The 144,179-nt window shown below is 43.8% G+C and overlaps 2 protein-coding genes and 2 long non-coding RNA genes across 11 annotated transcripts; 2 read left to right on the top strand and 2 right to left on the bottom strand.

Moving 5' to 3' along the window:
- Window positions 1–72,455: 72,455 nt before the first annotated feature.
- LOC308474236 lies at window positions 72,456–91,476 on the top strand. The gene is made up of 3 exons (XR_013984600.1): window positions 72,456–73,347; window positions 77,768–77,866; window positions 82,988–91,476. It is a non-coding gene; the product is annotated as an uncharacterized lncRNA (long non-coding RNA).
- Window positions 77,743–92,733, bottom strand: LOC308474228. Its single transcript, XR_013984584.1, has 4 exons — window positions 92,632–92,733; window positions 80,464–80,566; window positions 78,662–78,757; window positions 77,743–78,062 (listed from the first exon to the last, which is right to left on the bottom strand). It is a non-coding gene; the product is annotated as an uncharacterized lncRNA (long non-coding RNA).
- On the top strand, window positions 92,636–124,088 carry MRPS18A (mitochondrial ribosomal protein S18A). 3 transcript variants are annotated; one of them, XM_081000333.1, is made up of 6 exons: window positions 92,636–92,763; window positions 95,661–95,692; window positions 100,121–100,225; window positions 111,126–111,249; window positions 112,302–112,374; window positions 123,673–124,088. In XM_081000333.1, exons 1-6 carry the CDS (start codon window positions 92,664–92,666, stop codon window positions 123,815–123,817), a joined length of 579 nt encoding a protein of 192 aa, XP_080856459.1. In that variant the 5' UTR covers window positions 92,636–92,663; the 3' UTR covers window positions 123,818–124,088. The 3 variants fall into 3 exon arrangements, with proteins under 3 accessions (XP_080856459.1, XP_080856457.1, XP_080856458.1); XM_081000331.1 differs by lacking the exon at window positions 92,636–92,763 and adding an exon at window positions 92,764–92,896; XM_081000332.1 differs by lacking the exon at window positions 92,636–92,763 and adding an exon at window positions 93,606–93,633.
- RSPH9 (radial spoke head component 9) lies at window positions 93,595–143,664 on the bottom strand. Of its 6 annotated transcripts, XR_013984540.1 has the most exons (7): window positions 143,345–143,662; window positions 141,877–142,036; window positions 140,620–140,749; window positions 139,683–139,829; window positions 126,018–126,239; window positions 124,364–124,463; window positions 124,023–124,245 (listed from the first exon to the last, which is right to left on the bottom strand). XR_013984540.1 is itself a non-coding variant. In XM_081000314.1 (5 exons), the coding sequence occupies exons 1-5, from the start codon at window positions 143,569–143,571 to the stop codon at window positions 126,079–126,081; spliced, it is 825 nt and encodes a 274-aa protein (XP_080856440.1). In that variant the 5' UTR covers window positions 143,572–143,661; the 3' UTR covers window positions 125,559–126,078. The 6 variants fall into 6 exon arrangements, 3 of the variants coding, with proteins under 3 accessions (XP_080856440.1, XP_080856442.1, XP_080856441.1); XR_013984538.1 differs by lacking the exons at window positions 124,023–124,245; window positions 124,364–124,463 and adding an exon at window positions 93,595–94,011; XR_013984539.1 differs by having other exon boundaries at window positions 124,023–124,463.
- Window positions 143,665–144,179: the final 515 nt, after the last annotated feature.

Here is a 144,179-nt window from a genome sequence, read left to right as displayed (position 1 = left end):
TCTGCAGGCAAGTCCTGCTTTCTCCTTTCTTGCTGACAAAGGGACCGAGGTGAGGCTTTATTTGGGCCAGAGCATCCAGAATAATGAAGAGAGTGTCCATGGGGCATGTGCAAAGTGTGCGACTGTGATTATCAGAACCAACACACCTGGGATTGGTGGGGGAAGGGAAGGTTGTTTTCAAATCAAAGGGCACGTACTCTGGCCTGGCCTGAGCCCTGGCAGCTTGCACTGTAGCACTAAGCACCACCCAGAAAGTCCCTATCATATACCTTGAAGGCTTAGCATTACCACTCAGAACACGCAGCTTGATTCATCTAATCACTGGCTTTAGCCTTCCAGCTCAACCACATCAATGCCACCTCCTAGTCTCTTGCTGCACCCACTGCCCAAGAACCCTTGATGGTGCATGAGCCCTATACATTCCACAGCTGGCATCCTGACTGTGGGACTTTCTTCTGGTAGAGCTGCGTTTGTCCCCCACACTAGCATCAACAGCTAAAGACCCACTTACTTATCTGACCCTCTGGGGAGGGCCGAATACTGCTAACCACCTGCTATTTATTGTCCACTATACTGTGAATTTTGTATTTTAAATCATAGAATTGTAGAGTTGCAAGGGACCCCAAGCGTCATCTAGTCCAACCCCCTGCGATGCAGGAATATGCAGGTGGCCTATATGGGAATCAAACTTGCAACCTTCTTGTTATCAGCACCAAACTCTAACCAACTGAGTACTGATAAGCTTTTATATACTTACAGAGTTTTTATTATTGATTGGGTGTTTGTTTGTTTGTTTGTTTGTTTGTTTGTTTGTTTTTGTTTGTTTGTTTAGCTGTTCACCACCCTAAGGGATGTGGGTGGCGCTGTGGGTTAAACCACTGTGCCGCTTGGGCTTGCCAATTGAAAGGTCGGCAGTTCGAATCTCCACAACAGGGTGAGCTCCCGTTGTTCCAGCTCCTGCCAACCTAGCAGTTTGAAAGCATGTCAAAGTGCAAGTAGATAAATAGGTACCACTCTGGCGGGAAGGTAAACGGTGCTTCCGTGCGCTGCTCTGGTTTCGCCAGAAGCAGCTTTGTCATGCTGGCCACATGACTTGGAAAAACTATCTGCAGACAAACGTCGGCTCCCTTGGCCAGTAAAGTGAGATGAGCGCCGCAACCCCAGAGTCGTTTGCGACTGGACTTAACTGTCAGGGGTCCTTTACCTTTTTACACCACCCTGGGTTACTAAGGAAGAAAAGGTGTGGTAGATATTATTACTACTACTACTATTATTATTATTATTACCAAGAATCGGAACTGACTTCAAAAGAATTGAAACAGAACAACCTTTCTTTCACTTGATCCTCTCAGCCATATGCAAGATTAAACAGGGGCTGAAGCTTGGAGGTCTGAGAGCACAAAGTAGAACAGCCAGCGAACAGCCAATTACCAGATGATGAGCAGAGATGAGAGCAGACAAATGAAGGCCTCCCCAGAGCCTGCCTCCTTCATTCTCAGCCGACCAGGCTGTGCACCATCCTATTAGTTCAAGGGCATCCTATGCACCACTTAATATGAGTATTAAATGTAATAATCACTGAGATCTAAGTATAAAGAGGACCCGGTGGCATTTTGCTGTTACCAGCCATCTCTTTATGTGCAGTGTTTACCCTATTTTTCTTTGTTAAAAGGGTTGCTATCATTCTAAACAAAATAAATTGAATGCTCTGTCTGGGTAACCAGCAAACCAGGGAACTATGCTACCCATGAACTCTGCGTATTGCCAACATGGTGCCATGCACACTGGGCATAAAGCATATTGTTCATTTTTATAATACTTTCAATGAACTCTTTTTTATTGAACTTTTTTGAAAATGCTAATTAAAAATAAAGCCAAACCAAACAGATGCAAAGGGTGAGTATTAGCGCAGCAGACTGACAAGAACTCAATAACTTTACATGCTGATAATCTTAACCTGATGCATTCTAGATTATGGACCTTTGAATTTGTTTATTTTTTCCTCTTCATCTCAAAACCCGGTTAAGGAAAGCTTTTTAAAAAGAAAAAAAGAAACCCAAACTCTTTTCTTTTGAAGAATGTGAGCACTACCACCAAATGACATTATGTACATAATTCCCACAATTTTGTGTTCATGTTTATGGCCATTTGATTTCTAACTACATGTTTTGCAATGAACCTATGCTATTTCTTGAGCCTTCTCGTCCAGTGGCCCTGAATCGTCACACTAGTAACAACAGAGGACGTCAACTATCCTTGCCCCAGCTCTGGTATTGCAACTGTGCTGTATAAGCTTCTGTCACTTATATGGAGGAAATATGATGGGGGGGGGGAGGTTCCTGCCCATCTCTTTGCACGGCAAAAGCCCTGTAGCATATGCATGGGTCAGCATCAGTTTCCCACTTCATTCAGTGGGGAAAGTGAATGGTGGTGCCATTAAGTTTTCAAGGCACTTGGGTACTTCCAGACGGGGGTTTAATATATAAACAGTTGCTGAGATATTGTTATTGGCAATAGGTGTTTGCAAGATTTCCCCCTGGAAACAGTCAATCTGCATCAGTTTGTGGGGTGGGGCAGGGGATACGTGCTGTCATTTTGTTGACCGCAATGTTGTGTGGATGCTGCAAAAAACTTGCATATATGAGGAGCACCGATCACAAGAAACACCCATCCTGGAAGCACTTTTGGAGAGTCTGTGATTGAAAAGTAGGGTGGGTGTGGAACATGAGCAGTGAAAGGGAGATTTGCGACAAAACGCAACATCAGAAAATGAAAACCAGCGTGTTTTGAGCTGGAAACATGGCTTTTTTGAATCGGGGTATGGTGGAAATTGTCAACAATAACACCAAAATCAATTACGCTAATCTTTTGTAAATTACATCAGCCTTTGAGCTCCATGGCCGATTATGTTTTCTGCGTCATGCTGATTGGGGCGTGAGACGGTAATTACAGAGGAAGGAAGAATAGACTCAGAGAGGCTAGTGTGAGCAGTCAGGAGAAGCAGTTTCTCGCAGAACACAGATGAATCAGGGTTTTCAGAGGTTCAGAGCCAGCCATACGTTTCCAGAAGTGCCGCTCCAATTGGCGCAAAGAGATTCCCTGGCATGGCCGCGGCGGCTGCGTCACTGTGTGTGTTTGTGTTTTGCTTAATCCCCACCAGGCAGCACCTCTGTCATGGCAGCAACAGCATGATTAAGATGATAGAGCATTGCTGTCACAAGCGTGTAATTACAGGTTTCCTGTGTCACTCCCCGATGGGAGGTCAGTGACTCTCCCTCCTTCTGTCAGCAGAAGAGGAAGGCGGGGGGGGGGGTTTGAGGATCTGACAGGTTCTCTCTCTAACCTCGATGTAGGGCCTTAAGCCTTCAGTGCTGGATTCGGGAGATGGAAGGGCCAATTGTTTGGATATGAAAGGAGAAAAGTGACCAGAGTTGGAAAAGTTTTTATATAACAGTGAAAGGAGGGAAGCCACAGTAAATGAAGGGGGGGAGTGAAAGTCAAATTAGGGAGTCAGGGGGGGGAGGGGGGAGGCGGAGAACAAGGCCCCATTGTGGTTCATTTGCTTGAGGACTGCCCCTATGAATGACACCATCGCTTGGGTTTTTGACTAGAGGGGCCCTGCCAGAGAATCCTGGCCAATGGAATCAGTGTAACACTTGCTCCTATAATCCACACATGGCAGAGAATGCAGTGAACCACTTCAGACTGAAGATGGTGTTATTACAAATATTCGTCAACATTAAAATCACCCTGTAAACTTCCTTTCCTCTGTTTTTTTCCCTTCTCTCCCCGCCCCCTTTTCCTTTTGCTTTTTTGCTTTTTGCTGTTCTTATTCTTTTCTCTTCCAATTTGTTTGTTAACTGTGCACATCTTGGGCATGGGATACTATTGAGAGGTACATTTAGGGAGTGAGGCTATAATTGGTTTAGGGAGGGTTGGATGGGTTAGGAAAAGGAAGGATTAAATTCATTATGGAGCAAATGTTTCTGAATAAAAGTTCTTTTATTGCACAGTAACTCTTCAATATAAGAAAAAAGATGTGAAGAATAATAATAACAATCACTTTCCTGCAAATGTCATAATTTTTATGTTACTACTAACCTACTTTATGAAGGGTGACTGTGCTTGCTTTATGTACATCTAGCTTTAACATCATTGCTGTGCTATATTTTTTCCATTACATTTCCCTGACCTCACTGTTTACATTTGAACACTGCATGCATTGTTTAATTTGTTTTAAATTGGTCTTCTATGAGTGCTAGGCTTGTCTTTACGATGTTTTTGGACTGCTGTTTGGTACTGTAATGAAATGTTCTTTTTTAATGTATTCTATTTTGCATGTGAGCTATGTTGGAAGGGCTTGGCTCTGCAAGGTGGGAAAGAAACATTTGTGATAAAGAAAAGTTAAAGAGGACTCTATTCCTGGAAACTTTATGCCAAAATAATCTTGTGTTTTATGGTGTGACAAGACCCTTTTGTTGGTTTTGCTGTCGCAGATTCCACACAGTGCTGGCTGCCTATCTGGAAATCCCTGGAAAGAGAATGCCAAAACAACAGGGAAAAGGTTGAGCCAGTTTTTTTCATAGGGGAAATTCCTACCACCTCAATTCACTGCTTTTGTAAACTAGAGATAGGCTAATCAATCAGTTTCAGTTTCTTGGTTTCTCATTTTCCTATCTTAGGTTCAGTTCTCCATGTTACCACATCAATTTCTGGCTTTAAAAAAAAAAAAATCTCATGAAAATTCATCAACATATTAGTGAAAATTTTGCTTTTTGTGCAGTTTTGCCTACTAGATGTGTTTTTGCAAACTATTTTCCCTAATGCAATGCATTTCCATATGTTATTTTCACTAATGTATGCATTTTAATGCACATTTTACGCTATTTCTGTACATGTTACCTGACTGGAGAACTCCCTCGCAAAATTCAGAGAAGTGCAAATTTAGAAGGCTGGCTGTGTTTTAGTTTGTGTATTGCTTCGGAAATAGATTAGCATTAAGTAAACAAAACTGTTTAATGAACAGGAATCAACATAGTTGGGTATATTTATATTTATTTCTGTTTATAAATGTTTGTTGTTTTGCTTTAACAGATCACAGGGAACTGTGACAGAGTGTTCCCTGTGGAATCAAAACAGATTTCACACCTGCTTTTCCTCACATCCCTAGCCATGTGCTATCACATGTCCTCCTCGCCCACACATGTAGCTATATGCTTTTCATGCACATTATTTGGTTGGTGAACTGCAACACAAAATTTGGAGAAATATGAATTTTGAAGGACAGTTGTGTTTTGGTTTGCATGTTGTTTTGGAAAGGACAAATTAGAGAGATCTGTGTTTAAAATCCTTACCAAAATGAATTCCTCTCAATGCTTATTTCCCTCCCGTTCATTTTATCCTCAAAACAACCTAGTGTAATAGGTTAGACCAGAAGTAAGGAACCATTTTCAGCCTGAGGGCCACATTTCCTCATAGAGAACCTTATGGGGCCCACATGCCACTGGTGGGAAGGGTCAGAGACAAAAATGGCAGAGCAATGGATGTGGCTTTTACCCATGTACAGCAAACTACATTCCAGCCACACAAAAAGTCAGATTTTTCTACAGCCACCCACTCGCATCCCTCTATCCTCCATCCAAACATGTTCTATCCAAGGACACATGCCAGCCAAGCAAAAGCAGCTTAGGAGGAGATGGAGCAGGTTTGGTGAGGGGTGTGGGGAGAGCCCCAAGGGCCAGACATAGAGGGCTGGAGGGCCACATTTCACCCATAGGCCTGAGGGTCCCCACCAATAAGTTAGATGGAGAGGCAGCGACTGGTTCCAAGTCACCCAGTGGGATTTGTGATGAATGGGGCTGAGTTGTTCTCTCCACCTCTAGTCCAGCCCTCTAACCACAAAGCAACAGTTCCTCCTGTAAATCTGCTCTACAGATGTTCTCCTCCAATAGGCCTCTGAAGGCAGCAGCAAATGTCACTTGGAATCTAGTAGAACATGTGTGCATTTGCAACAAATACTCTACTATAATGGCTGAGACAATATGCCTGGAAAGAGTTTGTGCAGAATCTCTTTTCCCTTGATGCTTTCCCCATCAAACAGATGAAAAGATGAGCATAAATAAAAGGGCAAAGCCCTTTTGACATCTGTTGAATGCAACAAATGTTCATTCTCATCCACATCAATGTGATGGTGTGGCGGCGGCGGGGGGGGGCAGGGAGTAAAACAATATCTGAGTACCATTAGCATTAGAAACAGTGTTAGGTAAAAAGCCAACACTTGGAAGAAAAGCAACTTTATCCATAAAGCTTTTCATAAAAGGAGAGTCATGTCCCAAATGCAAAGCTCAATTGCCTTCAAAGCTGAAGCAGGAACAACCAAAAATGTGCATAAGTGTAAGAAGCCCAGAGGCGTATGGAGCCAAGGATTCACTTCAGATGGCTTTGTCATCTCTCTCTCTCTCTCTCTCTCTCTCTCTTTCCCTCTCTCTCTCTCTCTCTCTCTCTCTCTCTCACACACACACACACACACACACAATTGCAAACTGATGTTGAAATGTAGAGAACTGAAGGCTGGAAAAAATGAGAGAAAGTGAAAGAAGCTGAAACTGGCATATCTGCTCATCCCTAGTGCCAATGGAAGATGATGATGATGATGATGATGATGATGATGATTTGTCAGGGAACTGACATCGGAGCTAGAGGCGGAGGGAAGGCTCTCAAATGATGCTGGAGAAGGGCCCAGCAGGGAGAGAGGCAGCTCCGCAGATGGGGAAGCAAATCAGCGCTACACCAGGGATAAGGAGGGGCTGATGGGGGAATCGGCGAGAGGGCTCCAGGACTCTTCACCGGACACCAGCGGGGAGAGCACGGGTCCCCCGCTACCCACGCCCACCCTGCGCAGAAGACTTCCGTGCAGAGAGAGTAGGAGGAGACTGGGTGTCAAACAACTTTTATGTTGGAAAAGATTTAAGAAACGCCCACTGACGGATTCTGCTAGTGACTGAGGCAGCCACGAAGTGAAGGGCTGCCCAGACAGAAAGGTTTAGCAAGGCAACAAAGCCTGGAGAGACGGCAACTTACGCACGAGCAACCCATACACATCACATTATTTATTATTATTATTATTATTATTATTATTATTATTATTATCATTTATTATTATTATTTATACCCCGCCCATCTGGCTGGGCTTCCCCAGCCACTCTGGGCAGCTTCCAACAAAATATTAAAATACAGTAATGCATCAAACATTAAAAGCTTCCCTAAACAGGGCTGCCTTCAGATGTCTTCTAAAAGTCTGGTGGTGGTGGTTCTCTTTGACATCTGGTGGGAGGGCATTCCACAGGGCAGGTGCCACTACCGAGAAGGCCCTCTGCCTGGTTCTCTGTAACTTGGCTTCTTGCAGTGAGGGAACCGCCAGAAGGCCCTCAGCACTGGACCTCAGTGTCCAGGTAGAACGATGGGGGATAATAATAATAATAATAATAATAATAATAATAATCTAATTTTTGCATGAGGGCGAGTCATGTGCACATGGCAGAGAAAGAAAAAGAGTTGAGGCACAGCTCTGCTCCTACCCACTTCTGACTCAGGAATGAGGTGTTCATAAAGTTCCCCGCAAGGGAATGCAGAAGTTGGGTTGAAAAAGATTCCCTGCGTCTGCAGTCAGGGTTCTGAGAAGACAAGGGTTATCCATCTGTAGTTGGCCAAGGGGCAGGGAGAGGAAGCAAGGGTCAGCTGTTAGGTCCCCCATTGGTTGAAATGTACTGTATGTGCATTCAGCTACAACACAACTATTTTGCACATGCATCTTTACACTGATGGGGGATATAGGAGCATAGGATCTCAGACTGAGTTAATGTTACAGTGGTGTTATGCAGCCTTCCTCAACCTCATGCCCCAGATGTTTTGGACTACAGTGTTTTGGATTGTAGATGTTTTGAACTACAATTTTCCATGATTATTTTCTGACTATTTTCCATGTTGGCTACCCATTGTAGTCCAAAGCATTTGGACAGGTTGAGGAAGGCTGGTTTAATATCATCATAACACCATTGCAATTTCACAAGCATAATGCAATGTTTCATAAACGCAGGAGGTTTATTAGCCATACTGCTACAAAGTGGTTTCCAAACGAGGTCAGGTATTACTTCTTATATGTTCAATCTGAAACCCAGAGCAGTACCTAGACAGCTAATATGATTTTTAAATGGAAGATTGGATTTGGATGAGCAAGCAGATGGAGATGGTTTAGCCAGATGCCCTCCAGTTCACCTTGCTGTGAATTGGATCTTGTAAGTCTGCTGTATTTTGCGTTCTCCACAGGCATCAATGAGATGTTTCCCCTCTTTGGGTCAAGGTCTCTAAATCATCTTGATCTCACTTGAAACTTTCCCTTCCAGGTCATAGGATGACTGTACAAGCACTGACCTTCCCTTTAGCTAGATCAACAGCATTTTGGCCACCCTGGCATCATGACTCATGTTAAGTGACAGTCTAGACTGTAGGAACAGAGAGAGAAATGAATTCAACAGAACTTAAGCTGGATGTCTGATCTCATTTCTCATATAAATACAATCTGTTCTCGCGGCAGCTAAGCAGATACCTATGGGAATCCAGCAAGCAGGACCTGGGCACAACAGCACTTTCCCCACTTGTGCTCCCCAGGAACTGGTATTCAGAGGCACATTGCTTCTGACAGTGGAGGTGGTTCCTATGGATATGACATCAATATGTGTTGTGTGAAGTATCTAGTGGCATAGCAGGGAGGCTACAGAGGTGGTTGCCCCAGGTGCAAAATGAACCAGAAAATGATCTCTCCAGAATCCTTTTTTCTTATCTCTGTGGATGCAATCTCCTGGGTGATGCGGACACCGTTAGGCAGTTGAATGCACATGTCTACTCCATCTGTTTCCCTCCCCCACCCCCGCACATAGTCCCGGGCACTGGCAACCCATGCTACACCACTGGAAGCATCTCTTTTGTTTGTCTTGAATCTTCCAACTTTCAAAAATTGATTGTTGCATGCCCACTGTGAGAACAGGATGCTCAACCAGATGAGCCAATGGCCTGATCCGGCAGGCCTTTCTTATGCTCAGTGCTGACGTGACACTCTGCAGTAAGACAGCACTGTCCTCAAGTAGTCGTATTTTCTTATGTAAGAGTTTCATGGAAGTAATCCCCGACATGCATCATTCAAACAGTTTGCAGTATCAAGCACTACATTACTCATTGAAAGGGGTGGAGCATGATCCTGACCTTGATGTACCTCCAACTCAATGATTTAAACTCCCACTAAGGAACTGGAGGCCCGAGGGGCATTACACACTCATTTTTATGTCTCCAGTCCTCACTCTTTGCACAATATTTGTTCATTACAAACTTGACATAATATTGTCCCACAATTCTGCAAGTCTGTTTGTCTTTTGATCCACGTTGCTGGCCCAGGCAGGAAAGGCGCTGCTGGAAAATGAAGAAGAGTGTAAAGTCGTTCAGAATCCCTGTGCCAAAATGTCTCTTACCTTCAGGAACTACAAAGGCACTGCTCTTCACTGTTTTTCTGGAGGGGGAATTGATGCCTTTGTGACATCAGCAGTCATTACACAGGAAGATGCCATATACCAAGTCAGACCATCAATCTATGGTCTACCCTTTCCAGGGTTTCAGGCAGAAGTCTCTCCCAGGGGCTGATGATGGGGACTAAACGGCAAAGTAAGTGCTCTACCCCTCTACCTCTCCAATCTTCATCCTCATCTCAGACCTATTTGCATGCCTGGACATCAAAATACCACATGCTAAGGAAGGAGCACAGACCAATGCTTAACAGGCCTGGAAGCATATGGTCAAGAAAGAACTAGTCACAGGTTAGGGGAGGAATCGGTTCACATTTAAAGGTGCATTTGTTAAAACATAATGCAAAACAAAACAAAAAAACAGCTATCCTTTGAAATTCACGTTCATCTCAATTCTGCAGTGCAGTGCTCCAGACACATAATGAGTACAAAAATGCATTTACTATGCATATTAATGCGTATATTTGTAAAAAAATAACATATAAAAATGCATTTTGTTATTGTTGGCATCTAAAGGTGCATAACGAAGGCACCAGTCAAAACTCCTAGGGGAGAGCATTCCGCAGACGGAGCCACTGCAGAAATGGTCTGTTCTTGTGTTGCCACCCTCTGGACCTCTCATGGAGAAGACACACCAAGAAAGGCCTCCAATGAAGATGATTTCAGGGTTCGGGTAGGTTCATATGGAGAGATGCAGTCTTTGAGATATTGTGGTCCTGGGCTGTTTATGGCTCTATAAGTCAAAACCAGCACTTTGAATTTGGCCCAGAAACTAATTAGAAGGCAGTGCAGATGGGCCACCAGCCCAAGCTGACGGAAGGCATTCCGTGCCACTGGAGTCAACTGAACCTCAAACGACAACAAAGGTTCCAGAAATACCCCCAAGTGGGGAAAATTACATTGCAAAAAAAAGTATATCGGACAAAATTGCATTTAAAAATGTGTATAGTAAAAGAAATTTGTACCCAAGTCCTGACAGAGTTTTATGAGGACTTAAAAAAATAAATTACAAGCTGCTGTAGAAATGTGAGCAACTGATTTGGAAAATGAGAAACTAAAATTGACATTTGCCCATTACAACAATGCAGGCCTTGAAGAAATAAGGGCAGCAAGGAGGATCTCAAGAGTTGCAGAGTCCACGGGAAAGAAAAGTGTGACAAATCCATCTGGAAAGGAAAGTTGGGTCTGGCCCTCATCAGCTATAGAACCTCTTTATGGCTATATTTCCAAACACATTCCCACCATTTCATGGGAATCTTGCTGTTAAAATAATATGACATGCATTCAACTCCTCTGCTAAATTTCCTGAATCATTTTTGGGTTGAGGGTGACAGCTTTGTTACCAAGAATAATATGTGGCCTATTAAAGTCTATAGCTAATCCCCAATCCACCTTCACTTATCCCAGTAAATAGACTATTTTTAAAAATCTTTTTATTATGATTTAAAGGACAGATTCTAGTTACAATGGCAGAATAATGAGAAAGCGCCTCATAGAATTCCATCTCCGAAGCTAAGCAGACCTGAGCCAAACCAGAATAATGCACTGTCTGAGAACCCCTTAAACGGTAGGAACAATAGCACACTCCTACACACAAATGTAACTGGTTTATATAGAAGCCCATCATTTAATCAACTTTGCCAGTGTAGCATGTTGGGTACTTTTTGCACTTTTAACATGCCACTGTGCCTTACATTCCCCATATCACCCATGTCCCATTATAAATCTTTTGTGGAAGTATAATATAATTCAGAGATACTGGGAACAGGTTTTGGAGCTAATTGGTCAAATGTTGTTGTTGTTGTTTAGTAGTTTAGTTGTGTCCAACTCTTCGTGACCCCATGGACCAGAGCACGCCAGGCACTCCTGTCTTCCACTGCCTCCTGCAGTTTGGTCAGACTCATGTTTGTAGCTTCAAGAACACTGTCCAACCATCTCGTCCTCTGTCGTCCCCTTCTCCTTCTCAGGGTCTTTTCCAGGGAGTCTTCTCTTCTCATGAGGTGGCCAAAGTATTGGAGCTTCAGCTTCATGATCTGTCCTTCCAGTGAGCACTCAGGGCTCATTTCCTTAAGAATGGATACGTTTGATCTTCTTGCAGTCCATGGGACTCTCAAGAGTCTCCTCCAGCACCATAATTCAAAAGCATCAATTCTTCGGCGATCAGACTTCTTGATGGTCCAGCTCTCACTTCCATACATCACTACTGGGAAAACCATGGCTTTAACTATACGGACCTTTGTTGGCAAGGTGATGTCTCTGCTTTTTAAGATACTGTCTAGGTTTGCCATCGCCTTTCTCCCAAGGAGCAGGCGTCTTTTAATTTCGTGACTGCTGTCACCATGTGCAGTGATCATGGAGCCCAAGAAAGTAAAATCTCTCACTGCCTCCATTTCTTCCCCTTCTATTTGCCAGGAGGTGATGGGACCAGTGGCCATGATCTTCGTTTTTTTGATGTTGAGCTTCAGGCCATATTTTGCGCTCTCCTCTTTCACCCTCATTAAAAGGTTCTTTAATTTAATTTAATTGGTCAAATATCAGAAGCTAATCTTATTATGGATCTTATTATCATTTATCTTAATAATTTTGATAATCCTCTCCATCTTTCTATAAAACCTTTTATTCTGAATCTGTTACCAGAAAAAAAACATATAGTCAGCCACTGAAAAGCTTCAACAGTTCCAATGATCAAATATAGACAAACAGACAGATAATATTAGAAAGAGAAGTAGCCTTCAATATTATTGGCAGGCAAGTGCAAACCTTTGTTAATTACTGTATAGTAATAGCAATTTCATTGTGATTTTTTTTTTGTAGAGGAACAAATGTTTCCTTTAAATTATTATTTTTTTAAAAAAATGTCAGTGCTCCAAAGCGCCCTATCAAGCACATGCAAAAATAAATGTGCACAGATTTGCATTTATGTTGTTAAATTTCCTCCTTCCCGGAACATCTCGGCCCGCATTGTAGGTCCCCTCCGATGTTCCCCTAAGCTTTGGGAATGTCTTGTATGGGAGGCAGTTTGGGAAGAAACAGACCCAAAAGCCACATCTGATGCAGCACCCTAATAATCTAGTGTTTATTTATATAGTGCCACTCTATATAAATATCAGTTACAAAAGGTCCTTGCCCAAAGGGGCTTACAATCTGGAACAAATACAGAGAAATGGGAGGGAAATGGGGGCAGGGTTGTTTATGAATTTATGATACTTTCAAGCAATGAAATGCAGAGGTGAGGTCAAGCAGCTTCTGAACATGTATTGAACAAAGTCATCTTTCATCCTCTTTGCTTTTGTTTTTCTTGTCTTCCTTTGTTGCCGTGTCAGTGGAATGCTGTTTTATTTATTTATTTTCATGTATTTCCCTCCAAACGCTCTTGCCAAATGGATGAATGTCACAAATGTCATTAAAATTCCCAGTTGGACCAGCTTCTAATGTGTATCCAACAACAGAGCTTTCTCATTTTGTACGCATGCCAGAGTCATTCATTGTTTTGTTTTAACATCAAGGTTCCTGCTTTTATGTAACAGTTAGTTTTGCAGGCAAATCCACAACTAGTGGATCAATTCTGTGCTGATCTGTCATTCGAAGGCACCTGGTACAACCAGGGAAAGTGGAACTTCACTTTGGCCAGCACCACAAGAGATGTACTTGTCACAGACGTTTCTTCCTGTGATTCTGTTCCTTTGCAGTCTCACTGAGGTCTGTTCTCCTTTTTCTGGCAATTTTATTTGCATGGATCTTTTTCTCTCCTAAGAGTTCTGATAGAGAAGTGCAAACAGGGATACTTCCAATCATATGCACACAAGAAGTTGATATATTTCCTTAATCAATGGTCTCCTTCTCTGCCTTCCATTTTGTAGTTCTCTGACAATAGCTCAATCTTGAGAAACATACTCGTCAAACACAGTACTAAGACCCTGTTCAGGGTTCCTTTCAGGATTCTAAAAAGTGAATCCTGAAAGATGAATCTGAGTGGAGAGGCCTCATTCAAGACCAAAGATGAGGAGAAGCTGAAGGACATTCACTCCAGACACTGATGAATATGTGTATAAATACAAGCATGAACTATGGAACTCAAAATCTAGTGTTCCCTCAGAAGCTACCCAGTGCTGTTTTTCTTAGAAAAAAAAAGTGGCAGGACTTACCATGAATGCCTCCCTTGTTCTCTTATAATGGCAATGGCGCCCACCTGAGAGGTGCTGGAACTAAGTTCTGATGAGTTCTGGCTGGGGGAAAAAGCCCTGCCTATCCCTGTGCTTTGTGCCACAAACACCAAGTTTTGTTCCGTCATCTCTTAGTTGACCCTAACATGTCCTCTCACAGTTTGTAGTCAATGCAGACAAAGTAACACAGGCAGCTAATGACAGACAAAGCTAAATAATGACAAAGAAGAAACAACCATTACCAATACAAACATTCATGCCGCCATTGACTGTGTGGTGAGTTTATTGGGGCTGCTTCCATAGAGAGGATAGTCTCCTTCCTCAATCTGGATATTCCCTATGCAGGGAGGTGGGACCAATTTGGATGGTCCGCCCCCGCCACTTAATGGATCCAAATGGTTTCCAGAGAGTGGTAGGGGATGCTTTATCCCATGTTGATGGCCTTTCAGCTGATTCCCTGGTGGCCCGCTGGAATGTGGAGTTAACCAGGGCTATTGACTGTTTGGCTCCGAAGCGCCCTCTCCGATTGCATGGAGCCCGGACAGCCCCGTGGTTTTCCACGGATCTGAGGGCAATGAAACAATCGTTGAGACGGCTAGAGCGCCAGTGGCGGATAACTCATTCCGAATCTGACCGGACACAGGTTAGAGCTCAAAGTTGAGCCTACCAAGTGGCGATAGCGACGGCGAAGAAGAATTTCTTCACCGCCTCTGTCAGGGAACTGCCATCGGAAGGAAGGGAAGTGAAAGGGCTCACACAGGTTGGGAGAGACTCAGCAGCTGAAGAGGGAACCAGTAGGGGGAGAGGAGCTGGGCTGAGGGAAAGGGAGCTGGAGGGATGGCTCAGAGACACTTCCAGCGAAAACAGTGGGGAGGTTTCAGGACCTCCTGTAGGGACACCCACTCCTCGCCGGAAACTGTCACGCAGAGAGTCCAGAAGACGTGTTTCCGTTAAGGAGCTTTTATGTTGGAAGCGATTCCGAAAGCAACCACTGTCGGAATCTGCCAGCGACTGACGGAGCCATGTTTAAGGGGCTCCGTTACAGACAGAGGTTTGCAAACTTGACCAAACTCTGAGGGACTAGGATTTTACACACAAGCAGCTCATCGTCCCATCACAGCATTCCGACAGTCTTCGTGAGCAGCTTGTGCAGGAGAAGGCATCATGAGCAACCCAGCCGGAACCGGAGAAGCAGGAGCTGGAGCGGGTCCAAGCCTGGAAGAAAGGTACCGGGTGTTGGAGGTCCAGCTAGCGCTGCAGACGGCGAGGCTTGAGGAGAGGAGGGCTCAGGATGCAGACAAAAAGGGGAAAGACACCCAGCTCGTCAGAAAGGTACCAGGATTGGTGCAGAAGTTTGGGGGGGAGCCCAAAGACTATCATGGCTTTCGGACAGAGATGCAATATGCCCTCAATCTGCAGTTTGATGAATTCCCTGACGAGGAATCAAGAGTGGCTTTCGTGATTGGGCATCTTGAAAAGGGGGCGAGAGACTGGGTTAGACCCCTGATGGCAGCGAATAGTGACGTCCTAAAGGACACGATGAAGTTCTTTCGCGCCATGGATCTGATGTTTTCCAGCGATATTGAACAGGGAGTGGTCCGCAGACAGTTAATGGCTTGCAAACAGGGGAGCCGATCTGTCCGTGAGTACTGGACTGAATTCACCATGTTGATCCATAAATTGGGGTGGGATCTATCGGCGGAACCCATTCAAATGCTTTTTGAAGAAGGGCTTTCTTCGGCTGTGAAAGACGAACTTTCCCGGGCGCCCAGGGCGGAGTCTATGGACCAGCTGACCAAATCAGCGCTGACCATAGGAGCGCGCCAGGAGGCGAGAGCATTGGAGAGGCGGGAAGGGAAGGGGGAACGTTGGAAGGAGTTCCGCATTCCAGACATTCCAGAGCCAACTTTCCCGCCGGCAGAGCCGATGGAAATCGGAACAGCGCGCGCGCGCGCAGTTTCAAAGCCCAGTGAGGGGGGAAAGAAGGAGGGAAAAGGCGCCCGGAAATGCTATCTCTGCCAACAGCCAGGTCACTTTGCCAGAGTCTGCCCCCAGAGGAAGGAATGGCAAGGGATGGTAGGAGCTGTGGAGGGAAGAGAGGAAGAAATACCGAAGCAAGTAAAAGCCAACGCCTGGCTGCCACCGTCGGGGCACAGCAGTCAGGCCAAAGAGCAGTGAAAGTGCCCACGCCAGAACCTCCTAAACCAGCCCTAGTGATAGAAGTGGCGCTAGAGCTGCCAAACGGACACCCTCTAAAGATAAAGGCGCTGTTGGACTCAGGCAGCTCCTGCAATTTCATGAGCAAAGAGTTTGCAGCTGAACACCAGATACAGACGATCCCTTTAAGCAACCCCCTGCAGGTGACCACGATCGATGGCAGGGAGCTGTTGGGAGGAGAAGTCAGCTTGCAGACCGTCCCAATGATAATGAAGGTGGCAAGGCACACCGAACTGATAGCGTTTAATGTGGCCACCTTGGGAGGAGCTCCCATTATATTGGGGATGAGCTGGCTAGCGTTACATGATCCGCTGGTGGGCTGGCATCAGAGAGTGGTTTCTTTTGGGTCAGCACATTGCTTAGAACACTGCAAAGAGGGAAAGGGTTTGGCAGGGGCCCAAGCCACCCTAGCAGGGACTGAAGTAACGGAGAACGTGAAGGTACCACGACAATACGCAGATCTCCGCGACGTCTTCAGCGAAAGGGAAGCTGACCAATTACCCCCGCATAGACCCTTTGACTGTCAAATCAATTTACTCCCTGGGGCACAGCTCCCTGTAGGCAAGCTGTACGCCATGTCAGACAGAGAGATGCAGGAGCTAAGAGAGTTCATTGACAAGAACCTGAAGAGAGGGTTCATCAGAGAGTCCAGGGCGGTGGGGGGCAGCCCAGTGTTTTTTGTGGATAAAAAAAACACGAACAAGCCGAGGCTTGTGTGTGACTTCAGGGCCTTAAATGCAGTGTCAGAACCAGTGGCTTTCCCTATGCCCAGGATTGACGACATTTTGACAAGGGTCAGGAAGGGAAAGATTTTTACTAAACTGGACCTAAGGGGGGCGTACAACCTGATACGAATAAGGAAGGGGGATGAATGGAAAACCACCATGTTCACCCCTTTGGGGGCATTTGAATATTTAGTTATGCCCTTCGGCCTACAAGGAGGCTCCGCGTGCTTTCAATCGTTTATGAACCACGTCCTGGGGCCTTTGCTTTACAAGAATTGTGTGGCCTTCTTAGACGACGTGTTGGTGTATTCTGAGAATGAGGAGCAGCATGTGAGAGACGTCAGAGAAGTGTTGAGCAGGCTGCAAGCCAACCAGCTGTGGGTGAAACTGGAGAAGTGTCAGTTTCATACCAAGGAGGTGGAATTCCTGGGGTATCGCCTGTCAGACAAGGGATTGGCCATGGATCCCGGCAAGGTCCAGGCGGTGCTGGAATGGAAAACACCCAAAACAAGGAAGGATGTGCAGAGGTTCCTAGGATTTGGGAACTTCTATCGTAAGTTCATCCGAAACTTTGCCCACCTGACGGCGCCCATTACGGACTGTCTCAGCAGTAAGAAGAAGTTCGTTTGGACTGAGGAGGCGGAGCGAGCATTTGAGGAACTAAAAAGGGCCTTCGCCTCGGAACAACAACTCCTGCATGTGGATTTACAAAAACCGATGAGAGTGGAAACTGACGCATCAGACAGAGCGATTGGGGCGGTGCTTCTGCAGCCAGGGAAGGAGGAGTCAGAGTGGAGACCGTGTGCCTTTTTTTCGCGAAAGCTGAACACATCCGAGAGGAACTACACGGTGTATGACCGAGAACTACTAGCCATTCATGAGGCGTTCCGGAGATGGAGGCACCTGCTAATTGGCGCACAACATAAGGTGCAAGTGTGCACTGACCACAAGAACCTAGAGTATTGGAGGACGGCACGAGTGCTCAACCAACGGCAAGTGAGATGGGCCCAGGAGTTCTCCAAATTTAACTTTGAGATTTGTTACGTGCCAGGCCCAGAGAACATTAGGGCGGACGCTCTCTCACGCAAACCTGAATATTTGGAGGAGGAGGGAGCACCCGAAGAGAGACATGTCATTCCAGAGGACCGCTGGGTGTGTGGGGCGGCATTGGTGGGACAAAGAGAACTGGTAGAGGAAACAGAGAATGATGAATACGCCCAGAATAAGCTCAGAGGTCTTAGGGGTGAGGGAGAGGAACCAGGGGGTTTCGAGGAAAGAAATGGAGCTTTGTATTACAAAGGGGCACTGTATATCCCTGAAGGGGACTCTGAGGAGGAGGAGTACTTCGAGACCAGGAACCGCAACAGGTGGAGAGAAGTGTTCGGGACATCGGAAGATGAAGGAAGTTCATTCCGGGGTTTTGCCTCCTCACCGCCCGTAGAGGAGGGGGCGAGAGGGGATGAAGGGGGCCCTGGAGGGGAGGTGGATGTCAGGGAACTGCCATCGGAAGGAAGGGAAGTGAAAGGGCTCACACAGGTTGGGAGAGACTCAGCAGCTGAAGAGGGAACCAGTAGGGGGAGAGGAGCTGGGCTGAGGGAAAGGGAGCTGGAGGGATGGCTCAGAGACACTTCCAGCGAAAACAGTGGGGAGGTTTCAGGACCTCCTGTAGGGACACCCACTCCTCGCCGGAAACTGTCACGCAGAGAGTCCAGAAGACGTGTTTCCGTTAAGGAGCTTTTATGTTGGAAGCGATTCCGAAAGCAACCACTGTCGGAATCTGCCAGCGACTGACGGAGCCATGTTTAAGGGGCTCCGTTACAGACAGAGGTTTGCAAACTTGACCAAACTCTGAGGGACTAGGATTTTACACACAAGCAGCTCATCGTCCCATCACAGCCTCTATTGCATCTGCAGAAAACAGCAGCAGGAGACTTTTTCAGGTGGTTCACAATTTAGCGGAACCACCTGCAACATTGGGGCCCAGTACAGGCCACATGTTCTCCTGCAATGATTTTGCAAAGTTTTTTGCAGATAAAATCGCTCAGATTCGGGAAGAAGTAGACTCCACCGTGGGAGCAGGGCCAGAGCAGGAGAGTGCTAGACTTTTGTCTAGTCAAGTTGAGTGGCATCAATTCCAATCTGTTACCTCCGAGGATGTGGACAGGCTGCTTGGATGAGTGAAACCAACCACCTGTCTCCTGGATCCTTGCCCATCCTGGCTTATAAAAGCTAGCCGGGAAGGACTAGGCGATGGGCTTCGTGGGGTGGTGAATGCTTCCCTCCATGAGGGAGCCTTCCCAGACCCGCTGAAAGAGGCGGTTATTAAACCGCTCCTTAAAAAACCATCTTTAGATGCGGCCACGATGGCCAACTATCGCCCAGTCTCAAATCTTCCATTCTTGGGCAAGGTGATTGAGCGAGCGGTTGCTGAACAACTCCAGGCACGCCTGGAAGAAGCGGACCATTTGGATCCCTTCCAGTCGGGATTCAGGCCTCATCATGGGACTGAAACTGCCTTGGTCGCACTGGTTGATGATCTCTGGCGGGCTAGGGACAAAGGTGAGAGCTGTTTCCTAGTTCTGCTGGATCTCTCAGCGGCGTTTGATACCATCGACCATAACATCCTTCTGGACCGTCTTGAGGGGCTGGGAGCTGGGGGCACTGTCATACAGTGGTTCTGCTCCTTCCTCCTGGGCCGTGTTCAGAAAGTGGTGGTGGGGGATGAGTGTTCAGACCCCGGGCTCTCACTTGTGGGGTGCCTCAGGGTTCTGTCCTCTCCCCCATGCTTTTCAACATTTGCATGCAGCCACTGGGAGAGATCATCAGGAGGTTTGGGCTGGGTGTTCATCAGTATGCGGATGATACCCAGCTCTACCTCTCTTTTAAATCAGAACCCGTGAAGGCGGTGAAGGTCCTGTGTGAGTGTCTGGAGGCGGTTGGAGGATGGATGGCGGCTAACAGATTGGGGTTGAATCCTGACAAGACAGAAGTACAGTTTTTGGGGGACAGGAGGCGGGCAGGTGTGGAGGATTCCCTGGTCCTGAATGGGGTAACTGCCCCTGAAGGACCAGGTGCGCAGCCTGGGAGTCATTTTGGACTCACAGCTGTCCATGGAGGCACAGGTCAAATCTGTGTCCAGGGCAGCTGTTTACCAGCTCCATCTGGTACGTAGGCTGAGACCCTATCTGCCAGCAGACTGTTTCGCCAGAGTGGTGCATGCTCTGGTTATCTCCCGCTTGGACTACTGCAATGCGCTCTACGTGGGGCTACCTTTGAAGGTGACTCGGAAACTACAACTAATCCAGAATGCGGCCGCCGAGACCATATAACACCGGTCTTGAAAGACCTACATTGGCTCCCAGTATGTTTCCGAGCACAATTCAAAGTGTTGGTGCTGACCTTTAAAGCCCTAAACGGCCTCGGTCCAGTATACCTGAAGGAGCGTCTCCACCCCCATCGTTCTGCCCGGACGCTGAGGTCCAGCGCCGAGGGCCTTCTGGCGGTTCCCTCATTGCGAGAAGCAAAGCTACAGGGAACCAGGCAGAGGGCCTTCTCGGTAGTGGCGCCCGCCCTGTGGAACGCCCTTCCAGCAGATGTCAAAGTGATAAACAACTACCTGACATTCAGAAGACATCTTAAGGCAGCCCTGTTCAGGGAAGTTTTTAACGTGTGATATTTTACTGTATTTTTGGTTTCTATGGAAGCCGCCCAGAGTGGCTGGGGAGGCCCAGCCAGATGGGCGGGGTATAAATAATATATTATTATTATTATTATTATTATTATTATTATTATTATTATCAATGTCACACAGGGAATCTCTGAATTTATGGAGGAGAAAGTGTGGGACAGCAGTAGTTGGAGAAGAATGCCGCATGGATAAGGGAGAATTAAAGGAGGCACGCGAGGCTCACAATCCACTTTAAGCTGAGATATGTACGGGCCCTTATTCATTCAGGCCTTTGTTTAAAGTTGAAGTGCTACGCTGTTAAATGGATATGCTGATTCTGTTTACGTTGGCATGTTCTGTTGACAGATTGCTATGTATTTTATTATGTTTAATTGACATTGCACCCCACTTTGGGACTACAGACAGTGAACAGCAAGTAGCAAATTTTCTAAATGAATACATTTGTTCAATGGGGCTTACTGCCAGCTTTAAAGCGCATGTCTTAGCAATGATGTTGTTGTTATGGATGATGACACACCAGGTTTCAGTAACCAACTGAAAGATAGGTTGCAGCAGGAAAGTAGATCTCAAAGATCAAATCTGGTTTGCCTGCCAAGACAGTAAGACATTAACAGCCATCAGTGGAGTAAAAAAAAAATAGCGGGACAAAAGTTTTGAAAGAAAAACTTCAAAGCTAAGAAGGAGGAGACCCTCAGCAGAAAGGAAGGGGGTGGATTGCCTCTGAATGGATCCCTACATCTCAAAATGGTCATACTGTCATATTGTCCCTTTGCTATCTTTAACTATAAACCCCAGACTGAAACAAATGAATCCGTTATATTTAGCACTACAAATAGTCTGCTTAGCTGAAAAGGACAATTGCTCAGTTGTAGAGCATTTGCTCTGCACACAGAAGGTCTCAGGTTCAATCTCTGGCATCTCCAGGTGGCGTTGGAAAGAATGCTGCCTGAAATCCTTGAGAGCTGCTGGCCATCAACATAGGCAATACTGACCTAGATAAGTCAATGAATAAGGAAGCTTCCTGTGTTCCTGTGTCATTGTCCTCATGGTTCTTGTACTCCCGCTCTTTTATTTTATCCCCCTTTTTTTTGGGGGGGGGGATCACTTTAAGTGTGTTTAGGCAAGATCCTCCAAGAAGAGTCCAAAAGTCATTGAGAGCTAAGAACAGAAGAAAGGAGAACATGCACTGTGCATCTTTGTCAGGGCAAAACATTCTCCTGTACTGTAGGATATTTCACACTAGGCTTCTCCATAAACTGCGGAGTGGGGGGCTGGTGGCCCAACAACCCTTCCATGACTCCTGTTGAATTTATTGGCTTCTTTGCATAAACAGATTGTCTATGTTGTATCCTCTTGGGGCTCGACTTGCTACCTTTGTGACGTTTGCATTCTAAAACAAAAGCATTGCCTGTTATTTACACCCATTTTGTTCTCCTAAACTGTGTACACACTTCTTCTAAAGCGGAACTGCAGACCTGTTCCTCAGGAGTGACTCACATGTGACAAAGCACACAGAGAAATGGGAAGAAGCTCTCCCCATTTGGCATATTCCTGACTGCCTGGTAGAGAAATTCATTTGAATTGTTGCATCATGATGGCCAACATGAAAGGAAAGCGATTCATACATCAAACCATGCGCCCTGCCATCCTCTGTAGTCAGGTTTGCTTTGGTGTTTGTTTTTTTCCACCGTTTTACAAGTTTCCCTGATGTTGAGTCATAAGTTCAAGAACTGTGTGAAGAAGGAGACCTGAGCTTTCATCATCCTTCTCCTCCCACTTGCTCTTTAGAAGTCACAGATACTTGGCTCCTGCTTCAAGTCCTCCTGTTTGCAAACTGAGCAGCACTGGCAGTGCCTGGGATCAGATTAGCCACAGGAAGGATGGGAAAGGTTAATGATATGTGCAATAGCACAAACAGGATTCCTGAATGAGCTTGCAAAGAGGTGGTGAGGATCATTTGGCAGAACAGCCTATTTTCCCATGCGCTGTTCAATAAAATGTCTTAAGGCTAGTTCATACAACCATCAGGACCCACATGTAATCCACTTGGAAAGCCAGTTCTTGTTTCTTTTGTCTTTGAATAGCAAAGGCATACCTTTGCACCCTTGGCAAGGAGCTCTATTGGCATCTGCCCCCCAGAAAAAATCTGAGAAGCAGGCAAGGTTGCCTGGAGAGGAGGAACATGCCTCCTTGCCCCTGCACTGCTCTTTGCCCAAAAACCACTCCAAGGAACCCCTTTCAATCTCCCCCTCTAACAGGTTTTCCTGCTGGAGATCCCAGCGAATTTCTTCTGCGGATGGAAGCAGGTACTGTATCACTGAGCTAGGGGGCAGCACTCCAAGTGTTGCAGGAGAACTTCACCTGAAAGGTGATCTTTGCTTCGTCGTCATCTCCTTAGCCTGTGCCTTTGGCAGGTGCCAGTGTCGCCAGCCCTAGGTACACCTCCGCCAATTAGCCACCAAGATGCAGGTGCTGTTCAGGATTCAGTGTGGGATACGCCATGGCAAATGTCAATGCAAGCTCCAACATGTGTCTGAAAGTGGAATCCTGTGGCAGTGGCCCCACGTACACACTGTGAAAGGGACCTTGCCAATTTCCCAGCCTGAAATCCTCTCCCAATGCTCTAGCAATGAGGGAGGGTGAGCTCATCCTGATCCTTCTTCTAATAGTCTATTGCTGCTGATACAGGCTTGGTTCAAGAATTTCTCCTTGGCCTTCCCCACCAGTTTCATGAAGGGCATATCGTAAGAGGCATACACTGGATGGTTGTGAAACCTCATCTCCTTTGAAGCCTCATGAGAGTTTAATGGTTTGGGTGCTGTGCAACATGAGCTGTGTCTTCTGCAAAGGTTGAGTCTCGGTGTGCAACTGTCTCCAACATGTACACAGATTGCCGGACTGAGTAGGATTTTTAAGTGGCCACCACATATATAGATGCTCATGTTAGGAAAGCTATACAGAAATGGCAGCAAGCTTTCAGGAAGATGTGAAGTATTTGCTATCTAAATGGTGTGTGGGTGTGCTTTATATAAATACAATCCTAGAGCTAATGAAGAGATTTAGGTCAGCTGAAGCCTGTCCATGCTTGCATTTTTCAAACTCTAAATAAATAATAAACTCACGGGTCTAAAAAGAATTGCTAGGTAGTAAAGGATGGACTCTTTGACTCAGTTCAGAATTGGGTAGGAAAAACTGAACTATCCGTTCCGCACTCACCTCACCACCTCCCTGGGAAATATTTCAGTTTATTCTAAAATTTGGACCCCATCTGCTTCCAATGACATCATTGGGGGCCTCCCTTCCACACTTCCCATGCCCTTCCCAATCAGTCCTTGTATCCCACCATAACCTCCCCTCCTTGGTGGCGGTGGCAATGTGGTTGTCTTTCTGATAGGTCTCCGTTCCTCTCTGGTGCTTTGAATGCACCTGTGAATTTAGCTCCCCCCCCCCCATGAGTGAGAGATCCACTCAACCATTTAAAACTCAAGAATAACTATAAGGAAGCTGTGGTGCCTTGGGCAAAGTTGCAGGCCAACCACACTGCCTTCCCTCATGTATCTACGTATGCTATGTAAAAGAAGAGCCCAGGATATTCAACTTTCAACTTTCTGGACGTGTTGTGTCAGGTTATGCAAAGTTCAGTTGCATCACCTACTTTATAACAATTGCACAGTTTTATCCTGACGCCTGACACAATGCCAAAACATACATTCATCCGTGAAGTCTCGATAAGTGAAAACTAGAACACTGGAAGACTCGGAACATTAAGTTGAGAGGAAACCAAGGTCCCCAATAAAGCATCTGGGAACCATCTTGAGGATAGCGATCTCTGTAGATCACGCTGGGGAACCTTTCGCAGCCTGAGGGCTCCATGCCAGTCTTGGGTGGGGTCAAAGGCAAAAGTGGGTGAGCAACAAATATAAATGTTACCTTTGCACACTAGGGTAGTTTCCAGGCACACCCACACCTCCGCATCCTCCATCTAGGCATTATCAGAGTTACTCAAGGAGCAAAGCAGAGCCAGGGAGGGGCAGGGCCTGGGGAGAATTCTGAGGGCCACATGCAGCTCCTGAGTCTGAGATTCCCCACTCCTCCTATAGGTGATCAGGGAAAAGCAGCTTATTTTTGAACTCCTGTGAAGCTGGATAGCTAAGAAGCACCTGTCACAGTTGCCACTGGCACAGATTACCCCGTCTTAGGGCAGTAAATTGGGGCAAATGATTCATTGGCTCCATTCTATATTATAAAGGTAAAGGTAAAGGGACCCCTGACCATTAGGTCCAGTCGTGGCTGACTCTGGGGTTGTGGCGCTCATCTGGCTTTATTGGCCGAGGGAGCCGGCGTACAGCTTCCAGGTCATGTGGGCAGCATGACTAAGCCACTTCTGGCGAACCAGAGCAGCGCACGGAAACGCCGTTTACCTTCCTGCCAGAGTGGTACCTATTTATCTACTTGCACTTTGATGTGCTTTCGAACTGCTAGGTTGGCAGGAGCAGGGACCGAGCAACGGGAGCTCACCCTGTCACGGGGATTCAAACCGCCGACCTGATCGGCAAGTCCTAAGCTCTGTGGTTTAAGCCACAGCGCCACCCGCGTCCCACATTCTATATTGTAGTGTGATTTTATTTTATTGTATTAAAACTTTACTTATGGGTTTCACTTCACACCCATTTCTTCTCAGGAACCTTACGTCTGTAGATTAGAAGATGGTACTTCAGAAAGTGGGTCCACTTTGAACATCTGATTTCTAGAGAAGCCATCTCTAGGCTAGTAGGGCTGTTTCCTCCTGCGCAGAGGATTGGGGTCACACAGCCTTTGAGCAAGCTCTTCCAGGCCCCACCAGTGCTGCTTCTCAGTCTTCCTCCCCGCATTCCAGTCGCAATTTCCAGTGGAGTGAAGGGTAGCTACAGTTTGAACCAAAAAGTTTAAAGTGCCAATAATTTGTTTTCAACTGTTTTTCAACTGTTGTATTTTACATTGCTGCAGGACCTTTTGCTGAAGGGCAGGTAACACTAATACTAATAAGAAAAATAAAAGTAAGGTGTGTGGATGGAATCAGGGCCTCTCCAGAGTCCATAATGAAGCTGTGGTATGGATTTACGGTACTGTCAATTTTGGTTTTAAAACCGTCCATTTCACTGAGAGCCAGTGTAGTGTAGTGCAGGGCCAGAGGGCAGGGTATGGATGCTGGAAGGAAACAGAGTTTCAAGTTCCTACTTGGCTCTAAAGCTTGCTGAATTACTTTACATAAATTCCTGTCCGTCAGAGCCAAACCACACATAACACAGACAATGTCAGAAGACTGAAGGCCAAACCGCATGTGACCTGAAAGATTTATGAGCTCTCAGCTTTTTAAAAATAAAAATAAAAATAAGCTTCAACAAAGGCACAAGCAACTCCAGATTAGATCAGATTAGTATTACTGAGAAAGAGGGTGTTTCACTCTTCTACCTGCACTGTTTCCCCAGCCAATTTGCCCCTGGAAGCTGCTATTTGCCTGTTAAGGGATAGGTGGAAAATACAACTATGCTGCCTTCCGTGTAGTTTGGCCCTCATTGCACACATCACTGACTCTTCCTAGAACAGGAGGTTTGTTTATTACTTAATCCAAGTTTTCCACATCTGCCACTGCATTGTAGCCTTACCTCAGTAGGTAAGGAGGTGGGGAAACCAGCTGTTATTCTTAGTGACAATGTTCAATAGTGTAAGGCAGTTATTACCATGTCCCCTAAGAAGGACACACATTTTCTTCAGCTTTTCCTGATATGGTTTACGGTGCTTTTAAACTCACATAATATTATATGGTATAGCACCATTCTAAGGACCAGCTTGTGCATGAGGATAGTCCCAAACTGCTTCAGGACCTCTGAAGGAGTCCAGTTGTGCTTCAGTGGCGGTACAATATTGGTGAAAAAGCTATCCATGTGTATGCTGTAGAATGTGCAGCCACAGTGATCTCCCTAAAAACAGCAGCTCCACAGTGCCACTGCCATTGCCGAAATGTTGGCAGCTTTGTGTGCAGAGCCCATGTGGAAGGGCTGCTCACACGGATGGTGTCTAGCCTTGAGTCCAACAGCAGCCCTGCATGCTTGTGAGAGTGTCATATGGAGTGCACATGTGTAACCTGGCCCTAGATGTAGTCATGAATATGGGTGAAATGGTCTGATCTAGAAGACTCTTGCACCACTTCTTCACAGACACGCTGTTCAGCTTGGTGAAAGGGATCTTTCACTTCTGTGCTCTTTTCTCTTCTTTGCCTTCTCTTGTTAAAAAAGGTAAAGGGTAAAGGGACCCCTGACCATTAGGTCCAGTCGCGGACAACTCTTGGGTTGCGGCGCTCATCTCGCTTTATTGGCCGAGGGAGCCAGCGTACAGCTTCCGCGTCATGTGGCCAGCATGACTAAGCCACTTCTGGCGAACCAGAGCAGCGCACGGAAACGCCGTTTACCTTCCCGCCGGAGAGGTACCTATTTATCTACTTGCACTTTGATGTACTTTCAAACTGCTAGGTTGGCAGGAGCTGGGACAGAGCAACAGAAGCTCACCCCTTCGCGGGGATTCGAACCGCCGACCTTCTGATTGGCAAGCCCTAGGCTCTGTGGTTTAACCCACAGCGCCACCCACATCCCCTTCTCTTGTTTACATCTTTCATATATTGCACTTGTCCGCAGTGGGTGCTATATTTCATCCATGCTGTTTCCCCTCCAGTAACAGATACCGAAGTCTGCCATTCCAGGTAAGTACTTTCATCTTTAGATAATATTCCCCATCCCTGACTGCCTGTGATTTCCTTGGGTTCTCCGTGTTCATCTGACATCTCTGAAATTTCATCAGCCAATTCCTTAAGTACCTCAGGGTGTATGGCATCAGCTCCAAAGTGGCATGTCATCAGCTGCCACCGACTCCTGAATTACTCACATTAATATTCATTTCATTCTTCTTTTCTTCTGACTTGCATCATATCCTTCTTTTTGTTTGTACTAATTATGGTAACAGTGTGGTTACCATTAAATGCATTAAGAATGCAGGGCTGATAGATTCCACCTTTGTGTTTTTGCTCTTGGGATGTCTCATAGAAATGGAGAAAAATCGTTTTCTATTGCCTCAGAGCAAGGGTGCTTGCCAGACATTGTTGGAATACAACTCCCATCTCTCTGACCACTGGCCATGCTGGCTGGGGCCGATGGGAGTTGTAGTTTAACACCGAGAGGGCATCAGGTTGGCTGTCCCTGCCCCAAAGGGTAGGTCTTGAATCCATTTATTCCAAAACTACCCCCCAAAAAACAGATTTTGATTAAATATTAGGAAGAACACAGGGTTATCAATCTTTTCGGGGGCCTTTGCAAACTAGAGAGACTGTGTGGGAACTGCACAAACACCAAGCACAGAGCGCAACCTTCCTTTGGTGGCTACAACAAAATGCTTATTTGAAGGCAAATTTCAGTGGGGGAAGGAGACCCCATGGGTTCCAGGGAAGGTCTCTAAAAACAAATGCATGCCCACGGGTGCCTCACTAGCCCCCCCTGGTGTACAAGATCAGGAACCCTTATGTTCTAGAATCCTAGTATGAGGGAGCTTCCTGTGCCATATACCCACTATTTTCCCTGGTCCTTCACACATAGCAACTAAAAAAAGTGTAGGGTTCTGTGAGTTTTACATGAAAATGAAAATAAAATTTATACCAAGGTAACCCAGTCTTTACGAAGGCATAAGTATTATGTGCACCATGTGCATAACGTATTCTTACTGTAGAAAAATGGACTTGCTGGTCTCAAATTTTATGATTTGATGGAGTCCTCCTGTCTCGCTGCAGAGCCGGTACTGAACAGGAACCTTCACCAGGTCCTAAATCAGCTGCACTAAAGCATTCACTACTCTTTTTTCCTCCCCTCCTTTTAGAAAAGGAAAGTAACACAAGGACAGCTAGGAGGCAAGGGTTGATTGACTCATGGCATCTGTGTGAACTATCTAGGAAGTGATTTGGAAGCCAGTCAAACAGTGGCAAGATGTTTAGCATATACTGGGCAGCACTAGCTTGCAAAGATGGCATGGGATTGTCATGACCTCTACTGGCAGACTGAAAAGTGCTATTGAAATATACTTGGAGTCGAGAGTGGATTTCATGCTCTTTATTCAGCTCATAGTGGTGAGGAAGAATGGAAGTTTCCCCACAATATCTGCTTTATATACATTATTTACACAATGGGCTGCACGTGATTGGCTAATTCTGGGATTCTCCTGTAGGCCAATCAGGTTGTGGATTCACTTCCACCTGGAGCTGGATTGGGTGGCTCCTGCGGACCAATCATACTGCTGCATTCTGAATCCTATTGTTCTAGGATCAATCAGACGGCTGCATTTTGGATCCTATTGTTCTAGGACCAATCAGACTGCTGCATTTTGGATCCTATTCAACTCAGTACATAACAGCTATTATTGGTCATTTGCTCTCCCATTCCCTTTTAGCTACAGTATCTACAAGGAAAATAGTTAGCTGCTGCTGACCTCTCAAGAGTGCCCAAAGTGTGTTCTGGAACATGTCTTTGGGAAGGAACTACTACCTTAAGGGCAGATGTCAGTTTCATTTGTGAAAACAATGCAATGCAATGAATTCACATCTTCTTTTCCCATCTATTGTGACCAAGAAAGGCTCCTCTAATGTCCCACTATATCTCTTTATAGGGCTTGTTAATCATTGCGGTTTAAACTAACATTTTGAAAAAGATATGACTTCCTGGAAAAAGATGCTGTTTGAACAGGAGACCTTCAAAACCTGATGACTTACTGTGGGAAATGATTTGGGATCAATAGTTCTACCACAACTGATGGCAGATTAATCCAGTGTCCTCACAAATAAATCCAAAGGGCACTTTTCTGCAATTGGCTTCTGTAATTTTAGGATGTCCCACTTAAATCAGCTAGGGTCAGTCTGATTCCATGACAATCCTCCATACTTAGATTGGGAACTGATAACAATAGATGACATTCTTTAAATCAACACTGTGTTCTCCAGATATCCTTGAATACAATCCCCATTAGCTGGTGGTCAAGAGGATGATAGTTGCTGTAGTCAAGCAATGTTTGGAGGACCATCAAGTTGGTTATCACTGCTCTGAAGAAATAGGAGCTGTCTGGATTCATCCTGAGATTGTATGGTTTGCTTACAAAAATCTGGACTGAAATGAAAGCCTAGAAGAAAACCCGGGAGGGAGGGAGTGGGAGAGAGATGATGACAATGATTGATTGTGACACTAAGAAAACAAATCAATAGTGCTCTCCATGTAAAGCCCTGGGAGTGGGAAAGGAACATGAAAGAACCAGTGATAGGATTGTGTGAAGAGGCTCAAGGACAAATTGAAGAGAGACGGAACAAGGAAAGGAGCCACTGCCTTTAGAGAGGCCTACATGGTTGATTCCCCGGGGCCTCCGATCCTGGCTGGAAACGACCCTCTGGTGTCCCGAAAAATATTTTGGAAACTTATTTTTAAACCTGTGCTTTTCTACTCATAATATATTTAGCTTTGACTGATGAAAGTGTGGCTTATACAGAAATTTCCCACACCAAGAAGTCTGCTATGCTATTCTATAAAGGGCATTTGAAGGGCTGCTTTTTCTGATCGCAGACTTCCTGCCAGCAGAGATTTTCTCTTTTCTGTGTTCCCCTGCAGCTGCTGGGGGCAGGGCCTTTTCTCTAGTTGCACCTCATTTTATGGAACTCCCTAATAGAGGCAAGATCAGAATAGCCTGAACATATCACAAGCCATGTTTCCAAATCAGTGCCAACCTAGGAGGGATTGTGCCACAACTGTGAAGTGATCTCCAAAAATCAGTTCTTTTAAAAAAAGAAAGCAATGGGGTAAGAAAACTGGCATTCAACAATCTGAGAGACTGGAATGGTATTTCACCTGGCAAAATCATACGAGAAACAAATGAGTGGAGGGAATAGTGCCCATATCAGAGGGGAAAGCCAAGGGCCCCTCCAGGCTGGTATTTTATTGTGGGTAGATTCTGCAACGTATTTGTGACCTAATAATGGTACATTAGTGGTGGGTTTAGTTTCTCCTGCAATGCTTCTCCAAATGCTACCACATTATTGCATGGTTGTAGAGCAACAAAAAGATAAAGGTAAAGGTACCCCTGACCGTTAGGTCCAGTCGCGGACGACTCTGGGGTTGTGGCACTCATCTCGTTCTATAGGTCGAGGGAGCCAGCGTTTGTCCGCAGACAGATTCTGGGTCATGTGGCCAGCATGACTAAGCCGCTTCTGGCGAACCAGAACAGTGCACGGGAACGCCATTTACCTTCCCGCCGGAGTCGTACCTATTTATCTACTTGCACTTTGACGTACTTTCAAACTGCTAGGTTGGCAGGAGCTGGGACAGAGCAACAGAAGCTCACCCCTTCGCGGGGATTCGAACCGCCGACCTTCTGATCGGCAAGCCCTAGGCTCCGTGGTTTAGACCACAGTGCCACCCACGCCCCTAGAGCAACAAAGGTGGGACCAAAAATAAACCAGGACACTTGTGGTAGGAAGTGATGGGATTTCAGCAGAAAGTTGCCGGTTATGCATTGTCTGGGAATGAAGCAGTGTGGCCACCCTCAGACTTTTGTAGGCACAAACAGTACCCAAAACTGAATTCCGTGTGACTGCTCCAACAGCATCATGAGCATGATTCATCATGAATGCATAATAAAAAGGCTGTCTGGAAGAGCCCCTGGAAGGGAAGCAGATAATGTTGAGATGGGATTAATTTTTACCCTGTGGACTGCAGTCCCACCAAAAATACCTCCTCAGAAATTGTTATTAGCCTCAGGAAAGGGAAAGAATTTAAACTCCTCCACATGCATCACAATCCTGAACACACCCTACAGACACACACACACAGTGTGGCTACTATTTTAAGATGACACAAAAAGAATGGATGTTTCAGTGCTTATTTAACATCACCAGGCCCTCACTCAGCCCACTATCTTTGTCTTTCTAATCCCACTACCAGCTCTTTGGGGCTACAAAATAGTAAACTAGTGCCAGTGTTCTACACACATTCTGAATAAAGTTCCTGTTGCTGCAGCCATGATGACAATTCATAAATCCTAGATTCTAATGCCAGAAGTGACGGCTTTCATCATCTTATCTCTTACATAGCCCAGGCCAATAGGCTTCAGCCAATATTATTTACTGATATGTCCTTGAAGCAAGGTTCCCCTTTCCCGTTGGGCTTCGGCTGGCTGGAAAAGCTTGTGGAAGGATTTTTGAAGCCTTTCCACTGCTGTCAGAGGAGTTGAATTGATTTTCTGTTCAGTTCTAAGAAAAAGATATCTGGCTAAATCCCTTTCCAGGTCGCTGAATGTCTCTGTTCCCACTCCCACCTCACTTCTGCAGAGACTCCAGCTGGATCCACAGAACTATATATGTTAGTTTAGAAATATAACCCAGTTCCCTTAATCCTTGCTGCCCACAGGAGTTCTCAGAGGGTCTGAAGTTAGTTTAAGATGCCAGCAGGACATCTGAAGATGTGGCTTTAAGAAGGCAGTCTTGTAGGAAGGGAAACCTTTTTTTTAACCGCTATTGCATGAAAAAGGGAAACGTGAGAGATAATATAGCTTAGCTTGCATCTTCAGTTTCTCAGACAAGTGAATGGGAGCTTCATCCCCTATGACCCTGCCTGCATCATCAGCCTAAGCCTCCTGCAGGGGACAACCAAAAGTGTTTGGGAAAGTTGTTTTTGTGTTTATAAAATGATGTGATACAGTACTTGCAGCAACCAAAAAGTCCAGGAAGCATCCAGACTGTGGTCAAGAAAAGTCTCCATGCTGAGTGTAAGTTCAGCAGGACGGTACTTTCACCAGCCTTTTTACCAGGAAGAGGACTGATTCAAATGAACAAAAAGAGTAATGTTGCAATGGCTTCAGGTTGCCCTACATGAAGATATTAGCCAAAAAATACCACACTAGAGAAAAGCACCCACCCAAAGATGGTGGTTTTCAGTGGCATGTCTCCAATGGCGTAGTGTGGAGGGCACAGAAACTTGGGGCCATCCAATAAGCTGTATGACAGAGGACAAACAAAAGAAAATCCTTTTTCGCACAGTACATTCTTTAAATTTGATTTCATAAGTGATTGTGATGGTCAGCAACTTGGACAGTAGTCAAAGTTGGGGAGGACTAGCCACAATGGTGCTAGCCACATAACTGGTGCTAGAGGAGACTCTGGAGAGTCCCATGGACTGCAAGAAGATCAAACCTATCCATTCTTAAGGAAATCAGCCCTGAGTGCTCACTGGAAGGACAGATCCTGAAGCTGAGACTCCAATACTTTGGCCACCTCATGAGAAGAGAAGACTCCCTGGAAAAGACCCTGATGTTGAATAAATATTTAAAAAAAAAAAAAAAAAGGAAAAGACCCTGATGTTGGGAAAGATGGAGGGCACAAGGAGAAGGGGACGACAGAGGACAAGATGGTTGGATAGTGTTCTCGAAGCTACCAGCATGAGTTTGACCAAACTGTGGGAGGCGGTGGAAGACAGGAGTGCCTGGCATGCTCTGGTCCATGGGGTCACGAAGAGTCAGACACGGCTAAACGACTAAACAACAGCAACAGCTACAATAGCTAAGTTCCACTTCAGAGGCAGTAAGCTTCTCAATATCAGCTGCTAGGCCCCATGCGTTGAGGGAGCACAGTTGCACTGAGATCATGCTTGCAGCCTTCCTGTAAGTATCTGCTTGCCACTGGGAGAACAAAATGCTGGACTAGGTGAGTCTTCGGTCAGATGCAAGGACTCTCCTTATGCATGGCATTGTCTGCGATTTCTGAGGTACGACATATTTCTGGTGAAGCCTTCCTTTTTCTGAGCAGCAAGGGGAGAAACAACATTACTTTGTTTGCCTCACCTTGTTTGAAAGTGCAAAGAGCGAAACCAGGGCAATCGACTGCCGTGAAGGGAAAGTGCTGTTCACAGCTCGCACTGGGCAGCTTGTCTCTGCGTCCGTGTGCCGCCTCATCCTCCCATCCTTGTCTGCCTCGCTCACCCTTTCAAACAGCTTTCTTTGTTCTCTCCACCTCGAAAAGTCACTCCCATTCAGAGCAAATATTTCTCTAATCCCTAATGAGATCCTCGGCAGCCCCCACTCTTTTATTGGGGAGCCATCGCAGCAAGCCAAGCAAACATTACCTCAGGGACCCTTTGAATTAGGACTGGGGTGTGAATAGGTCCCATGCATTCCCCCCAGCTCCTGCCCTTTCCTATAGCAACCCTGTTGGGAGCGAGTGTGCCACACAGACCCTCCGTTGTACGACGGACCTTGTCACCTGTCTGTGTTGAAGGGGGAGGAGGAGCAAGCCATTGCTTCACTGTCTCCCGGGGACAGAGCTAATTGCTCTGGGCAGGCAGAACAGAGGAATACCATGGAGTTTGGTGCTCCCAACTTTCCCTGGGTGGTGTGGAGTTCAAGGACACAGGGCATACTTGCCTGGATTTGGTTTCCTTAACGATTTGCATTTATTTGGAAATATGCAAGTTGAGCATAGGAGGATGTGGCCAAGCATGCTATCAACAAATAAACTGTCCCCCATCAGATCTCTGGAATGAGGCATCCCTGCAACCGCAGATGCAGAGAGTAATGTTGTGCTCAGGTCCTGCATACAGGCTTTGCAGGGGCATCTGGTTGGTCCTTGTGAGAGCAAAATGCTGGACCAGATGGGCCTTTGGTCAGATCTAGCAGCATTCTTCTTATGTTCTTATGCTTTCAGTTTGCCGAAGCCAAAAACTCAACTCAGCCTCCTCTCCAACTAACTTAAAAACGGCCGTCCCTTTGTTCCTTTTCACACAAAAAAAGGGCTAGATTGCATCATCCTTAGCTAGAGTGTGGGGGAGAAAGTTATCACCCCATCCAGAACAGAACAGTTCAGGGCCTTCCAGCTGTTTTCTACAATCTCCACAATTTTCCAGCGTCTCCCTTACAAAAATAAAAAAGGTATTGTTAGATCTGGCCAATAGCTCTGACCAATTTTAAGCATCCCCTCTGGCGCCACTAACTCCCTCCTGTCCAAACCCCAAACTCTTGATCCAGCATCACTTCAAGGCAAACCCAAGTCAGATGGCAAACCCATAACAATATAGTTAATGCTTACAATCATTAGTATTAATATTTCTAAGAGGTTCAACTAAGGGTTCCTGTGTGGGACAAAGTATATAGCTCTGGGGTCTGTGGAAGGTCTGCTTCAGAGGGCAGGAAGAAGTTGAGGTGTGATAGGAAGAAGGGGAGACTTGGAGGGAAAGGCACCCGTTCCTTCCTTCTCCTGCAATAGAAGCTGGCCAATAGGTCCTTCCTTTTCACAGCTTCTCTCACACCTGCCTCTGCTTCCTGTCTGCCCCCAGGGGGCTCTGGGGCTCTCAACCTGACTGCAGCAATCTAGGGATGTCTCAACCCAACTTAACCGAGGCCCTAATTCCCCTGATTAACCCCAATTTGGCTTTGGATGTTGCCAAATCTGGTGCACAGCCCTACTGATTTCTGTGTTCTTCTTTTCCCTTCTTTGGGTGCAACTGTGGGCCAAATTAAATGTTGATTGCATGGCTAGAAATGCCATTTGAGGTGGTGGTGGTGTTTTTAAAAAATGATATAAAGGATGCTTTTCATTAGGAGCAGAACACACAGGGAAGGGAGGTTTAACTCTTCCCTACAGTCCCTATGACACAACGGGAGCCTTTTTCTAATGCTAGGTGCCACATGGGGAGTGGTTTTCATTAGGATCGTTGCTGGGAAAGGAAGAGTTAAACCTCCACACATTGTGGCCCTGATGAAAACTACTGAAAGCTTTGTTTTGTTTGTTAACCATGCAATTAAAGTAACATCTAGTTTGGCTCTCAAAAGATGGAAGAGATCCTATTGGTTATAGGGCCTTGATGTGGATAGCTTTTTCATTGACAGGTCCTGACCCCATATGCATCTGAAGGAACTTATAATTGCTGCGACATCACTGGAGGATAGCCATATGCCGCTGTCGCGTTTCCTGAGATTCTGTTTCTCAGAAAGCAACAAAATTCAGTAAGCTAATATTACAGTGTACCCTGGCACAAATGTTATAAAAGGGGGATATGCTACAGCTCTAGTGTCCTGAAATATGGAGCTCACTGTGGTTTTGAAAAACACATTCCTTGCAATACAAGTTATTTGGCAACTACACAGAAACAGAAAAGCTTTTACTGGAAGGACTTGCCAAAAGGTCTATGAAACCTAAGGGCTTCTCCAGACAATGTATTTGTTGAGGATTCATCTTGATTCTCTAACGTGATAGGATTGTAGCAGGTCTTTATTGAGCAGTCATTTTGATTTGTTTGTGTGGAGGTTGTACAACGACAAGTCTGCATTTATCCGGATTTGCTTGTGGTGTGTTTATATGTCTTTCTGTTCAGCACTGGATCATTCCACATTTTTCAAGGCATTTCTCCATCACTTTCCTAACTGCAAAAAGGCAGTTAAGGATTTGTTGCACCAAGGCGACTGAGTGCTTTAATCTACTTTAATTGCGCCAAACCTTTCCCAGTATGCACTTGAGTCCCTCCTACAAAATACTGATAGTCTGGGGACACCCTGAGTACAGGCATTGTAGAGACCCAGGCTGGATTCCAAATGCCTTTTGGATGGCATTGCAAATTGTGAATTGAAGAAGCTTTCAGGCAAGCAGATTTCTGAGGAAAGGGTAAATGGGATGATTATACCTGATGCCTGAGCTAATCAGCATGCAGGTAATGAAGTGGATAAGCACAAGCTTCTCAAACTGAAATTATTGCTATTAAAATTTATATCCTGCCCTTCCTCTCAAAGAAGTAGATGCAAAGGCCAATATTGTATCGAGGAGCACAAAGGCCATGTTAGAAGTTGATCACTGAATTATTCTGGTACAAAGAAAATGAGCATAAGAACATTTATAGGACAAATGGTACTGTAACCCAGGATTAAATGTGACTGCAGTGAATTCTGGTTATATCTTTGGAAGCATATGAGGGCATAGGGTATTAATCTCTAGCCTTGTGTGCCAAAATAAGTACAGAAAGTATTTGAATAGTGGACTCTTTCTGCAATTTATAATTCTCTGCTGAGATTTCTGCCTCATTTCTTTGGCATTTGTTAGGCCTGATGAAAGCTGCTTCTCAGTTTGGGAAGGCTTCTTGATGTTAACATCTCTGAGGATTCCCCTTCCAAGACAAACCGTGTCTCTCAAATATTAACTTAGCCATGACATAGCCATCCAAACTGTGGTTCTTCAGCATGTCAAAGGCCTGCTAGCGGGGTTTCCTTCCTAAGCTAACAGGAGATCACTGTCTGAGGATGTGGGCTATAGAGATACATAAATGTTAGCATGGCAGCAACAGAATGGGAACGAGACGGTAGATCTTGTCATGACAGAGGGTCCATCATGGGCCCTTAAATTGAGAAAGAACTTCACACAAATCTCTATAGAGGTGGAACCTACAAACATATAAAAACACAGTGAAAATGTTTTTTTAAAAAAATGTTTTGAAAAATACATTGAATTTTGCATAGCTCACTGTCACCATCTAATACCGTATTTGTATATTGCACTTTACAACACATTTAAAACATCCTATTTGCAGCTGTGCAGATGAGTCCAGAGTGACTGGTAGTGTTGGGTTTCTTAAAGCTGTTCTTGGTAGATTCCAGTAATGGCTGGCAAGGTGGTCCAAGTGGGGCAGCATTACTCTCCTAGCTTCCCAACACAGTGGGTCACTGACACTTACCCGGAAGGGTGCAGCAGGAGCCTCAGCTTGGCTCTGCCGCCGTGCATGGCACTGCACCAAGTTCCCTGTGCCTCACCCTTCCCTCCTGGTAAGCACAACGCCATCTCATCTAGTAGATTCTCAGAAAACAAAATGCAGATAGGAGAACTTCCAGTGGCCAGCAATACACTTGTCGGAAATTGGTGTTCAGTCAGTGCCCCTTGTCAGTCTCCCATGTTGAATAATTATGCAAAATAACCACATTGACTAACTTATTCAAGTCAAGGAACTTACATTACTGTGGTGCAGAAACTTAGTGCATAATGTGTTCCACTTCTCAGGAGCCCAATTTTTTCCAATTATGGATAGAACAGAGAGTGTGCTTGTTTGTATTGCTCCCATGTCCACTCCCAACAGATTTAGCTCTAAAACAATCTCATCCAACAATATGCTTGCCAGGTATCAAAGTTTGACTGCTCCAGTTTAGACAATTCATCCATTTTGCCAGGAATGGATTTTTGTCTGTAACAGGACTTCGAACTCAGTTCTGGTACTAAAACTAATTCCTGAGCTAAGCATTAATTCTAAAAGTATGTGTTCTTTCTAGCTGTTTCACACCTGTCTCCAGTTGGTAGAACTTGGAATTCTACGCACGCGCACACACACAATGTAGGTGCCACAAGCTTAAAGTTTGCCTGCGACTGTTTTAAGAACTCAACTAGAGTTCTTGAAAAGTTATTAAAGGACAGCTTTTGCTGAACTTATCTATAAAGGTGTGTGCCTGAAGTGGCTGTGAATATGAAACTTGAAGGTTAAAGTCAGGAACCTGTTGCTGGACATCAGCTCCCATCAGCTGCTGCCAGCATGGCCAGTGGTTAGGGGAGACAGCAGTTGGAAATACAACAGCAACTAGAGAACCACAGCCGGGTTTCCCATCTTGTCATGGACTGGGTGGATGCAGTGGAGTGAAGGGAGGCACCAGCTGGGGAACCCCCAAGGGAAGAAGGCTCAGAGCCAGGGGACTGGTGGTAGGATGATGATGAGTGGAGGGAGGGGGGAGAGGGAGCAGACTGGGAGGAGGTGTCAGAATCTAAAGAGGTAAATGGGCTTAGTGAGCAGGAAGAAGCTGTGGCAGAGAGCAGTCCAGAATCAAAGGCAGAAGCGGAGGCAGGAGAGAAGAGGGACCAAGAGGTAGAGATGAGGCAAGCTGCTGAAGAAGCCAGGGGGTCTCACCATCCTGCTGTGACTAGCTTCTCCCTGCCCACCCGCCCCACCCCCGCAGACTCCCAGAACTCCCAGAGGTATGAAGAGGGCAGAGCAGAGACAGACAAGGTGTCTCAGATTGCTTGGGAAGGACTCAGGGGAGGAGGGGCCTTAGAGAGCTGTGGGAATGCTGTGCTACCTTTAGTCCTCACAACTGCCTCACTGGGGAGAGATCTGCTGGGGAAAGTTGTTGTGCTCACCAGGCCTGAGCTGTTTTGTTTCTTTGAATTAAGAGTTAACTTCCCTGACACCTTGTGAGTTATTGCTGGCCTGCTCCCGACACCCACCCTGACACATCTCTGGTTTAAGGATGGATCTTAAACCAGATCTTTTGCAAGCAATGTAGGATCTGCTGTCATAATTAGGCTAGCTGAAAACTACCTGCCCGTTTGAGACCAGAAATATGAAGGCAGAAATGTCATCCTTCACTTTCAATTGTCATCGATACATGAACTTGTCTGACCTATAAGAGGCAGACCCCATACTAAAAACTGCATTCTTTCCCATCAATCCAAGAGGAGCCAGGGGCCAGAGATTTCACTGCCCAGCAACCAGCCGTATAATTTGCAGTTAGGCTCTAAGCCAAGATGGCTGACTCTGCATGTCTACCATGCAGCAGTTTATAATGCCCATTTTCACTGAATGGAAAACATGCTCCTAATATCTTTATAGTCAGGGTAAAAGGGGGGAAGGAAGTGAGAATATAATTCGGAGAGTGACTGTTCTGCCTATCCATGTCACTAAACATGGGCCATAGTAGGACTTCTTTCATCACCAAACTCACTGCTGTTTGGTTAGAGGCAGCTAAGTTCTTCACTTGCTTTCATCCTTCCACTGCCCCAATATGCAGCCTGAGAGCACTCAGGCTTGGAATGAGGCTCTGGTAAACTTCCCTGTTTTTTACACCCATTAGCTCAGGTATCAACTTTGAAGTCCCCTCCAAAGCTGGTGCAGCTTCCAGCACCAGAGGAACCCTCAACTCTCAGGAATGAATTTTCAGAGGTGCGACGGGTTGCCGGGGGTGGGGTGGGGATGGCTGACTATTGCCCTCCTCCCTGCCTTCTGTTCCTGCAAACAGAAGGGGGGTAGCGAAGACCATATTTTTCAATTCCCCGCTCCCTTGTTTACAGCAGCATTCTGTGAACAGAGTTCAGCTCACAGATCTCTGGATTCGACCCTTAGAAAATAGCAAACTTTCCACTGTTTGTTTTCTAAATCTTTGAACAGTACACCAAATTCAGGGCTGAAACTATAGTCCTCCCTTCCTTTCCATTGTGCCCAGAGGAAGGACATGAGTATTATTTGGGAACTGGTATCTTAAGCGTTCCCTGCAATGTATCTATTTTGATGTTAATAAATACTATTTAAAATTCTTTTTCGTGTGTTGCTATTGAGGAAAAGATAGACGAATACACTGTGTTGTTAAATTAAATTAAACTCCCTGTAGGAGAACAATAAGGGCACCTTTGTTAAAAGGTCCCCTTTCCCTGTGGCTACCTGTGCCAAGGTGAGTTCCAAGCAACACACCTCTTGAAGAAGAAGACAGCCTGTTATTGTGTGGTGGTTTGAAACCCAGTCATTTCAAATAGCTTCTTGACCCGGACACCATTATTACCTGTATCTGTGAAGCAAAGCAACCCCATCTCTCCTTTAAGACCAGTTCCTTTTTTTGTTAACATCCAGAGATTTCTGTTTTTCCAAGAGGTCCATCGATACAAGTGTCTTGGGAACAGAGAGATCACTTAGTCCTCCTCCAGGGATTTTACTCTCCAATCTCTGGCCTCAGTTCACTCCCACCATTGGCCAAAGTGGGGAATTTCCAAGCAACTTCCATCCCAGAAGGATGAGTCCTGTGATCTGTCAGCCAAGTCTCATTTTAACCTTTTTGGCCTTGATGAGATCCAGGCCTTAATTTGAAGTGCTTTATATCCAGTAATTCAAGAGCACTGGGTATTCAAGTAGAAATAATGAATCTGTCGGTCCTTTTTCCCTATAGGCCTTTCCCTTTCCAGCTTAGTTTCTCTTTTAAATTACTGAAAATATCTTTTCTGGTTGCTTTTTCTTTCAACTTACTAGCAAAGCCAAGAAGGCAACTGACCCAAGTTGCCAAAGTGATCCAGTAATAGTCCGTACCCTCCAACATTTCTCTGATAAAAACAGGGACGTCCCATTAATTAATTAATTAATTTTATAATGAATGATTTTAGAATGTTGTTTATGCTGTACTTTTGTACTGTTTTATTGTTGTTCGGCTGGGGAGGGCGGGATATAAATAAAATTTATTATTATATTATTATTATTATTCCATAATGATAATTTTTCTATTTATACCCCACACATCTTATTGGGTTGCCCCAGCACTCTGGGAAGCTTCCAACATATATAAAAAACATAATAAAATATTAAACATTTTTTTTAAAAAAAAAACTTCCCTATACAGGATTGTCTTCAGATGGCTCTGGGGTTGGATAACTCCATACCCTCCAACATTTCTCCAATGAAAATAGTGACATCCTAAGGAAAAGTGGGACATTCCGGGATCAAATCAGAAACCGGGACAGCTTCTCCAAATCAGGGATGTCCCGGGAAAATAGGGACACTTGGAGGGTCTGCTAATCAAAAGCAGGCCATGATAAAATTATTGTGAGGTCCTTTTTCGGACATGAAATCCATACAATCCTATTTTACTCAGAAGCAGAAAGTTCTCTGTTTACCATGGCAGGTTTGAAGTATATGATTGGATGGAGCAGGCAAAGAGATTCAGCCTGTATGTCGGTCTGTGAGACTACGAATTGAACAATATGGTTTGTGGATCAGAGAAATGCAGGGCCCCAGAATGTGCCTTTGCAGTGCCCCCCCCCCCTTCTTTAATCCAGCCTGGCTGGTGTCCTGACCCTAACCCCCTCTCCTGAGAAGTGGTTCTCCATTCCCCTCTGTCCTTTTGCAGATCTGAGTAGTCTTGGAATTCACTCAGAATGACAGAGAAGAGGAAATGAATTCCCAGACCCCTCAGACTACACAAAGCCTTAGAAGCTAATGAGGAAACTTTATTAAAAAATAATAATGTTGATAAAAAGAAACACTTGGAGCCTGTTCAAACTGTGTGCGTGACGCAGCCGCAGGAGACCCTTTCAAAAGCAAATGAGAATAAGCCTCATCTGAAGCCCGCCTCACAACGCCTCAGGCAGCAGGTCACATTAACCACGACTGCTAGTGTTGAGAGCCAGGTCCAAATCATTTCTCAACAAAGCCAGCCGCAAGCTTCTCATCCCCATAGCCTGCAAAGTGTGCACCCCCCCACACTGCCAACAGCCTTCTTTCTCATCAGGACTGGTTCTTCCCTAGATGAAAACGAAAGTTTCACAGCATTTGGCCATGTTTCTTCCCAGCAATTCCTCCTCAAGGAAATTCCCTGATGCTATAATTAGGGTTTCCCCTCATCCTCTTGCACCATCCTGCATCGATAGGGAGGGAATCTCATAAATCTTATTTCAGTCACAGTTTACAAAGACAGATACTCTTCCCTAGAGTCACGCTGATGAGTACATGGCTGGTTCAAAGGGATTCGAGTCTGTGCCACTCTTTAAACCTCCCATGGCCCTCCAGATGTTATTGGAATACAGCTGCCAGTATCTTTGGCCGTAGGCTATGATGGCTGAGGCTGACTGGAGTTGGAGGTCCAACAATACCTGGAGGGCTATAGGTACCCCATCCCTGCCCCCTCATGTCCTCATCATGCCATACTCCCTGTACCTTTTGTCCTGACCCACAGTTCCTTCATCTGCACTCTTGTATACGCTGCATGTGAGAGCAAAATTGAGTATGTTTTCTCTGGACTTTCTACCCATCTCACCTGCCTAGTTTTAAATGTAGCAGACAAGTGGCCTTCTCATTGTCATATCACCTCACTCAAGACTTTTCTGAGATTCTCTGCTCCACACGTGAATGCTTGCTGGCATTCCCTTTGTGTACGGAGATAATGAAATCTTATTCGGCAATAAATCTGTTAAGTCTTTAAAGGTACCGCAGGACTCCTTGCTGTTTTTGCTGCAAGAAACTAACACGGCTACCCCTCTGGAAATGGATACGGCCCTGTTATTAAAGAAAGACCGTGTGCCTCATGCAATGGGAACTGCGTACACACCCCTACGGTAATAAGAACTGTGACTACATTTGATCTTCTGGCATCCTGCCAAAAGTAAGAAAAATAAAACAAAATTCCAGCTGAGTTCCCTGGTATTGAGGGTTTATTGATCTTCTGATGAAATGCCTGTCACCATAATGCAGGGAGGAAAGATCTGTATATCGTAGAGACCCCAAACAAGTGCAGTACATCTCTATGTACTTTACACATAGGGTTACACATGCATCCATGCCCCTGTCAGGTCTTTGTCAACAAAGGCTGCAGCCTGCATCCCAATCCTCTCCCTGAGTGTTGCCCTTTATTTTATATTCCATATACATGAATTGCTCCCTATATTGTCTGGGTGCCTCTGTGAATATGCAGAGCAAAACGTCTGGCTTCTCTGTCTGGCTGCTTTGTTTACCATGTCTAGTTCCACTAACACTATGCTGTCTTACCTTCACAAAGCAAATGTGTCATTCCACACACACACACCCAGGGTAAAATGCACCTGCAATCAATCTGTGCTGCCACTTTGGTCCATTGCAAAGTCTAGGGAAAGACATTTGCACTAATGCATGTTCAACCACGCTTTAGGTTTCTAGACGTCATACTAGAACAATTATGTAACTGCCCCCTCCCTCCCCGCTTGACTTTTTCAAAATGAAAAAGGCTGACCTACTTCATGGGCTTGGAGAGTCTTTTGGGAACTTTCAGTTTGTTGGTTTCTTGTGGGAGTTCCACGGTATCCCCATATATTACGTCACATATGTGAAAAGAGCATAAATCCCAGGAGTGGAAAACAAACAGCCCCAGGGTGCATCAGGAAGTGGAACTGCTGTCGCTAGGGATGGGCCAATTTGGCCATTTTTGTTTAACTCAGTTTCTTATTTTCCTATCTTAAATTCAGTTCTCCATATTTCCACATCAATTTGCAATTAAGAAAAGTCCACCTGAAAATTCATCAGCATATTACTCTGAATTTCTCTGAATAGACACATTATTGCATCCAATTTTGCCCAATACACACATTTTTGCAAAGCAGTTTCTCCTGGTATAATTCATTTTTGTTTGCCATTTCACTGTTTCTATGCATACTTCGCTGTATACATTTTTCTACACATTTCTTGAATAGAGAAGTGAATTGCAAAATTCAGAGAAAAGTGACTTCTGAAGGATGGTTGTGTTTTGTTTTGCATCTTGTTTCTGAAAAGGCATATTAGGTAGATTCGTCTTTTAATGAGAACTGAATTTCTCCCCCACCCCCTAGTCAATGACTAGGGGGAAAAACAATGCAAGCAAGCAAATGAATTGGAGCCCAATGCCTCAGGCTCTCACAGTATGATAGTATTCCATGCCACAACTGAATCACATAAAGGAGAATAGCACCATTTCTTGCATATATGTAAAGCAGGATAGAGAACCCCACCCGCCAAAAGTCAACTCCCTCCATATGTACTGCCACACATTTGTTTAATTCTTCCCAAAAGCTGCTAAAACTAGCATGGGAGAAGAATTTCGGATTATTCTGAGGCTTTCTCAACTGAGGCTCGTTTTAAGTACCACTTGAATCTAGTGCTGGGTTAAAAGAGATGAGCGATCTTGTGCCGAATCTCTACCTTATACTTTCTGAATTGTTCGATTTCCCCTGTCAGGGTCAGCCTGAGGTACAACAGCAACTAGTCTTCCACCACCCATTCCCTCAAGTCAAGATGCATAAAGCTGGCCAAGTTCTATGGGCAAAGTTCCACAAATACCTCTCTCCCTCCTAAAAATGTAACAATAATTAAAGTAACTTAACCATTTGCTGTCCTTTCATGGCGCCTGAAATCAGTCGCCTGAGACCAAGCTGCCTCACTCTGTTGAACAGTAGGGCAGTCCATGGTGCCTGTGCAGAGGCCACACGCCGGCAGGATGGCAGCTTCCAGGTGTCCTGCTAATCCCACCAAGATTCTGTTGCAACATGAAAAGGTACCATTGTTCCACTTCTCCTGCTCGGCAGGCAACTAGTGCTCTAAATTTTGACACAGCTAGGGACGTGGCTATTGATCCCCTTGTCATGTAAATGGTGGCATTGTTCTGTACTGTCATCTCGGCCAGACAGAACAGGGAACTCTCCCCTGAGGTAATCACCCAAAGGCGTGGTGAGCACCCACATTAACTGAGAAAGGCATTGTGCCATATACCTGTCACAATGGTTCGTTCCCTCTGGAAATGATGAAAACCCTCTATTCTTCAGCCTTCCTACAGTAATGTTTTTCGCCCAAGCATTCCAATTCTTGCTACTTCCACTGACAGAAGTTCTAGTGAACATATAAGTGACCAGCACTGAAGCTCTACAAGGTGCGAATTTGCATTTTATTCACAATAAGGTATAGAATACAGAAAAGGGTTCTCTGTCCTCCCCAAATATTACACTATGAAACTACATCGGATGGAGAGTTTTATTATAGGTTTTGTGTTGTTGTTTTTCAATCATAGCAGAAACTGGGGTTAGAATCATTGATAGCTATTTTTTTTCCCATAAAATGTATATGCCACTTGACTGTAAAAAATAAAATTTTAAAAAAATCATTTGTAAAGAAAATGTTAAAACAAGTATTTAAAACCTCAAAAATAATTAAAATTGACAATAAACTAAAACCCAGATTAAAACATATGTCAACATTCCAAACGTCTACTAAAATGTTTTTAGTAGGTGCCAACAAAAAAGTACAGTGAAAGCATCTTTCTGGTGTCAATAGGCAGGGAGTTCCAAAGAACAAAAATATCATTTTCTTATATATGGTTTTAGTATATTGTAAATCACTTCAAAATGCCACATGGGATACAATTCATTAATGAAATAAGAAGAGTAAAAAGAATGTCACTCCTTCCCTGGGCTTGCACTTTGGAAACTTTAGTAAGGTTTTTAATGTCTTTTCCCCCTATTTAAAAAGCTGGATTACCATGTCACCAACATCGTAAATGTTATATCAATCCCTGGCAAAACAACTTCATAACTTCAGAAAACCCCAGTTATTTTATTTCCTGCTTCTTCCCTCCACTTATTAGGTCTGTCTCAGCTGGGTTCTCCCCTTCCCCAGCCCTAGAATTCACATCTACTTTGTTTAGTTTTATAAAAAATGTCATGTGGGTGATTCGCCCTCAGTGTGTCTGCACACTTCTACAGAAAGAATTTTGTGGGTGGCCTAGATATCGTGCAACTAGCCCTGGGTCTGAGCTAGCACGACTTCATCACCAAAAATATCAATAAATAACAGGTTCTGCATCATTATCTGGAATGGTTCTGACTCTGCCATTAATACAGGGCATGATGAAAAGTGGGCTGAGCCTATCCCTGCATCACCGCTGCTGGACGCAGACCAGCATCTGATTCGCCGGAGGGTCCAGATGATGGTGGAGCCACTATGCTTAGTCAATGGTGTGCTGAGAACCAGACCCAGCTACAATTTGTTCAGGGATATATATCAGCCTGAGTCACATCCTGGGTTGAACCTATCAGCTTCTTGGCATCTTCTCTGGTCCAATCAGCCCATCGGCAGAGAAAGGCAAGAGATTGCGTCTACACTACACTCATATTTGACAGGGGCAGGAAGGATATCCGGGGAATGTGGTGCTGCTTACAGTGTTTCCACAGCCCTCACTCTCTTCTTTCTCTGCATTTCTCCGTTTGTCATGTGTTCTGATTATTGGTATTCGATAACCACAATGACATCACCCACCCCACCTTCTTTTACGCCTGTTTGCTCTCCACCTTCCGTCGGCTGCAGTCTTTACACGCAACCAAGCAAGCTGCCAACTCAGGCTCTGCTGTTTGTTCTGATCTTCCTCTGACTGGAGCAGCTCATGTCAGGCGGGGCTAACCTCTCCCTCTCCTGACCGGAGTGCAGGAAAAACAGCTGTGCATTCAACTTTCTTACAGTTAAGGAGCATTATGAATCTATTTTACAATTAGTAAATAATTTATTTATTTTTAAAAAACGAACACTAAACAAGCAAGCAAGAAGGCTGTGAGGCCTGAGTAGTGCTCCCCTTCAGAAAACTACTGTGATATTTACCAGTGTTGTGACAAGGTAAAAGGTAAAGGTACCCCTACCCGTACGGGCCAGTCTTGCCAGACTCTAGGGTTGTGCGCTCATCTCACTCTATAGGCCGGGAGCCAGCGCTGTCCGCAGACACTTCCGGGTCACGTGGCCAGCGTGACAAGCTGCATCTGGCGAGCCAGCGCAGCACACGGAACGCCGTTTACCTTCCCGCTGGTAAGCGGTCCCTATTTATCTACTTGCACCCGGGGGTGCTTTCGAACTGCTAGGTTGGCAGGCGCTGGGACCGAACGATGGAAGCGCACCCCGTCGCGGGGATTCGAACCGCCGACCATGCGATCGGCAAGTCCTAGGCGCTGAGGTTTTACCCACAGCGCCACCCGTTACATAACAAGCGTTACATAAGCCCAATAAGGAAACCCAGAGGGATCTTTCACATGACACAAAATGAAATGGGTATATTTCATGCTGCGCATACTAAGTAACCACATGTCAAAGCATGGCAGAGGGAGGGGGGTTGAAAAGAACGCTGGACCAGCCTGAGCATGCATATGTTTGATACCTAAAGTCATGTGCGCATCACCAGGTGGGAACAGCGCAATTCTTACTTATTTGTTGTTTGCTTATCTGAAGTATTTTTGCCCTACTCTTCACCCAAAGAAGGCTCCCAGAATACCCTACAAGACTGTTTCTGTATATCAGGGGTGGGCAAACTGTGACCCAAAGACTCATGCTTCCCTTCATCTAATTCCATGCAGGGGGGGACCCCAGAGGTGCCTTCAGACCGGGGATAATGCTAGAATTAGCTGACTCTCTCTTGTCGTTGGCTTTGGCTCCCTTTACTGCCTCCCAGCTTACCATTCCCAAGTGGCAGCAGGCACCACCACATATATAGGTTTTTCACAGTATCTAATCCCGTGGTGTTCCCTTTTCCAGAGAGGCCCACCTGGCACCAACATTCTTGTTTTCGTATTCTTATTTTCTCAGCCTTTCTTTTTCTCTGGCTTTACTTCCTGCCCTAATTCGCATTATAATTATTATAAACAAACTCAAAAGTTACACAAAGCACAGTGTTCAATCATCGTCAGATACACTCCTCTCGACAAGTCACAAGTTTCTATATTCAACAAAATATTTCCATTTTTCGGCAACCATTATTGCTATATATTACAGTGGTACCTCGGGTTAAGTACTTAATTTGTTCCGGAGGTCCGTTCTTAAACTGAAACTGTTCTTAACCTGAAGCACCACTTTAGCTAATGAGGCCTCCTGCTGCTGCTGCCGCTGCGCCGCCGGAGCACGATTTCTGTTCTCATCCTGAAGCAAAGTTCTTAACCTGAAGCACTATTTCTGGGTTAGCAGAGTCTGTAACCTGAAGCGTATGTAACCTGAAGCGTATGTAACACAAGGTACCACTGTATAGCAGTTAACGTCTCCAGCCCTGCGAGCGCTAGGCATTTCAGGAACTATTGTATACCCTTACTGTTGGGAGTTGTGGGCTCTTCCACTTCCAGTCATACAGTTTTTGCCACTTTCTAATGTATTTTAATGTATAAATATTTTTTTATGCCATGTTTGTTTTATCTTGTTTCGTAAGCTGCTCCGGAAACTCTGCTGATGGATGGTAAAAGAGTCTCTTGAAATACATAAAGTAAACACTTGCTGCAACTTGCTACTCAGGGAAACCAATGTGCTGAGAGAGAGAGAGAGAGAGAGAGAGAGAGAGAGAGAGAGATTTTCTGAGCAGACTTGCCACATGGTATACGGTTCCTACAGATCTTGTGTGAAGTTGAGATCTGTTTGAATTAGACCTCCCTTCCCCCCAAAAGAAGTTCCTGCTTTGCAAAAAGTCCTTTGGCCCTCATTTTTGCCCTGTGTTAATACACATTCCTGTTGCCTCCCTCTTGAGTGGGAGTCCCTTTTCAGTCTTTTTATTTGTATTAATCTCTGCTGCTCATAAGCTACATTTATAGCATGAACATGTCACTGTTTAAGTTCTTTCCACAATCCTAGTTATTACACAGCTGGACATTTCAATGATAAAAAGCATTTCCTGCAGATAATTCGAACAAACTGTCACATAGCTTCATTAAGCTTTTGCACTTTTCAGTTTGAGAACTGGAAGAGAATTACTGCCCTCTGAACATGAAATGGCAGCTCATTTTAATTATTTAGAGAACTTTTCTAGAAAACTCTAATTTTTGGGTTTTCCTGGTTGTTACATGCCCCGATTGTCACAGCAAGACAAGGAAATAATCTCTTTGGAAGGAAACATGAAAAATTACTACATTGCTAAATCTGGAGAAAGAAGGCGGCCCTCAAGAGGAACACTCCATTCTAATGCAAAACTGAAAGCAGTGAAGAAGTGGGGGGAGGGGAACAAGCATAACATGATCCCAACATGCAGGACTATTGTCACCCCAGCTAGATATGTAGACAGTACCTGCCTATCCATGCCCTTGTGCTAACTCCACAATTTCCTACATCTGGGAACTTCATTTGCAATGGGTGCCATGTGACTTGCTTCGGTGTGTACTATGTACTTTAAAAAAAGAAAAGAAATCAAAATTAGACTGAGCTGTGGTCTATGGCAGGTGTCCAGTGATACTAACCTTTGGTGCCAGCCCTGCCTCTGCCTTGTACACATGGCTGTCCGTCCACACCCATTTTACACCAGTGTTGCTTTTCTTCTTGTGAGCTCACCCTTTCTCACAATCAGGCTACTAATTGTGAGGAGGCTTCTCTATACCTTTGTGCACACCATAAATTTAAAACACCCTCCCTAAAGAATCCTGGGAACAGTAGTTTGTTAAGGGTGCTGGGCACTGTAGCTCTGTGAGGGATAAACTACAGTTCCCAGGATTCTTTGGGTGGCTGCTTTAAATGTATGGTGTGTATGTGTATGAAGCCTGAGGCTGACGGGAACTGGCTGTAATGTTCTCCGTCTAAATGGTGAGCAGGTAGAGGTGTTGAACAAGAAATAGTTCTGTTAAAGAAGGATGTACAACAGGTCTTCTCTCCTTTAGCAACATTCCCACTCTGCTTCTAGCCTTGCCTCCTGCTTGGGCGTAATCTTCTAAACTAGATATGTGAGGTGCCCTTGAATGCATCTATCCTTACACTGCCCAACTAGGGGAGCTGACTGGCTGCATCTCTCATGGCTCCTCCTTTACTTATGCCTCCATTTCCTATGCCTCCATCAATCATGGGCCCACCTCCTGCATTTTATTACTTTTGCAAGGTGATGTGTCCTCCCCAACTCCCTGACCTGATCAACCATATGGGAGCACAAAATACAACAACAACAATAACAACAACAAAACAACAATAATAATAATTTATTATTTATATCCCACCCATCTGGCTGAGTTTCCCCAGCCACTCTGGGCGGCTCCCAATCAAGTGTTAAAAACAATACAGCATTAAATATTAAAAACTTCCCTAACAGGGTTGCCTTCAGATGTCTTTTAAAGATAGGATAGCTGCTTGTTTCCTTCACATATGAAGGGAGGGCGTTCCACAGGGTGGGCGCCACTACCGAGAAGGCCCTCTGTCTGGTTCCCTGTAACCTCACTTCTCGCAATGAGGGAACCGCCAGAAGGCCCTCGGCGCTGGATCTCAGTGTCCGGGCTGAACGATGGGGGTGGAGACGCTCCTTCAGGTATACAAGGGGAAATGTACAAAAAATGTCTTTTGAATCTGGGAGAGACCAATGGCTTTTATCTACACTTCCTCTTGTCCTGCTGCTTCCCCACCCCCCACCCCCTGGGAAACCACTCGTTAGCACTCACTCAGAGCAAACAGCTATCTGTCTTTTCCCTGGATTACCATTTGTTCCCATTTATCTCCAAAGAGTGGGTTTTCCCTTGGAAAGGAGTGGGGCAGGGGAAACCACTCGGATCTCGGTCAAGTGGAAAACAGCTCAGCCCCATGCAAGGGGAAGTGTGGATGAGCCCTAAATTGCTTCCTAAGACTCTCCCTTCTCTATGTGCACTTTTGGTGCTGGTGGTGGGACAGTATAGTGAATTAAGATGGGGAAAGTTTGCCTTTCTTCAAGCCAGTACGCTTGGAGCATAAGAAAGGCTAGTCCCATGCAATCTGTGAGCAAGGAATATCATGCCAGTGGTGCTAGGATAGCACTGAGATAGCAATGTGTGTGTGTGTGTGTGTGTGTGTGTGTGTGTGTGAAATCCAGAGCGTAGGATGAATTTTGTCTAGCATTGCAACTAAACAAATTTCCAATGGGAATGATGCAAGAATATACGCAGCTTGCAGACTTAACATATAGAATAAGAGAACAAGAAGAACATACGTTTAGAGAAGATTGAAAAATGTTTATTGAATATGGGGGGGGGGAATTGTGTACACTTGAAAACGTTGGCAGCAGTAAGATAAATTCCACAGTGTAAATAAGTTTTGATGGATGTAATAATGGAATGCTGAATGGTTTCGTTTATGTAAAATATGCGGGAATTTATGATATGCAAAATGAACCATGGAAAGAGGCAAAGGGAAGCAAGCAGGATGCATGTTGCATAATTCTCCAGGCTTGCAATCGATGGAGGTTGCCTGGTCAGCTTTGTGTTATCTGTTTGTTTATTTTCCTTTTTTAACTAGCCTCCCCCAGGTCGCGTTAAAAGTTACAAAGCAAAATTGTAGATAACTTAGCATCTCAAAGCGGTTCCGTATTCATTCATTCGCTCGCCACTCCTTCACACGCTCTGTTTGTGGTTGGTCCTCTGCTTCCGGTTGCCAGAGCAACCACAGTGTGTTCCGAGGAGAAGCAGGAAACAGCTGGTTGGATCAGCCCTGGTTAGAACATTTGGAGGCAGGTGGGGGGCGGGGCATGGAAGGCAGTCTTTTGGCAGCCAGATCAACGGTAAAATCGGTAGCAGCAGGGGGTGTTCGGGAGGCTGGAGGGGTCCAGTGAGGGATGCATGCAGTTGACAGGCTGCCAATGTGTTATTTAAGCCATAACTAATCTGTACCAACTGATCCTGAGTATGCTTTCATCCTTAAGAACATAAGAAGGTCCTTACTGAATCCAAACCAAGGCGCATCTAATCCAGCATTGTTTTCAAGAAACCCAGCAACTGACAGCTACTACCTGGTCACCAGAAATTGTCCAGTGGAACAGCAGTGAGCCAGGTGGTACCTTCTGTGAACGCCTTCAATTAATAAAGTAACAAGGATAGTTATGTCGTTACTAAACTTTACTGGTGTCTGTCACTTGCAACATGCTATATCAGATATAGTAACCTTTATTCTTCTGTTAACATGGATAAATATGTTGCTTTTGATATTCTGGCTGTCTTGGATGGATCCTCAGGGCTGCAGTTTGGCCTGGCTGGCTTTTGTGTTCGCTTCCAACCCTTCAGTTCCCTGCTTCATCATCTTACTTTTGCGTGCAATTATCCACTGGAAATAACCTCTGTTTCTTTCCACCTCTCCCTTTCCTCTCATTGTTTGGCCTTCATCTGGCTTCGAGATTGTAAACTTGGGTCTGTTTTAATTTATTTCATACAGTCTTGGTCCTTCAGAAAGAAATGATTAAAGTGTCCTGATCGTTTTCTCCCACCCTGCAAGAGGCATGTCAGGCAGAAATTCGACAGCTAGAGCCTTAGCCCATCTGATCATTTTCATGCACAGAAAAGCTACCTCTTGTGCCATTCCCTCTGTGACAACCCTGTGTTCTGAGACCCCACCACATAAGTGTCTTGCAATGACGCCCACAGGAAAACAAAGCTTGGGCTCCCTCTCAAGCCCATTATGCCTGGAATGTGATAAGAGAAAATACGTCTGGCCATACTGAGAAGGCCACTGGAATTTTAAATGTCTCCACATCCAGGGAATGTGGTCACGATATGCCTGTCCCATGTGACTACCAGCCTCTACCATGTCCTGTAGGGTGTGCCTAAATGCAGAGAGGGCAAGACAGAAAGGCTCTTGGGCACCGTGGGTCTCTCAGCCCCTTTTACCACGGCGTCATGCCACAGGCTCATTTAATTCACTTGATAGCAAGCCCCAATAACTTCCATCCAATGCACTTCTGTGAATGTATGTGCTCATTGGAGCCGTACACCATGCACCTATTAAACTTCCTTCTTCACTCGTGGCAGCAGCTAGAGTTAAATTGGCTCCAGCGGAGGCAGACAGTCAGAGAGACCTCCCCCAGTGAATCACCTCACCGTAAGAGTTGAATCTGACAATGACAACAGTTCCAAGACAGTGGATGTCATTTATCCATCTGTAAGCCCATCCTGGGGGAATCCTCCATTAACACCACATGTATGAAACTCTAGCATGTGACCCCACATCTGGAATGCGTTAGGCAATGAGAATGCTTCCAGCTGTGTTAGCCTTATTCTGCTTTAGAAGGACTGAATGAAGCGAAGTTTCTCTGACTGAAATGAAGAAGGGGTTTCCTTCGAGGGGTTTCCACACAGGGTGGTAACCGGTATTTTTTTTAACTCATGAGCGGCTAGGACATTGAATGTGTATGGTTAAATAGCAATGCCTGCTGTGCCCCCGTATATATTTAGGAGACATATGGCATAGTCAGTGGCTAATTTTCTTCATGTGAGAACATGGCAGCCTCAACTGAGATGCTGTTTGGGGGAAGCAAGTTAATATGATTTTGGCAACACGAGCAAATATGACAGCCTCTGGTTCTTTCTTTATTATTAGCCCCCAATGAGAGGGTGAAATAAATGTACAGAGAAATGAAGAAAACAGAAAAATATGAAACCTGCTTTTTACCTGAGGGGACATGCCTACCATACATTTAAAGCACTATTATATCATTTTAACAGTCACAGCTTCCTGCAAAGAATCCTGGGAAATGTAGTTTTTTAAGGGTGCTGAGAATGCTATTAGATCTCTATTCCCCTCATAAAGCTATAATTAACAGAGCGGTTTAACAATCAATCTCTCCTCCCAGGAAACTCTGGGGATTGTGGCTCTATAAGGGGAATAGGGGTGTCCTAACAGCTCTCAGCACCCTTAACAACTACAATCCCCAAAATTCGGGAGTGGGGGGAGAGAACCACGATTTTTAAAGTGGTATAGTTTTGCTTTAAAGGTATAGTGCTGAAGGGGCCTCAGTTGGTGTTCATAACTAAACTCCAGCAAACTGCACTCCTTAATGGTGTGCTAAAATGGGATAAATAAAAATATGATGTCCAGTTTTAGTAAAGGTAATCCTTCAGTGTACCCCATCTCCAGGCTTCCCCAATCTGGTGCCCTCCACATGCTTTGCATTACCATTTTGCATCACCTCCTGTCAAAATGACTAAATTTAAATACAATTTCTCCAGGGGTTTTACTGACTTCACCCATATGTGTCCCTCTGTGATACTCAGATGCAAAAAGGTTTTGTGTACCTGCCCCAAATTGCCCATTAAAATAACAACAATTATACTTTTTAACAAAAAATACTGACCACTCTCAAAGAGTCTCCTGCTGTGTTCCATAACTCCCCCCCAAAAAATGTGACCTTTGCTCAAGATAGAAAAATGTGTCCCTTTTAACCAAAAACCAAAAACCTGGCCATGACCACTTTGACCTGCAGCTCCCAGAGGGTTGGGTTTGAGTTAATGCAGCCATCAGCTCTGAAAGAACTGGGTACTGCTCGAAATCTACTCGGGTTTTAGAGGAAAATGTAGGCATTTTGAGACAGTGTGGAATTCCGTTCCTTGAAAGAAGTGACTCAGAGTTGCCACTAAGGAAGAGTTGTTACTACTTGAAATGCACTGGGCAGTAAATTGTCTTCTGTGTACCTGTGAGGTCTTCTGTTTTCATTCTTTTAGGATGAAGCATTCACATAGTTTCAGTTCACAAAAACGGTGTGTTGCAACTATCAGTGGTTTGGCAATGGGAGGCCTTAAGTTTGTATATATTTTACTAAATTAGCACATGCTAATGAGGAGTGGCTGCCCTCTAGAGGATGCCACGTAAAATCCCCATCAAAATGTGTCTATGGAGCTTCCTGATGAACCTAGGAAACTCAGAAAATAATGGGTCTAACTACACAATACGCATCAATGCAGTGCTTTTTTTCCTAAAAAAATGTTTAGGGGTACTCTCATTTTCCTACTCATGTTGAAATACGTCCTTCAATGAGGCCAAACTTAGATTCACAAAATGTTTAGGCCGGGGTATTCGGACCCCGAAAAAAGCACTGCATCAATGTATCTAACAATACCCTGACAAGCTATATTGGGAGGGGGTAAATTGGAGTTGAGAAGCAGGTGTGGAGAAGATATCTCTAACATTTTACCCACCCATAGCTTTTCCACTCCAAGTTGCCTCCAAAGTGGTTTTCCACATTACAGGATTCCAAATGATGGGGTGGCATTATTGATGTTGTTTGACTCTGGCTCACATCAGCCTCATCTGGCACAGACAGCAATCCAGGATAATAGGAATTCCACTCAAACAATATCTGGGGGGCCAAAGGTTAGCCAGCCCTGAAAACAGGGAACTGCTAGCCTGGATGTAGGAGCTCTTAACATTTCATCCTAATTCATGGATTCCTGAATGATGATCCAAGTGTGTTTACCAGGTTTTTGATTCTAAACTGCCTTTCTGACTTGGAAAACACTTTGGGTTAGTTGGGAAGGGGTGGAATGTGCTTCTATGCACATTTACTCGGGAGTAAAGTTCAGCAGAACTCAGTGGGATTTATGTTTGAGTAAATATACAGTAATGAAGTTGGGGGCTGGATTAGATGGGGTTTTGCCCCACCAACCCAACGCTACTACTCTGGTTGTAGAAAGTTATGAAAGAGTTCAAATCAGGAGGACAAGCTTAACATGGCAGAGATCTTGCTGTAGGTAGAATGGGTCTTTAGATAACTAAAGAGATCACCAAGTATAGATTATGTGTTGCTACAGAAACTAAATTTCTGTAGAAAGAAATAAAAGAAAGAGATCTCTCTTTTTTGTTACCACTGTTGTGTAAGTATTTCGTTTCTCTTTTGCCTGCCTTGTTTATTTGCCTTCCCTTTTTACTCATTATCTGTTTCCCCCATTCCTTTTTTTTTCCTTTCTTTTTATTCTCCCGACTTCCACCATTCACTCAGTATAGCCTTTTCATAAACTGGTAACTAGAGTGCAGTTCAACGCAAGCCTACTCGAAAATCACCCCAGTTGATTTCAATGGAAGTTATGCCCTGAGTAAACATGCACAGGATTGCAGCGTTAGCTTCCTCATGTTACAGCTTCTTCTCCTGAGAACTCACTCTTTGTGATTCAGAGCACAAGTGGTGTGGCCAGAAAGCACGTTTACACCAGCCCAGACAGCATGACTCAGCTCCACCTCACCCCTTGTGGAACCATTGTTACAGCAAAAGGAAGATGCAGCTTGTGACACTACAGCTTTTGGAAATAGCAGGGTGTCTGGCCAAACCACACAGGGGAGCGTACAGTGATCCAAGAAATGCCACAACCAACGCAGTAGACTTCCTTCACCTGTCATGCTCATACATTCGAAAAACAAACATTTCAGGGAAGCAGTAGGCAGAGAGATGCTATAAACATAAAAACAAAAGAGATTTGCTTTCTGCAGCAAACTCCCCAATTAGACAATTGCAAATAAACAAGCAGGAGCTGGAGCAAAATGTTGCAGTAGAGCTGAGCATTATGTAACGTTCTGGAGAGAAGGAAAAGACCTCATGTTTACTTTTCTCCTTTCTGAAACATCCCTTCCCGGTGCAGAGAAAGGAGTTTTTAACCTCATAACATGTATCCGTCCCCCAACCCGAATCTACTTAGGGTTTGAGCAGGCCAACTGCCACTCTACTCCTGTCCTCCATCAGTAGCACAACCTGGGGTCTCAAATTTCAGCAGTGTACTGCGCAACACCAAAATTTGGTGCTCCACGCCTCTCACACTCCATTCTAAAGGATAGTTGTGGCATCCCCTGAGGTGCTCCTGAGGCTCCGCACCCAGTGTGGCCAAACTGGCTGTGCTCCCCTAAATCCACCTCAGCCTCCATGCTCCTTTGGGGAGTGGCTGTTTTTCAAGCAATATAATTCTGCATTTCAATGAATCTCAACCGCCCTCAACCATAAGCTCAATTCACCAAGCCCTATTCAGGCATGCTTTTTTTAAAAAAAAGAATTCATTAAATGTGTGAGAAGAGGCCTATGGGGACTAGCTTTGTCCTCATCTCTGTTGTGGAGAGTGATCTTATGACACTGGGAGTGACATGTATTCATGGAGGCCCCTCACATAGCTCTTAAACATGCAGAGAGCCTCCCTGAGCACAGGCTGCATCCCTGCTCATGGATGGTGGGAAGTTAGTCTGTGTCCATCGCCACAGCCCGACCCACCCACATTCATTGAACTCTTAAAGAGAGCATCTGAAAGGGCCTACAAGCAGTCTACCTGACTTTTGGTTTCTGTAGACACCTTTTCCTTTCTATCTCTCTCTAGGATAAACAGCCATCAGCATGATCTAAGCTCCCATTGTCCAAATGGTGGTCCTTTGTATGTACAATTACATAGGGAGTGGCGTGCTGCTTCTTGCATAGTTTTTAAAAAGCAGTTCTACCCAGCGTGGTGGAAGCGCCACACTTTGAAGTAGCTCCAAACTGTTTCTAAAACAAGAAAATGAAAGAAAGTGGCCTTTGCTCCACCACATAAAGTACGAGTACAATGGTGAAACCAGTGCTCGAACACTGGTATTGGGGATCTGTGGTTTGTTCCAAGTAATGGTTTGATGGGTGATTAAGAGCAGGGCCAGGCCACCTCTGAGGCGGGCTGAGGGGCCAGAAGCACCTCCGCAGGCAACTGCTGCCCCACCACCACCACCTCCGCAACCAGTGGAGAAGCATCGCCAGATTTCAATGGTATCTCGCCAGAACCCACAGATGATGCCGCTTCCCAGGTGCCACCACACAACCCAGGTAAGGAAGGTTTCCATGGAACTATGACAGCTTGGGGCAGCACCTTCTCGTTTCACCTTAGGTGGAAAAACGGGATGTGCCACCCCTGATTAAGAGGATATCGCAACAAATTGTGGTCCAAACCCAAATCCTCTACCATCCCTAGATCAAGCCCAGCCTACGCAAGTCAGCCTATCCAGATCTGGGGCTCTACGACTAAGACATCTGCCTCTACCTGACTTTAAGCAGGTTCCTTGAACAACACAGAAAGGAGCCAGAAGTGTCATCACTGACTTCATTTGAATGCATCATAGTGCTCCAGAACTATGGCTTACACTTGATTCACATCTGTGACAAAATCATCCTGCGTTGTGTTGTTTTTGGCAAAGTAAGGGCTGGAGCAGTCAGCAGGCAGGGAACATAGTGCACTTGAGAAATCTGAGACTGCAGTTACATCCTCTTTCCACTCAAGCCGCACGAGCACTCATGAGTTAAATGTGTCTTCCATGACCTTCCAGAGCTTCAAAGTGTATTGGCTGGCTTGAATTTTTTTCATTTAAAAGTGTAGAAATAAATGTAAGATTTAAAAGACAAAATAAACCATTGAACACATATATACTGTGGGTGGGTGGGTGTGGGTGTGGGTGTGTACACACACACAGAGTGTGACATTTCTCTCTCTTTCTCTCTCCAAATATGATTACCACACAGCTCGGGGGGTTTTCTTTTTCTACAAATGAGTTTTGTTTTTTACTGCCATGGCCTCAGCAGCAGAGCATATGCCCACGCTGCCTAGGGCGGGCTCGCTCCCGAGGGAGGTGGGGTGCAGAGGGTGCCCTCCCACATGCCATAGTTCAGGGTAGAAGAGGGGTGAGGAAGCTGCTGCTCACTCTTCTTCTGCTCTCCGCAGCCGGGTCAGACATGACCCGGCAATGGAGCTGCAGCGGCCAGGTGCGCCTCTCCACGGCTGAGGAGGGCTGCTCTCTGCCGCTGGGTCAGAAGAGTTGCTTCCGCCAGGTGCGAGGTGTGCTGCCCACTCACCTGCCATTTTGTCACCCCCCTCAGTCAAGACATCCAGGGCGCACCACACACCCCTTCCTATGCCTCTGCATAGCCTCTAACATTTCTGTATCCCTGAATTTATCCATGCTTACTTGGAAGGACCATTTTGCTTAATGAGGCTTATTCCAAAATTAGGAAGCCTTATTCCAAAATTAGGAAGCCTTAACTCATACCCACCTGAAGTCTGAGAATAGATACATTTTCCCACCTCTTATGAACATCCCTTCTGCCAAAGGAAAAGAAAAACCAAAAACATGTGTAGTTGTACTTTTCATTAACTGAACCAAAGTTCACAGAATAATAGCCTAGTGAGCAAGCTGACTTCATTAATTTTGGTGGCATGCCCAAAGACAATTTCAAAATATACATCTATCTAGGCTCCCAAAGCAGGTTTTTGCTTTCCTTAGACATATTGTATTTATACAATTTAAATACAATAATGTGTTGCCAGACTACTACCATGTTTCAGAATACAGTACACACTACCAAGATTGAGAAATCCAGTAAAGTAATGGATGAAATGGTGAAATCTGCTATGATTAAATGGGCACAAGATGTTGGACATAACATAATGATGGCTGACTGGGAACAGTTATGGACCACAGGTATGAAGTTTACGGCATGCAATGCCTTAAGAGAGAATATTATGAAAATGATATACAGGTGGTACATGACCCCAGTCAAGCTTGCAAAAATATATCATTTGCCCGATAATAAATGTTGGAAATGTAAAGAAACCGAAGGTACATTCTTTCACCTTTGGTGGACGTGCCCAAGGATTAAGGCTTTCTGGGAGATGATCTATAATGAATTGAAAAAGGTATTTAAATATACCTTCTTGAAGAAACCAGAGGCCTTTCTCCTGGGCATAGTCGGCCAATTGGTGCCAAAGAAGGATAGAACTTTTTTTATGTGTGCAACAACAGCAGCAAGAATACTCATCGCGAAGTATTGGAAGACACAAGACCTACCCACTCTGGAAGAATGGCAGATGAAGGTGATGGACTACATGGAATTAGCAGAAATGACTGGCAGAATCCGAGACCAGGGAGAAGAGTCGATGGAAGAAGATTGGAAGAAATTTAAAGACTATCTACAGAAATATTGTAAAATTAATGAATGTTAGAATGATGTTGGATAGAAATTAAGTGGTTTTCAGCTGTAATACTATAAGGGAATTATAGTATTACAATATTTTAAGATTAAAGACTAGGATAAACAAAGAGCGTAAGGATTTGCTGAACCAACAAACCGAACTGGAATACAAAAAAGGGAGGCGTGAGGAGGTCCGGGAAACAAGCTAATGAAAAATAAGTAATGGAAAGATTGAGTTGTTTTTAACCATTTTTATTTTGTATTTTCTTCTTTTTTTATTTTTATTTTGTAATATATTGAAAATCTTAATAAATATCTTATAAAAAAAAAAGACATATTGTATTTATACAATTTAAATGCAATAATGTGTTGCCAGACTACTACCATGTTTCAGAATACAGTACACACTACCAAGATTGAGAAATCCAGTAAAGTAATGTGAGGGAGATTGTATTGTGACTGCCAAAGACAGTAAACTAACTGGTAAGCTCTAGTGTTGGGTATGCATTGAGCATGCATCAGCAACCAGAACCAACCAGGCGAAACAGATACTATTATACTATGTAACTGAAAGGATGGAGGACACAGAGGAAGGTGAGGGTTGAAGAGTCAAGATGCTACCAAACGACTATCCCTGTGTTGAACATCAACATAAGCGTCAATCCCAAGAGCTCGCATGATAAGCATAGGGTGGTCACTTGCGTATAACACCAACAACTGGGAAACACTGGCCTGCGAGCGCACCTTTACCAAAGGTGTCATGGGTTTTGAAGTCACTCGAACTCAGGACAAAAGGGGGAAACGTGCAAAGAAGAAGGCACACTTGGCAAACCCTCATCACGATCAACTTCTTCCTGGAAACCTATGTCCCCACTGTGGAAGGACAGTCACTTACGGACTCACTGTGAAGACTGTGCTCATGGAAGACAATCTCACTTGGCTACGAGTGATCACCAGAGAAGAAGAAGCCAAAATGTAGAAAGTGCATTATCAACAAAGAGGCAGGTGAGGATGAAATTTGCATGCAATTTGCATATGTTGATTCATATGCGTAGATGCAAACTTAGAAATAACCACTATGATTTAAATAGAAATACAATGCACCTCGCAGGTGATCTATTTGCCTGATCAGGCTGCTGCCTTCAAGGCTCCTGCTTTCCATTCTTAGGACTCTTTATCATTAAACCAGACCTGGACTGGGCAGTGCTTCAGACAGATGACCCCTTAAAATAGATTCCTGTGCACTGTAAAATAGGACTCAAGCTACCCTAGCTAAGGAGGACTTATGAGACACTTCCTCCTAAACCACAACATTCCACCCATAAATAAAAACCTCATAGGCCAGCTTCAGAAACATCCTCTGGCACAGTGCAAAGAGCACCCACTGGAGGGTCGAAGCAAGATGTCCTTTTGCAGAACCACCTTCTGCCCATACCTACTGAAACTATTCTCAGCTGCTACTTTTGCTGGATGGGTAGATAAAGTGTTGAGCAAGGCCTAGCAGCTGTAAGTGCAAGGACAGCTGGAATATTTAACAGACCTAGAGACTGTCTGTGAAAGCTGCACATAACCAATCTGGGTTGTAGCTCAGACATGTGGGAGAGGAAGGAGGCTGTCTGGAGACATGGTGTACTTGTAAGCAGAGACTGGACATGAGTAGTTTCCAGGGCAGCAAGATCAACCTCCAGCCCCACAGAGGATGGAGATTCACAGTTGCTCAGCATTTGACACAGCAGTTGTGTTACTTGCATGCTGCAGCTGAGACAACAGAAAACTCGTTTCTGGGAATCTTAGTTTTGGGGCAGCCTCTAAACGGCTGGAGAACCCCCCCCCCTCCATTTTCACTATCTGAAGATAGGAGGTAGGAAATTTCCAGTGCAATTCCAGCCCAATTTAGTACTGTTGAAGGAAGCCTACTCTATCTAGTCCACATTGCCCAGCAGATTGCTTATTTCATCCCACCAGTATAAACTGGCAACATAATTTCATTTGGCATTAACTGAACTGGAATTGATCAGTTCTCCAGTGAAACAATGCATACAAACATGCATATACTGGTGCAGGTTGTGCATTAAAATGCATATATTTCCAAGAATAGCACATACAAATGCATTATAGTTGGAAAAATTGCTTTGTAAAAATGTGACAATTGCGCAAAATTGCACGCAAACCTATCTGCATTAGGATAAATTTACATTTAAATGCTGATGAAATTTCATGAGGACTTTTGATTTTTTTAAAAATCACAAACTGATGTGGAAATGTGGAGAGAACTGAATTTAGCATTGGAAAAAATGAGAAACAGATTAACAGATTTTCCCATCCCTATCTTTAATGTAGGCATCCTGTACTATGGACATGCTATAGGTGTTAGAAAAAAAGTATGCCAGAGAAACTGGATTGATGTACTCTAGGAATGTTTGGGAGTTTCCTAATTAAAGCATGTGAACTATTACAACGCCCTCCAGTCCGCCTGCTGCCACTTCTGGAGCTGAATCTGGAGGTTGTGCCAGTGCAGCCTTCGCCAGCTTGATGTCCTCCAGATGTTCTGCAGCCTGGTCCCAGTCTTTCCTAGCCTGCATGCTGTCTTGTATGCCACAAACTGTCTGGAGCCAAATTCTTGGTATGCAGTCAACACCTGTCCTTTGGGCACCTCCTTCAGCAGCCAAAGCGCCATAGGACAACTCATACCATTCTCCATGCAACAGTCCCCAAAGACCCATAGCTCACCTCTTTTACAGTATGTTGCATGTAAGGAGTTTTGGGAAGGGTATGAAGTGGTCTACGGGTCAACCCAGGGTGGGTCAACCTGATGCCCTCTAGATTGGAGCTACGGGGCAGATGGAAGGGGCTGTCATTTGGCTATTGTGAGGGCATCTCCCTTGCAGCCATCTGCTCACAGGAGAACTGGAAGCAATAACAGCTGCCTCGGTAGTTAGGTTCTGAAAACTTTTAGGAAAGCTTTGGATGGAATTATTATTTTCCAGTGAATGTTACTTTCTCTCTAGTGAGTCAATAGTGAGTATCTGGGATTTATGACTTTTCTGCATCTACTCACGCAAGTCTGTAGGAGCAATTGGTTTAGGTCATCATCTGACCTCATTGGAAAGTAGACACCACCACCGTCTCAAACTACATTTGCTGGTTCATCAGAGTCCTATTTCAAGTGCTAGACCAGAAACCACAAGACAGTCAGTGCTTACTAGTCTCAAGTACAGGACAGATCCTGTCGGAAGTGACACCTGAACTTTGCCCAGGAATTGTCAATCCGGTATTAACAGGAAATCTGAAGCAAAGCGTATCAAATGAAGTCTTGAGGTTAGATTTATGGGTCAACTAAATAAATGTAATTCAGAAATGTGACTTGTTCAGGCTCTGAACCAAGGGGATGCCACAGTACATTATATTGATTAGACTTGGGCTGTGTCCCCTGTGACCTAGTTTTTGAAGCCGAGGGATGGAAATATGAGAACTGCTGACTTCCTCCTCCCAAGAAATATGTGTATGGCAGCATTATTGGGGGTGGATCCTTCTTGTTGGAATATCCACGGTTTTAGTAGGAAGCCAATTTCTCCACCCATCTTTTACGGTATTGTTACTTAATATTTTTGGTCCCTAGAACAGAGAGCCAGATATCTAACTAGTCCTACAGACCACTATTCCCCAAACATCTGCAACCAAGGAAATCATTTTTGAGGCACAATTCTCCTTCCATATCAACTACCTGGCCAGATGCAGTGTGAGCAGATGCCAGCATGAATCAATCATGTTTCTCTCTATGGGCTTTAGTTACACATTTCCTCCTTTATCCTGGAGCCAGCAATGCAGCTGTCTCCTCCCTGCAGATGAGTGCACTTGGCTCTTTCCTCAAACTTATGTCTCTTCTTTGCCTCACTGAGTCTTGCGTACAGCTGATCTAACTGTTTAGATGCTGAAGATGACCGATAAGAAGCTTGCCTTCCCCTTACCACCCTTCTATGGTCATGATGCACTCTAAAGATTGCAGAATCTTTGAAATGTCAGGCAGTGCCCCCTCTGGTGCGCTTAGTCTATTCTGTTACACTGGGTTTCTCTTCAGACACTTCCTTGCTTCATTTTCCTTGTTTAGTTTGGCTCTGGGCATCTTTAGAACTAAACATTACAGGGAATAAGGAGAGAGCAGTTTATTCCAGAAAGCAATGAAGTAAGTCTAACTTACATCTGTACTGGAGAAGTACAGTGAGTTCAGTTTGGTCAATATATTCCCTTGGATGGATTCTCTGAGCCACTTCACCCAGGAGCCTTCTGGCTTTGTAGTAAGAATAACTGCATCACGTTGATTCTTTTATCTCCAATCTCTTTGCAAAGTACAAGCATCTATCAGCAGAACCGTAGCTATACGATCTTGCATCCCTGGCAGAACCATCAAGGTTGCACCCCCTAGCCACGAAAAATAGGGAAAAACAGGGTCCCCACATATCATACAAAGACCCTCTACAGTGGTGCCTTGGGTTAAGAACTTAATTCGTTCTGGAGGTCCGTTCTTAACCTGAAAATGTTCTTAACCTGAGGTACCACTTTAGCTAATGGGGCCTCCCACTGCTGCCATGCCACCGCCGCACAATTTCTGTTCTCATCCTGAAGTAAAGTTCTTAACCTGAGGTTCTATTTTTGGGTTAGCAGAGTCTGTAACCTGAAGCGTCTGTAACCCAAGGTACCACTGTATTTAAAACCTTTTTTATGAGGCAATAGTCAATATGTTTATTTATAGACATATTTATGGACATATTTTTTAGCCGGTTTTGCGCCCCACCCCCTGCCTGCGCCCCTGATGGGGCCTTCCTCGCCACCCCCTAGCTACGGCCCTGTCTATCAGTCAACTACTACAGCACACCAAGAAAGAATATACAGGCCATATAGCATAACTGAATAACACTTCAGGTCCAACCACATGTTACACGCAAGCACTCATAATATGCATTTGAAAGCTATTGGGGTGGGTGAACAGCAGTCTGGAATGCAGAAAGAGCAAGTAGAAAGGGTTAAGCAGTTTCAGCCTGTCTATCCCTTCTCTGCTGCCAGTCACCTTTTCAGAAGTGGATTTCTTCTTCAAAAAGGAGCCATGGTACACTTACCCTCGTTTGATATATTATTGAGCTGAGCCCTTGTTAGCCCCTGTCTCAAATTAACAGCATCATACTGGTATTGTGAGTTAGGGCTGTTCTGATTAATCTGAACAGTTTTGCAAAAAACAAACACAAAAAACACACAAGTTCTTCTGATAGGGGCCAGAGATTTCACAAGATTATACTAATGTTCCTGGATAGCTTTTCCAGTTTTTGGAATGCAGTTTCCATCTAACCGGAATTGACAGGGCTAGGGCTGGAAACGCACAGCTCTATGTACAAGGGCTACAGGGAGGGGTAGTTTTCTAGAAAATAACAAGATCCTGGATATTGGAGTAGCTCTGTCCAGTCAGGCTGGCCATTGGTTGATCTTACCAGGAAGGAGTCTTGGAGTCAGACTTGAAGTCTGCCTGGGAAGTGACAATGTTCACTAGCTCAGGAGTAGCTTGTTCTCTCACCCATCTCCAGTCTCACTTTTCATGGCTGCCTTTGGCTCAGCTATGACACAATCAAGAGTCCAAGGAAGGTAACACTACCCAGCTAATGCAGGGGGGAACCTCAGGCCTGGGGGCCAAACATGGTTGGTTGAGCTCCTCTGCCGGACTCCCAGGACTTTCCACAGGCCGTGCCTCATCCCCTGTCCATACCCCTCACTGTGCTTCCTTCACACCTTCCTCTAAATTTTGCTTTTTGGCATGGCTAGAATGTGTCCTTGCACACTAATAATGCCCTTGCTTGCCCAGTTGGACATAGATATAATAATAATTAATAATAATAATTTTTTATTTATACCCCGCTCTTCCCGGTTCAGAAAACTGAGCTCAGGGCAGCTAACAACAAATTTAAGACACTTAATTGATACAACAAAAACAGCATAAAATATAGTATAAAATGTGAATAACAATAAATTGTATAGAAGCTATACATAAATATGTATAGAAACCTCTTGTTTCTTTATGGCTGTGCTGTAACCTACTGTACAGTCACATCCGTTGGGCCACCCCGTCAATGGCATGCACAATTATCTTTCAAAAAGCAAACAAGAGACCTGAAGTTATATTCCTTTAACTAAGTGTGCAGGCAGAGAGTCCTGAGCAGCTGCAGCACTGATGTATTCACACCAACATGTTACTAAGCACACAGTGAAGCCATTTCGTTTTCTTTTGGCTTTCCCCCCACAGCTGCAGTGAGTTGCCTAGAGGACATGATTTCACACATTGCACTCAGAGACCCATGTCTGATAAAGTGAGGTCAAAGCCTGGTCCTTAAAACTGTTATTCTCACTGGGGTCTGGAAGGATCGCCACCAACTTCCCCTTGTGTGTGTCAGAGATCTTTAGAATCTGAGTGAGCCGTTGAGCCTGACATCATTCTCCATGTGCAACTTGGCAGAAAGGCCCAGGGTGAGGCCTGGAGACGCTTTTGGGCTGAGGATAAACAGCCCTTGGAGAGTCTATAGGCTTCTGCATCATTTATCTGCTGGACGGGCTCTCTAGTCTGCTCTGGGAAAATCTCATATTTACACTGATCTGTTCAATCGGGTCAATCCAAGCACTCTGCGCTAAGCATCCCTTCAATTATGTGACAAAGAAAGTTATATCTTTCAGCATTTTGGAATAAGCTCCTCACTGCTTCAGAGAAAATATATTAAGTAATTTGACATGGGAATTCTTATGTTTTAATTGCTTAATTACTTGTTGGAGTAGCTGCACTTTAGGAACCGTCCAGCTGTCAGCGTTCTCCAGTGAACAGGGTCCTTTTCTGGTTACCAGAACGGTAACTTGCTGGCATGCTTGGCACCCACAATTGTTAGTTGTGCCAACTTCATGCTGACTGCAGCTAGTTCCAACAAACAAGCAAGATCAGCAGGTGAGAACAGCAACCGTCACAGAAAGCCTGCCATGGTAGAACCAATTCCTCTGATAACTTCTTTCATGAATGATCCCTGTGTCACCTTCAGTTTTGTTGCAACCATCAGTGGTCAAACACAGTGTAAGGAAGCATCCTTACACTGCCTCTTGCCTCTTAGCTTCATCAAAAATCATGTACTGACAGGCTTCATTGCATTTCCAATGCAATGGTGAAGTGGAAATTCAATTGCTTAACCATGCATCCAGGTAGAGTGTCACCCTGTGAAGAGCAGGAGCCAGGCCCTGTGACTGGTAGGGCTTCGTAGGACTGGGGCTTTCCCAAGTTTGTTCTGAAGAGACAAGGTGCGGCCACACAGGTGAGACCAATTGGCAACTCACAGCACCTGGTGGCAAGAGCTGGGCAGGGATATAAGGTCAGAATTTCCCTTCAGCTCTTTGCCACAGCAACACGCTTCCTGTCTTGTTGTGTTTGGCTTCTTGACTCCTTGCTTCCTGACCCTCAGACCCTTGACTCCCGGCTCTCTGACCCTCGGACCCTTGGCTTCCTGACTCCCGTTCCTGCTCCCACCCCGCTGTCTTGCCCCGGTTCCCAACATCCTCCGCCAGGACTTCGACCGCCCGTAAGCCGGACCGTGACACAGAGTAAAAGAAATGTACTCAGTTTGTTGCCAACTGACCATAAGAACGTAAGAAGAGCTTTCTGCATCAAGCCAATGGTCCATCTAGTCCAGCATCCTGTTCTCTCAGTGGCCAACCAGATCCCTGTAGGAGGCCCGCAAGCAGGACTTGAGCACAAGAGTTCCCTCCCCTCCTGTGGTTTCCAGCAGCTGGTTTTCAGAAGCATTACTGCCTCCAACTGTGGAGACAGAGCATAGCTATCATGGCAAGTAGCTGCTGATAGCCCTTCCCTCCATGAATTGGCTGAATCCTCCTTTAAAGCCATCCAAGTTTGTGGCCATCACTACCTCCAGTGGGAGAGAGTTCCATAGTTTAACTATGCACCGCATGAAGAAGTACAGTGGTACCTTGGGTTTCATACACTTCAGGTTACAGACTCCACTAACCCAGTAATAGTATCTTGGGTTAAGAACTTTACCTCAGGATGAGAACAGAAATTGTGCTGCGGCGGCAGCGGGAGGCCCCATTAGCTAAAGTGGTGCTTCAGGTTAAGAACAGTTTCAGGTTAAGAACAGACCTCCAGAACGGATTAAGTGCTTAACCCGAGGTACCACTGTACTTTATTTTATCTCTCCTGACTCTTCCAGCATTCCATTGCACTGGATATCCACAAGTTTCTAGTGTGGAAGAAAAAGGTTTCTCTACTCTCTTTCTCTATGCTATATATAATTTTATAAAACTTCTATCATGTCACCTCTTACTCACCATTTCTCTAAACTAAAACGTTTTCAAACACTGCAATCTTTCTTCATAGAGGAGTCACAGAGGGGGGAACCAAGCATTTTGGCTGGTGTAATAATCAACTGACAGTTTAACCACAATCTGGTGGCTGGTGTATAATCAGATAGCGGTTTAACCACAATCTGGTAAGCCTGCATGCCACTGTCAGATCTTAAAGAAAACAACAAATACAGCAGCATTATATGGGGCCACCATTTACAACATGGGTAGGCAAACTAAGGCCCGCGGGCCGGATCCGGACCAATCACCTTCGAAATCCAGCCCACGGACGGTCCAGGAATCAGTGTGTTTTTACATGAGTAGAATGTGTCCTTTTATTTAAAATGCATCTCTGGGTTATTTGTGGGGCCTGCCTGCTGTTTTCACATGAGTAGAATGTGTGCTCTTATTTAAAATGCATCTCTGGGTTATTTGTGGGACATAGGAATTCATTCATTATTATTATTTTTCAAATTATAGTCCGGCCCCCCACAAGGTCTGAGGAACAGTGGACCAGCCCTTCTGAAAAGGTTTGCTGACCCCTAATTTACAATATTATATAGTGATATTGAAGGGGCTGAGAAACTTATTTAACTGAGAAATTTTGGCATATTGGATGAAATTTTAAGATGGAGGATATTTTTAAAACATTACACTTCCACAACGAACAAATTCTGTTATGCTATAACCAGCATTATCTTACTCAGCATATGCCTTCAAACACCACGTTCAATATTTATATCCTGATTTCTGTAGGTGCTGTAGTAAAACAGCAGTGAAGATCGAAGAGAATAAAGCGAAAGAAAACAGGCCCAATTTTAGAGAATAAAGGTAAATCTCACATGCAATTGAAAACTACAGAAGGGAAGCAATTAAAATAAAAGTTGCCCAGGTTCCACACAGCACTGTCTAAACGCTACTTGGAATTTTACAACCAAATAAAAACAAAAAAGTAATGGCAATTCATCCCATTCAGAAGATGGTACCTCTTGTGCTTGAGTGCCCCCTATCTTGTTATGCCATTCTAGATGGATTCAGCAAGGGAAAGTACAAACTGTTGAATCACTAACTTCTCGTAACATGGAATCAAAGTTCAAAAATGATTCAGGAAGAAAAGTCTTAGTGGTTCATACCCATGAAAACCACCCACACCCCTCCTTTTGAAATGTTAATTGACCAAGCAAATTTCTCAGTTTTTCCATAATGTTGCAGTTTTTATGGAAGTAGAAAGGAATCTGCATCATTCTCTTACTATAATCTGAATAACTGCTCCACCGATCTATCTTGGTATTTCCAGACTTGCATTCATCTGGTTCGGAAATTCCATTAAAAAAAATATATCCCCCTTCAATGGAACAGAAATCACATACTGAATTCACACCAGCAAATTTCTTCTGTCAGCAATCTGACATGTAATTAAGATACAACAGAAATTCCCATGTCAAACTGCATACGGAAGGTGTCTTCCTGAGGTTTATGCACACTTATCCACATTTAGCTTTCCTCTGCTCTTTCCAGGCATGATCCACACTTTAAACTTCTGTGTCTAAGCACTTTTTTCCTTCTTCTTCTTGAGCTTTCCCTGTGAAAACCTGCTCTTTAAAGCTGAATTGGAACAAACGGCAATCTTCTGAAAACCCTGACTGACGTTTGCTCTTCTTGAGCACTAAAGAGTGGGTTTTCATGTATCAATAAGGTAAACTTACCACCTTGCTCCCAGAGCTACGTGTGCTGTTGGGGAATAGGGAACACACGGCTCTCTAGATGCTGCATGTATTTTATTCCCTGTTAAGTGGTGAATACATTGGTGGATACTTGCAGCATCATGTGTTCCCTATTCCCCAACAGCACAAGTTCAGTAAAACCCAGTGTTACTTACTTCTGAGTAGACATGCAGTGGATAGCAGCATAAACAATGTGTTTCTAGAGTAATTATTCCCCTCCCAGAGCTATTCGACTGCAGCAAAATGTTTTTGTTTGAGAAACATCCATCTTTCCCAATCCTGACCCAGAAATGAAATCCATTCAGCTGCCTTTAGCTGCATGTTTCTACAACAATCTTTCCTTATTTCCAGGCAACATGTCCGCAGCGGCTTTTGACGTACTGATATTCCCAAACAAAAGACTGGGGATTGACTGAACTGGTCAATGACTTCCAGCTAGATGTGTCTCCCCACAAAGTTGCCCTGTGGACAGTCTGAACCCCCCAAGAGAGTCTGAGCAGCTAGAATGAATGAAGAGAATAAGAACCACACCACAGTGGTTTGGTCTTTGTTAGAATCATAGTCAGCCCACAAGCCACATCCTTGCATTTCAGCCTTAGTGATTCTGGTTGGATTGTCCTGTCTTCTGCCAGAGATGGAGAAGGAGGACAGTACAACTCTGACATCAGACATAGCACAGTCAACGCAAAGAGATAGTTAATAAAAGATCACAAATCAGGCCTAAATCTTTCTGTTGCTTGTGCTCCTGTTAAGTCATGTGCAAATCACGCCCATTTTGCCACATTTGTTAAGCCCATGGTGGCAAGTTTCCATAATGTGCATTCCTCTCAAATGACTTTGGAAAAGTGATGGTGTAGGACATTTGCTATGCAATAAAGCAGTCCTCAGTCTATTAATAATTTTATCCATTTTACACTGACTGCTCAGACAGCACTGCTTCCCAAATACAGGAAGTAGAGACTTTTCTGCTTGGCAGTAGCCAGGGCTCTGCTGATGTTTTGTGGCCTTTTGTGGGCACTATGATCTAGGAATATTATGGATACTTCAAAGAACAACCAATATGATAATGTTTTATTCCAAGTGACTGTGTATATCTAACACAGGTGGAAAGGCTGGACACAGCATGAGTAATCCCCTTTTAAACAAATAAAATGGTGCAAAAACCATAGATAGGGAAAGGAAGAATCAAGACTAGGTGTTGGTATTAGCTAGATGGTGTATGTTAGAAGTAATGGAGGAAGCAGCCAAGGGAATTTTGGAGTCTCATTTACTAGAGCATACATAGAGGGTCTGAGGCCAGGGAATTATTCCCTCTCCCAGAGCTACAATTCTCAGAGTGATTCAATAATCAATCCCTGTTCGCAGGGAACTCTTAAAATTGTAGTTCTGTGAGCAGAATAGAGATCTTCTAACGACCCTCAGAACCCTTAACAAACTACAGTTCCCAGTATACTTTGAGGGGAAGCCATGACAGTTAAAGTGGTATAAGAGTGCTGTAAATGTAAGTTGCTGGTGTGCCCTGAGAGGTTTTGGATCTCCCTCAGTAAATAACCAGGAATTTAATGGCACTACTCTAGCATTAATATTCTGTATTCCTCTCAGCATTTATCCCGCTCATAAAATAACCTATTGGCCATGATTATATATGTATTACTGCACAGCAAGCCCACCTTACTGTTAGCTACTGGATCAAATTGTCCTGCTTATAATTTAAATTGAAAGAAGAATGTATCATTTTTCCCTCCAGGTCTTGGTATACTTGCCTCACTGCTATTAAACTCCAGGGCAGCCCAAGCTCTTTCGACTTTCAGAGACACAAGGGAGGAGGTTAGAAGGGCAAGCTGTCTTTGGGGAGCAGTTTTCACCACATCTGCCCTTCTCAGCCAACCCAGATCCAACTCAAAATGTACCTCTGGCAAATTGCCCTCAGGCCACAAAAAAAAATTCCTTTGGGGCTACTCCTAATTGGTGGTTTCCTCCCTGCTTAACTGGATTGCTTCATCTTGTTCCTTCACTCCTGGTTTATGGGCTTCTTTTTTATGGGCCCTTGAGGATGTTGGGCTTGCCCCACATCTCTCATTTATTTAGAGGGAGGGGAGACACTCCACAATGCAGGTCCTGGTGTTTTCTCTCTCCCTCTTTCTCCACCTTAATTGGTACCCATAGCATTGGAGCAACATAAACTCAATTATAAAAAGGAATCCAGGAGGAAACTGCAGACCGAGTAGGAGGGATTATGCTTCTGAATACTAGCCGGTAGGGCAGGGATGTGGAATCTGTGGCCCTACAGATGCTGATGACCATGATCAGTGGGCAGGGATGATGAGAGTTGCAGCTCAACAACCTCTGGAGAACCACCAGTTTCCCATCCCTTTGCTAGTTGAAGGGAAAACAGTGGAGGCCACCCCCCGCTTGTTAGCTTCCCTGAAATAGCTGGCTGGTCACTCTTAGAAACAGGATGCTGGACTAGGTGGCCTATCTCTTAGCTAATGTTCTCATTTTAAAGCGGAAAATTAAATCATGGTGGCTGGAAGTGGTAGCAAAGTCACAAGTATTCCATTATGCCATGGATGGCATTTACAATGGTTACAATGTATGGTTTACAATGATGGGAACTATATTAAAAATGATAAGAACGGAATGTAACATTTTTGCCACTATCGATTTGTGCAGCAGTTGCAAATTTGTGCTTCATGTGTGCGGAAGAAGTAATATACTTTAGATAATGATTTTGGGTAAAGCAGGCCACAATTTTATTTGGTTATACATGAGGGAAATGGCATGGCAGAAGTGTAAAGGTTGGGTCAGCATTCGAGGCAGCCTTTGTTATTGGAATGGAATTAAGTCTGATGATTGGGAAGCACCCAAAACACACATGGGTATCGGATTTTGCCAAAAAGGTCTAGACCACAGCTCTGCATGAGTTCCACCACCTTGCTGAAAGAGGTACATCTGATGGAGCAGTGCTCAAGTGGTACAAGATCCTTAATTGAAGAACCCTTTGGGTTGTGAATCAGTCAGAACTCACCTGGTGCCTTTTTGGATACTGTCTGGGATGATGGAGGTAGGAATCCTCAAGTCCAGAATTGGGGGGGAAGAGAGAGAAGGGGCCAGTGATTCTGCCCACTGTGACTTCCTTTGCTATCATTTTGTCTGTGATATGAAGCATACCCCTTACTGATATTGGATTGGGAGCATCAATGGTGCAATGCTGACTCATGGCTAGAATCTGGAAATCATGGGTGAAGCCTTCCCAGAGACAAACTGCTGTTTGACAGTGGATGTGAGCATCAAGGAGAGATCAATGGGTCCTTGGGATGTGGGCCAAGCCCAGGGAGCTCACACCATCCTGAACTGTGTCGTTTCTTGGTGGCAAAGGCAGAAGAGGGGCTGTCTTTTTTGTTACCTGGGAGTTGAGACTGCCCATAGTTATGATTTGACTAGGGTGTGGTCCCCCGTGTGAGTCACAGTCATGACCATACTAGCAGCTAACCCTATGACACTTGCCCTGGTTGTACTCCCAGCGAACCATCTTGGGAGGGTTATGAAGTAGGGGCCTTCCATTTGGGGCAACCATGCTTTTATCCAACCTCCCTGGGTTGAACAATTCAAGCCAAAGCCTGTCATTAATGAGATCCCAACATTCCAGTTCCAGAACCCTCTGAGGTAAAATGCATGTTTCTTATGACTTCTCCAGCAGGAGGCCTCACAGCTCGTGGGAGCACATGGGGCAAAATAGCCCATGTTTCTGTGCAGCTGAGACTTTTAAGCCCACAGCTGCTCAATTCCTTGCAAAATCCCGTGAGAGTTTCCATCCTCCCATAGGATTTGGCAAGGGTGCCGCAAGAAGCAGGAAGGCTGAAATCCCACCTACCACTATCCTGGTGCTGTCAGACGATGGTTCCCCTACTCACAGGACACATTGTGTGGTGACTTCTCACTTGTTGAATTCTATTGAATCAGTAAAAGGAGGTGATTTCAAACACCATATTTCCTGCTAGGCGATAAATCAGCCTGCTAGAATATCATTCTAGCAGAATATTCATATTCATGCTAGAATATCATTGCTTATTCAAGATCAAAATGCCAAACAGCAAAAAAATAAAAATAAAAATCATTCCCTCAGGATAGTTTTTTTCCCCTTCTACTTGACATCAGTGTTTGTTGGGTGTGGATAGGCAATGGCAGCAAAACAGCACACAAAAACTTGGGGGAAACAATTGCAGAGAAGAGAAATGTAGATATTTGTGGCCATGGAAACAGAATAATCTCTGAGCTTTCTCTGGGAAGGTCCTCAAACCTCACACCCTTCCAGGAGGTCAGATGCAACCAAATAATTCCCTCAGCCATGAGGCAAGCATGTAGGCACAAGGCTGGTGGGAGCTGATAGAGATTCCTGGTTAACCAGAATTTGTTTGAAGCACTGGCTGAACTCTGTGGTCTTAGTTGCTGTCTCAGTCCCTGGAAGCAATTTGTGGTGAGAAGGGAGATGGAGCCTCAAACAAAGGTAAGAAATGTTTCCACACGGCTTCTGTTTTTCTAGGAACGTGGCCACGCTGCCATCAGCTGCTTCTTTTTTCAAACCTTGATTGGTCTCCATCAATGTGAAATAGGGATTCCTGAGGATTTTGTTCAGTTCTCATTTTTAAAGTGAATGCAGTATTTCTGCAGCATCCACACAACATCATCAGCATTTGAATTCTAGCCTGTATCCCCGCCCCACATTTAGTCCAGATTTACGTTTCTCAGGGGAAATCCAAGAACGTAAACAATCTTGTTGCCAATTACCCATTGGCAATATCTGAATGGCCCGTTTTCAAATTCTTTTCCTTTTAGTTTTTTAAACATTCTGTATTGATTTTTCAAACTTAAACAGAAATATTGTTATCGTATAATTCTGTTTAAGTTTGAAAAATCAAACCTATTTACAATACTTAGCCACCATTTGGTAGCACCCTATGTCTGGCTAAAGTGATATGGTTGTTTTCCCCCCAGACTCTTCTTAGATTCTTACATGCCAGTAGGATCTCTTTCATGGTGTCAGCATTTGTGCAGTGGAATTCTGCACAAACTGCAGTTTCCAGACCAAGCCTGAGGGAAGCCCCACCTAGAGTGCGTTGCAGTCACTGGTGGAGGAAGGTGTCATCCCTGGGGGGGGGGGGTTCACATCTCCACACAGCCCCCCTGGGATGCTCGCCCTGCTCCCCAGGTGCCGGAGCAGCTAGCTCCGCCTCTGGTTGCAGTAATCCAGTTGAAGTTGAAGTTGAAGCTGAAGTTGAAGTTAAAGTTACCAATGCCTGGACTACAAGGATCAAACTATCCTAGTACAAGAATGGCCACATTTGTCATACCAGCTGAAGCTGAGGAAAAGCACCAAGGCCACCTGAGCCTCAGGCGTATCCAGGATCAGACTGTATACTTTCTCCTTCAACGGAAGCAAAACCCCATCCAAAGATTTAAATTCATCCCCCCAAAAAAATTAATGTTAGATGTTTTACTATGTTTTTATATGTCCTGTAAGCTGCCCAGAGTGGCTGGGAAAACCCAGCCAGATGGACGGGGTAATAATAATAATAATAATAATAATAATAATAATAATATTGATTCTCCGATGTCTCAAACACACAGACTCCTCACCCACAGAGACACTGGTCCTCTCCTGATTAAGCTGTTATGGAGAAACAGAGATCTAGCTTAGCATTAAGTTAGGCTTGACATACGTCAGGAAAATTCCTGACATATCCGGGTTTCGGGGTGTAAAAATGGCGTCGGGGGGAATTTTGCTGAATCAGCAAAATGTCAGGGAAAACCATGTAATAATAATAATAATTTATTATTTATACCCCGCCCATCTGGCTGGGCTTCCCCAGCCACTCTGGGCGGCTTCCATAGAAACCAAAAATACACTAAAATATCACACGTTAAAAACTTCCCTGAACAGGGCTGCCTTAAGATGTCTTCTGAATGTCAGGTAGTTGTTTATCGCTTTGACATCTCGTGGGAGGGCGTTCCACAGGGCGGGCGCCACTACCGAGAAGGCCCTCTGCCTGGTTCCCTGTAGCTTTGCTTCTCGCAATGAGGGAACCGCCAGAAGGCCCTCGGCGCTGGACCTCAGCACCCGGGCAGAACGATAGGGGTGGAGACGCTCCTTCAGGTATACTGGACCGAGGCCGTTTAGGGCTTTAAAGGTCAGCACCAACACTTTGAATTGTGCTCGGAAATGTACTGGGAGCCAATGTAGGTCTTTCAAGACCGGTGTTATATGGTCTCGGCGGCCGCCCCCAGTCACCAGTCTAGCTGCCGCATTCTGGATTAGTTGTAGTTTCCGAGTCACCTTCAAAGGTAGCCCCACGTAGAGCGCATTGCAGTAGTCCAAGCGGGAGATAACCAGAGCATGCACCACTCTGGCGAGACAGTCCGCAGGCAGATAGGGTCTCAGCCTACGTACCAGATGGAGCTGGTAAACAGCTGCCCTGGACACAGATTTGACCTGTGCCTCCATGGACAGCTGTGAGTCCAAAATGACTCCCAGGCTGCACACCTGGTCCTTCAGGGGCACAGTAACCCCATTCAGGACCAGGGAATCCTCCACACCTGCCCGCCTCCTGTCCCCCAAAAACAGTACTTCTGTCTTGTCAGGATTCAACCTCAATCTGTTAACCTCCATCCATCCTCCAACCGCCTCCAGACACTCACACAGGACCTTCACCGCCTTCACTGGTGCTGATTTAAAAGAGAGGTACAGCTGGGTATCATCCGCATACTGATGAACACCCAGCCCAAACCTCCTGATGATCTCTCCCAGCGGCTGCATGTAAATGTTGAAAAGCATGGGGGAGAGGACAGAACCCTGAGGCACCCCACAAGTGAGAGCCCAGGGGTCTGAACACTCATCCCCCACCACCACTTTCTGAACACGGCCCAGGAGGAAGGAGCAGAACCACTGTATGACAGTGCCCCCAGCTCCCAGCCCCTCAAGACGGTCCAGAAGGATGTTATGGTCGATGGTATCAAACGCCGCTGAGAGATCCAGCAGAACTAGGAAACAGCTCTCACCTTTGTCCCTAGCCTGCCGGAGATCATCAACCAGTGCGACCAAGGCAGTTTCAGTCCCATGATGAGGCCTGAATCCCGACTGGAAGGGATCCAAATGGTCCGCTTCTTCCAGGCGTGCCTGGCGTTGTTCAGCAACCGCTCGCTCAATCACCTTGCCCAAGAATGGAAGATGTGAGACTGGGCGATAGTTGGCCATCGTGGCTGCATCTAAAGATGGTTTTTTAAGAAGCGGTTTAATAACCGCCTCTTTCAGCGGGTCTGGGAAGGCTCCCTCACGGAGGGAAGCATTCACCACCCCACGAAGCCCATCGCCCAGTCCTTCCCGGCTAGCTTTTATAAGCCAGGATGGGCAAGGATCCAGGAGACAGGTGGTTGGCTTCACTCGTCCAAGCAGCCTGTCCACATCCTCGGAGGTAACAGGTTGGAATTGATCCCACGCAACTTGACTAGACAGGTCTCTAGCACTCTCCCACCCCGGCCCTGCTCCCACGGTGGAGTCTACTTCTTCCCGAATCTGAGCGATTTTATCTGCAAAATTTTATCTGTATGGCAATGTGATGGGAAGAGCAGTGGAAACAGCTCCAAAAGCTTAAAATCACTGTTTTGGGGGGAGGTTCCGCCCCCCCAAAAAAGCTCAAGAACTTTGCGTGTGTCAGGAATTTTACTTTTTGAAATATGGCAACCCCACCTAAGTAGAAACATCACAAACAAAATAAAGATGCAAACTGAACCTTCTACTACACAGTTTGCATTTGCTAAAGTGTGCATGAAACTATAAAGCTACATATTTGCAAAACTATGGAGAGAGAGAGAGAGAGAGAGAGAGAGAGAGAGAGAGAGAGAGAGAAGTGAATATTTTAGTGCTGTGCATGTTTTTGTGTGTATGCCTACCCCTTTTGTGCTGTGTGTATGTATGTATATATGCATAATTACATTGTGCATGTGTGTGTTTCTGTTTCTAATAGGCTTTTTGTTTAACCAGAGGAGAGGAAGAGGAAATCCGCATGTAATGAATCTGTTTATTTTATAGAGCTCCCCTAGAGAAGGACGGTGGAGCAAGAGTTATGCAAAGCTCTGGTGGTGGCGAGGCAGCTGCTGGGAAGGGCATATCTGGTTTTCATTTCCATTAGTAAGTGGAAGTGGCTACATAAGGCAAGACCTTGTAAATTCCCTGCTGGGAGAGTAGCCCACTTGTGTGGACCTGTCAGACTTCATCTTGGCCATTAGTTCTGAGCAAATGAGTCTTCTTGCTCTGAGTAATCATAGCTTCATTCTCCTGCATGGTTTGGACCTGTTCCTGGTCACTGCAGCTCACGCCTTTACATCTGTTCAAAGTAGTTTTAATGTTACTACATAACAAAAATAGTGCAGGAACCATCAAAAAGTGATGTTGAGCTCTGCTGGGGACTGAAGCCAAAACCATTAAAAATCTTCTAATTATGCGTTGGGCTTCATGAATGATAATGCTGTACTATCCCTGGCAAACCACAGATATGCCTATACTAGGGCAAAGTTTGCACAAAATGCATATACTATCGAAAATAACACACAAAATGCATTACATTATTCATTTTCACAGCTTTTTATGGACCTTGATCGTAGCTAAAAAGGAGCAGTGATTTGGTGCCCCTGGTAGTTATGTTACTAGCACAGTGCTTCATTTCCCTTCCCCCCCCAAAAAAAAAAAAATCCCCTACAAGATTACAGAAATTATTTCCCCTCAAATTAGTGGAAGAAACAAAAGATGTCTCCTGAAACATAAAAGCCAAGAATGCATTGGCATAAAATTTGAAAATAGGACGTGGTGCTCAAAGCAGGTAGCCTTGTCCCAAATTCTGGAGGAGAATTCTGTGTCCTTTTTCTCACAAGACAAATGAGGACCTCACAGGTTCTGCTGAGCCAGCATGTTCTCAAATACACTCACATGTCAAAGCTGCTAGTCTCAAAGGAAGTTTGATGAGGGGAAATCCATACAAAGTTCTCAAATGCAAGGAGCAGATTCTGGCTGTAAACCTCCTTCCTAGTGAAGTGTTTAGGAAGAAAGTATTCAACTGAAACAGGAACTTGTGTTTTAAAACATGATGAACAGCACAATCCACTGCATGTATATTCAGTAAGTACGATTAAGTTAAATGGGGCTTATTACTAGGTAAGTGTGCACAGGATTGCAGTCTAAGAGATTTCACAAGGCTCTACCGTTCCTTGAAAAGAATCCAGGAAAGTATATATTAGGTTTTTTTGTATATATGTGCTAAATAGTTCAGAGTCTACAGAGGAGGGTATTAACTTCCTTTCATGGAAACAATTTCAAGTAACACTAGAGACAAATAATAGATTTTAAACAGTCCAACAGGATATTTAATTGTATAGAATATAAATGCCAGGCTGCTTGTGCCATCCCACATCATAGGAATCTTTGCACTTTCCAATGAGCTGGAGCAAAGCATAGCATAGGCTTCTCCTATCAGAGATGAGGAGATCAACAGCCAAGTTTTTTTAAGTCTCAAAGTCACTAATTTTAAAAGTTGCCACTCTGTCTGGCTCTCCCTTCCTTGATCTCCCAATAATCAACCCCATTCTGTTTTGCTTTGCTTTTTTTAAAAAATAAAAATTAAATTTTACTGTAAAGGTTCTGCCAAAATTTTGTAAAGGATTCCAGCACTATAAAAACTTTGAGAACCACTGCATTGGTCCATGGGTAAAGTTAGGCCATTATTCAGCCCCTTATCTGCTGTACAGAGGTGATAATATTTTATCTCGCAGAGTTGTTGCAAAGATTACATAAACTGATGGTCCAAGTCTACAGAAACAGATCCTTGTTATTGTTGTTGTTTAGTCGTTCAGTCATGTCCAACTCTTCGTGACCCCATGGACCAGAGCATGCCAGGCACTCCTGTCTTCCACTGCCTCCCACAGTTTGGTCAGACTCATGTTTGTAGCTTCGAGAACACTGTCCAACCATCTTGTTCTCTGTCGTCCCCTTCTCCTTGTGCCCTCCATCTTTCCCAACATCAGGGTCTTTTCCAGGGAGTCTTCTCTTCTCATGAGGTGGCCAAAGTACTGGAGCCTCAGCTTCACGATCTGTCCTTCCAGTGAGCACTCAGAGCTGATTTCCTTAAGAATGGATACGTTTGATCTTCTTGCAGTCCATGGGACTCTCAAGAGTCTCCTCCAGCACCATAATTCAAAAGCATCAATTCTTCGGCGACCAGACTTCTTGATGGTCCAGCTCTCACTTCCATACATCACTACTGGGAAAACCATGGCTTTAACTATACGGACCTTTGTTGGCAAGGTGATGTCTCTGCTTTTTAAGATGCTGTCTAGGTTTGCCATCGCCTTTCTTCCAAGGAGCAGGCGTCTTTTAATTTCATGACTACTGCAGTGTTCATGGAGCCCAAGAAAGTAAAATCTCTCACTGCCTCCATTTCTTCCCCTTCTATTTGCCAGGAGGTGATGGGCCCAGTGGCCATGATCTTCGTTTTTTTTGATGTTGAGCTTCAGACCATATTTTGCACTCTCCTCTTTCACCCTTTGTTGCAAAGATTACATAAATTGATGGTTCAAGTCTACAGAAGCAGATCCTTACAAACTATCAACAGCAAAAAATATTGAGAAGGTTAAGTAGGACTTTACAAACTGTATTTCATCAATCCATATGGTAGCTTATCGTGCCATTTTACAAATGGGGAACTAAGGCTGAGAGAAAGTGAAGTTAAGTCAGACCTTTTGGCATTTGTTCCTACAGCTCCTTTGCCATGGAATACATATTTTCTGCAGCTTCTTCCCTAGGCCTACTCTTGCCAATGCTTTTTGGTGCTAGGAATGCCTGCAGAAAAAAATGCTTTCTGAAAGAGCTTTCCTTTCCTAAAACCATTTCATCTCTGTTGTTAATGATACAGATGCTAGAAGGACACTCAAGAGAAAAGGCCGCTGCTAAAACACCACTTTCAAACTCTCCGAGCATTTCCTTACAACCACTTCACTTCTAGCTTTTGTTTAGAATCTGTGACATGAACACAAAAAACCGAGTGGCCAACAAGAGTCTAAGTCTCAGACATATGTTCTTGCCCCCATTTCACAAGCCATGCACGAACACAGACCAAGCTCATAATAACAATAAACTATGACGGCTGTGCATCTCTCCACCTACGTAAGCTTCAGCATCATGCTGATAGATCCGCCCAGAGGTTGTTTATCTAACCTGTCCTCTTTTAAGAAAACTTTCCCAAGCTTGTTACTCTCTACTATGGCCAATTAACTTGGGGAAAAGCAGAAGAAATAAACAGTTATCAGACTGTTGCATTTGAGGGCCCCTGCGGACGTACTTTTTATCAAGCATTCATCATGGTCTGTGCTCACGTAATCAGGGCGGTTATATGCAATCACAATTCCAACACCGTTGGCACCTGCAAAAGTTTTTGGTTGGTCATAATACTTCGTTTGTAGTAGGTGCATGTCCTGCAGGAAAACTCTGTAACTTTTCATACCACTAATGTCCCAGGGGGTGGGGAGTGTTGTCCCACTTCTGCTGTGCACAAGAGTAGCCCTCCAGATGGCAATAATATGGTTACACTGGGGACTTCAGGGGATAAGCTCAGGGTCTCAGAACCTGGAGCAGACAGTCCTTTAGATGCTCTGATCCAAAATCATTTATAATCTTTAAAAGTTAATGATCAGCACTTTGAACTATGCCCAGAAATGAACCAGAAGTCATTGTGGCTCTTTTAATGAGACTTGCAAGCTTCCAAGGTCTAGTTCATATCAGCTTTCTGACTGCCACAGTATGGGACTGCTGAAGTTTCCAAACACACCTCAGAAGTAGCTGCACATAGAGCACATTGCAGTCATCCAGTCTTGATGTAACTAACTAAGACGTGTGTAGCCCCAACCAGACTGGACCACTCCAAGAATAGACACACTGACGTACCAGCCTAAGCTGGGCAAAGTCACTCCTAGCCACCACCTGAGCATCAAGGAACGAGGAGGCAGGATCCAGGAATACTTCACAAGTGCAAACCTGAGTCTTCAAGGAAGTGTTACCCCATCCAAGATGGGTTGGTTTCCTCTTTCCATATCAGCAGTCCTGACATTTGCGCACTTTCAGACAACCTGTTCATTGAGCATTCATCCTAGTTTGTTTCTGAGGTTAGGCAGCATTGCACCAAGAAAGGGCCGGTATGTGATTGAATCCTACTGTAAAATAGTAATAGTCTAGCAGCCCCCATTGTCTTCTCTGGGTTAAATTTCAATTTATTAACATCCATCCAGTACATTACTACTTTCAGACAATGGCTCAGAACGTTTACATGAACCAGATACCCTATGCCAGAGAAAGCAGGAAGAGTGGAAATGAGAAATGAGTTAGACAGGTGTAAAATGAGATAAATTGTGGTGGAGCAGTCCCCCGAGACTTAGAACCAGCAATAAACTTTGCTAGGGGTCTCCAAGATCTGGGTTAAAAGATGAATATCCTTCCCTAGGATAGTCAATATTTCAAACATATTCTCATGAAACTTTCCTGGGAGATTAAACCCACCTGACTAAAAGGCCTATGATTTCTTGAGCGGAGAAGAACCAAAGAGTGCTGTATTTCACAGCAGTTCCCACCTCTCACAGGCCACAGGTCTCTGAGTAATGAAAATGTCTCCATCGCAGTATCAACAAACATTCATTGGGAAATGTGTAATGCAGAGCAAAGGGTACACACATTGATTAGAAATGAAGTAAACTGGCTTGGATGACATAACTGTCAACATGAACCTTCACCTAAAATTTCTAATCCAACCAATTTGAATCTTTGTTTAAATCTCACATCCACCCATTAAGATTTTATAAAATCAAAAACATCAATATTTTTCTTCCAATTTTCTCTTTACTCAGTGCTTTATCCTTCCAGAGGTCACCCAAAAGTCACCTGCTCTGGCCAATTTAGAAGGATCAGAATAACATTGGGGAATTAATATCGGATCTTTTCCAAGCTGGCAACTATCAGTAACTGCCTGAAAACGTGAATCAAACTCTGTAAAGTGTGCAAAGGGAAGGCTTGGAGAAAACATCAGTAAAAAGATGTGCAATCGGAGAAGACACCCAAAACAGCGAAGCTAAAATTGTACATTGATTTCAGAAACTGGAAAGAGATCCGATTGGCCTGTTTTTGTTATTATTTGTTACTCAGTTTGCCAAATAATGTATACTGATTTTCTTTTTTCAAAGAAACTAATAAATAAAATACTGTTGCTTCTTCCAGGCTTGAAAGGAAGGAAGAAGAAATTGATAGTTCATTAGCAAGACAAGATGGCGAAAGGAGAAAAGGGAGAACGCAAATTCTATTGGGCTTGTCCATAAGCCACACACAAAGCACAAAGAATTGGATAGAAGATTAAAGCCATCCAGCTGAAGCAGTCATAAGAAGGCCTAAAGAAGATCATCATGGTGGTACTCACTGAAAAGTGTGGGGGGGACGACCCAGAGAGGGTCAGATTGGTCTTCCGGGCTACAACAGTGGAAGCTGGGATAAGGGAAAGTCATACCCTGAGCAATCCTAGTCCAGGGAGGAAGCTTGTTGGAGGAACTACAGAGCTTCCCTAAACTTCCTTCATGAAGCATGACTGAGAAAAGGCTGATTTCCTTACCCAGCTCCTTAAGGAAATGGTACTTCTTGAATCCAGTCCCCATCTGTGGGGAAATGGCTTTCTGAGCTCACTTTCCCCAGGGAGCTTTCCCAAACTGTCTCCAACTAAGAATTAGTCTAAGAATTAGTTCCCATGGTAACGTATCACCTATATTTCCTCAGGTGAAGACGTGCTGAGCCAGACCTGTCCTCAGGTTTCAGGCCCATTTTCCCTCTCTTGCCCACTCACACCAAGAATTCAATATTTTTAAATCCCTGTTTTCAACTGTCATTCACTGATACTTTTAATATTGGGTTTTTGTAAACCACTTATTCTGACGCTTTTTACAAGCCATATATAATTGTTAAATAGGCAGATAAAAATAAGAAAATTTCCCAATGCTTAGTGGCAATCTTCATTTGAATGTCAGTTTTTTTCCTTTTCCCTCCTTCCAAATATTCTGTTTTCATAGAGGAAGGACAGTTGAGGAACCAGGTTTTGTTGGCTGAAGGGATAGCGGTGAAGAATAGTGCTGAGGGGCTGCAAATGAATGTAGGCATAGGGCTATGTCCTCCTGAGGAAAATGTGCTCCTACACAGTGAGAAGGAAATGAGATTTGTAGTGGCAGAAACTGTTGGAGGGAAGGGGATGGTGGTGGGAGGTTTCAGAGAGTTAAGGAATGTCTCGAAATAAAGGCAAGTACTAGCACAGTTGCTTTCTATTTAGAAGCAAATATCAGATATATTTAACTGCAGGATACTCTTGTTAGCTATCTGGCATACCAAGTACACAAATAATTGCAATGCCAAAAATCATAATTGCAAAGATAGCTGCCAAAAAGCAAAAGAACTGAAAACTGAACCATTCCTGCCACCGCCCCACCACACCCAAGTGGCCAGCACAATAGCATTAAATCTGCACCAGTAAATGAGGTAAGCACAAAAGGAATAAGCAGAGGAAAGTGCAAAATAAGGAAGGCATACCTAATATACAGTGGTACCTCGGGTTACATATGCTTCAGGTTACAGACTCCGCTAACCCAGAAATAGTACCTCGGGTTAAGAACTTTGCTTCAGGATGAGAACAGAAATCGTGCTCCGGCGGCGTGGCAGCAGCAGGAGGCCCCATTAGCTAAAGTGGTCTTCAGGTTAAGAACAGTTTCAGGTTAAGAACGGACCTCCGGAACAAATTAAGTACTTAACCCGAGGTACCACTGTATTCACAATCCATAAATTAATAGTTTGTGGGAAATGTGAATAAATGAAACAACGTAACAATGGTTATTTTATTTGATATTAGTGAACTTCATTTAAAGTGTCCAATTATTTTGGTTTAAGTTGCTGTTTGTTTTAACACCTCTTTCACAATGCAAAGGAAAGGACATGTGCTAGCCCCCGAGGGAAGGAACTGTTTAATTTTGGATTTCTTTGCTTTCAAATGTTTGCTTTCTTAACCTTATTCTTTAAATCTTCACTTACTTTTCCTTTATTGAACAAACGTTGTAGTAGAATAAATCATTTTAGACTAGAATGTTGTTGCAAAATACATTTCAATTAATTTCCCCACTGGATTTGACTTGTTTACACTTAGCCTGAAGGAAATCTAATAAAATTATGACTTGGTTGTTTTACTATGAAAAATAGCTATGTCCACTGGGAAAACCAAGAAACCTTGGCGATATAAACATGTTGTTTTCAAGTCCACTTTTTCATCTTGAGGCCAGTTCCCCCTTTTCCCTATTCAGTGTGCCATCATCCTCTGTTATTCATATTTTCCCACCATTATGCCTTTTTGTGGGCTTTAAGGCCTTATCCTAAATTGAAATGGAAGCAAAGATTCCCATTATATATTCTAAATGCATCATTTCCAAGAGAATGTTCCAATGGTCCATCCGGGCAAAACTACATATGCTGATTCCACCATGTGCCTTTAAATGCTGGCTGTTGCTTCACCTTTGCAAAGAAGTATCAGGAAGGTACAATTTCGAGCAAGAGGCAGGAAGCAGGAGGAGGGCACTCCCTTCCCTCTCCCAGCACTTTCCTCATCCAACTTTAGCCTCATTGCACAAGCTGCTTTTTCCCAGCAAGGGTTCAAGATCCATGCTTACAAAGGAAATATACCCGAGTGGGTGAGCCTACTCCCATTCTGATAACATAATCTGATGACAATGAAATGTCATCAAGAACTCTACCTCCAAATCAGAATCCAAGGGTAATCTCCCAGATTGCATGCTGCTGAGTTTCCCCATGACCACAAAGGAGCAATCATTTTTTATGGGCATCACCAACCAACCGCCTCGCACATATGCACACACCTCCTCTGGCACACACACAGAGGACTTGGGGAAGTGAGAGGTCTCCCACATTGCACTGGGCTTGGAGGAGGCAGGAGCAGCAGGGATGTCTCTGTTTCTGCCTGCTCCACCCCTTAAAAGGGCACAAGACATCAGCCCCCAAGCTCCCTAGCATGCAGAGGATTCAGGAGGAGGTCTCATATTGTGGTGGGCCGTGCAACAGATGTCAGCTCTTTCAGACGTCTTCTGAAAAATGTATAGTTTAGACAGGGCTTCACAACAGGAATTTATCTTTTACGCAACCAGTATTTCCTGATTTTTTGAATTATGTTTTAATGGATGCCTTTTTTTATTATATTTTGTGTGATGTCTCCCACCTTTATATGCTGTTATCAAAGTGTGGATTATAAATATTCCAGTAAGTAAAGAGACAGGTGGAAACACCTCCGAAGCTCAGCAGGAATTGAGAGATCCCCACCTATCCCCCAAGTTCACGCCAGAGAACTCAAAAGGGAGCTATTCTGCCTGTTCTAAAGGTGTGCATGAGACCTGCAAATTCTCTCCAATTTGCAAAATCGTGAAGGAAGTGGGGACCTGCGTGCTGCTCAGTATTCTTGTCAGGGCAGGTGCAGTTGATAGAAGCAGTTGCCACTGGCAATCAGATTTGTCAAGGCTTTTCAAAGCAGGGAATAGAGCTTGTGCCAGAAAGTTGGTTTAGGATTATAGCCTATGTCTTCCAGTTTCATTTTGTGAGAGGCTGTAGATCTAACTATAATGTGGGTGGTTTTTTTGCCCCAAGGTATCTCCTAGTGCCACAAAGAATTAATAGTTATGACTTCAAAAATGTAGACTGTAATAATCCAGCAGCCAACTTGCTGCTGAAATTTCCTGAAGTTTCTTAAATCTGGGAGGACTGTTTAATAAAAATAGCACTGAGTCTGACCTGTAGTGCCCCCTCTGGAAAGGAGAAGAAAATGTCCTGTGGGGAACAAACCTGAATAGGGCATTACTGTGTGGGAACTGGATGACCTAATAGGTTTTTCCATCTCCTTTCTCTAGTTCTTTAATTAGGAATTGTCTAAAACGCTACCAGCCCACCAGTGAAATAGATCTGCAGTTTGGATGAAGGTACCCTGCAAGGCAGACACATGCCATTCATTAGCATTGGCAGGCCACGGGCAGGGAGGGGAATGGGAGCCTGAACATTTCCTCTGTGACTGGAAGCAGGCAGGCATAACATGAAGTGACGAACAAGGAAAAGAGTAAGTCAAGATGGAGAGAAAGCCCCTTTTCTTGAATATTCAAATCACAGTAATAATCGCTCCACTTTGCTTCTTCCGAAACAGGACAAAATGGAGCCTGCCTACTCTATAATACCGGGGGGGCGGGTATTGTAAGCAAGTGCTGCCTGTTTCCTTCAAGACACAGCCCCTATTTCCAAAGTTTCAGTTTCAGTTTGGCTTATAAAGCTAAAAATTGACCATCGTATATCAAGTGTCACATGAACCATGGTCAACCCTCACGTTGAAATATCTTTGAACCATCTACAGTGGTACCTCAGGTTAAGAACTTAATTTGTTCTGCAGGTCTGTTCTTAACCTGAAATTGTTCTTAACCTGAAGCACCACTTTAGCTAATGGGGCCTCCCACTGCTGCCGTGCGATTTCTGTTCTCATCCTGAAGCAAAGTTCTTAACCCGAGGTACTATTTCTGGGTTAGCGGAGTCTGTAACCTGAAGTGTCTGTAAACTGAAGCATCTGTATCCCGAGGTACCACTGTATTCTGCAATGGTCCAAGGGCCTCACTGCCCTTCTTACATTTGAAACCATTCTTTGTGTGGATGTATCAAAGGTTATTATATTTTTAATGAGAGGGTGTCTTTCCTTTTTTTCTCTCCATCTCTCATATTCTCTTTATTCTTTTTTACTTTAAATTTATTTAAAAATCAATAATAAAATTCCCTTATGTCAAACTTTGCAGGTCCAAAGTGTAAAAGTGAGTGTAGTCATTTTTGAAATACACTTTTTGGGGGGCAGGGCGGTTACAAAAACTCTTTGGCAGCACATAATTGCAGCAGCGAACCCACAAGAGCAGTCAGCAAAAAAAGAGCAAACAATCAAAGCAAATGAGGCACAAGAGGCCTTGGTGGATACAAAAACTATTTTGGCATCACAGTGGGGGACCTTTGGGAGGAATCAAGAAAAAATGTAAATTTTTTTGAAACTTTTTTAAAAATTGGGGTGCTCTTGAGGGTCTACAAAAAAAAACTTTTGACATCATAGCATCACATCAAGGGAAACAAAGGATTTGCTAAAAATAATTTTAAAATTAATTATTTTGAGAAATTACACATTTTGGAGGGGTCCTGGGGAAGCACCACAAAACCTATGGGGGATCATATGCAGCCCATGGAACATGGGTTGGCCACCCCTTCTGTAGAGAGATGAAAACTCTTTTCTTGCAACACACAAGTAGTTTCTAGCATTATTTTTCTCCCCTTTCTCCTTCAACGAAAAACTTTCGGACCAAATCTTATAATCTTTCCAAATACAGAAGAACAGGGAAGAATCAAAGATATGGTTGGCCTGCAAAAAATATTAAGGCTTTCTGTCCAAGCTGGCACACAGTTTGTAGCCTTGGGATTGAATTAGCTACACTTAACAATCACGACAGAAAATGCTGTCTGACCAGATAAGGAAAGAAAACATGAGAAACAAATGTTCAGGCTGTTCTCTGATTCCAATTTGCTTTGAGAACAGTTAATTTGCATTAAATCAGGTGGCATTACATAAGGTATGGATCGAGATTAATTAATGCATCTTTAGGAGGGAAATGTTATTTATGTATAAAAGAAAAGAAATTACATTTTTGCATAGACTAGCCTGACAGGTCGCCACTTGCCTGGTCACTTCTGGAAAGTATGAATTGCCACTAGATGCCATTAAATGAAGAAGATTGGTGCTACTTTTTGGATTTGATCACAGGCCAATTTAGTTCATTGTCCTTTCTCCAAAGTGTCCAGCAAAGAATACTTCAGAGGAAACATTACATTGCTCGAGTATTTGTAATATATGGACCTACCTTTGGTCCAAAGTCCTTCATGCTGGCTCACTAACAAGAGTTTAAACAATCTAGATTATTTCATTTCAGTGGATTGGTCATACTTAATGACAGAATAACTGCAGCTAAATAAAAACATTTAGCAACGTAGGTAATTTAGATAGTAGGTGATTGTGAGGAGCTGGAAGGAAAGGAATGCACTGACATTTTGGTTGTGGACAGAAAGCTGAAAACTGTCCAACAGTCAGATGGCATTTTCTAGTGTGTACATTTATCCCACATTTCCGTTACATAAACTGGTTTCTGTATTGTTTTAAAAACCTGTTTAACTGGGGCAAAAGGAACATGCGTTCAAATGGAGCATGAAGCCTTTTCTCAAACAGGCTTTTAGCTATGTCAAAAACTGCTTTTTGTCTTCCTGTCTCTGCCAGTCCACTGAGATAAAGATGCATTTGCCTTCCATTCAAATATTTAATTTCATGATTTTCTGAGATGAAGGCTAGACCCTGAAGAATAGCCATTTTAATACTTCACACAGATAACATTTTTTAAGTACAGCGGTACCTTGGGTTACAAACACCTCAGGTTACAAACACTTCGGGTTACAAACTCCACTAACCCGGAAGTAGTACCTCGGGTTGAGAACTTTGCCCCAGGATGAGAACAGAAATCGTGCGCCAACAGCGTGCCGGCAGCAGTAAGCCCCATTAGCAAAAGTGCACCTCAGGTTAAGAACGGTTTCGGGTTAAGAACGGACCTCTGGAACGAACTGAGTCTGTAACCCGAGGTACCACTGTATTACAAAAGACAAAATAGAAGCAATGATCTATTAGGACCCAGATGCACTTCTAGTAGATGCATGGGGCAGTGTGTGTGTGTCCAGTGCTGATCTGCTTGTCTCCTATGAGCTGATGCTCCTCCTGTTGGAAAAGGTGGAGAGGTCCACTTTTCAGGACTAGTGTCATACAGCTGAGGTAGGGGTTGGGGGGGAAGAAGGAAGTCACAGCATGGCACGGATGGGCTAAGTAGGGTGGATCCTGCAGCTGTGCTGAGGTCAGGTGCTCTTCACAGCCTCCTGTCTTCCACCCACAGCTGCCATGATAGCTACAGCTGCATGCCTCACCAACTCCGCAGCAGGAAGGGGTCAAACTTGTCTGCACCGTCCAGAGCAATCTCACTGCAGTTGGTGAGCAGCAGCAGCAAACCTGCTTCACTGCAGGCCCCTTTCTCAACAAGGATGGCAGCAGTGGAAGATGCCACTACTGCCACTGCAGCAGCCACAGCAGTGGCACTTCCCTGTGCTACAGAGTAGCAACATCTACACTTCGGAACTTCCTGCCTATTGACATCAGGTCAGCACCTTCTCTGTATTCTTTTTGGCGCCTGCTTGGAACATTTTTGTTTAGGCAAGGTGGCGCTGTGGTCTAAACCACTGAGCCTCTTGGGCTTGCCGATCAGAAGGTCAGCGGTTTGAATCCCCACAACAGGGTGAGCTCCCGTTGCTCGGTCCCTGCTCCTGCCAACCTAGCAGTTCGAAAGCACGCCAAAAGTGCAAGTAGATATATAGGTACTGCTCCGGTGGGAAGGTAAACGGCGTTTCCGTGCACTGCTCTGGTTTCGCCAGAAGCGGCTTAGTCATGCTGGCCACATGACCCGGAAAAACTGTCTGCAGACAAACACCAGCTACCTCGGCCTTTAAAAGCAAGATGAACTCCACAACCCCAGAGTCGTCTGCGACTGGACTTAACTGTCAGGGGTCCTTTACCTTTACCTTTTATAGAGACATGTCTCTTTTTAGTTTACTGCTGATTTTGTTTTAAAATGTTCTTCATTATTTGTTCTTAACTGTTTTCCTGACAATTTAATATTTCTTGTAAACTGCTTGGATATTTTGTTACAATCAAGTGGTGTATACATTTTGCTAAATAAACATGTATGTTCCAAGTAACAGCCTGTAAAAGGTTAGTGGTTGACAGTTCAATGAACTGTGTATTTGTATATGAATTTATGACAGTTCAGGGAACTCTGTATGAGTTCAATGGGACTTACTTCCTGCACTTAAGAGAAATTACACCGCAGCCTAAAAGGGTAAATGCCACAAGGTTGTTGCGGTAACGTCCGTGCAACATGAAACAAGTTCACTTGAGATACTTCATTCACAAATAGCAATGCAAATAACTTTGCACTCGTATTTTTCTACAAGGTTAGCTATTTCAGAGTGTCATTTCTTATGTGATTCATTAATTTATGAATCACTTCCAATAAAACACCCCAGGATGATTTACAATAAAATCATCTGCAATGAAAATATTTTTAAAAATACAATAAAGAAAAAAGGCTGGGATATAAATCTTCTTAAAAGTCTTGTTGGAAGAGGAAGGTCTTCAGTGAGCACCAAAAAGATAAAAGAGACAGCATCTGTCTGATGTGCAGCAAGAGGGAGTCTCAAAGGGCAGGTGCCACCACACTGAAGGCCTGATTTGTACATCATAGAGCTCTTGTTGTGGCAATACCTGTAGGAAGCTCAGTTGGATATACAATGGCTGAAACAATATTTTAGGTATTCTGTTCCCAAATTGCCCAGGGCTTTGCACACCACTACCAATCCCCTGAATGCAGCTAAGTAGCTAACCAGCACCACTCAAATTCTTTTAGCAGAGGCTGGCACTGTACCCCAGTAAAACTAGTGATTAAGCAAAGGGAAGGCGCCTATATCTCATCCTCCCAATACCTTAGGGTACTGAAAAAGATTTGTACAATATTATTATTAATTACCCACTCTTCATCCTACAGTGCCAGGATGGGTTGTTGTTGTTGCTGCTGCTGCTGCTGTTGCTGTTGTTGGTATTTTCCCTACTCTTCATCCTATAGTGCCAGGATGGGTTAGTAGTAGTATTAATTGCCCACTCTTCATCCTACAGTCCCAGGGCAGATTAAAGCATTGTTGTTGTTTAGTTGTTTAGTCATGTCCGACTCTTCGTGGCCCCATGGACCAGAGCACGCCAGGCACTCCTGTCTTCCACTGCCTCCTGCAGCTTGGTCAAACTCATGTTCGTAGCTTCAAGAACACTGTCCAACCACCTCTGTTGTCCCCTTCTCCTCTGTTGTCCTCTGTTGTCCCCTTCTCCTTGTACCCTCAATCTTTCCCAACATCAGGGTCTTTTCCAGGGAGTCTTCTCTTCTCATGAGGTGGCCAAAGTATTGGAGCCTCAGCTTCACGATCTGTCCTCCCAGTGAGCACTCAGGGCTGATTTCCTTAAGAATGGATAGGTTTGATCTTCTTGCAGTCCATGGGACTCTCAAGAGTCTCCTCCAGCACCATAATTCAAAAGCATCAATGCTTCGGCAATCAGCCTTCTTTATGGTCCAGCTCTCAAAGGGGCTTGAATAACTCAGAGAAGCTATGAGCTATGCCTTGCAGGGCCACCCAAGATGGACAGGGCATAGTGGAGAGTTTTGACCAACGGTGATCCTCCTGGAGTAGGAACCGGCAAGCCACTCCAGTATCCCTGCCAAGAAAACTCCATGGACAAAGACAACAGGTATATTAAAGCATTAGAACCCAATATTAAAAACAGCTTATATAGCTCAGTGTATAAAATGACCTTTTTAAAAAAAAATCGAAAGAAAAGTGCGCTTTGGTAACCTAAATTTCAGCTGACAATGTTGGGTTTTTTAATCTATTACTAAAAGGAAAAAGGAAATTTCAAATCTGCCATAACAACCAATAACAAGCGTGTACCAGGCGTGCCCCAAGCACATCCCATCCTCGCGCCCCCGTCCGCCCCCACCCCCATCCCCGCTTTGGATACCAAAATGGCGGCACTTCAACGCCTTTCGCTTTTTCCCGCCACAGGAGGCGGGGCGGGCGAGGAAGAAAGTGGCTCCCCCCCCCCGCGCGCGCGTTCTCGCGCCAGCCAATGAAACCTGGAAGCGGAAGCCGTCGGAGGGCTGCCAAGATGGCTGCGTCCATGTCGCTGCTCTCCGGCTGCAGGCGGCTGGTGTCTGGGTTCTTGTGGGGGGGCTGGGCTCGCGCCCCGTCTCGCGGATTGAGGCAGGGTGAGTGCCAACGGCTCCTGCTCTCTCTCTCCCGGCTGCAGCGGGGAGGGGAGCCGAGGGGCTGAGGTAGGGAAACGGCGAGAGAGGCGCCTTCCCGTCAGCTCCTGGATGGCCGGAGCCGGCTCGTTTTCCGGTAACCGCCGAGGAGGGGAAGAATAAACAACTTGAGCCGCGGTGTTTCCCCCCTCCCCATCCCCCATCCCTCTCGCTCAAGTCGGGGCTACGAGGCCGGCTGGGAGTATAATAACACGACAATAATAAAGGACAGTTACTTGGTTAGTCATCCTTTCGGAGGAGGTGGCCATGGTCCCTTGCTAGGTAGCAGGCGCTAAGGCTTGAAAGGGCAGCTTCTTCGGGCAAGTCTCGGGAAGGGGCAGAGTGCGGATCTACCTGTACTGTGCCGCTCTGTGCATGTTTGCTTGGAAGTAAGCCCCACTTAAGTTCATAGAATTGTAAGAGTTGGAAGAGGGACCACAAGGGTCATCTAGTCCAGCCCCCTGCAATGCATGAATTTTGCCCAACCTGGGGCTCGAACCCCCAACCCTGAGATTAAGGGTCTCGTGATCTGGGTCTTACTCCCAGGTGGGTGCATTGGATGGCAGATTTAGTCAAGCATCCTGTTTTTAGTTTATCAAGTCGGAATCCTTTCAGAGTCCCAAAATTCTAGTTTGCTGTTCAGAATTCTCGTGTCCTGCACCCCTCATTTTTATCACAAGCACCAGTGACCCCAGGTAGATCATTTGTTAGTCTAGTGTTTTCCCCTTTTTGTATCATTTTCTGCTCTTTGCTTTGCTTTGGCGGGTTGGGAACACCATTATTCTTCACTCCAGGTTTCATTTCAGGCTTATTCACCAGTTATGCCAAATACAGGTACAAACTGTCTACACACCTACAGGTATTTGTGTGAAAAAATGTACACGTGTTGATTTATATAGTTGAACTATTGTGTATGCAAGACTGTATGCTTCTTGTATACAGATTGCACATTTTTTGATTGTTGTGTGTATAGTATAATCCTCTCTGCCTAGGATGAGACAGAGGCAAGGGAGTCCCATTCTTCGCTGCTATGGGGCAGTTGCTGATGGTGCAATCAGAACTCTGTCCGTAGTTGGGGCAACAGCTAAACAGAAGCAAAATAAACCTTCTCCAGCACATTGTATCTCTCAGGAACTTGTTGGTCACAGCAGGAACTATTACTATGTTGCACTGAGCAACACTGAATTATTGTGTTCAAGAGTGCCAAGAGTCCTGTAAAAGAATAAAAGGCATATGAGAATTCTGTCACGTCTGTTAATGCTGGTTACCTGGTAGTAGGGTTTTCTAGCCTTGAATGAGAAATTTAGAGCCAGAGGCATGGTGGATTTGAGGGCGGGCTCCAGCATTTATTTTTATGGTCGGTCTATAAATGTAATATAATACAGAACTGTCTATTTAGTTAAAAGTGTACACCTTTTCTAAAAAAAAGAAAATAAACAAAACAAGTGAGATAAAAGCAGCCTTGACCCTTACTTTTTGGCAATTAGCCTGGAAAAGTTGAAAGAATAATGAACTTGTTTTTCCCCCTGGTTAATAAGCAACCACACCTGCCAGATGATCTGGGAATCTCAAAAGCAAGACTTAAAGGCAATAGCTCTCCCACCACTAGAATTATTTGTCCCAGCTTCTGGTATTCAGTTGATTATTGCCTCTAAACCTGGAGGTTCTGTTTTAATATTGTGGCTATACTTAAAACCTGCATGACAAGCAACAGATTCCAAAAGGCCCTGAGCCACCCAGCACTGTGAGGATGCAGTGGTTATGGAAAAGAGCTGTTGCATTGCTGACATCACATCTACCATGCAGGCTCAAAAATGAGCACTCCATTAGTGTTCAGTCAGATTCCCAGTGAATCTCTTCCTGCTTGCACTATAGATACCTTCCTATTTGATTCAGTGTCCTCAACTCCCCAGAACCTTAACAAGTTGACATGGATCTGCTCAGCAGAAAATGGCACTTAGGTGTGATTGTGTCAGCTCCTGGCCCAAGTCATCTCCACTTTCCACAGAGTGACCAAAGCATTGACAGGAAAGTCAGTTATGCCAACAGAAAATCCAGAAGCATCCTTGAAAATTATGTTTATTTCATTAGCCTTTTGGAGTGGGTCACCAACTCCCTCATCCCTGCAGAGGGGAGTAGCTACTGTGAGTGAACCTTGATAGGAAATGGTCCAAGCAAGACCAGGAAAGTTAGAATAAAAAGGTTAGGAAAAGCTAGGATATCTAGCAGTCAAGAGAACATGAGCCATATTTGAAAAAGGCTCCAACTCTAGTATTAGGTTGCTTTTAGCTTCCTTGTCAGGGAGTATTTAGGGAGTTATACAGTAGAAGGTCCTCTGAAAGGAAGAGGTATGGCCCTCTGATATTCGAGAGAGCACAAATACTAATGCTATCTCTGTGGCCCAAAGCCTTACAGAGGGACAACAGGGCTAGGCTGCTTTTTGCCATAAGTAGTTCTGAAATGGTTCCCGGTGAGAAGTTATAATGCATATGAAAATGTTATTTCAATAATCTGTAAAACAAGGCAGAATAATCCCTCAGTACAGGCTAGCGTTATTTTTTATTGCACCATCCTTAAGAGTTAATAAGGTTTTCTGTAGTTTTTGGGAGCAGTATTAGGGAGATGATTTTATGACGGCAGACAGTAAAAACAAATACTTAATGTCATCTGTCTCTACCTGCACTAAGTGAAATACCTCTATCTCAGTTTTAGTGAAATGCTTATTTGCTGTCAGTGTCATAGCAGTTTTTTAACAGCATTCCTCTCAGTGTTTCATAGGCACAATTTCTGTACTGAACAAGAATGCATATAATTGTATTTGAATGAATCTGACATCCTGTCTTTTTTTCCTGTACCTGCAGTTGTAGAAACTACTGAAGGAAACACCACTATTGTAAGTACAATAACTGACTTATTTTTTAAGTCTCAAATCCTTGTCTTTGTAACGCAGCAACTGTGTTTGTACAGAAAAATGCAACTGAATAATTTCCATCATGTAACCAATGTAAGTTTAGGCCTCTTTTCTTGAATACAGTGATTCTCCTGAAGAGAGTAAACAGGTGACCTTTTCATCTCCTGAACCCTATTCAAAATTTTCTAGTGCCCATTGCATCAGTGAAAGAAATTTGTGAGAAATTAGAGGTGTATGCAGAGGTTAGGAATGCCTGCAGTTATGCATACTCAAAAGAGCCCAAAGTTACCATAACAGTACGTGGAAGCTGCTGCTTCAGCTTTTTGACTTCATGGTGCAGGAAGAAGTCATGCTGCAGTGGCTCCCACACCATGAAGTAATATGAAAAGGGTTTAAGAAATCTCTCCATTCATTGATATTTTTGAAACTTTTTATTCTGAATGGAAATTAAGCACGCACAATATAGTGTCTATATGTGCCCATATAAGTCTTACTGTGCTTTAATTTATTGGAATTTCCTTTTAATTTTTTTCCCAAAGGGACAAGTAGCACCCGACTTGAACATCAACCAAATGTACTATGAATAAAAGCCAAAAAATAGGAGTTTAGTTTAATAAGCACAGTGGCATAGAATTTTTAATTCTGAAAGCTATATGAGACTATAAATATGGTATTCACTAGGCTGAGCCTTACTGCTTAATAAACACTGTCTTGGAAGAGTGAACAAGTGTGTTAGAAGGCCTACCATAGTGACTATTAGTAGGAGAAATATTAATAACAAAAGCAAAAGCCTTATCCCCAGCGTTGCTCAGGAATTGTAAGAAACAAACAAATTAGTGTAGCTTTGAAAGTTTTAGTCCATTATCTTGATTCAAAATGGCATTCAGTTGTATCCAAACATAGATGAAAACCTGCTTCTTGATTTCAGGAACCTTAATGCAAAATTTGGTTACGATACCTTCAGAGGTGTACAAATGCATAGCAAACAAATAGACAACTTTCCAAAATATGTAGTAGATTATCAAGTTGTATTTTACTTCTCCCCAAAAATGTGCCCAAAGCTCACAAAATGAATTACATACTAGTGCTGTGGCCTCTCTTCCTAGTCCCCTCTTCTATTTCATTTCTTCATCTGGTCTCACCCCAGATCTCCTTCCAAAAGTTAAATACCAGGTTATCCCTACAGTGATTATGTTGCCCAAAGTATGTTATCTCTACAGATTATTTTTACTCCTCTGGCAGTATTTATTATCTGGTTGGAATTTGAATGGTCCACCAGATGTTTGTCATGATTAGGCCCCAAGAAAGCAATGGAATGGAGCTTGGTTTGGTTCCATTGCTTTCAAGGGACTAAGTCAGAACAAATGTTTGCTGAATTGTGGCTTTTATTATTAAATATAAAGATACTAATAGGAGAATACAGTCTTCTAGCATTAGCATACCACAGCCTTGAGAGTTCTTTAGGCATCAGGAAAACCTCCTTTTATTTTCCCAGACACTTACAGATTTTTAAATCTCAGTCTGCTGCTTTTCATTAGTGTTTTGATTTTTTTAATGCTGATTTGTACTTTAGGTTTTTATTGATTCTTTTCTACAAATCATAGAATCTTTTTCTGGTGAAGGGCAATGTATAAAATTCTTCACAAGTAAATTGGTGGAGGAATGCTAGTTGAACTTGGAAATTTTAGGTTAATCCTAGCCCATGAGATTTCCTCAAACAAGTGAAAGTGGGAGGAATAATTTATGAAACTCTGCCTGTGATAATACAGCCAAGAAAAACCTAATCATTAGCTTTCCAGAATATCTTTGTAAGTTACAAGCAGAAATTAGACAGCCTTAAGTATACTTTGAGGTTTTGGGTGGGAGACATTTCCCTGCATTCTCTGTCAGTAAACAGAAGGAATGAATTTCCCCACTTGAGGTGCACTTGGGGGAAAACACATCTTAAAATGTTTATGATATTATGATAATACTGCTTCATATGCTGACATCATTCCTGGGTATAGGGAGGTTTTCTAACAGAGACATCTTCTCTGGGAAGAAACGGAGACCTCACAGCGCTACAGAATAAAAATGCATCATGTGGTGCTTTGGGTGTTGGATTTTTGCTTAAAATGCAATGTTCTCTGCAAGCAAAGGTTATTTTGGGAGAAGGCAAGCAAAAACACTCTAGATATGAAGAATTCCCAAGACTGCTGTAGTTGATAGACCATCAATATTCAGTACTGAATGGTGAAGATTTCCCTAGCATCCTCAAGAATAATGAGGGATAGTTCACTGAAAATCCCCATCTGTGCTTTGATGAAGGGTGAATGTTCTCATGGGGAAAAGAATACTCTGCGATGTTAAAGATGTAGCACAGATGAAATTAAATATGCTTAAAAAGTGAGGTCATTCGTTTGATTTTAATTTTCTCTTGATTTTATAAGTGTGATCTGAATATGCTTTCTGGAACATTTTGCTTTTCTCTTTAGCATCATAAATGTCTGGTTGGGGAAATAAATAAAGCCAAAATCTTGGGGGAGAAAGGTGCATGTACCTCTAGCCAGCACTTAGTGAAGCTCTGTGAAGATACTCATGGTGGGGGCATGAACATTAGCTTTGATCTTTGGGCCTTTCCAGAATAACTCATGTTACATTTTGAGTGGTGTAATAAAACATTTTGCTATCTAAATTGTTAGGCTGTTTTTGAGCCAGGTGATGTTAATATACATCTTTAATATACTTCTTGTGTACTACTAACCATGTTAAATCAATTTGGTGTACTTGTGACCCAGCTATATTCATTTCAAAATAATAAGTTACAGTAAAAGGATACAGGTTTTAACATCTCCAAAAAAGAATTATTCTGTTCCTTCACCATAAATGATTTCAAGATGGCCATCCTTCTATAGAAGAGTGAATTTGTTTGAGTATTGTTGATTCCCAAACTATGTACTTTTTTTGCTTTAAACATAGATATAAACAAGCTTTAGATTTATCATTACAAAAAAGGACAGTTAACACGAGGAAATATTCCAAAAGGTGCTGTTGAAGACTTGCTCTGGTGTCACAGGTTTCAAGCTTTACAGTTCTCATTCAGAGAGACTCTGGAAAGAGTTGCAAATAGAAAATATTGAGATGTAAAGCTCAACTGTCAGGCTACTTTCTAAAAGCCAATTTTTAAAGCGTCTTCTGATATTTCTTTTGCCATAGATTGATGCAGCTCTCTGAATCGTTTCACATAATATACATGCTGCTCTTCAAATCTGTGTAGATTTCTGTTGCGTGAATAATGATCTTATAGGAAAAACATTTAGTCGTGTTCCTTCCCTGACTGAAGGAGGAACGTCTCTTCTGCCCCCCCCCCCCGCCCCAAATCACAACTATGTGAAACAAATAGCATATACCATTTAGTTCTTTTACTGGTTGAGAATACTACCATAAATAGTGAATATGAATAATGGCTTTATATCATAGCATGTAAATATCATTAGTAAAGCTTGAACATTTACAAAATTGGCCATTTGGAATATGTATAGCCTGCCCAAGTTTGTAGCTGTCAGGCCTACTGCATCTAAATTGAATTTTCTTCAGGATAGTTTTAAATTGATGAGTTCTGACTGCAGCTGTATATTTAAAAAAGAACTCCCTGGTTCTGGCTGCATCAAATGAGAGAGGTCTGGAGTTGGTTTGTTTTTAAAAACTTGTCGTGGTCTGCTTAAAGAAAAGGAATACATGAGCTGCTTGGCAGGAAATGCTTCTTGTCAGATAGGCTAAGTTGTTAAATACTTCCCCAAGGGAAATGCTATCAATTTCATCAGTTTGAGCAATTTAAAGCTAAATTCAGACTACACTTTAGGAAAGTGTGCTGTGGAGAGCCACCCCAGTTTTCATAAACATTCCTGCAGTTTTGACCAATGGAAGAAGTGTCTCTGTCCTGCTGCCGATTTTTTAAAAAGAGTCTACTCCAGGCTTATGCAACTTAAGAGCCCATGTTTGCTGATATCCTCAAAGCGGCAATTTCAAAAGTATGTCTTATTATTCATGGCCAGGGAGGTGCAGTTTGTGTCTTTTAGAGGGAGCCATGCCCATTTATGAACTTATTGCTACACAGTAAATTGGAATCTTCCTTGTAAGTAATTGACTAATATTCTTGAGTTTGTTGACATTTGCAAAAGTGCTGAAATCTCGTGTGTGTGTGTGCATGCGTGCGTGCGTACTTAAACTGCACTCTCTGCTGCGTTTGTCATCAAGTTCATTCTTTGTCGTATTCTGGATTGCCAGTAGCTAATACCAGTTAACCCTTTCCTTAAGTTTCCTTAAGGTTTTTTTTTGGGGGGGGGTACACTTGTTGGAAATTAAGCAGTACAATATATATTGGAAGTCTGAAATCTAAATCTTCCCCTCCATCTGCCCTCTCTTTCCTAGATTGAAGGTAAAATGCTGGAAGTTGAGGAAGCCCCGACTCCTCCAAATCCTTCTGGTCAGTGTCCTATCTGTCGCTGGAACCTAAAGCACAAGTATTCTTACGAGGTGAGTACAGCTTCAGGAACTGTAGTGTATTTTCAAGGCTTAAAAATTGCATGTAGCTACCAGATACTACTATATGTTACTCTCTCAACTCTCCTGTTTCTTAGCAGAATAAATTACTCTTCAGTGGTTCAGAGGTTACAGGCTCCTGAGGGACTTTTCCTGGACCCTTTAGAGGCCCACTATGACATATTTCTTGAGACAATTTGAGGGTGAAATTGCTTGGCTCAGTAGCAGCCTTGATGCCATAGTTAGTGTAGAACTGTGAGATGTCCAACACCACGTCTAGCCAAGTTTTATGAGATCAGTTTCAGTTGATGTGGCCTGAGAGTGTTGACAAGGTACTTAGAGCTGTTTGTCCAGCCACATGTTCTCTCAATCCCTGGTTGTTCATGTTTAATAAAATCTATGTGGCAAGGCATGACTGGGTGGGTCCAAGTATGGTGAATGCGATGTTACACAGTGGTGGTGCCTGCTGGCTTGAAAGAGGTGGAACACTTGCTCATTTATTTATTTTTTAACACCCCGGACTCCCTCATTTAGGATAGTTACTGACCAGTTGCTTTTCTTGGGAAGATGGGTGAGAGGGTCATGGCAGAGCAGCTGCGGGCATTCTGGATGAAACATTATCTAGACTAGGGTGGTCCATCGGGTATCTCTAGGCCTTTTTTTGGCGGCCCACAGCAACACTTAACCCTCCCCCCCCCCCAAGCCTTTGCACTGCTTTCTGAAAGCTGGATAAGTTATGCACTGTGGTTTGGGGAGGAGATGGGAAGGCTCTAGGACCCTGCCAGAGCCTCGCACCTCCTTCCCAAAGCCTGTGCCTCGCTTTGCCAGCTTTGGGAAGGCAATGAGAGGGCTTGGGGGGGACATCAAATTTTGGCTTCGCTCGCCCACCCCCCAAGCAGTGTGCGGCCCACAGGTACTTTGTCAAAGTACTCTTGCGGCCCACTTGGTATGCAAAGTTGGGCTGCCCTGATGTAGACCAATTTAATTCTTGGTTCAGTCCTGGGTTTGGCATCAAACCGGCCTTGGTTACGCTGATAGATGACCTTTATTGGGAGAGGGACAAGGGAAGTGTAACCTTGCTAATTCTGCTTCATATCCCAGTGGCTTTTGATACCATCAACCCTGTTCAGTCTGCTGTCCATAATATAGATAAAACTGGTATTCCACGTCCTTCCATGCCATTCACATACCAGTGGGACACTTGTTTCCCTGATTTGCAGCTATGCACACTTAAGTAGCTGTCATTGCTATGTTTGCACATCACCTTTCCACCAGTACTTTAACCAATACTGGCTTGGAGTATAATAGACACAATACAAAAAGAGAGAAAAATAAGCAAATGAAAGTACCATTGAATATGAGCAACAATGTTTGCACTCTCAGAAGTTGCTTTTCCAAAGGTTATTCCAAGTCTGGAATAGACAAGGGGCAGGCAATACCAAGCTGGAAATGGAAAGGAAGAGAACCAGACAAGAGCACACCATTAAAGATAAGGAAGCCATAGCTGCAGAATAAGCTAATGTCAATTGGATTAATAGACTAGAGACAGAAATGCATCTGGAGGAAAATAAATGGTTTGTGAGATGGCTGGCTCACTAATAAAGAGGGGGAAACAAGAAAAATAAGGAATTGAAAAGGAGCGATAAACAATTTAGTGGTGATGGCCTTGTTGAATGAGCTTTCAAGAAAGCAGGTAAGGAAACAGTAGAGACATGGAGTTAATTAGCAAGTCTGGAATACATGCATCCCAAGGGGTTTTGCTAAGATACTGCTCCAGAGTCATTTTTAGAAACTCTCAAAGGGCTGAGGAGGCTTGCGTGAAAATAATGGAAAATGACAGGCCAAAATCAAAAGTTTAGGAAGTGATCATGACATTTGCCGCATGGAAAGTGTTAAGGCCAGGCACTATATGACCTTAAACACATGGCTTAATGTCACATGTATTTTGTTGTAAGCTGCAAATAGTAGTTGTATGGAGTTATGTCAGCACTGGGGCTGTTGGAGGTGGGGAAAATTTACCCTCTTCTTCCCCTGTCATAGGCCCAACAAAAATAGCTTCTCTGAAGCTGCTATTTGCTTTTGAGAAGCTCAGATCAAGTGTATTATCTCGAAGAACATAATGTTAAATGAACAGATAATTCAAAACAATTGTAAAGCAAAGTACACAAACATCACTGCAGAGCAGCTGATCTGATATTGTAGGCCACAGTTAGTTCCAAAAAATTCTTTGCCTCCTACTGCACTTACAGGTTAGTAAGACAAAAATAAGGGAGAAGTGTCTGTCCTAAGAGAACCCATTATTTTTTATGTCCGTGCATTCTGATAATACAAGGCATTCCCTTAAAACAAGAGACATCTGGCAGGCCTGCTTTTTACCCAGTACTGTCAAGCCATTTTTTGGCATCCACTGTTATTAAGAACGGTATACAGTTCTTAACTCATCCTCACAACAATCCTGTAAGGTACTTTTAGGCTGCGATAATGAATTGGCCAAGGTTGTCTGGTGAGCTTCATCTCATGTCCAGACACATAACTCCTGTCTATTTTGTCAAATCGGCCTGCCTTACATGGAAAAATAATATTAGGGAAGGTGATCTTCTTGTCTTTAATAATTAATATAGGTTTGAACAATAGAAGATGGCTGTGTCGTTGCTAAGGGTGACTGAGAGGATCCCAAAGTAACCATCAGTGTGCTGAGTTGACAACTAGGGTATATTAGGAAGCATTGTTGATTGACCCTCAACAACTACTGAACCCCCTTTGCTGGCCAAACATTTCTTCAGAAGTTTTGTAATACTCTATTTGTGCTGATTAAGGCAGCAGTTACTCTGAAGATTTAGTATTGGAACCAGGCTTTCATGTTGAGTGTGCTGCTTTATGGAAGTGAGTCGTGAGCAACTTACAACTATCGGGAGCAGCAGCTCAATGCCTTCCACATGCGCTACAGCAGGGGGATATGGGGTGTCACATGGCAGGACAGAATTCCAGACAAAGATGTGCTCACCCAAGCCCACATGTTCACATTCCCGTCTCGGCAACATATACGTTGGCTTGGTCATGTCCACAGAATGGAAGATGGCAGGATCCACAAGGACGTGTCTCTACAAGGAGCTGGCTTCAGGCACCAGGCACATTGGCAGACCAACACAAAGGTGTCTGCAAATGTGACTTAAAGGCTGGCAACACCAACCTTGCCATGTGGGAATCCCTTTCAGGTGACTGCAGTGCCTAGAGAAAGGCAGTCAAATTGTGTATCCATAGCAGTGACCAGAGGAGGAATGACCAGTGGGAGGAGTACAGAGAGAAGAAATGCCATGGCAATAGCACAACTGGATGCCTTCATCTCCTCCAGCTGCAACAAAACATGTCTCTCCCACATTGGTCTCTACAGCCACAGCAGGCTCTGCAACCTTCCAACAGCTTGACCTCACCCCCAAAGGCGCACTCCTCCACTGTCTCCTAAGACAGACAGATGCCAACAACAGTATAGGATCTCTTCTAGCTGAATTTTCAGTAGATTCCATCTTAGCATGGAATACCAGCTCTTGACCATGTTAATTAATGCTGCTGAATCCTCAAAGATTATGGCTTTAAACATAATTCTTTTTGTAAAATCCTAACTGGTTATGTATAGATAAGTTTTTGTGTTTGCATCTGTTGTGTGTGTTCCTCCTGTTAGTTTCCCATTCAGGGGCTAGATTGTATTTGGACCAAACTTCACAGGGTGACAAATAGTATTTCCTCTACTTTCTGGGCTAAGGCGTAAAGACTTGCTGCTTCTGCAGACATGTGCCATGATTCAGTAATATGTTTTTTGTTCAAAGTATTATCCTTTCCACTAATGAGTCTCTTTGGATTACTCCCTTTTAATAAATCAGCCAGCCATGTCAAGGTTGATGTTCAGTCCAGAAGTTCTTGGGTGGGGAAAGTGCTCTGCTGTACTTGCCTGAGCTGAACAGAGACAAGCCCACTGCAGTAGTGTTGCTTCCAAGGAGTTGCAACCTCTCATGCTGATGCTGCAAACCATAAGAGAAGAGATTGCTCTTGTGCTGTGGTCCTGTTTGCATGTTTCCCACAGGCATCTGGTTGGCCACTATGAAAACCGGATGATGTACACCACCTTGAGCTCCTTGGAGGAAAAGGTGGTATATAAATGTAATGTAAAGGGGGGTGCTCTTCCTATGTTCTCATGTTGGCAAGCAGCTGGTCTCCAAGCCATACCTTCATAGAGATCTGCAGAGATGTGACCTCCTAGTCTCACTCTTGAGTGCACTGCCAGACTCCTCTCCAATTCATAGCATGTGCGGAGCAGGGTTAGTTTTAAACTGATGGTGTGATTTTGACATTTCAGAACCCAGCTGGTGCTATTCTCCTGTTGAAAGGTGAAATAGATAGATTTGCAGGCTTAGAGGCAACATTACAAAATATGACCCTCTATGTTTTAACATACCTCCAGATATTCAAATTTTCATTTCTCTGCAGTTTTTTCTCATTGTCTATTTGACATGACAGGCAATATATGTATCTGCTGTTGTAATGTGAATGCAATGACTTGGGATTGCAGACTAAATTTGGGGTGAAAATTTAGAGTTCATTCCAGGCATAACTGTTTTGACAAGCTGCTAATGACCTCTGATGAATCTCCCTTTTGCCATAAATTCACTGGGTGACCTTTAATGAAGCCACTCTTTCAGCTTCCACTGGATAGTAATACTAATCACCTTTATAGGGTGATTGTAAGGGTTACAGTAAAAAGACTTTGAAGGGCTATATTGGTGTTAAATTTTTGCTTCTTTTAGGTTTGTTATTTATTTCACTCTTATCTTACATGATTGGAAATAAAACCAGATTTTTTTCACTGGGAAATTGGGAGGTTTAGAACATGGAAACTTTAGACAGCAAAAACCCTTTAAATTGATAGCTTGAAGTACCAGAGGAGAACTTGGAGGCAGCAGATCTTTTGCAACCCAAGGGGATGGGATAGTATGTGTTCTAAGATAAGAGTGTGTTGGCTGTATAAACAGACTCTGGCTCAGATTCTGATGGTGTTCAGTCAGATTATTAACACTTGTCAGTTCTCCAGGTGGCCTCAGGTATTGGTTCCGTCCCCTGTTCCAGTGAACCTCTAAATCCAGAAAATGTGTTGTTCACTTTGGAGTTTGTTTACCTAGTGGGAGAAATCAAATACCCTATGGAGGTGAAGGCAAAACATGTTTCCTCTTTTCTCCCTTGGAACATGATTAGTCTGATCATGCAGTAAATGTCATCTCACTTTGGCAGCACAAAGCAGAGACAGAACTGCAGTATTTGCTTATTAGCCTCAAATTAATTCAATCCAAGTTGTTTTCATCAGATCCTACAGATTACAGGGGTGGGAATCTGGGTTCAGCCTCTCCCAGGAGCTGTCCAGTGATTAAAGCAAATCTGTGGTTGCAGTCTTGGCTGCCCACTAGCACAAAATGTTAATTTCATGGAACATGACGGCAGTGTGCAAATCTGCCAGAATTCTCTTTCTCTCCTTTAACCCTTTTACATTCTTGTTTGTTTCTCCTGTGCCCTAAAACCTGACTGTATCTTTCTGCATTGTCCCTGTTGCTTAGATAAATCCATGTGATGATGCTAGTGGGAGAGTCCCTGTTGCACTTGGGACTTTTCTGAAGTTGCTGTGACCTTTTGCTAACAAGCAGCCCTGTTAAGCCAAATGGCTTAGGGTACAATTTTCATGGCTGGAAATGGGTGGGACCTAATTGATTTGTTTTGAAATGACATTTTGCAAGTGAGAAGCAGATTAGTTGCTGCCTCTATTTGGTCAAACAGAAACTGGAAACGAGCCCATTCTGTTGATGACAACTGAGATAAAGAAACAGCGCCTTTTTCTGCTCCCTATTTTTAAAATGTCACATGAGCAGTGTTGCATTTTAGAAAGGCACAGGAACATTAAGGAACCTGAACATAATAGGCATAGGACTTACTAAAATCTTCTCATATTTCATGTAAATTATGCTAGCTGCTCTGAGCAGCATGAAATTTGCCACTGACTTCTGCTGCTCCCAAACAGTTTGTGTAACTGAACTGAGGCCTGTGCCTCTGAGGCACCCAGTGCTGAGCTCTTCTTTCAGTTCCCTCCATGGAAGTGAGTTCACTTTACATGCAGTCATTGGGGTGTAGCACTGTCAGCACCGCCTCTCAAAACAAACTGGTAACTATACAGTCACTAGTTAAATTGGTCTCTTAAGATGTTTGCTGATGGGACCTTGCAGATTATAATCCATCTCTGGCAGGAGGTGCTTCCTGCAGTCTTGCTGCTGAAACTTTCAGGTAAAGGCCAAAGTAACTAGGAAATTTTCAAACTACTAGTTACATTGCTCTGAAGAAAGCTACTTGATTGATAAAGTGAGCAGTGCAACAAGTTGCTAAGCACTTCTATAGAAATTTTTTTTTCAAGTAGGGGGTAAGTATGACTATCTGTCAATCTATCTATCTATTTCCTCCCTTTTCTCCATGGCGGCATACATGGTTCTCCCCTTCCTCACCTTTTCTTCACAGCAGTCCTATGAGGTAGTTTAGGCTGAGCAGTGGTGACTGGCCTGAGGTCACCTAGTGAGCTATGTGGGCAAGTGGGGATTTGTACCCTGGTTTCACAGATCCTAGTCCCAACACTACATCACACTTGGATTTCACTGTTTTAACATTTTGATGATTGCTACCCTGGGCTCTTTTCAGAAGAAAGTCAGGATACTAGTTTAATAAATAAAATTAAATATTGAAGGAGGGCTGGTGGTTATGGGCTCTCTGAATAGCCTGATAGCAGTGCTACAAAAGTCATTTTGGCAAGTGTTCTAAAACGTCTGTTGAGGTGCTTTTTAAGAGTGCTATCTTATCTTGCACATCTTATCTTACGTCTGGACAATTTCTTATTCGGTATATTGATATGCCTCTCATAATGCCAAACATGCATGCAGTCCAGCTTCCATTTTTAAGAGAAATGTGCAGGCACTGATCTACTATAGACTGAGAAGCCAGAGGGCATGTTGAAGAGAGCAGCAGCATAACTATACCCCATAGTGATCCCATTTACCTGACACAGAGTTTCTGCCTTCATATTCTTTTTTTAAGTACTTTGCTCTACATATAGTTGGCACAGGACCCAGGTACTTAACCCAGGTACATGACCCTTTCTCACAGGTCTGCTTTAGAGGCTCTTCATTAGACTCTGCTACTGCCAAGGTGCTGTGACTGGTGAGGACCACAGATGGAGCCTTTACAGTGGTGGTGCCCCAACTTCACCATTCTCTCCCCCGGAAGGTTCATCTGGTGCCAGGTTTCTCTCATCAGCTCCCAAAGGAACCTATTTCCCCAGGCCTTTTGTCAATGAGATTGAATTCTGCTCTTTGTCTGTTATGTGTTTATCTCACTGTTTAGTGCTATAGATTTTAAATCTTGCAAGTTGTTCTGATGATTCTCTGGATTTGAAGAATGGGGTACAAATGTTGATTTAAAAAAATTAAAAGAGAGAAATTGGGTTGTATAAAATTTGTGGAGTTTTGAGCCGCTTGCTGCACCACCTAGCTTAACAGAATTTGGTTGGCATATGTCTGCCTCGAGAGGCAATGAAAGTATAGGCCTTTGCGGGTGAAGTCAAACTGTTGAAGAGTCACAGTGCCTGCTGTGGCTGTAGAGACAGGAGAGACATGTTTTGTTGCAGCTGGGGAAGATGAAGGTGTCTGGTGATGCAGATATACCATGGCGTTTTATCTCTCTGCGCACCTCCAAGTGGTCATTTCTCCTCTGGTCACTGCTATGGAAATACAATTTGACTCCCTGTCTCCAGGGCACTGCGGTCGTCTGCAAGGGATTCCCACACGGCAGGGTGGATGTTGCCAGCCTTCATGTCACGTTGCCAGCTTTTATGTCACATTTGCAGACATCGTTGTAATGCAGAGTTAGTCTGTCAATGGGCCTGGTGCCAGAAGCCAGCTCCCTGTAGAGCAGGTTCTTGGGGATGCTTCCACCTTCCATTCTGTGGACATGACCAAGCCAGCATAGATTATCTGCAAACCTGCTGGGAATGTGGGCTTGGGAGGACTTATATTTGTTTGTCTGTCCTGCCACATGATGCCCAAAATCTTCCTGACACTGTGCATGTGGGAGGCATTGAGGCATCATGTCTGGTGGGTGTAAGTTGCCCACGTCTCTACCATAAAGCAGTGTGCTCCACATGCAAGCCTAGTAGACCTTCATCTTGGTATTGATCATTAGCATCACATTCTCCCGTGCCCTTTTGGAGAGGCAAGACATTGCTGTAGCCACCTTGCCAATATGCTTGTCCAGCTCAGCATCGATGGAGAGGTTGCTGGTTATGGTGGAGCCGAGATAGACAAAATTGTCTAGCACCTTAAGCAAGTAGTGACCAGTGCTGATGCGTGGAGTACAGTCATACCTCGGGTTAAAGTAGCTTCGGGTTGAATCTTTTCAGGTTGCGTCCCGCGGCGAACCGGAAGTAACGGAACGGGTTACTTCCGGGTTTCGCCACATGCGCAGACGCTCAAAATGACATCACGCAGATGCAGTGAATCGCGACCCGCGCACGGGCAGATGCAGGTTGTGTTCTGCTCTGGATGCGAACGGGATCTGGAACGGATCCCGTTTGCATCCAGAGGTACCACTGTTCTGGCAACATCCTGACCCAAGATGTTGGTCTTCATCAGGGTGATGCTAAGGCTGAACTCCATGTGGGTTTGGGCAAAACAGTTGATGAGACTCTGTAGAGCTTCCTCAGAGTGCCCTGTCAAAGCTGTGTCATCTACAAACAACATCTCTCCAATAGGACATAGTTCCATTAATGCAATGATTTCCATTTCCACAGTGGAACTTGCCTTTTTCCTCTCCCCACTACACCCCTCATGCCCTAAATCTGCTGCAGAGCATGGGGGGACCCAGAGCAGATTAAAGGGGTGCAGGGAGCGGAAATTCAGTTGTGCAGCCAAACTTATTTGCACTAACAGAAGTCCTTGTTTGGATAGCACCCTTATTTTTATTTTTGTATTTAAAACCATTGTATTAAATATTTTTTCATAAGGAGATGCTTATTAAACTTGGCAAATACACCAACTAGGTCCAAATGAATACACCAGATCACAAATCTTTTAAAACAACCTTCATTTACATAGCTCAGTGTTACTATTGCTGTTAGGTAGTTCTCCAACTCCAGTTAAATTGATTTATTTTTTTAATTCTTGTAAACCAGACAGTGTGTAAGACAAAGGGGGGTGGGAATGACTATCATTTTGCAAAAAACACAAGATTTGGAATTCGCATTACAAGCTAATACAGTTCAAAAATAATACATGTAAGAGCTTGTGCTGTAATCCTAGATCTTTGAAAGCTTCATCCTGGTCCCCAAATGCCAGGTCATTTGAGGTGGCCCAGGGCTGTTTCATACATTACACTGTTGCAAAACTTTGTAACAAGGAGTCAATCCAATGATATTAAACAGCTTACTTGGGCAAAGTGACTGCTCATGTGGGTGGTGTGCATATTATTTGAGCTGACTGTTGGCTTTTCAAGCAGCTTCCACTCCCATCCCAGTTCCCTAACAAGTAAACTTGTTTACAGTGTTTATTTTATTTAAAAATATTTATTTCCCACCCTTCATTGTGGAGGCAGTTTTGGTGCAGGGTACATTAAAATTCAATCAACAACATAAAAATCAACATAGCAATGATAAAAAGAATACCGCATCTTAATAAGCAAGAACAAGAGAAAAAAACAAAATCCATCAAAGTGCTAATGTTTAGCAAATGCCTAAGGAAACAGATGTGCCTTCAATGGGTGCAGAAAACCTCAAGAATTGGTGCCAACTGTGTATTGGAATTCCCTTCCCTCCGTAGTCAGTGGTAGCTCCTCATATGTGTAGCTACCTCCCTACTGAGGTGCATCTGGCCCTGTTTCTCTATATATTAGGTGACTAATTAAGATGCATTTTTTCAGCTTGCATTTGGAGGAGGAGAGACTCAATCACTGCTGCTATTAGTAACTTTTTAAAGAGTGATTTGTTGTGTGTTTTTAAGGATTTTGTTATTTTATGCATTTCTATCTATTTGCCTGTAGTAGACTTCCCTTTGGCTTGAATAAATAAATAAAATTATTGTGTGCAGCATGGGAAGAATTCATGGGGAAACAGCTCCCATGCTGATGTAGTTACGTGCAAGTTAGCCTTTTAAGTTACCTAAATCCTGCTCTTTCATCTCAACTCAACATAGCTTTTAAAATAATGTTCCTCTTAGCAAAATTTCTATCTATTATTCCAGTTCCACTAAAGAAATACTGTATGTTATTCATTTTGCCACAAGATATTGGTTGAAAGCTCTGGAATGTCCTCTGAGGTAGGGTTGCAATATTGCTCCGTGGATATATTTCCAAAAAAGGTGCAAAACATTTTTCTTCTGGAGGGTATTGTGATGTTTTGGATTCTTCATTTTATAGAGGCACAAATAACACTAAGCAGGCAGGTTTAACTTTTATAAATAAGAAATAAAAAATGCTATGTTTCAGGATGGAAACCAATTTGTAACTGACATGGGCATGCTCAGGCTCAGATTATTTTATGATTCCTCTTTTGCAGTGTTACTTACACTACTGAAATGACACTGTCTTTCCCTTTTTCCATCATCTGCATTCCATGGCAAGTTAGAGGGAGTGGTTTTTAGTCCAGTAGATAGAGCAAAGCGCCTTGGAAACGCCTGATAGTGTTGTAGGAGCTGTTTGTGCAGAAACATCAAAGACGGCTTATCTCTTGCTTTTCGGAAGCTTTGGCTCAAACATCACTTTGCGGGTATTATGTCATTCATGCTCTGGTGTTGATTGGGTTTTTCCCTTCTCTTTGCTTCTAAAGGATGTTTTATTGCTCAGTCAATTCATAACCTCTGAGGGAAGGATGCTGCCCAGGAGAGTCACAGGCCTCTGTACGGAAGAGCACAGAAAGGTTGAAGTCTGTGTGAAAATGGCTCATCGAGCAGGTAACTTGTTTTGTTTGGGAGCTAACTTCAGTTTTTGAGGCTTCCTTGCGTTGGAATGCATTACATGCAAAAACTGGGCTGCCAAAGATAACTGGGACTCAGCGACCCTATAATGATCAAAAGGATTTGCCCATCCTGAGTTCCTTGCTTCTTAAGAATGCTTCCCAGACTACTGCTTTGCAATGCCACAGAGTGTCAGTCCAACTATGATTTTCTGAGTAGTTAATGGCTACCTGTTACTGGTTAATTAAACCCTTCTTTTGATGCATATGACAACTCACAATGAGTTAGGCTAGCTAGGCAGTGGTGTAACATTGTAGAGCCCATTGATTGTTTGGATTTTGAATCCTGTTAGTGCTCCAGGTATAACAGAGCAAAACAGCAGCAGAGCTGCCAGGAGCCTCCCCACTGCCCCTCTTCTCCTTACGTTCTTTGACCTTAATACTAGGCAGGCTCCCATATGCTGTGTGTGAAATAAACCATTCAGGAGGACACAGAGGAAACAGACTCCTGTTTTCTATATTGGAATGTTGCCCAGTATGGCTAGAGATTTACCATCAGCAACATTTTGATACATACAGGGAGTCTAGAAACCAGTTAGGTTGCAGTTATTTTGCAGTATGTCAAACAGATCTCTTTTTTGAGGAAAAAGAAAAACACTGCTACAGTGAGATGTTGAGGCTTTTAGTTTTGGACTAAGAGAGAAACTTGAAAATTTTGGTCAGTTTTGGTGACGTACTTTGGTGAATAGATGGAATCTGAGTGAGGTTTCTATTAATAAATGTGTTAGTGATTTTTTGCTATGGCAACTCAAAGCAACTTACAATATTTTAAGCAAAAACAAACACATACATACATTAAAACTAGCATTTTAAAAATATAATTCTATTTAAATAATAATAATAATTTGGGGATTGGTATATTACCTAGAATAGCCTGTGGCATCCCACTCGGGGGGGGGGGGTGTATGTACTTTAGCTGTGATCTTATGCATACATTATCTACTCAAACTGACATCTCAATCTCTCCCCCTCCCCGACCCCAATTTTTAGGTTTGCTGCCAAATCATAAACCTAAACTTCCCGAAGGTTTTGTTCCAAAAAACAAGAAACCAAAGCTCAACAGGTCAGTTTTCCTCTGAAAACAGGGGTGTTGTTGTTGTTTTCAGAATTAGAATGCATGGAGTGAAGGCCACAAACTTATTCATGAGCCAGACCTTATAATGTAACATCTCTCAAAATGGGAAGCAGGCCTTTCTAGCCCTGGGGAGGAGAGAGCGCAAGCAGCCTCTTTGTGCTATGTTGGTGATAATGTGACTGGATTTGTTGAATGAAAAGAGTGGAATTGCCAACTGCTGACTGGTGCAGGCCTGGTTGCCAAGTGCTTGAGGTGAACTGGAGCAGAGAAATGAGATATTGAGGGCTTAAGACATGGGCAGGGGATAAGTTTGAGAAATGCTGCAGACAGGTTGATATTTCCATTCTTCATTTTTTTCACACGAACGAACCTGCTTATATTGACCTTGTAAAACGTGTGTGTGTGAGAGAGAGAGAGGGAGAAGGTGCCTTCTTTATCTTTCCTCTCTCTCCCATTAATTCTCTTGCCTACTGTCAACTTTGAAGGAGCTGAGTGCCATTTAAGAAAAATGGAGCTGGGGAAAACAGTCGCTGCCGTCTTCTGTGCTGGTGTGAGCTTTGAAATAGACAGGCTGTCTAGGTATTGGCAGTGGGTGGTGGACGGGACAGGAAGGAGGAGCTCATTAGATTTGTTGCCCTCTTTGTCCTGTGCCTGTTCCTCTTTTGTCTACAGTTTGTAGTTCACCCGCGGTTTGCCCTTCCTCTGTCGCACTCTTCCTTCTCCATCCTGCCCTCCCTCCTTGCCAAGCAGCCCCTTGCCCCTTAATGGGGGAACTTAAACCCCCTGTTGCCTCTTTTGCTTTGCTCTGTGTTAAGAGGTGCTAATCCCCTATTTATGACCTCGCCTTCTGTTTCCATGGGGATGTCAAAGCAGTTTATGAAGTTCATATTAGCAAGCTGTGGGGTTACTAAAGGCCACAGGCACGTTGCTTGAGAAATCAGAGGCTCCAGGCTTTCAGCACAAGATGCCTCTTGCAGTGTGGGCCTAGCCCTTGGTAGTCCATTTCTCTTAAGATGTTGTGCCATAGGCCAGTGTTTCTCTCTGAAGATCATGTTCTGTGCAAATATTGGGGAAGAGTCTAAGTGTGGCACATGCCTGAGGTTTGAAAAGGAAGACTCCTGCCGCTCCACAGCTTTGCTTTCAGAATATCAAATCTGTATCTTGCAAGTTTCACACATTGATTTATTAACTCCAGGGTGACTCACTGCAGCTGTCAAATAATGCCTACTAGATGAAGGCAGGAAGTGATGAATTCTAGTCCCCTGCCCCCCTCCAAATTTGAATAGGCAAAAGGAGTAGTCGCTCTGTCTGGCATCACATCTACAACAACGTTAGTTTTGGTACCCCTGCTTCATCTCCTGTCCTTGCTTTCCTTTGCTTTTCCCACCACCCAGAAGGAATCTGGGAGAGATGGGGGTAAGTGGGGAGCTCAAGGAGAAAGCCAGAAATGGATCTGGCAACAGAGCCAGGCAGCCAGGGAGAAACAAGGGCTGATAGTTGAATGTGGAGAAGGCATTATTAGGGTGGGATAGTTAAGGAAAGTAGGTACTAATATTTATGGGGGCTGCTTGGAGTTCTGCTTTTTAGGAATGCTACTCCAGTTCATCAGGGTATTGTCTCTGTCGGCTGGAGGTAGAAAATTCTGCATTTTTGGAGCCTTGCCATGTCTCAACCGCTACAGCAGTGTTGAGGGGTTTGGCTCTGTGCCTACCCCCACCTGTGCCTCCCACGTTGATCTCTGGAACAGCCAGTGATGCAAAGGACAGGAGACTTTTTAACCACTTCCTTTCTACAGCCCTAGGGGGGTTAGGTCATGACACTCTGTCCAAACTGCCATGTCCCATTTTCTTTAGAGCAGCTTCAAAAGAAGCAATTTTGTTTAAGGTACAGGCCCCAAGCTTGAAAGTTGCCGTGTTCAGCTCTGCTGCAGTCTTGTTTAAGTACCTCCATCTTCGGTGCTTCTTGCTTCCACCTGTAAGACTTACATAATTTGCAATGTCATAAATCACAGTGTTTAAAAGGGGGAAGAGTGCTAAGTGACTGGGTCTTCGGTAGGAAATAGAGAGACATTTTCCTGCTGAAAAGAAAAATCAATATTTTGGGGACTTTCATTTCTCTACTCCTCTTGGTCATCTCATCTGCCATTACTGCCTTTGAGCTACTAAGTCTTGAAGTGCCATCAATTGAACAGACCACTGCAGGTCTTTAGTATAGGAGAAATATTTTTTTTTGCTTTGGAAACACCAGATCTCTTAGCTCAAGGCTTCCTTTAGCATAGCTTGTTCAGACTTTTCAGTTTGCTTCTCTTCTCCAAGCAAAAGACAAAGGAAACAAAAGATGGATACATCTGTTCCCTCCACAGGTGGCTTTGCCTCACACATTGAGCCTGTTCTGTCCATGGTGATCAAAGTAGCTCCTTGAAAATGCAGCAGGCTCCTCATGCTTACTTGAGTTAGCAAGCAGGTCCTTCATCTGAAATGCCACCATAGAGTTCTGAATATTTCTCCAAGGAAGAATTGGAAAAGTGACAGAAAAGCTGTGCAGTGGCTCTGACTTGACTGATGGAGTCCCACTGGTTACAGCTTGACTAGATTGCCTTCACACAAACACAAGAAAATGACCTTGGATGCTTTTCAAAAAGAGTGGTCTTATTGTGGTTCCATTAACACACTTTTAATATACAGGAATATATTTCCCAAGATAAAGTTAATTAAAGTTGAAAGGGGGTGAAGTAAGCAAATCCCTGATTAGTGTGTGTGTGTGTGTGTGTGTGTCCCACCCAATCATTCCTTTCAACAACACCCCCCAATGATCTCACCATACATTAAAACGAATTGACCCAGAAAGCTGTTTCCTTAATAAATCGCCGTCCTGTGTCTGGTAGGCAGTTTCTGCGGGGTCCTTATTTGCAATATGAACAAATTGTTCAGTAGGAAGATGTATCCCTGCTCCCTTTTCTTTATATGTACTGAGAGAAGAAGGCATAAAAAGCTTAATCAGAAATAACAGTTCATGAGAAATGGTTGTCTAAAAACGTTATAGACTATATATTGAACATGTTCAGATCTTGTGAGAGCAGCTTGTAGTGCTACCTGAAAAATATCAGAACTGAGAAATTTCTCCCACTAGAGTTTGTGTGTCTCAGATCCTTTATTTCATTCACACAAGCATTCAGAATTTTCCATCTTACCACCTCATAATAGGACAGGAATAGGTTTTTTTCTTTCTTTTTTTCTTTTTATTCTCTCAGAATGAAAAGTCAGGCATACAGAGTGTGTGACTTCATGGGAAATTCTGCTTTACCATGTAATGGGTAAATGGTTACTTTAACCTGAAGGCCACTTTCCATGCCCATTTCCCCCTCAAAATTCTTTTCATTGTTCCCCCTAAGCAAAGAGATAAGTAACCCATTGAGCTGTCTTTGTCTGGCCTGGTGCCCTGACTGTACAAAAGCTTGGAGTTCTCTCTCATGGGACAGTGGGAAGAAGCTGGCTGATATCAGATGGCACTGACCAACCAACTGGGCTTGGGGGTAAATGATCTGCTTGAAAACAAGAAAAGTGATTCTGAAATGGAAAGGACCAAATGACGAAAAGTTCAGGCTGTATCTATAATGCAAGCGATAACGTTCAAGCACCAGCCCCCAAACCAGAACTCCCAAACCACACACATCTTGCAGCCAGATGCTCACAGAGAATTACCATCTACATGAAACCTCAGATTGAGGTCATTTAAAGTTTTGTAGTGAGATACCATAAGTTTATTTTATATCACACCTTACTTCCAAGGAGCTCAGCATACAGCTCTGCTTCTCACTTTCATGGGGTTTGACAGTCTCCCTCACCATTCACAATGCTGAGTGTTTAACCAGGCTCTGGAGAGTGAGATGAGTCCAAGGTTTCCTCCAGTGAAGGTTGATGAATTCCATCCCCTCCCCATTCCAAATTTGTGGCAGAAGCCTGACATTGTTTTTGCTCTGCACTTGGCAGGTGCAAGTACACAGCAGTAACAAGCCTCTGCCTACCCTCCTCAGCTCCAGGCTGGAGAGGATGGTGCGTCGGTTTGCACTATGGGCTCAGAGCATTCTCCCTGTTACACACTTTCAGGAATGGAGGTAGAGCAAGCCAACACGCCTATAGCTCAGAGCTATAGATGGGAGCTATAGCTCAGAGCTATAGATGGGAGGCAGAGGGGTGGGGTTTCCCTCTGATCCTGACAAGTGCTCATTATCCCTCGCTGGTGCTCTGGTGGCAAAAATGGATGAACCTAAAGTGTTGAGATTCAGGACCGACAAAAAGAAGGACTTCTTTGCATAACAAATCATTAACAACAGAATCTGCTACCTCAAGTTATAGTGATTGCCATCCACTTGAGCAACTTTAAAATGGATTAGGCAGATTCATGAAGGATAAAACTGACAATGGCTAGTCATGATGGCTCTGTACTACCTCCAGCGTTGGAAATAGTATGCCTTTGAATACCAGTTTCTGGGAACATGAGTGGGGAGAGCGCTGTTGCATTCATGCATTGCTTATGCTTGCAGTGGGCGACCTGATACCTATGGCAACAGAATGCCGGACTGGTTCGGCTGCTGGCATGTTATAGTGGACAGCCCTCCGCCCTTCTCCTTTCATTGTTTGTCCCATAATGGGAATGGCTAAGGTGAATAGCAAACTTTTAAAAAGATGTGATTTCTGTGTAGAAACTCCTATAGTTCCATAAACCAAATGTTAATATGTGCATTTGCACATTCCAAGGATTTCTATAAGTTTCTAGCTTAATGATTCCCAAACCTTTTTCTCCATAGACCATTTGAAAATTGTTGAGAATCTTGACAGGCCACTTAGGGATTTTTTTGCTTGTTGTAGCAATTTTAATGCACTGTGATAGGTGCTTTATAATTTTAAATTGTATTTTTACAGACAGGCTGTGGGTCACCTGAATGAAGCTCAGACCACCAGTGGTTTACAAACCGCAGTTTGGGAACCCCTGTTCTAGGCTACTGAAACTGTTTTTGTTGTGTTCATCTATGTTGGTGCAGACCAACTATATGTTAATGCCATTATAATGTTTCGAGCCTTGTTGAGCCATTCATAAAAATTGGCACGGGGAGGAGGGGAGGGGTAAACACTTTTGTACCAGAATCAGTTTGGCAAGTATTAGCAAGCTTTCATATGTTTATGTTCTTCAGTTTGGACATGGTATCTGATCAGTTGTAGTTGTATTATGATGGGCTTATAACTGAGACATGGTGACTGGTCCAAGAATAGCCTGTGAGCTTCATAGGCAAGTGGAGGTTTGAACCCTGGTCTTCCAGATCTTAGTCCAACATTCTAACAATTGCTGCCTAGCTATTTTACTTGCATGAAGTTAAATTCATAATTGCTGTAGATGGTAAAAGTAATACTCATTGTATCGGTGGATGTACTAAGACCATATTTGTATATTGTGCTGTGCTTCTCTGAAAACAATAGAAAGTACCGTATTTTTCGCACCATAGGACGCAGTTTTTCCGTCTTAAAAACTAAGGGGGAAAGTCTGTGCGTCCCATGGAGCGAATGCAGGGGGGGAGGCAGTCAGGAAAAGCCCCCAAGAGCCACACACAAGCTTCGTGCGGCTCTTGCAGGCTTTTCCCCAGGAGGGAGAAGGGACTGACGCGGTCAGTCAGTCCCTTCTCCCTCCTCTAGAAAAGCCTTGCGCAATCTCTCCGGCCGGGGGGAGGCTGCGCAAGGCTAAAAAGGATGCCTGGGCAGCGAGCGCGATCCATCCCCTCGCTGCCCAGGCTTCCTCTTTAGCCTTGCACGCCTCTCCAGCCGTGGGAGGCTGCGCAAGGCTAAAGAAGCCAACTTTTAAAAAATCTCTCTATCTCTACCTCTTTTTCTTTTTTCGTCCTTTCTCCACCCCCTTCTTTTCCTCTGGATCAGTGTTTTTATCTAGATTAACGTTTTAGTTTGGAGGGGGGGATATTATAAAAAAGGAAACTTTGCAGCTTTTATTTTAGTATACAATAAAAACAGATTAAACAAAACATAAAAGGAAATAGCACAGAAGAAGAAGAGAAAAGGGAAAGCCATTTACCAGAGGTAGATCTTAACCCTTGCCTCACCTGGGAGCTGGGCAGGAATTCCCTTGGCTTAAGTGGGGTGGGGGGAGAGTGGCAGGTAGGGGGGTACCTACCTAGACACTGAAGCCACATGTCTCTCCAATGAAAATTGGGAGTGGGCATTGTGTGAAGTGGCTGTGGATCTCCTGCCGCAGAAGTGTAGGACTGTATAGAGTTGGGAGGGCCACCCGAGGGTCATCTAGCCCAGCCCCCTCACAATGTAGGAATTACAGCTAAAGAATGCCAGGCAGATGGTCCCCCAACTGCTGCTTAAAAGCCTCCAGTGGTGGAGACCCCCAACACCTTCCAAGGTCATAGAATTGCAGGGTTGGAAGGGAACCCCAGGAGTCATCTAGTCCAGCCCCGGTGGACAGCGGGCACGATCCATCCTGTTGCGCAAGGCTAAAGATGCTGCTCAAGGCTAAAGAGGAAGCCAAGGCAGTGAGCGGGATGGATCGCGCTCGCTGCCTTGTCTTCTTCTTTAGCTGCGCTGGAGAGGTTGCACGGCTATGGATCCCGCTCGCTGTCTTGGCTTCTTTGCTCTTTGGGGCTGGGGGGGGAAACCCAAGCTTCCCCCATAGCCCCGAGAAGCTCTGGGAGAAGCGGACAGGCTGTTTTTTCCCTTGATTTCCCCCGTCTAAAAACAGGTGCGTCCTGTGGTCCGGTGCGTCCAATAGAGCGAAAAATACGGTAATTGCAGCATGCTTTTTGAAGGTCAATGGATGCTAGACAATTTAGGATCAACAGGATCACAGTCCAATTTAGGATCAACAGGATCACAGAGTTTGTAACCTGAAGCTTTCGTAACCTGAGGCATTTGTAACTCGAGGTAACACTGTAGTTGTTTATTTCCTTGACATCTGATGGGAGGGCATTCCACAGGGTAGGCGCCACTACCGAGAAGGCCCTCTGCCTGGTTCCCTGTAACCTCACCTTTCCCTGTTGCAGGAAAAGACTCACCTTGGGATTTTGTCCAAAATAAATGCCCACAAGTATCAACCTGGATTTTTCTGGTGTTGCTTGGCTTGAATTTTTGAAAAGAAGAGATAAAGGAACTGTAGTATCTCTCTTATTGCCAAGTGTACCACTGATGACTGTATTTGGAAATTAGGGACATGTGGAAACCCTTTTCCTCTGCAGAAAATTAGTTTCACCAAAGTGAAATGGGGTTAGGCAAAGAGGGAATGTTTGGCGTAGCAGAGACTGCCTCCAGCCCGAGGGAAATGCTTGTTTTTCTCCCATGCCAAATCATCAACATTAAAAGGAGTAAATAAACAGGGGCATTTTTTAGTTTTGGACAAAGCATGTTTGAAGTAGTAAAAGTAAAGTGTGTTCCGTGAAGGGCATATGTCCAAAAGTCTGTTTCAGCTAACAGTGAAAAGCCCCCAGTCGGCTTGCTGTTCACAAAAGAAGCCACAGGCCTGGACCAGAGAGTTGGATTAACCTGCTTAAGAAAAACAATAAAAGCTTTAAAATTTGGCCTTTGCTAAATCCCTTTTCCTTCCCAGAATTGGAGTGTGTGCCTCCCAAGGCTCTAATTGAAAATGGAGGGATGTCTTAAGCCATTGACTTCAACATAACTACCTCTCATTGCTTGTGTACCTCCAGATTTCCTCTTCCAGTGAGATCATTTATTATCAAAGGAGCCTCCTTTCCTCCATTAAATGCCTATAAAAGTTGTTTGGCAGGTTACATTGGTATCCTCCTCAACCGTTAAAGTGAACAGGCAGTGTCTCCACTGGATTTTATTTATAATCCAGTGGAGAGCCAGTGTTGTGTAGTGGTTAGTGTATTGGGTTTATCAATCAGGATTCAAATCCCCACTCAGCCATGAAGCTCACTGGGTGACCTTGGGCCAGTCACTCACTCACAGCATAATCTACCTACGGGGTTGTTGCAGCAATAAAATGGGAGAGAGAACTGTGTATGCCACCTTGAGTGCCTTTGGGGGAAATACCGTATTTTTCGCTCTATAACACGCACCAGACCATAACACGCACGTAGTTTTTAGAGGAGGAAAACAAGAAAAAAAATATTCTAAACGAAATAGTGGATATATGATTTTTGTGGTTCATGCTGTGGCCACAGACATGTGATCTGACAGTGAGTTTGGAGTAGCCCAATGCAAAAATCCTGAGGATCCATGTGGATCCATGCTTTGTAACCATGGAGGAGGGAAGGAAGGGGAACCATGGATCCTCTGCTCACGACTGCAGCAGATGCCACCCGCAGGCATTCGCTCCATAACACGCAGACATTTCCCCTTACTTTCTAGGAGGAAAAAAGTGAGTGTTATGGTGCAAAAAATATGGTAAATTGATGTTTGGCCTTCAGGTAAAACAAATTTACCCACTTTCAATGAAATACCAGTAGAGCATTTCCAGAATGAACTAGAGTTTTTAAATTTCAGTTGTCCTTCCTAGATTGACCCCACAGACCCAGCTTTCTCCTTTTCTGCCCAGAATTAAACACAAAGGCTGGTTTGAGTTCATGCGTTGGGCTGATTTAAAAAAAAATTTTATTGGTGCTCCTTTTGCATAAAGCATAATATACTCCTGCTAATTCCTTGCTGCTGATCTTTTTGACTTGTACCTGAAGTGGCTTCTGCACTAATGGACCTGTAATACTAGCTACTGCCATGTGCTGAGGATAGAGGGTTATTGCTGAGCTTCACTTTGGAAGCTGTTTTGTTTCTGATGCTGACAGCGTTGAATGCAGAATGCAGTCTGTTTTTTCACTTGGTTTGAAAAGCTCTTTGGGATCCTTTGTTGTGAAAAATGCTGGATTAATGCGAGAGGTTTTTGTATGTTCCATAACTGCTTGGTGTTGTTGAGATTTCATTACCATTTTACAGGCCCCCAGTGCTTGCTCGGCACTTCACTGATCAAATAAATTACACTAGGATCTGCCCAGAGCACTTAACATCTAAATTTGCATGGTGCAACGAAGACAGGATGACCAAACCACAGGGATGGAGGGGGCATACTGGGGTCATAAGACCATGTTACTGCTCACCAGAGAGTTGTGTGCTCAGCAGTGTTGCATTTTTTTTCAGAGAAGCAGATCAGTTCCAGTTTTGGACTGAGCCAAGGTCTAGTGGTGCAAATTACACTGTGGTCATGTTTTTAGTGCTTCAGTGCTCTTGCAAGACTACATAAGAACCTAGCCTGCTTCCTCTCTTCTCCCCCAATCCCATCTGCTTGCACTGAAGAACAGTAGTTCTCCACCACCATGCTGATAGACCAGCACCCCCAAACCATTTACAGAATGACTTTCCCTGCTGTTTTGATGCATTTGGCTGATCTATTGATTAAGGAAATATTCTGTATTTTATCAATGCAATTTTATTGTTGGCTTTCATGTTGTTTACCACCTTTTTAAAAAGGTTGGTGGTATAGAATGTTTTGCAAATAAATAAATGACAATTGTGTTAATGTAGATTGAAAACCAAAATACTAGTTGCTTATGGTAAAAATGATCTCAACCACCATGTATTTGCAGCCTGAGAACGTGGGAAAGCTGCTTGAATGTATTTGGCTTGCCAATCAAGACTAATAAAAGCTAGCCAGAGGGTGGGTGCTGGGAGTGGTAAATGCCTCCTGAGTTGATGTGTCAGGCTGTTTTAAATGGTTGGGCAGGGGTTGCTCCCTGCTTAAGAGGTCCTTTCTGCACCCTGAAGTGTTGGACGACTCACCCAGTTGCTAACATCCCCTTTTGTGGCAGGGTTCTGGAGACGGTGGTGGTGGCTCAGCTTCACACATGCTTGGAGGACACATTTTCTAGACCCATTTCTGTCTGGATTGGATTCACGGCTAGAATTAGTGCCAAGACTTTCTTGGTAGCCCTAACTGTTCACCTTTGTTGGGGAAGAGACAAGTAGAGTGCAACCCTGTTGATTCTCTTTGATCTCTCAGCAGCCTTTGATACAATTGACCTCTTGAAACAGCTCTGAGGGTTGGGCATTGGAGGCTCAGTATTACAGTGGTAATGTTCCAGGACAATTTCCAATAGCAATGGGGGACTTCTGTTCTGGGGTCCAGAAGTTGTAAAGACAATCTGTTCTGGATACGGTTACACTCCCCTTGAAAGAGTAAATGGGGTGCTCCTTGATCTACATTTATACTTGGAGGCCAGGTGGCCACAATGACAAGGATTGCCTGCATTCAGCTATATGGCTGACTTGCCAACTGTGTCCATTCCTGAGCAGAGAAAGCATGGCTACAGAAATCCACCCTTTGTTAACCTCCAGATTTGGCTATTGCAATATACTTTATGTGGGACTGCCCTTGAAAATGGAGGCTGAAATTGGTGCAGAATGCTGCTTCCAGGGTGCTGACAGACACTGCCAACCAGACTCACATAACATCAGTTTTCAAGCTGCATCTCTTTGTTTTGCAGATTCTGTTTCCAACACTAGCAAATCAAACAGAATCCTACAAGAGCCTCACTATAGTCTCTTATAGGCATGTGTGAAAATACGTTATCCTGCCAAATTCTTATTCCCAAGCAGAAAGAAAACTTAACCTAGTTTCTTAGGAAAATAGACTTAATTCCTTTGGAGACTCTCTAATGAATCTGGCCTATTATGTAGTTGCCTTGTGCCTGCAGCTTATGACTCTGTAGAGCTTGGGGTCTTCCCAAAAAGATGAAACGGGAGGAATACATTTGAAACTGGCCTTTGATGCAGTCAAAAAAACCTGACATCCAGCTATAGCCAGTCAGAATTGGAACCTGCCAGAGGCTTAAGTCTGTATCTGATCTATTTTAAATATTGAAATGGAGAAGAGGGTGAGTGATCATGATTCAGAAACACTGTACATGCTCCAAGCCGGTCTTGTATAACAACAGCTAGTAGGGAAGGGGAACAGGAGCTGCATTTATCCTGTCATAGGCTACACTGGTCCTTGCCAAAGTCCTTGCTGCTGAGTCAAGCAGCTCTGGGTCTGTGCAGCTTCAGTGAGTTGCACCCACTGTCACAACTAAGAGATGCAGCCCACTTGCTCCAAGATGTTCAGTTTCTTTTTGTTAAAAACCCATTAGAATAAGACACCAAGATTGTTGCACTATGCTTCATAGTGCCCCAGCATTCACTCTTGTACAAATGAAACCGAGAACCCCTTGATGTCAGACCTTTTCTCAATTGTGAGTGTCACTCATGACCTCTTTTCTGCTTCTCTTCACAGGTACCTTACCCGATACTCTATCAAATCTGTGCGGCCCATTTGGAACAAGGGACACAAGTGGTGCAAGGTTCCCATGCCTATATCGCACCCTATACTCCGTGATAATGTTACTTATGGGTCAAAACCTCTTCGTTTTAACCACTAGGATGGTGTAGAGCTAGTGTTGACAGCAAATTACAATAGCTGTGGCTCAGTATTTGTCAATCCATTACAGGTATTTTTATGTCTGGTGCTCTGGAAAGAGCCAAATGAACATTTTTCCTCCGGAAGCATACAGGAATTTTCAGAAAAGAGGCAACTTAATGGCTAAGTAGAATTGTCATTTAACTGAAAGATGCAATAGATGTTGCTTCAGGATAACAAAACTTTTATCTTCCTTTATTTAAATCCCAATTAAACTCTTGAGTCGACTCCTAGTGCTGTGTACTGTTTCAGTTCTTTGGGTAGCTTCTACCTCTTGAACGTGTACCATAGAGAAAGAATTTGTAACTCGCTGCTCAAGTGGATTTCCCCCCTTCCGTAGTGATGTCCTTAATTGACATCAATAGCTGGTGTCTATTACTGCTCATGATGCTGATGGGAGGAAGACAATTAAAGCAGAATAAAAATCCCATTGTCCTGTCCCCGTCCCCCCCCCCCACACATAAAATCCTACAGGAGTGCCATGTGTAAACTTAGGAAGAATATTTACCGCAAAGTAGTTCCCCACAGATGCAATAAATACACATTCAGCTTCAGTCTTCTGATCAGTTATATAGGTCCACTTCAGCCTTGAGAGAAAAGCTTATGATCTTGAGGACAAAAATGAGATTAATATTTGTGAAACCAAAAGGAGATTCTGGGAACAGTACAGCCTGCAACCAGTATAGACAAAATCAAACAACTTAATTTTGTATGCCCCCTTTCATCTGTAGCCTATGATTTGCATACTTTTTGTCCTGTAAAATTTTGAGTATTTCAAGGTGATGAGGTAGATTGGGGGAGTACTGCTATAGCCAGGTTACTGGGAAACATGCACAAGGGAGCCTTAAATGGTGATGATGGGGGGAAGCCTGGATAGAAGTGAGGCAACTAGTATCACACAACTGTAGTTGTCACTTCCTCTACAGGCTACTTTAGTTTCTATGCTGGGGAAATGCTCTGGGTCAAAAAAATATGCTTAATTCTTTCTGCTGCTCAGCTCTAATGCTTGTTTTATTGCAGCCACTATTTTGAGGCACTGGCCAGCAGTCTTTTAGATCTACCAGCTCACAGTAATCCCTCCCTACCTGAACCTATTAACCAAAGTCATCAGACACAGCAACATTCCTAAAAGAGCCACTGGAGAGAATGGTATTTTTGTAATGGCTTTTTTATGCTGCAAGTGAAACCTTCTAGAGAGGACGTGTGCATTCTACACTTCATTTTCACACACAATTACATCTCAGAAATACATGCAACTTATGGAATCTGTGAATATGTGCAGTCAGCCCAATATAATGTATAATGAAAGCAAAAATAATGTCCATAAAGTATCAAGTGCTGAAGTACTGTACACGAAGAATGATTGTACTACAGCCTGATTTTGTTGGTGCAATTGGAAAAGTGATGTGTGTTTAGAAAATGTGCATAATTAAAGGGAAAGTTGGAGTCCAGAGCAAATAGTCAAACCAGAAATTACTTGTGTGTCCTACTAGACTTGTAGACTATGCATCTGTAACACTTTATACCACAAAACAATTTCATTTTCTGTGTTTACATAGCTCATGTGCCTGGATAGCAAACCGACAATTAGGATTCCTGATTTCCTAATCCTAGGAGGTCTCTTATTTCTAGTTCCTTTGTAAAGTAATGGAGACAGAATATGAGCCCTGCAGGGAATGAGTACATATGGCAAGTGCATATGGTAATTTATCAAAAGGTGTTTACTGATGATTTGGTTTACTTATATGCGGCTTTTCCACAATGAGCTGTGCCCAAAGCCGCTCACACCAAACATTCAAAAAAATCAAAACATTGAAAATACAAACATACAAATTACAGAGCATGTTAATAAATTCAAATGACAAAAATCAAAATTCAACAAATGCAGAATAAATCAGTATTACCAAAACAAACCCTGCCAAATCAATGTTTAAGTACATAAATACAAAGTAAAACAAAAGTGAACAAACAATAATGCTTCTGGTACTGGTCTTGCTGCACTCTAAGGAGACTGACTTATAATTTAGAGGGAAAGAGTAGATGACATACAGCTGGCTTACAGGCTAGATGGCACACAGCTGATCTGCTTAATATTTTAAAATATGGTCTCACTAACACATTAGACTGATTTCATGCTGATCTATTAAAGCAAAAAGACATACCCAGTTTCAAATACAAAATTAGTACAAGGCATCTCTTCCATTTTCGGCCTCGTGCTATTATTCATAGCATGAAGGGCAGGTCCAGGTTCTTCTCTGCGTTGCCAAAGTAGATGTAGCCATGTTGTTTAGTATTGGGGACATGGTAGAATGTGAGTCCAGGCCAGAGCAAACTTCGTAGTACTACCACTCTGCCTCCCCTCTCAAACTGGATGCTCCAGGACCCTGCATAAGAATAGGATGCTGGATTTCATCCTAATTGACAAAGACAGCTTTTCTGTGATAAGCCAAACTAGGATCACATGTGTTCAGTGAACACTGGCACTAGAACAAGCTTGACTTAGCTGTAGTACAGACTACTGTATTCTTGGCTCAGTTAATCACACAAGTAAACACACCAATGTAACTGTGTATTACCCCCTCATGTAGCTGCTACCTTTGTATGTGAAGAGTGTTAACTCCAGCATGAGGTCCCAGGTCCACAAAATAACAAGCAAATAATGCTAGTAAGATCCAGTTATCATACGATAACCTTTTTATCATTAAGTCCTGAGGCTGAAGACATAATCAAGGTCTGCTAATGAGCGACGTTCAGCTTCTCTATTATATCAGCATTGGTAAGTAACCTCTCTAGATGACTTATTTTGCAATTCTAGAATTCTGTGCTCTGCCTTTTCATTCCAAGACTTGCTGTGATTCTCTTAGTAAGACTTAGTTGGATACAACTTAGAGTCTTTCCCAGCCTTACCTAGGGATGTCTGATTGAAGGCAGGACCGTCTGCATGCAGAACAGGTTACCATTGAGCTAAGGCCCTTCCCATAATATCAGGAAGGTGTACTGTAATCAGATTTATTCCAAAGAGAAGCTCCAAAAGGACAAGCATTGCACCTTACAGCCTATTTGATTTCTAGGGGCAAAAGCCTTCAGGGGCAAACCACCAGCAGCATGAGGTGCACATTGGCTTACTAATAATAATAATTTATTTGTACCCCGCCCACCTGACTGGGTTGCCCCAGCCACTCTGGGCAGCTTCCAGCATGTAGAAAAACATAGTACAAATAAATAAATTAATTAATGGAAGTTTCTACATGCAAAGTTGCTGATACTCAAAACTATGTGCAGCTCCAGTCAGATTGATAATACCAAATTGTTTAGGAAATGGGAGCCAATAGCTGTTCATTTTCCCCCAGCTCCATCGATAGGTGTGAGCCCCAGCTATTGCATGAGGCATTTTAGGGGCAGTGACTAAGCGTGCAGCTCTTCATCGTGTGTGTGTGTGTGTGTGTGCGCGCGCTCCACCTGAAGCAAGACTACATGTGGACTAGCTATCCTAATTGTCAATAGCCAACATTAGTCATACACTGCATAGATCAACTGAAATCAATGCACCAAATCAATGTTTTGATTTGGGACTTGAGAAACTATTACCCTGAGGCTAAAATGCAACTTTGGGACACATTTTCCGATTGCCTGTATCAGGAAGGAAATTTGGCCAATGGACAAGCTAAGGAAAAGAAAGCAAGAGGAAAGTGAATGACAGAGAAACTTAACAGAGCTTCCAGCTCGGAAGTAGTTTATAGAAGAGTTAATTTTCCTTGGGAGTCTTAATTTGCCTCCACCTTTGGAGGAAGTGTGCACTGGGGCAGTAAAGGGATTAGCTTCAATATTAATTATGCTTTGGTGCTGCTGAGAAGGTTAAGAGACAATGTGAAAATGAACCTTCTACTATAATCAGCTGCTCAATGGCTTGCTGAGTATTTCAGTTCCTGAAATGACAGCCTGAGAAGCAAGAGTATTAAAGCAGATTTGGTTCCATGAGGCTAGAAGATGTTTGGGGGAGACAGTAACCTAAAACCATCAAAATACTGCAATGAAAGGAAAAAGACTCACAGATGATAATCCTCACTTGATGACAGAGCTAATTCAGAAAAGCTGCTTGTCAGCTTTGGCAAATGCTTGATGCTACATGTACATATAGCAAAAGAAATGTTCAGGAAGCAAGAAGACTGAAAGGTGTGTTAGCTACATACATTATCCCAACTTAGCTTTAAGATAAATATCAGAGACACTTGGAAGAGCAGCAATGGGCAGGGGTGCTCTCCGTTCTTTTCTGAAGGCCAATCTGATGCATCTTCTCCACAACAACCCCAGCCAACAAGCCATATTTTCCTATATTGATTTCCTTGACACACTTTCCTTGGGACATCCTCTTTGGGACTGCCATTAAAGGCCATTCAGAAATTGCAGCTGTTGCACAAAGCAGCTGCCTTTCCAACAAGAGGACTGCGTAAAAGAGCACTGCTTTTCCCCTTGTTACCTGCCAATCAAACTTCAGACCCACCACAATGTCCCATTTCTCCTGTTTTGAGCAGCTGAATTGAGACTCGGACTATCCCAAATGAGTCACTCTCTGCGCACGCCACCATTTTAGTTGTAATGAACACATTGCTTCACACAATTGAGACGGAGGTGAAATTGGGAACATTTGTGCTACGTTCTCAATTCTATAAAATTTCTTCCATGAAGAGATCAGACTGTGAATTAAGGTGCAATTTATTCACAGAACCTCTTACCTATTTTGTTACACAAAATTACATAGCAAAACACAAAGTTGGGGCGCTAAAAACACTAAATGCCTCAATTCAATTCAACTCACGGAAGACAATGATTTTTTGAGTTCTTGTCTGTTTGTAATTTTGCAAGGCAGGATTATTGTTTTTAATACAGAATTGTATTAACCATTCATCTGATCACCATTGGCGCCCAGGAATTTCACAGAGGCAAATGCATGGAATTTTTTCAAGGCAAATGATCAGGCTGATGAAGCAGGGGCCCTGCTTCGCCAGCCCAGTCAGCTTCTGCACAAGTATCATTGAGCCGGCTCTGTCTGTGCCTGCTCTTTGAGGCCAAGATACGCTCCAGCAAATGGAGACAGAAGCTGGAGCTGGCTCCAATTGCCCTTTCCTATGAAAAAGAAAAAGGAGCCCTTTTCTATGAGGATCTCCAGTAATGGAGCAGGGGAGAAAATGGACAGACCGATGGGGAGTAGAGGAGGAAGTATAGTAGCTGCTATACTTCCTCTAGCCTGCTAGTTAGTATTATTTTTTACTTGCTTTTTATTCACAAGAGGACGCTGTGGGGGAAAAAGCAGGCAGGCAGGTAAAAAACAACCCTGCAGCATAGTACAGTAAAGGACTAGGCGTTTAGTAGCATGGCTGTTCTAACAGAATACTTGGGAGATCTATCTGATGGCCTTTTTTAGGGCAGAAGTTACAGGATATAAATTATCCTATAAGAAAATTAAGTATTAAATTCAGATTCAGAATTATGATCCGTTACATACAGTAGAATCTCAATGAGCTTTTTTGGTATTACGTACAACAGAAACTCATACCCTAGGATGTAACAGAATTGTCAACTAATGCTACATAATGTATCTTGTTCTCATAATGAGTTAACAAAAAAATTAAGCATGACTGAGAGCATAATGCTATGCATGTTTTTGCAGGATTAAGCCCAACTGCATTCAGTGAGGTTTACTCCCTAGTATGTTTAGGATTGGGCTTAACAGGAGGAAGCCTCGCTGAACACAGTGGGGCTTACTTCCAAATAAACATTTGTAAGATTGCACTCCATTTCCAATGAAACCAAAGGAACAAGTGAGTTGCAACTTTCAAAAAGACTTAATCACAATTTAGCTGGATTATAACCAAAATTAACGCTTTTTTATTTCCTGTAGCCGCACAACTTTTATTTTAAATAAGCACATAAATGTTATCTATGGTTGAAGGGGATACTTTTCTTGCCTCTGTTGTCAATATCCCAGTCAGAAACTTTGGTGGGCAGAGCTCAGCACGTAGCAGCAAGCACAAGACACCAGCTGAGGCAGTGAACAAGGAGGTGTGGCTCCAACAGTATTTCAGCAGCAGTGAAGATGACATTCACTAAGGATCAGAGATCCGGCATATGGCACGTTCATGAGAAAAGCTTTGCACAGTTACTGTGTTATTTTTTCAAATAACTATAGACCCCATAATTTGCTTTTTAAGCTGCACCCGCCAGAACTAGCTTAAGCCAAATACTGTCTGGACTGAAAAAAAATGCCTGTCAGGTCTGTGTGGGAGGAAAGAGCCTGGGAAAAATATCCTTTGGATGAAGATCTGGAGCTTCCCATTCTCCCTCTGGAGCAGGCTGCAACCTTCACCCTGCCAAATACGGGTGGGAATGCTGAGGAGGAGCTTAACCATTTCCCAAACAAGACACTGCTCCGAAAGCTTGTCTGCTCAACCAGCCACTGACTCCTCGATGGCCCTCTGTCAACTGCCAGGACCCTAGTGCCTGTGTTTTAAACGTCAACCTCCCTCCCCTCGGCTTCTGCTTTCTCTCCAGCCTGCCACTGTATCCACTCTCATCCCCCATGTCTGTCTGGGCTCTGACCTGGGCCCTCTGTGATATGCAGGCAATGGAGACGCTTGATCTACTAACTGTAAAATGAGAGGCCCTTAAAACAACAGAGCTGATCCACTTCAAATCTACTCTTCCATAACACTCCTGTTTTGGATGTATTTCAAAGAACAGGGGTGGGGATGGGAAGAAGCAGTTTTCAATGCTGGTAAAAGCTGCCTGTTCCAAAAGGTCGCATTAGGGAAACAAAAACAGTGACACCTCTATTATATCTAGGTGATACTATTCACAAAGCATCGTATGACTATGGCTGTGTTCGCATACATCCTTTTCTGCTCCTTGTTCTCCTGCTAAAACAACTGCAACAGAATTAACTACGTCACTTCTCTCGCATCCATATATACAGTTGCACTTTGATTTTTAACTACTCCCATTTCCCCCAACATGTTCTTGCCAACATTAAACATTAGGCAAGCATTTTGACTTGCCAGGTGGAATGATCCCCTCTTTGCTCCCCCTGTGCAGTTCCAACCCACTCTTTTGTCCCCACAAGAAGGGGATCGGTCGCTTTCCCTTCTGAGGGTACCTCCAGACTATCACTGTTTTGTGGGAGGGATTCAGAGGTATACCAGAACTTTAGGTTTGAACAGTTAAGAGTGGGTTAAAGTTCTTTGTCCTAGGACAACTAATCCACTTTAAAAAAAAACCTAATGAGACTTTTTGTGGTTTGAAAAGTGATGGGGGGGATGCACTGAGAAGTTTGGGATAAACAGATGACTAACAGGATGGAGAAGAATCCCTGGCATCTCCAGGCACAGCTGGGAATGTCCCTCACCTGAAACCATAGAGACCAGCTATGAGTCAGTGTAGACCAGGGTTTACCAAACTTGGGTCTCCAGCTGTTTTTGGACTACAACGTCCATCATCCCTAGCTAGCAGGACCAGTGGTCAGGGATGATGGGAACTGTAGTCCAAAAACAGCTAGAGATCCAAGTTTGGAAACCCCTGGTGTAGATAATACTGTGGAAAATAGACCAGTGGTCTGACTCAGTGTAAGATGGCGTCTTATGTTCCTCACACCCATGGGCTGAATGCAGCCTTCCAGTCCTCTTTATTCAACCCTCCAGCAGTTGCTTGCCTACTCCAAGCCCCAAACCTTCTGCAAGGTGCCTGTTCTTGAACTGTGGTGATACATCTTGCTTCCTGGATGAAGGAGGGAGGGGTACCTATACAAGCCATTCACACGTGGCCCTCAGGCTGAAAATGGATTCCCACCCCGGTTTAGGCAAATCAGTTACCCCAACTGTGGACACTGCAGAAAACTGGTTAGTTTAAAGTTAGAAGTTGTAACTTCTGTCCCCTTCTGGCATGCAAGAGGAGAAGGGAGCACACAGCTCAAGGCTTGCCATAGCTCATGGGAGTTATAAGAAACCATGGTTTCCCGTTACATCTGAATCAGACATATGATAGATTTTGTTGAGATGGGTATGGATAGAATTGTACAAATTCAGTATTTATTAAGAAAGGAATATTTTTTAAAAAACAAAAAACAGCAATTCTGGTAGGAGGAAGTGCACATGTATGGGAAACATATAAAGATTAGTTCCAGAACTACAGGGATCAAAACTGAAATGAGATGAAATGTGACAAGAGTGCTGGGGCAGAAGCACCTTAATTGGCCACACTCCAAAAAAGCTGGGGCAGGAGGCAAACCTGAACAAGGGCAATTAGTCCTCCAACTAATAATTCAACACACACAGCAGGGAGAAGGATGTGGATTGAGAACCTTTTCCCACAACAAGGGGAAAGAGATGCCCTAGGTCAATGTGGGTAGGCTTTTGATGGGAATTTCATTACAGCTTATCCGGTTTGTATCATGTACATAAACTTGACCCCAACCTTTCCTTTCTCACCATCAGAAATAAAAAAGGAGGGGCAGGGTGGTGGTATGGCAGCCCCGTCCAGAAAGCATAGACCTGTGCTCATAAGATGGCTGCTTCTTTTATTTCCTTTACATCATGCCAGAGTACATGATTAATTTTTATTATTCATTTCAGATGTATAGCATGACTTACTTCAAAGCATTTACTTTCATCCTGTTAAGTAGATTATTATTTTTCCTACTTTGTGGATAGAAACTGAATGCATGAGTCCATGGCTGAACTTTGATTTGAAACAAGGTCTTCCATGTCTATATCTAAAAATTACCCAATGAGTCACACTGAAGCTCTCTTTTGCATTACTGTTCTCCATGTACAAAATAAAAAAAAATCCTTCCAGTAGCACCTTTAAGACCAACTAAGTTAGTTCTTGGTATGAGCTTTCGTGTGCAAGCACACTTCTTCAGATAGCTTGCACACGAAAGCTCATACCAAGAACTAACTTAGTTGGTCTTAAAGGTGCTACTGGAAGGATTTTTTTTATTTTGATTATGGCAGACCAACACGGCTACCTATCTGTAACTGTTCTCCATGTACTCATCTCTCATCTCTCATCTCAGCTTTCCAATCTAGTAACAGTGATCTCTGTCAGGTACTATTGCAATAGAATAATACGTTGCTGAATACAATGCCAAAACAACTTGCAAATATGCTAGATATAAACTGAAATTTTCATGCTGACCTCAAAGACTAAGGCACACATGTTCTGTTGGTACAATAAATGTTTGCTTGTTGCCATAGGTCATTGCATACAGTACAAATAAGAGGGACATGTCTGAAACATACATACAATGTGCAAAGTAAGCTACCAATTCATAAATAGCATACAAAGCAGGACAAAAATAACAAATAAAAAAACCCTCATGACAGCTTCCAAAGGCTTCTCTTACTTAGTTGTTCAAATTAGTGAATCTCCTTTACAATCCACTGGCAGTTTATTGTCTGCACTTATTTTTGTTGCTGCAGTTTCCAATAATGCAACTTGATAACATCTGAATTTGGATTCAAAACCACTATATCCTGTATTGACCATGGCATGCATTGGGACACATGGTAGGATAACAATTTAATTCTGGGATAGGCATCATGCTCTGACAGTGACAGTGAAAAATTCTTCCAACATTTTCACAAATTGTGCAGGGTCAGACTGGCAGACTCTGCATCAGGTAATTAAAAAAAAGTTATTCAGCATGCAAGAAGAGCACTGGCAGTTCTGAGGATGACCATCACTGAGATCTCAACATCTGGTTCAACTATGAGAGTTCTTCAGCCAATGAGAAACTACTTCGTAAAAGTCAATCAGTGGGTATTCAGAAATATTCAGACCATCCACTACTAAATGGAGCACACAGGTAGCTAGCTGGGAGCTATGAAACAGTGAATCCCTAATGTCAACTTTAAAAAGGATTAGCTATGAAAACACCGGGGGGGAGGGCTTTGTATCCTTATTTCTCAGCTTGCATGAAAATTTCACTGTCATGCTTTGAAGTTGTTTTTGCATACAGTTCATTCATAAAGACCTATACATTTACCTTTCCTCCCCTCATTTACAAAGGGAAGCTGGGATATGTCTCCTTTCCCAAAGCAACCTCCACCAGATAGTTGCAGATAGAGCTTTACGAAGTCTGACTATACTGAATTTTCTTCTGGTTTCCTAAAAATGGCCTCTTGCGGTAGGGTTTTACTTTCATTAAGGCTCATCAGTCCCTAGAACAAGATTTAGACCATATCTGATTTATGTATTAAATATAACCTGGTCCTGTCTCAAGGCTTCAGCAGCTATTAACGCAGAATCAAGAGCCCTATAACAAAACTGAAAGAAAAGATATGAAGCAGGAACTAAGTCACATACTGAAGGGAGAAAATATTTTTCTCCCTTTCGAAAAGTAAAATTAAAAGCCTATAATTACATGCCCTAGAAGACACGACAAACTCTTGGCTCCCCTGTCCTTGTTTGCTCTGGGACGGTAAAACCACCTCAGAAACAATGAACAGTCTCCTTCACGAAGAGTAGCCAAGATTTCTTGATAAACCAGACCCCTGAAGTACTTGACAATTTGAATCCAAAAACCCAGTATGACAGTTTATTACATACAGAAGCAAAGCTCAAGAGATATAGGCATAGTTCCAATAATTTGGGCAAATTGTGGGTGGTCAGAAAGTCAAAAGCAGCAATTCTAACTGGCTCTTGTTCATGTTACAATTGTCTCATAAGAATCAGTTCCAAAGAAAAGGTCACACCTTGAGGGAACACCCTATGATCAGTGTAGGAGTAGCAACATCAGACTCCAAAAGTGTCAATACAGACACACATTCTTGGCACGAACAGGCCTAGTGTGTGGCCTTTGATAGGGAAAATCATGGGAGACCCTGAGCTGAACACACATAAGATGCTGGTACTAAGAGAAAGCAATATAGCCTCCTGAAAGTTGTGCGAACTCTAGCAGGGCTGATAGTCTCCTCTCCATATCCACAGTTCAAGAGGTCAGCATATACCACACACAGTCTGGTTTCTCTGTCTTCACTTCACTAAAGAGTCCAAACTTTTCTCATATTACTTGATTAGGGTTTCTGTTCTTCCTACTGAGGCTGACCCCACAGTGTCTCCTACTGGAAGGTGACTGGTACAGCAGCCCAATGCTAAAATAGTATTAACGCACAAGCAAATTACCTGCTAACTTGGCCATTTGACCAGATCAACTTATCCACACAGTCTGGGGAGTCATTTATCCTCCAGAAGGTTAAGCATATACTTCAGCAACTCATTTCACTGCATGGCTGCTTCCTGGATTGTTCTACCACAGACATGGGCAACCTTCGGACTACAATTTTGGACTACAATTCCCATGACCTCTGACCACTGGTCCTGTTAGCTAGGGATCATGGGAGTTGTAGACCAAAACATCTGGGGGACCAAATGTTGCCTGTGCCTGTTCTGCCATGTGCCATAAGCTCCAAAGGCTGTACTGCTGTTATCTTTTGAACCCACAAGTTCTCAAAGCTGCCCTTCCCCACTGAAGAACAGACTAGAGAAGCACCACCAGACTCACCCCACTCTCTGTGCCTTCTTGGTAACATCATTTTCTCTCTGACACCATTACTTCCCCCTCATCCATTATAAACTTCTTAGTTTGGATTTCAGAAAAGCAGCTTGAAAGGTCTTGTCCCCATGTGGCTCTTGGCAGGCTGCAAGGTAAAGTGCTCTCGGGCTCAGAGTTTTCACAAGGCTGTGGAAGTGCTGCTTAGTGTTAAGCTATGAAAGAGGAGGGCTCAGGTCACATCTGTGAAACGTTAGCAGGGAGAGGAGGCTGGGGGAAAGTAGGTGGCCAGCACAGCATAGCACTTTGTTGGGTTTTGCAAGGCCACTTGGGAGATAGGCAGCCATTTGTCTTCAAACCACCTCCACCACACACCGATAACAGGCTGCCTTACAGTCTGCTTGCTGGCGAGGGGCTGTTAAAAAAAAAACACCCTACAGACTCAGGCTTTTTGAATAGCTGGAGACAGAGCTTGATAGGGGATTAATCACTTCAGGGGGAGCGGGGGACTGTGAAAGGGAATAAATTAGTTGTGCTAATGCCTGGATATAAAACAGGTTCATGTCTCTTAGCTTCAATCCTCCCAGCACCTGGGGCTTTTGCATCTATTAAAGCACTAACATAAAACCTGGAGGATTTTCTCCAAGCACTTGCACAAAGAGGCCCCATCGCCCAATACTAAAGCCCCATTAAATGCTGTACCGATAAAGTTCAACCCTACAAAGGAAACCAGTGTTGGATAGTTCTGATACAGATAGTTCTCAGAAGCAGTGAGGGAAGTATAATATAGTATAATAAGACCTAATAGTAACTCCTGGTAATCAGACACAATGAGCACCATCGTCAGTTATTATGGGGAGAGAGTTGGAAGAAGTTGGGGCTCTGGCTCGTGATATACATTTCGTAGCTGTGGTATATTATAGTCATAATATGAGCTATATTTCTGTTCATCTTAAATACCCATAAATGTGTGAGGGCCAATTAGGGGCCAATTCAAGAATCACACAACTCAACATAATTTCTATAAATGCAAGATTGAGAGCTCAAGATTAAAATCAGATCTCTGTTCTAGAATCAGACAAAGAGAGCAGCCTGGGAGTGCGAGGCAGCGGTGCACAGCCTGCCCGCCACTCCCAAACTTTCCCGGGACTTCAGGGGAAAGGGGACGCTGCTGGCAACCCGGGAGGGCAGGGCAACGGCGCGAGCCACACTTGGGCGATTCGGCTCCAGGGACCACACATTCGCTCCATAAGACGCACAGATATTTCCCCTCACTTTTTAGGAAGAAAAAAGTGTGTCTTTTGGAGCAGAAAATATGGTATACCACACAAAACTAGAGCAACTGCTTAGGCTCAGATGAAGTGATCTGCTGTAACTGAAAAATAATAAAATTTATAGCAAGCCTGTTTGTTAAAACCTCTTCTAGTATTTTAGAGTTCATAGCTCTACAGTCATACCTCGGGTTGAAGTAGCTTCAGGATAAGTATTTTTGGGTTGCGCAATGCGGCGACCCGGAAGTAATGGAGCGTGTTACTTCTGGGTTTCAGCGCTCGTGCATGCACAGACGGTCATAATGATGGCATGCGCATGCGTGGAAGCAGTGAATCATGACCCGCACACGCGCAGACGCAGGTTGCATTCGCTTCTGGATGTGAACAGGGCTCCGGAGGTACCACTGTATTGTGAGGCATGCCTTACACATTTTCACAGACATATGAGTAACTATCCCATTGTCACTTGCTTCAAAGTCCTCTCTTTTGCAGCTGCTTCTAATCTAATGTCAAACCTATACTTTCCTGTCACTTCTGTAGAGTAAGCATGAGCAGAATTTTTTGTAATTACACTGGCATTGTGATATTGGGGGGATATTTTCATGCATTAATGTGGAATTTATTTAGACATTTCTGTATTTGGATGCCACCTTGTGTTACAAATTTATAAAACTCTGTATTTAGCAGGATGAATTAACTGCTGTTCTGAATGCAGTCATGCAGATCACAGCACAAATATTCTCCCTCTCTCACTCCAGCTTCCCATTCTCAAATTCTGTACAATGCTTCATCAAATTCAGCAATTCCCAAACATTTTTTGATAGGAACCCCTTGGAAGCCATATCAAATTTATAGCATTTACTGACAAGCCAAGCTGCTTCAAGTGCTATTGCTACTTTCTGGCACTGGAATGGGAAGCTCATTCACCCTTCTCAAACATTGCTATTTATATAAAATATTGAGTGTAGAACCCCTTACTTTGCAGCTTCCATGTTGGTTCCCCATGTCATGGAACCACAGAGTTAGAGAAGTACAATAGCCACTTATGCATTGCCAAAATAAAGGTGGCACCATAGATTTGCATATAGCAATTTAGAAGTATGATTTAGAAACAGAAATACAAGACCTTTCACCAGAGAGCAAGACTGTGACCAGGTAACCTGTCTGCATGCTCAGTCTACTGAATGCAAATGAGCAACTTCAAAGACCCTGCTGTCTCCTCTTAAAGCTCTTTATCTTTATTCAGGACTTGTACTTTACAGCCCTACAAACAGAGGACTACACTCTGTAAAGTAGGACAAATGGCCACTCTACTGATAGGAAGGAGCCATGCCACATGCTACTCTGCTCATGAAGTAAAGGTAACAGATTAATGACTTTGAAAAGCAAACTGGCTGTGAGAAGTTCACTAATACTGACCATAAAGGTAGGGGGGCATTAAATACAAAAACTAACTCATGTAATTTTTGTTGTTCCCTTTTGACTTCTTGTTTGAAATAATGGATAAGCACAAACACCGTTAGCCCTAACTACAGTAACAAAATCAGCAAAGATTTTTATGTGAAAGATATAAAAATTCATGATAAAAAAGGTCCTAAGCTACAAACCAAATTCTAGCCAGAGCACCACAGCCTCTAAAGCACCCTTTTCTACACAAACTCTGTGGGAAGTATTTAATGAGGCACTAAAAGTAGCTAGAGGTGAAGGAGATGCATTGGATACACAACATGGAATAGTTTAATTCAACATACTGAGCAGTGTGGAATGGGCTCTGGAGAAGAGATTAAGAGGGTGAGAACTCCAGAACAGCATATAGGATGCAAAAGAAATGTGTGAAAGTGGGAGAGGTAATAATGTTTGTGTTGATGAGGGGTTAGGAAACTTCAGAAGGGCTGACATGTTCAATTTGCAGATAATAAAGGATCATATTTGTACAAAAGAGCAATCTGTATTCAGTTCTGGTAGTTCTGTTATGTTTATTTGGAAGCAAAAGGTATTTTAAGGAGGGAGCTGTAAAACAGCATAAATTAGAAAACAATAAGAGCTACATTAATTGTTTTCATTGCGCTTAGGGGCTAAGATATTCACATTTAATAATGAGTGTATTCCTCCATTTCCTAAACTGTTACATTTTCTCCTGCCAAGGTAAGAGATTTATCAAAGAAAAGTTTGAACTTAGACTGCCCAGGATACAAGGTTAGAGTTAACAAGACCCCATTTAGATAAGAGGCAATATTGGGTGGAAATGGTCTTGCAAAATACTTCAAACCACATAAAAATGTTCCTATCTCTAAGTAGCCTTATCTTGCCCACCAGGACACTGGCTGCTGCAAGCCCCTTTTAATGAAGAGAAAACACAGAAAGTTCAAGCAGAACAGGGTGCTGACACAAGACACAGACAAAGCTACCCAGTGAAAGGATGCAACAGCTCATTTTGGTTTTTATGTGTTTTATCCTGCCACTGGAAAGGTTGGTATAGCTGAAGAACCAGACCATGCACAAATTATATGTATCATGTTTTGTTATGAGAAATAATGTAGCATGTTAGTTTTGGGGCAGCCTTTGCTATTTGGTGTGCCTAATCTGATTTTATTTGGGTTTAGCAGCTCTGCTTATGGGGTTCATGCTTTTGTGTGTGTGTGCTTTATTGCTGTATTTAGATTGTTCTCCACTTTGAAAATTATTGTATTGAAAGGAAGGCCATACATCTTTTTTTATGCACACACACCAACAAGAGTGGAAACTGTGAGCTTAGCTTAGTCTTGGAAAAGCTACATGGCCTTCGGTAAATTGCCATCATGCTCAGAGTCCTTCCTGCAGTCTACAATATGGGAATTGTAGACCCACAAACCTGCAGTGGGTTGAAACAAGAGTTCTCTAAGCACTAAAAAGCTCCATATAAATGCTTATTGTTATTATTACACAGTGAAAAAGCAGATAGTACTTCTTAAGTGGATATGAAAACTTCACAACACTATTTTCATTTTGCATTTGGAATGTCACATCTTCCCTACCTTTAGGAATATCATGCTCAAGTGAATCCAGGAAGTCAATGGCAGGGTCCAGGTCAGCTTTCTCCAGGAGAGTTTTGTTCTTCAAATTTACAGGCTCAGTGAAATGGAAATAGGAGCTTAATTTTTTAGCCTCCACCAAAGACAGACCTGTTGGGGTAATAAGAACTTTGCCATCTTTCAATTTACTACAAGCTCACTATCTAATAGACTTATGAAGCATCTATGTGCTGATGACACTAAATGAACCCACAGAAGTAGACAGAGACCTCTAGAAATAGGTAGTCTTGCAGTATCATGGAAAATCAGTTACTTTTATGCAGCCCACTTCAACCAAGGGAAATCTATTGGTAGCTGCTGCAATCTAAACTGAGCTCTGAAATCAAAGGAAGCAATCTTCAAACCAGCACCATAACCAAAAGCACTACAGGATCATGAGATAGGTATCTCCAAAAGCAAAGTCATTCCAGATAGCCCTATGTTGTCATATATGCAAGGCTTGTCATACATCTACTATGATTAAGGTCCTCCACATGAGGGACAGGATGCTTTACACTGTCATGCATAGTAACATTTCCTCACATGACTAGCAAGACTCAAGAGCATGAGTGCAAAAAATGAACTGAAATATGGTTTTTCCTACTTTAGTGCTGTTGTTGCCCCAAGAAGAAACAATTAATAGTTCTGGTTGTGCATCCATGGGCGTAGCCAGGATTTGGGGGCGGAGGCAGGACTTGGTTAGGGAGGGCAGAACCGAAGTGATTGGTCAGTTAGTTAAGTATTTCTATTGTTTTAATTTATGCCCATGTGTGCATCCCCGTATTTCCCTTCGGCTCACTGTAGCAGCAGAGACCCTTGCCACCAAGTCAAACATGGAAGAAATAACTGTTTGTGACTACTTTTGTGTTCAAAGACGCAGTTATGACTTACACGGACTTACCTTCAAAGTTTCTGTTTTCATGCACAGGTCCCAGTGGTGACTTTATATAGGCACCCCGTGGAACAATACCCACTGCTTTATCTATCTGATCTATTGCAGATACAAGACGGACTTCTTCCTTGATCAAGTTCTTTAGGAAAAAGCAAACATTAAGAAAAGCCACCTTAGTTTTACATACTAGAATGAGAACTGGAACAGAATCATGCACCTACAAACTTAAAATATATATATTGCCTTCATCTGTCATAGGAGAAAAGAATGCCAAAACATTTATTTTCATTACATGGCATTGGGGCTTAAGACAGATGCTGTTTTAACACACACACAATAAGTCAGCTGCATCAAAACAGGAACCACAGCCTGCAGTTAGGTTACAGCAAGATTAGGAAAAGAGGGACCAGCTGTAAGGAGTACAGGAAAGTGAGATTAGGGTTCAACTGATAAGGTAGTCGGCACATGTATGTATGTGTTCCACATGAGACACACACAGAGAGAAGTGGGAAATAAGTATATAGAGACTTGCTGGAATATTCAACTCATACATATGGAATACATCTGGGGTGTAGGCCAAAGTCAAATGTGGAGGGAAAGGGAAGGCTAGATTACTAGCAGGGTAGTGGAGTGGGGTACATTACTTTTTATAGAATCTCAATGTTTTACAAAAACTGTATAAAAAGGGGAAAAGGGAGAAGAAGCTTGGCATGAATCTCTTGACACAAACTAGTGAATATGTAGCTGAATTGCTGGGGTGAATAAAGGATAGAAGGTCACCACTGCTACCTCTAACTTCTACTACCTTTCCATTCCAACCTTGGAACATAGGAATTAGCTCTTTTGTATATTTTCTTTATATGCCTGTGTGATATCTGTATGAAACTGAGTGCAGGTATGTTTGTGTGTGTGTTTATAAAAAGCTTCTGCTAAGCCTTTTAACTTAGTATTTTGCCTGCACCAAACCCAGTGAGCTCCAAGGACCAGATATGTTAAATGGATAAGAAAGGTTTGTAAGAAATTCCAATTCAAATCTCTGTTACCTAATTTTAAAAAATTCCAAATAATAAATTCCTACACTAGTAAAAAAAAATATGAAGCAACACAAAAATGTTAGTAGTCCTATGTCATAATTATATCATATTGCTCTGCATTCCTAGAAAACTAGGAAAAATGTTTTACTTCAAAAAGGCACAAGTGCAAATTGTGAAAAAATATATTGTAAGCATTAGGTGACGGGATCCCGGGGTGCTGCAATGTACTCACTGTTGCTTCCTCTTCATATGGTCTCTCACCTTCTTCTTTCTTCTCATAGTGTTCATATTCATAGGATGGGTCCCCTTGGAAACGTCCCTTTAGCACTGAAGTCAGTGCAGTAAATTCCTCATTAGGAGGTGGCAGAAGGCTCCATTCCACACAATTCAAGCTGTCATTCACACATACATAATAAAAGGGTAAAGCATATTTTTATTGGCAAAAAAACTCATGTTTTCAGACATTTGGAGGTCTACTGAAAGATCTCACAGAAACAAGCAAGAGAACAGGTGGCAAGCAGAGATAAAAACCAACTGCCTCCTCATGACACCACAATGTGTGAAGGAGGAGTGGGGAAGTCACTTGAGATAGGTAGGAGGAAAGGCAGAATGGCTTCTAAATCTGAAGGCAAAACTAAAACAGATAGTAGCAAACTCATAAAGGATCAGGTCAGAATTCCTACCAAGCTAGGGTGCTATATAAAGCAGGGACATGCAAAAGATGAAAGATGAACCTCTCGCTGAATATGCCCCTTGCCTTGCAAAACAACTTTTTTAAAATAAACAATAACAACAGCTTCCTCGTGTTGTGGCTCCATGCCCCAAAGTGGCCACTGCCAGTAAGAAAATGGTTTTAAATAGTGACTAAGACTACAATCCAGTACAAACGTACCTGGAAGTATGACACACTGAACTCAATGAGACTAGTTTCTAAATAGGAATGTACTGTTAAGGGACTGCACTGTGAAGTTCATGGGTCACTTCTTGCCTATGCCATTAACTCACTAGATGGCCTTAGGCAAGTCACTCTTTCAGCCTCAGTTGCCCTGTCTGCAATATGGAGATAATAGATAATGCCTGCAAAGTGCTCTGAACACTCAGAAGTGCTCCACAAGTGTTAACTTTCATTTAGAGTTTAACTTGCCCTCTCTGCCTATGTTGCCATTTAAAACTAACCTCACTCCCTCTCCCACACACATTTTTTCATAAGGCATCAGGAGGATGCTGCTTCTAGACATTACTGTCCCCTCATGACCTGAATTCTCTTCCATTGACTTGAACTTAATGTTTTGACTGGATTTTAAAAAGTAGCTGTGATCAACTAAGGCTCACCAATAGAATCACAGAATTGTAGAGTTGGACCACGAGGATCATCTAGTTCAACCTCTTGCAATCTTTCACCCAATGTGGGGCTTGAACCAATGACTGTGAGATTAGGGTTTCTAGCGTGGTGCTGCGCTGCTGGGAAAAGCTTGACCTGCTGAGAAGTCTGACAGCTGACACTTTGGGGGCATCTCGCAACGCTTCTCAGGAAACAGCGCACCTGTGCAAACCTCTACCTGGGCAGCAGCTATTAAAGGCACAGGAGTAAAGGGGAGGCAGGGACGGCCAACCTGCTGGAGCCATGTCTCCCCCCCCCCCCCGCTATTTCACCTGCCCTATTTCACCGCAGTCCATCTTCTGCGAGCCCAGCTGCCCACCTGTAGAGGCGGCTTCTGGCCCCCGCCCTGTCGGGCCCCACGCCCTCGGCGATGTAGTAGGCTCCTCGGGTGCCCTGGATGCGGCCCCACAGGCGTACTTGCTCGAAGCGGTAGTCCCGGCGCACCAGCAGCAGCGAGTTCCGCAGGGCCGCTCGCTTCTCCGGGCTCAGGCACACGCCGCTGCCCGCCACCAGGTCCAGCGCGTAGGGCAGCGTCTCAGCATCCATGGCCGCCGGGCTTGGGGGTGGCGGTGGGGACCAGAGAGCGCAGGCCCCGACGCTTGCGTCCCGTTGCCGGGCAACCGTCTCCAAGGCGCCGCGCTGGACGTGAGGTCAGAGGTCGGCCTCGGCCCCCTCTCGGCGTTCGAAGGCAGCTTCTCATCTTGCCCCGCCCCGCCCCCCTGGCAGCCGGCCAAAAACCTTTCATAGTCAGCAAGCCCAATGCCCTAGAAACGGGGCCTGCAGTGAAAGCTGAAGCTGTTGCTACGCGTCCCCGCTTCGACTTGGCGTCCTCCCCTTTAAACAGTAGCGCGGCGGACAAAAGTTCAACAGGCGCAGCTTTTCCGATCTCGCCGCGGCGACGCCGGCATGGCAGAAAGCTTTGCTTGAAGAATTGCTGCCTGGTTAAAAAGCAACGACAATATCTAGAGCACCCAGAATAATAACGGGTGAAGAAGCACCGTCCCATGCACACTTGCTCGAGAGGAAGCCCTGCATGGAACTTCTGAACAAATATGATGCATTTGGATTCTGTCTTTTTCACTGGCAAGGGTTGCAGTGGTGAACAAACAAATGTTCTTCACTTTGGGGAACATTGGAAGTGTACGAGGTTTTCC

Source organism: Podarcis pityusensis (assembly GCF_964106645.2).
Source record: "Podarcis pityusensis genome assembly, chromosome: 3".
NCBI classification, from domain to species: Eukaryota; Metazoa; Chordata; class Lepidosauria; order Squamata; family Lacertidae; genus Podarcis; species Podarcis pityusensis.
Note: the sequence above shows the minus strand (reverse complement) of the source record. Positions and strands in the feature narration are given on the sequence as shown.

Bases quoted from the DNA above. Each gene is read 5' to 3' on its own strand.
- RSPH9 (XM_081000314.1), bottom strand. From the start codon at position 143,571: ATGGATGCTGAGACGCTGCCCTACGCGCTGGACCTGGTGGCGGGCAGC. The intron at 140,750-141,876 runs GTGAGTACATTG...TTTTTCCTAAAG, and splicing joins CATATGAAGAGGAAGCAACA to AACTTGATCAAGGAAGAAGT. The intron at 139,830-140,619 runs GTAAGTCCGTGT...TTACCCCAACAG, and splicing joins TGAAAACAGAAACTTTGAAG to GTCTGTCTTTGGTGGAGGCT.
- MRPS18A (XM_081000333.1), top strand. From the start codon at position 92,664: ATGGCTGCGTCCATGTCGCTGCTCTCCGGCTGCAGGCGGCTGGTGTCT. The intron at 92,764-95,660 runs GTGAGTGCCAAC...CTGTACCTGCAG, and splicing joins GTCTCGCGGATTGAGGCAGG to TTGTAGAAACTACTGAAGGA. The intron at 111,250-112,301 runs GTAACTTGTTTT...CCCAATTTTTAG, and splicing joins GAAAATGGCTCATCGAGCAG to GTTTGCTGCCAAATCATAAA.